At 42.3% G+C, this 117285-nt stretch overlaps 2 protein-coding genes across 3 annotated transcripts; both read right to left on the minus strand.

The window, feature by feature from the left end:
- Nucleotides 1-7110: 7110 nt before the first annotated feature.
- KLHL40 (kelch like family member 40) lies at nucleotides 7111-28255 on the minus strand. Its single transcript, XM_066584783.1, has 6 exons — nucleotides 26982-28255; nucleotides 15978-16138; nucleotides 14441-14548; nucleotides 10970-11155; nucleotides 8889-9035; nucleotides 7111-7685 (listed from the first exon to the last, which is right to left on the minus strand). Exons 1-6 carry the CDS (start codon nucleotides 28128-28130, stop codon nucleotides 7574-7576), a joined length of 1863 nt encoding a protein of 620 aa, XP_066440880.1. The 5' UTR covers nucleotides 28131-28255; the 3' UTR covers nucleotides 7111-7573.
- A 22643-nt stretch (nucleotides 28256-50898) lies between these two features.
- HHATL (hedgehog acyltransferase like) lies at nucleotides 50899-101188 on the minus strand. Of its 2 annotated transcripts, none has more exons than XM_066585271.1 (12): nucleotides 101169-101188; nucleotides 73814-73956; nucleotides 73648-73715; nucleotides 72951-73064; nucleotides 71110-71304; nucleotides 69748-69957; nucleotides 69034-69205; nucleotides 65013-65157; nucleotides 63021-63056; nucleotides 57171-57372; nucleotides 55154-55295; nucleotides 50899-51140 (listed from the first exon to the last, which is right to left on the minus strand). In XM_066585271.1, the coding sequence occupies exons 2-12, from the start codon at nucleotides 73917-73919 to the stop codon at nucleotides 51019-51021; spliced, it is 1512 nt and encodes a 503-aa protein (XP_066441368.1). In that variant the 5' UTR covers nucleotides 73920-73956; nucleotides 101169-101188; the 3' UTR covers nucleotides 50899-51018. The 2 variants fall into 2 exon arrangements, with proteins under 2 accessions (XP_066441368.1, XP_066441367.1); XM_066585270.1 differs by lacking the exon at nucleotides 101169-101188 and adding an exon at nucleotides 88463-88814.
- Between the last annotated feature and the right edge of the window lie 16097 nt (nucleotides 101189-117285).

Raw genomic sequence — 117285 nt, forward strand, 5'->3', positions numbered from 1 at the left:
GCTCTATCAGAGCAGAGGAGATGTGATGAACCTTGTTCCTTTTTTGTTGTACATAGTGTTAAATTTATTGTGCCTATTGTTTAAAAGAATTGCAGCTGCGGAGGCGCCTGATCACCTTAATTGTTGAAGTGTAGGTTCAACTTTGAACTTAATATGTAACTCTACATACGCTATTGAGTTCCCCAGCCCACTAAAAACTTGGCAGATATCCTGTATATACTCGACTGCATTAATTTTTTAGTCTAACTTTATAGTGGTCAGAGCTATTTTTGTGATGCAAGAGCTCCATGTCTTAAGTAGAGCTCAGGAGCTTACTGTGTCCCTCTGTTGAGTTCAGTGTATATACAGTAAGCTCCTCAGGGGTGTGGCCTACTACAAACTGGGTACCGTGCAGTGTTTGGCCTTTGTCTTCTAGAATGGAAGTTAGAAGGATGTCTATATGACACTGAATTAGCAGGAGGAACTTGGAGGTGTGAGATCAGATATCAGATGTAACTTGTTTAAAGGGGAATCCACACTTTAACGTTGTCATTGGCAATAATTAGACCCTGTTTGTTGATAAAGAATGCAGTGCTGTTGTCGAGACCCTCACATGCTCTATCCTGTGGTTAGTACTTTGTAGTAGGAGTTGGTAACATCTATCCATCCTGGAACCTTCAAAGCCGTGAACACTGTTTTTATTCTTTGTAGCCCAGTTTAGAGGATCCCCAAAGCGGTGTACAACCAGTTTAAATACTCTCCAAACACGTTCATTTGGTTGTCGAGGATTAGAAGAACATGATTACTGTATTCCAAATCAGCACCACATCTGTCATTGGGTTGAGCGTGGTATTGCTGCTCAACCCCAGTTTAATAGAGCCAAGCTGCAATATCAGACAGACGGATAAGAGTGGCGCTGTTTGTGAAATGCAGCCTTGTTCTTTTCATAATGTACATCCAATTAATAGGGGGATTCTGATGCCCCCTGGTGGTGGGGTAATTTAGGGTAAAGTTCTAAAATTTCACTTTTTTTTTATTAAACAACTATTTAGGTGATGTGTGGCAACTTTTTTTTTTTGCTTTACAAGATTGGCTCATGTTCTTACCACCCAATTTATACTTAACTCCATGTTATATCTTCCAATTTGTTTATCATGGCCCTCAAACTCAGGTTAAGATGGTGATGGGGTGCATTCAATTTTGCATCATGGTATGGCTGTTAGTATTTTTGTATGTGTGTCTAGTTTGTATCTTTTACAGTGTGGCTGGGTCAAGTAGGAGGGACAAGGAGTAGGTTTTTCAGTAGTGTTTTCGAAGAGACCCTTTCTATTGGATTCACCACAGTGCATTTGTCACGTGTCACTTTAAAAGGCTGGGTTTGTGCGTCTGTAATACACTCCCGTATTGTCCTTCATATTATGGCCATAGAACCTTATCAGTGTTGAACCCTGTAGTGAGCTGCATAGAACCACAACTGGGAGGAAGTCAACATATTGTGGCTGTAATATGGATGTGCGAGGGGCCAGCCAAGAGCAGAGTTCCCAACTTGCTCTTTCATGTCGGCTTCTTAATACATTTGCTACGCTGTGCTGGACATCTATATCATTCATTCATATCATAAATGTTTTCTTTCTATTCATTCATTGTGTTGTGTTCACTTTAAATGCAGTTTTGTCACATCTATAATGAAAGTTTGGTAAAAGAAAAAAAATGCTGCCCATAAATTAAGCACACTACACCACCTACTGGAATTTAGAGGTACTGCAAGTATTTATTTTTTTTAAGTTGTGCATGGTCTAATGAAACTATAAATGGCTGATATTTCATTATATAGCCCTTCTGGATAAACTTGTAAGAAATTGACTGCTTCACTGTACAATGCAAGTTCTTCCTCTCACTCTACTCTCCTCTTTCTATTCAGGTAATTCCCTTGTTATCATGATATGGCACTTCTCAAGTAAATGCCATAATATGATCAATGGGAGTTGGACCTCTGGGATCCACAGTAATCCTGTGTCCTTGTAGCATCTGAACCTTGGTCAATCATGTGTCTTCCGACCACCAGAAATTAGTTTCCTAAGCACCGGTGGCCAAGAGCATCGCTGTGATGGGAAAAATGTGAAGGAGCTATAGCGTTAACTAGGCTGCGACTCCTTCATTCTCAGGATTGATGTGAGTCTGAGTGCCATATGCCGTCACTTTCTATGGTGGAAAACCCCTTTCCGTCAACATGAATGGATGCTGAATGGGCAGTTGAGAGCAGAGTGCTATTAAAAGGCCTTGCATTGTTACAAATATATATTTTACCTCTTTTAGAACCAAAACTGACCCTTTTAAATGAATGAAAACTGGAAACGAATCGTACAAAATTTTGGTTGGCACCCTATGAAATCAGGTGGGGGTTGGTAAGTCTGTTGGAGAGCACTAATCTCTATTGCACTATTGTATTTCGGGGACCTCTTTGGGGTACGGGTAAAGCATTGCAACTTTTTTTCATACTTTGACTATGGATGTCGTGGCAGGATTCCAATATTAACACCATGTATCTTGCAAGCAAGGTCCTCCCTCCTTTTGTGTCCTGTCAAACAATGTGTTTCTGGCTTCTACAATATGGATAATGATCATTTTTGATATATTTTTATTTTTTTTTGCTTTTCGCTTCTTTGTTCTCTCCCGATCATTGAAAATTGTAAGGTCAGACCTTGGAGAATACGAAATTGGAACAACTGCTACCGTTTTCTTCTGTTTGGGAAGGACATTAATGAGACTGCATGCCGCAGGTCCGTCCCATATTCCGTAGGACTAAAGGACAGTTGTGATAGTGTACGCGCCCGAGGTGGTTCTACCCTATCCAGCTTTAACGTGCCTTGCCCAATGCAGGCCAATCTGGGTGGGTGAAATGTTTTCAGGGCATCGTTTCTTACTGACATGAAAACGTCAAGGAAAGTTCTGAGCATCAACACTCCGCACCTTCAGAGCTTTAGAAGCTGGTCCTAGGACACTTGGCATAAACGAATGCAAAGCATTCTGGGAGCAAGTTTGGAAGGAACACGCTACGGCGTTACGTTTTACCTTTTGACTTCCTCTACTGTAGATATAAACTTTCAGCAACACTAGATATGGTTGAAAAGAGACATTTTGTCAATATTTCCCTACTGTACGGAACTTTTTTTTTTTTTCCACTATATCGTATGCTTATATTTACAGCTTTTTGCTGTGTCACCGTATTATTGGACATTACGGTTTTCATGTCTTCTAGTGCTATCAAGTGGAAAGCCATTTAGAAGAGGTAGGAGATCCGCAACGTAGTTGTAGAAAGTGTTAGTGATATCAACTCTATGTCCAGAGCACAAATTTCGCCAGATGTATGTGGGGATTTTGGAATCTAAACCACTTACGTATTGCCAATCTGAAAAGAGAAAATGAAAAACAAAATGTTCTCTCCTTTTTAAGTAGCTATAAAAGTTCTTTGACAAAATAAAAACTACATTTCAAAATTTTGTCGGTGATTTTTGTTTTTTCCTTCATCTCTTCTTATTTGCTCACTTACGGTACCTTTTACATGGGATGACTGGTTGAGTGCCTGATGGTTGTCCCAGCAGCTATCGAAGGGATACACAGGAGCAATCGTCCTCCAGCCAATGGAATGGAGCGCGCTGGAGATCTCTTCATAGATGAACAATTGCCTATTTACATGGGCCGATTAGTTGCTGAGTAGTAGGTGAACTAAAACTCAAGCGACTCCGACAATTGAGTGATTTCTTGCTCAGTGCCCTGTGGATGACTCGGGCGCACAGGCCGAATATCGCCCAAGATCGTGGTGACTATTCGGGCAGCAATCCATTGACGTAGTAGTAGTAGTGGTGCCCAGGTGAACACCGTATGCCGCTTCAGTCGAGGATTGCGAGAGATCTTACTCTTTAAGTGCCGCTAGTCTAAACATTTATAGTATCCTAATCGCATGAATGGACAGAACAAACTCTTAAAGAAGATCAACACATCTGTCTGTATACTCTATGGGGCTAGGATCTCTCTTTCCCCTGTGGTGTGACTCTCTTCTCTCCTCATCAGGTCACCAGTGTCCAGGTTATAGGCAGTGGAGAAGTAAATAATGACAACTCTTAATATGGACGATTACATAAATGTGATAATTGGGCTTTATCTAAGGGTTATGTGGCCTCTTGCCATAGTGAAGGACATCACCCATTGTGTCACCTGTCTTGCACTTATAAAAAGGTCAATTACTGTAATAGACATCATGTCATTGTACACAAGCCTACTGAAAGTATTTGGACACCTAAGCAAGAATCAAAAGTAGTATTTATTTCTATATACCTAGTGGGGCTTCTTTGGCCCTGATGACATTGAATATTCTCCATGGTATACTGTCTACTAATATCTGATCTATTTCAGCTGGTATTTCCCTCTGTCCTGCAAGCATCTACTGCATTCTCTCAAAGTAGATGGTTGCTGCTCAGATTTCCTGCTCCTACATTTTAGCTCATCCAAAAGATGTTCATTAGTGTTCGAGTCAGGACTGTGCCGCCCCTCCAGTCGGGGAACGTTCATCTCCCCAAACCAAAGTAAAGCAGCATTGGATTTGTGACTAGGCACGTTTTTGTTGGAAAGCCTCATTGGCCGTTCCCAGAGTGTTGCCATATTGTTGGCAACACAGAATTGTCTAGAATGGGTGTCCAACCTTTTGACGTCTTTGGGCCACATCGGAAGAAGAGAAATTGTGTTGGGCCACACATTAAATACATAAACACTAATGAAACACATCGAAATTCTGCATGTGGATTCTGCCCATTGACAGGGTTACGTTAGTGTCCGAATCCACAGCAAAGACATTGGCAGGAAGAAAAAAATAATTATTATAGGCAGAATTTACACATGTAAAAATTCTGCTATGTGAACGTACCCCTTAAGTTTCAAATCAATACCCAGCCTGAGAGAATTTGTTCTGGTTCTTCCTGCCTCTTCTGTAACAATGGCAGCAGGCGGCTCACCTCTGTTCTGTTGACTATGTCCCAACGCCTGCAGCATGTCATGTGATCAGCATAGCCTGGGGGCAGGACTACTAAGTGCTGGACCAATCGGGGGGGCTGGCTGTCTGGCTTGGACTTAGCCAGTATGACTCTACACAGTGACTCCGCTCTTACAACTAGGAACTGCAATAGCAGTGGCTGTACTGTGAGTGCTCTCTCTGGGTTCCTCCCCCCAGCGTGCCAATGTCATTTATTTATATATACACACACACAGACGCCGGTTTCACATGAGCGAGAGTGAGTGGAAACGCAGACTTATGAAGCCAATGATTTTCAATGGTTTTGTTTACATGCGATGTTGCGAGAAAAATCATGGCATGCTCTTTCTATCTTTTGCGATATCATCCATTGTAATTCAAAAAGCAATGGGAGGACTCCGCCGTCTTCTGCCATGGCTGTGACAGCCGCATTGGGGAAGTCCCTTCATCCCTGCGGGATGCGAGGCTGTTTTCACATGAAAATACCTTGCATCCACAGAGCTTTCACATAGCTGAATCACGGCCCGCTATCGCCCTCGCCTGTGTGAAACATGCCTTAGGCTTCCTACACATGGCCAAGCGCATGGCTCATGCTAGCGAGTGTGGAGTCGCAGGTGGATTTGTAACCAGCTTTCACGGGGTCCTGCCACATGCAGGCTGAAAGCACAAATCACCCCCTGGTCTGGTCTGACGCAGTCCAGCACTCTACAATGCCACTTGCGCACACGCTGCCACCAACCTTTAAAGGTAAGCTGGAACCGAGACTACGAATTATAAACACAATCTTTTCAGAGTTATGGTTTGTTTTAAAACGGACAAGGTTTGACTAATAAATTGCACAAAAAAAAAACTGCAGTATTTGTGTGTGTGTGTGTGTGTGTGTGTGTGTATATATAATATACACGCACAAAAGGGTTACATGGGAGTACAACGGTATACAGTGGACAGTGTTTTAAAATCAAGGAGAAAACAAAGATACCAGATTTGGGATATCCAGCCCAAGGCTCTGATTCTTGCAGAGTCCCTGAAGCAAAAGGAAAGCCTTATACAGTAGCGTATCTTCGAAGTATGACACAATGGAGAGGGAACCCCTCTGCTTTAAGGTCTCCTCGGACCACACCACCGCTGGCTTCACATTGCAAGTTTTGCAATGTGTTTTCCTGTCCCACTGAGAAAAATGAGCAATGCATTCAGAGGGGACCCCCAAAGATAGGACATGCCATGATTTTTTTTCCCACACTGTGATGCATGAAAAAAATTGCTCCAGTTTATGACCCATTCAAAAGAATGGGGTTCTTATTCGTATTATGTAGTGTAACTTGGACTTATTTAGGGTATGGCATAGATTTTAACCCTCCCTGAAAATTAGGCTAGGGCTTATTTTCGAGAAAATAGGGTATTAACATAAGTAAATAAATGCTACTTTTTATTCTTGCTCAGGTGTCCAGTTACTTTTTGTAGGGTAGTGTATATCCCTAGACCAATGTTTGCCTGACTTTTTATGACTTTCAAGCAATAGTAATAGTTCTATGCCATATTCCAAGCCTTTCTCTATGTAGTAATGAGGCTGATCTGGCAGGTTACATTGTACCTGAACTTTCTAAATATGCTTGGTTATAAAGCACATCCAAAGCGATTGTTATCAGATCGTCTATATATCTGATTGGTCAATATGATTAGCTTTCCTTTGATGCCTCAAAATGGAACACAGATTTCATATTCTCTTTGCCAGAGCTAAGTGCAGACCTCTAGTGCACAAGGCATTGCGCATTTGTTGCTACACGGATTGGCAAGTGACAACTTCTCTGAGCTCACTTCAGCATTAGGAAAGTGGGTGTCAAGACCATGGGTGAATATCTACTGCCTGTCCTGACCATTATACTGTCTGCTCTGGTCAAAATTATGAACTGAGTACAAAAAAAAAATTATAATACTGCCTCCGCAGGTGGAGGATGGAAATGGCAGAAGGAAAACATTTAGATATTAGGTTTTTTTCTTAACACAATTTTATTGAGTTTTTTTTCTACAAAAATCCTACACCCCTACCCCCCCCCCCCCCCCCCCCCGCCCTGACTCGCCCCCCAATCCACATGAAATAACTGGTATTAGAAAACTGCACAATTTTTTTTATTAGAAATGTTATTCATGTTAAACACAAAAAATGAAGATCCTGTGCCATCCTGGGGTTCCAACTGGATCATCTAGAACATTCCGGACACAATATCACGGTATTGTCAGTAAATGACTGCATAGAGCTGGATGGAAAAGTCTTCAATAAAATGTGGCTTTTTCTTCAGGTCTGATGCCAACAGTCAATGCTGATACATACGAGTAACACATTCATATAAAGTCATTCGGTAGATTATATATCACATGCTGGAATATAGCAAACTGTATAAGAAGTATGGGAAAATGATACACTCCTGTCCCGTAAAATGTCCCCGTTTTCACTTTCATTGCTCCGTTGATAAAACTTTGGTTCATTGAATAACTTTTTTCTGTCATTTCTTCTATTTGTGCCACTTGTCATATAAGACATTGCATCCCAGCTGCTGGTCTCTCATGGATTCACATCTTTGTTAGTCGGAGAATATTAAGTCGAGCAGACAGGAATGTCGCTCCAGAGGCATAACGAATCTCCCTAAGAATTCCGTCCCATTTCTTCTCATCCTCATTGTATCTAAAAATCAGAAGGTGCCCAGGTTATACCAAGGTCTGACAATATACAATGTAACTTATACCAGCTGCATACATATTATACACAGAAGATACCCAAGTTATACCAGCATGCTCCATATCACTGTATGCAAGGAGATATATAAGTTATACCAGCTGTATGTATGTATGTACCATATATACCCAAGTATAAGCCTCATTTTTCAGCACATTTTTTTATGCTGAAAAAGCCCCCCTCGGCTTATACTTGAGTGCGGTAAAAAAAAAACAAAAAAAACCACCAACAAAAAACCCACAATACTCACCTCCTAGCCATCGTTTGTGTCCCAGCGCGATGGTCTCCCTGGCGGTGCAGCAAGCTGCTTGAGGAATCTCCCCGCTGTCATCTCCCTGCTCAGCTTTGAATTCCCCCGCCATCAGCACTGTGTAGGTAAGCGCTGTGATTGGATTGAGCGCCAGCCAATCACAGCCGGCGCTCAATAAACCAATCACAGCTATTCAGTGGATAACATCACTGAACAGCTGTGATTGGTTTATCGACCGCCGGCTGTGATTGGCTGGCGCTCGATCATCCAATAATAGCGCTTACTTACACAGCGCTGACAGCAGGGGAATTCAAAACCGAGCAGAGAGATGACAGTGGGGAGAATGGTCAAGCAGCTTGCCGCACCGCCAGGGACACAGACGCCAGCTGGGAGGTGAGTATTGCATTTTTTTCTTTACCTAGTATAGCTCGGCTTATACTCTAGTCAATAAGCTTTACCATTTTTTTGTGGTAAAACTTATTGACTCAGCTTATACTCAAGTATATACGGTCTATATATATATATATATATATATATATATATAATATACACACACACACACACACACATATATAATTATATACAGGAGATACCCAGGTTATACCAGCATGCTTCATATCACTTTATACTGGATGTATACCCTATACCAGCTGTACATACATAATTATATACAGGAGATACCCAGGTTATACCATCATGGTCTATATCACTATATACAAGAGATGTATAACTTATACCAGCTGTACATATATAATTATATACAGGAAATACCCAGGTTATACCAGTATGGTGTATATCACTATATACTGGATGTATAACTTATACCAGCTGTACATATATAATTATTTACAGGAGATACCCAGGTTATACCAGCTGTAAATTATATATTTTATTGTTCTCACCTCCAAATGTCATTCAGTTCTGTTGGTACTAGCTCTTCATTTTCATTCTCCACTGTTGCAAATCCACCTATGGCATACAGTGTTCCATCCATGCTGACAAGACTGAGGGAGCTGCGTTCTTGGGGAAACTCTGTAAAATCTTCCCATCTGTGAAATAAGAAATTACTTTAGAGTCACATATCAAAGGCTAATAATGAGCCTGGTAGTTGCAGTTGTAATATGTCACATTGCAGCCAGCTTAATATGGCCTAATCTTTATTAAATGACATTTATAGGCTTAATGAGGCTGCAGTACTGAGACATTCAATTGGCATGGGGACCTAGTGTGGATCCAGAACGCCACATCAATATCTTCCACAATGGAAGGCACATGCTGGTGACCAGTCTGGCCAGTAAGGCCCCAGTTAGACCTCATTATTGGATCCCTCTAGGGCAGGGGTCCCCAACTCCAGTCCTCAGGGACCACCAACAGGTCATGTTTTCAGGATATCCTATGGTAAGAACACCCGTGACCATGTCTGAGGCACTGACAATAATTAGATCACCTGTGTAACACTGAGGAAATCCTGAAAACACGACCTGTTGGTGGTCCCTGAGGACTGGAGTTGGGGAAACACTGCTCTAGGGAACCCAGGAGAGCTTTTGTTTAAAATTCCCCAAAACGGAATCCCTGGTTGGAGCCATTATTGAAACTGCTGAAACAGAGACTAATAGGTCTCCTGTTCAAAAGGCTTCCATTAATTTCTAGCATTTTGTGCCAGAATGAATAGCGTGGCTGGTCTGTACTATCTTTTCCAGCACAAAATGCCGGAAATTAACAAAAAACTGCCAAAACAGAGACCTATTGGTCTCCGTTTCAGCGGTTTTCAATAAAAGGCAGGTTCCGTCCAAGCTCGGATCAGCAGGGCCATTTTCAGAATTTTAAACTTACACCGTAACGGGACCCCTAGATGGAGGATAACGAAGTCTGAACAGAGCCTAACTGATGCTGACATTGACTTCTTACTTCTCTACAGCACCAGGAATGCTGACGTTAACACCTTACTTGCCTAGACCAGAAGGAATGCTGACAAGTATACCTTACTGCCCTAGACCTCCAGAGATGCTTACACTGACTTCTTACCAATTGAGACCACCAGGAATTCTGATATTAATACCTTACTTTCCTAGACCACCAATAATGCTGTTGTCCCCTCACTGCACTAGACCACCAAGGATACTTATATTGGCCCCTTACTGAGTTAGACCACAAGGAATTATCATATTAAGGCCCATTTAGACACAACAATTATCGATCAAAATTCGCTCAAAAGCCATCTTTAGAACAATAATTATAATCATTGCGTGTAAATGTGCCCATTTTTTCAGTTTTCTGCAGAAGGATGGATTTCTGCCCGCTGTGTTCTGCCCGAGGACTAGTGATAATCGCAGATTACATTGTCACAGCTGTACTTAGAGCGGCAGAACAAAGAGAATTTATTTAGAGAACAGCGGGTGGTCCTCTGACTAATTTCAGCTCCCAGCAACTCACGCACTACTAATTGGTACTAATAGGCAGTAGTACTAATTAGTAGATTATGCAAAATGATCGCTGAAAAGCCATCTTTTGAGTGATCATCTTTGTGTCTAAATGCACCTTTAGTGTCCTAGACATTGACCCCTCACTGCCCTAGACAACCAGGGATGCTAACATTACCATGTTACTTTCCTAGACCACAAAGGATGCTGACAACACAAAAACTGCCCTAGGCCACGAGAGATGGTGACATTGACCCTTTACTTCCTCATGACCACCATGGATTCTTAAATTGACCACTTTACTGCTCTATACCACCAGAGATGTCGGTATTAACACCTTCCCTAACCTATGTCACCAGGAATCCTTACATTAACTAATTTGCTGCCCTTAAAAACCGGGTATGAAGGTATGAATCTGTTTATTACCATAGATCCCAACTATATTAGACAATAAAAAGTTTTTGCATAAATCCACACTCTCAATAGCAAAACCCTTTAATGTGACTGACATTTTTTTATGGACAAGGTGGCAATGTTGAATGTCAGGGCCGTATGTTACTCACTTATTAGCTTTGATATCATAGACTTCTATGGTATTTGTCAAGCCAGTGTCTGTTACACCTGCTGCAATGTAGATTTTCCCGTTGTGAAGAGTAGCCCCAAACAGTGACCGGGCTGTCTTCATAGGGGCTAGATCCTTCCATTCAAACTTCTTGGGGTTGTAAACACACACACGGTTCAGGCATTTTCTGTAGGGAGACAGTTACAGATCAAATTGTCAAAAAAAACGTTAAAATCAGTGGGGAAAAAGCCATCACAAAAACCTTTTCCCCAGTATGACAACACTTCCTGTTCCTGTGCTCTGTCAGCTCAGTTTTATCATAAGGGCACTGGGACTCATAACTATCATATCATATCAGTATGCCACTTTATTACAGCTGTAGAATACAACATAAATAGAGCTGATTGGTTCATTTGAGGCTATTGTCCTTATAATAGCACTTGCCTAAACACAGACAGGAAGTGTTGTCATGAGGTCACGCTCTTTTATGGATGGTTTGTATATATATGTAAATTGCCAAAATGTGTGTAACCTGCAGATTCTGGCTTTCTTCCCTCTGTTGTTGTTTTTTTAATAAGTGCACATGCCTCATCATGCCTTGCAAGTGCTGTGTCTTTTGAGCCAATCAAATCTCTCCACACCCTGCTCCCTCTCCCCTCTCACAGCACACAGTCTCAGCAAATACTGAGGGAGAGAAAATACAACTGCCTCCCCCTCTACTGTTTATTGTATTACTCTAGATTGTAGTTGCAAACATTTGCTGCAATTAACCTAGAGGGGTAATCCCATCTGATACCTTTTGACACAGTGACAGTAGGGTAGGTGGGGTTTCTCGCCCATCAGGAGAATGGTAGTCTCTTGCTGCCCTGATCAGCACTGAAGATCAGAGGGGACGAGGTGGTCGCACATGCATGCTGGTGCTATCTTCTTCGGACTTTGAGTTACCTATGTATTTCTTAACTATGATGGACTATAGTGGAGATAAGCATGCACACAGAGTGCCAGACCAGTGAATATGCCATAAATGTCGCAGATGAGATTAAGGGAGAACTCAGGGATTCAGAGAGTAGCAGTCTTAGGGCCCATTTACATGGGTGTATTTTCTATCCCTATTCAGTCTGTATTTTTTACTGACTGAATACGGACAACACACAAACCCATTGAATTATATTGGCGTATGCAGACAGGCGTTTATTATGCGGAACGCAAGGAAAAGAAAGAAATCAAGGCATGCCCTATTTTGCTTGGTATTCATAAACTAAAGTGGCCCATTAAAGCTCGTGGGTGCATTAAAAAAAGGTCCCTAACTGTGCCAGCCTCACGATGCGCTTAGTACTCAACTGTCCTTTCTCCAGCATGGTGGGCCACAACTTTGTGCTCTACATGCAAGTAGCCACTAGAGGGCGCTCACCTTACAAACTACTGCACCTATATCTATGATCCTGGCAGGGAGGAAGAAAGTATCTGCAGTGTAATGACCACACTGCCTTCTCCACATTAGAAGAATGTCACTTTCTATTGATATTCTTGTCTTTATGAACCATCAGGACAAAAGCAAGTATTTTTATGCCCTGATGGTGGGGTACTACGAAGAATTGCATTTCGGGCTACATAATGTCTCCGGACAGAATTCTGTACATTCCTATTCTATACGGATTTTTATGTAACTGAGGAGGTTTGTGAAGATTTGCACAGGCCCTCAGGCAGACATGTGGGAGTGCAGCTGCTGGAACCGGGGAGAGATGTCACCTTCCCCCAAAGAGAGAAATTAGCAAATTTTTCACAACTCAGTAGTAGATGTGAATGTAGCAAATTATAAAACATCTGAGAACGGGCACACATTACAGCTTAGGGTATGCCCACACGAGGTGGAACGTCTGCAGCGACATCCCATAGCAGAACTGCAGCGCGTCAAAATCCACTCAATTGGTGCAAAATTTGGTGCGGAAATAACCCGTCATTTGAAGAGATGGAATTTGCACTGAAAATCCGTTGCTGCAATTGATTAGCTGAGGATCTAAAATTCTCAGTGAATTTTTTTTCCTAAACCTCATCCACTTTGCTGCGGCTGTAAAATACCACGGATTTTCCACGGTCCACATGAAAAATACGCAGCAAATCTGCCCCATGTGAACATACTCTAAAGAACCTTCCATACAGAACTTGCAGTACATCAAATTACTAATGACCACTTGTCCGTGAGTATGTGTGTGGGTGCTTCTCATGCTCCGCTCCTGATCACATAACGATGACATAATCACATGTCCTACACCAGCACAGACCGACAAAGAATGTATGCAGTTCAGATGTGTGTGTGTCTGTGACGCGAATGTCAGGTAACAGAGCTGTGTCTGTGCCGTGCATGTCATGTAGCAGAGCTGGGTCTGTGCCGCACACGTCATGAAGCAGAACTGTGTCTGTGCTGGGCATGTCATGTTGTAGAGCTGTGTCTGTGACGTGCATGTCATGTAGCAGAGCTGTGTCAGTGACATGCACATGTAATGTAGCAGAGTTGTGTCTGTGTCGCACACGTAATGTAGCAGAGCTGTGCCTGTGACATGCACATGTAATGTGGCAGAGCTGTGTCTGTGCCGCACATGTAATGTGGCAGAGCTGTGTCTGTGATGTGCATGTACTGTAGTAGAGCTGTGTCTGTGATGTGCATGTACTGTAGTAGAGCTGTGTCTGTGACGTGCATGTAATATACCAGAGCTGGGTCTGAGACGCGCATGTAATGTAGTGAAACTATGTCTGTGACCTGCATGTAATGTAGCAGAGCTGTGTGTGTGACCCGCTTGTAATGTAGTAGAGCTGTGTCTGTAATGCACATGTTATGTAGCAGAGCTGTGTTTGTTATGCGCAAGTTATGTAGCAGAGGTGTGTCTGTGCCGCACATGTAATGTGGCAAAGCTATGTCTATGGCGCGCATGTAATGTAGTACAGCTGTGTCTGATACGCTCATGTAATGTAGCAGAGCTGTGTAGTGCATGTAATGTAGCAGAGTTGTGTCTGTGATGTGCATGCAATGTAGCAGAGCTGTGTTTGTCTGTCACAAGCCCATGTACCAGATCTGTGTGTGTGAGGGCTCTAACCCACTTGCGTTTTTTTAACGCTGCGATATCGCTGCGTTTTTTTAACGCGATTGTCAATGGGACTTTCTAATGTTAAAAACGCACCGCAAGTTTGTGCTTTGCGGTTTTTGTGCGATGCGTTTTTAACATTAGAAAGTCCCATTGACAATCTTGTTAAAAAAATGCTGCGATATCGCAGCGTTAAAAAGAACACATGTGTCTGGGAGCCCTGACATGCATGTAGCAGAGCTATGTGTGTCTGTCACACGCCCATGTACCAGAGCTGTGTGTGTGACGTGCATGTAGCAGAGCTGTGTGGCACACTGCACCACCAGAAACACTGGTGCTATAATTTCCTAATAATTACTAGTATATGTATACAGACAAAATGATATACTCACTTGTCAGCGCCTTTCCCTCCAATTACATAAACCAGGTTTTCCTGTGAAACCACAGCATGGCCATACACTTGGTAAGGTAAGGGGTCAGACTCCCCCCATTTAAATGACCTGCAAATGATGAAAGCAAAATGATCATGTCCGGACAGGAGAGATTACTACCAATGTGTTGTATCAATTTTAATTAGATTCTGAGATTTATTTAATTATAAGATACGCTTTTTTGTGGCATGCAGTGCCTCATTTTGACCAGCAGATGTCCCTTTGTTAAGTGTTACTCCAAATACTGTATTTGCCCAGTGAGCAGCCATAGCCATGGGCGGGATACACCTTTTGTCTCAGGGCGTATTTTCTGTCTATTACATCCAGATTTTTATGACCGTAATACAGACAGCATACAACATTGATTTGCATTACTGCGTTCAGAGGAGCTTTTTGGGAGACCAATCGTTCAGGAAAAAAAACGTAGCATGTCCATATTTACGGACCAAAATTATAAAGTCTATTGGATCGCATAAAAGCACAGTAACTATGCCGTTGTCAAGAGACAGCGGGGAAAAAATGACATCCATTGGGCCTTCTTGCGGGTTTTTTTGGCCATGTGAAAAATGCTGCGAAATTGTAATGTGCATGACAGCATATCTCACAAACACTGCCGTGCGCAGTCCACCTGTTTTTTTATATTTTTTCTTATATTTGCTTTTTTTTTTTTGCTTGGTTTTCCGTGCTGTGTTTTTTTTCTACGCTCGCGTATTACGCAATTCTGAGACACTAATGTGAGTGGAACTGCGTAAGGGAAAGTAATTGATTGCCTGCGAATTACCGCGTATCACACGGGCGTACAGCGCACGCGTAATACGTGGTAATCATACACTCATGTGAGCCGGCCTTAGTGGGAGTCATTGGGTCACATTGCATCACTTTACTCGGCTGGTGTCTGATATTGCCATGTACTCCCCTATGCCCTACATACATATACATTATGTTATTTATATATATATATATATATATATATATATATATACATACAGTATATGCTCAGAAGAATTAAAGTAACACTTAAATCACACATCTGATCTCCTTCATACTTATCCCACGTGCTCAGTGTGAACCTGCTCTCATCTGTGAAGAGAACGGGGTGCCAATGGGAAGTCTGTCAATTTTGGTGGTTTTTATTTGGCGAATGCCAATCAAGCCGCAGACTGCAGAGCATTGAGCATGGGTCCTACTACAAGCCATTAAAACCTTGTGCCATCCAGTTTGGCCAGGAAGATGCTCCCAGTCATCCAGCGCTCCTGTTCCTCCTCACACAAAGGAGCAGATATCAGTCCTGACGCTCTTCTACAGCTATATCCAGCTCTCCTCATGTAACGGCTCATGCCCTGCTCTCTGCTCCTGAGACACAACAAACCTTCATATGACAGGATGTACCGATGTGCCACCCTGGAGCAGCAGGACTGCCTGTACAACCTGATTGGGGAGCAGATAGCGCCTCATGTACCAGTATACATATATTTCATATGTTAGTATCAGAACTCACGGGCGATCGTAACACAAAACGGAATCCAGTGTCTGTTCTCCTTCTTTCAGCTCTTTTCCACCAATCAGATAAATAGTATTTTCAGACTCTCCAAGGCCAAAGAGGCACCTTGCAGATGGGACAGGTGGCATTCCTAGCCAATCAGAGTCAAGGTGATCAAACTGCAAAAACAGGAGCAGATTGCATATATTTTATCACGTGCAGCAATATTCTAGTTATCATACATACAAAATTATAACTACCATAATACTGCCCCCTATGCACAAGAATATAACTACTATAATACTGCCCCTATGTACAAGAATATAACTACTATAATACTACCTCCTATATACAAGAATATAACTAAAATAATACTGCTCCTATGTAGAAGAATATAACTACTATAATACTGCCCCCTATGTAGAAGAATATAACTACTATAATACCGCCCCCTATGTACAAGAACATAACTACTATAATACTGCCCCCTATGTACAAGAATATAACTACTATAATACTGCCCCCTATGTACAAGAATATAACTACTATAATACTGCCTCCTATGTTCAAGAATATAACTACTATAATACTGCCTCTATGTACAAGAATATAACTACTATAATACTGCCCCTATGTACAAGAATATAACTACTATAATATTGCCCCCATGTACAAGAATATAACTACTATAATACTACCTCCTATATACAAGAATATAACTACTATAATACTGCTCCTATGTAGAAGAATATAATTACTATAATACTGCCCCCTATGTACAAGAATATAACTACTATAATACTGTCCCCTATGTATAAGAATATAACTACTATAATACTGCTCCCTATGTACAAGAATATAACTACTATAATACTGCCCCCTATGTATAAGAATATAACTACTATAATACTCCCCCCTATGTACAAGAATATAACTACTATAATACTGCCCCCTATGTACAAGAATATAACTACTATAATACTGCTCCCTGTGTACAAGAATATAACTACTATAATAATGCCCCCTATATACAAGAATATAACTACTATAATACTGCCCCCTATGTACAAGAATATAACTACTATAATACTGCCCCCTATGTACAAGAATATAACTACTATAATACTGCCCCTATGTACAAGAATATAACTACTATAATACTGCCCCCTATGTACAAGAATATAACTACTATAATACTGCCCCTATGTACAAGAATATAACTACTATAATACTGCCCCTATCTACAAGAATATAACTACTATAATCCTGCCCCCCTGTGTACAAGAATATAACTACTATAATACTGCCTCCTATGTACAAGATTCTAACTACTATAATATTGCCCCTATGTACAAGAATATAACTACTATAATACTGCTCCCTATGTACAAGAATATAACTACTATAATACTGCCTCCTGTGTACAAGAATATAACTACTATAATACTGCTCCCTATGTACAAGAATATAACTACTATAATACTGCTCCCTATGTACAAGAATATAACTACTATAATACTGCCCCCTATGTACAAGAATATAACTACTATAATACTGCTCCTATGTACAAGAATATAACTACTATAATACTGCCCCCTATGTACAAGATTATAACTACTATAATACTGCCTCCTATGTACAAGAATATAACTACTATAATACTGCCCCCTATGTACAAGATTATAACTACTATAATACTGCCCCTATGTACAAGAATATAACTACTATAATACTGCTCCCTATGTACAAAAATATAACTACTATAATACTGCCCCTATGTACAAGAATATAACTACTATAATACTGCCCCTATGTACAAGAATATAACTACTATAATACTGCCCCCTATCTACAAGAATATAACTACTATAATCCTGCCCCCCTGTGTACAAGAATATAACTACTATAATACTGCCTCCTATGTACAAGATTCTAACTACTATAATATTGCCCCTATGTACAAGAATATAACTACTATAATACTGCTCCCTATGTACAAGAATATAACTACTATAATACTGCCTCCTGTGTACAAGAATATAACTACTATAATACTGCCCCCCTATGTCCAAGAATATAACTACTATAATACTGCTCTCTATGTACAAGAATATAACTACTATAATACTGCCCCCTATCTACAAGAATATAACTACTATAATACTGCCCCTCTGTGTACAAGAATATAACTACTATAATACTGCCCTCTATGTACAAGAATATAACTACTATAATACTGCCTCCTATGTACAAGAATATAACTACTATAATACTGCCCCCTATGTACAGGAATATAACTACTATAATACTGCTCCCTAAGTACAAGAATATAACTACTATAATACTGCCCTCTATGTACAAGAATATAACTACTATAATACTGCCTCCTATGTACAAGAATATAACTACTATAATACTGCCCCCTATGTACAAGAATATAGCTACTATAATACTGCTCCCTATGTACAAGAATATAACTACTATAATACTGCCCCCTATGTACAAGAATATAACTACTATAATACTGCTCCTATGTACAAGAATATAACTACTATAATACTGCCCCCTATGTACAAGATTATAACTACTATAATACTGCCTCCTATGTACAAGAATATAACTACTATAATACTGCCCCCTATGTACAAGATTATAACTACTATAATACTGCCCCCTATGTACAAGAATATAACTACTATAATACTGCCTCCTATGTTCAAGAATATAACTACTATAATACTGCCTCTATGTACAAGAATATAACTACTATAATACTGCCCCTATGTACAAGAATATAACTACTATAATATTGCCCCCATGTACAAGAATATAACTACTATAATACTACCTCCTATATACAAGAATATAACTACTATAATACTGCTCCTATGTAGAAGAATATAATTACTATAATACTGCCCCCTATGTACAAGAATATAACTACTATAATACTGTCCCCTATGTATAAGAATATAACTACTATAATACTGCTCCCTATGTACAAGAATATAACTACTATAATACTGCCCCCTATGTATAAGAATATAACTACTATAATACTCCCCCCTATGTACAAGAATATAACTACTATAATACTGCCCCCTATGTACAAGAATGTAACTACTATAATACTGCTCCCTGTGTACAAGAATATAACTACTATAATAATGCCCCCTGTATACAAGAATATAACTACTATAATACTGCCCCCTATGTACAAGAATATAACTACTATAATACTGCCCCCTATGTACAAGAATATAACTACTATAATACTGCCCCTATGTACAAGAATATAACTACTATAATACTGCCCCCTATGTACAAGAATATAACTACTATAATACTGCCCCTATGTACAAGAATATAACTACTATAATACTGCCCCTATCTACAAGAATATAACTACTATAATCCTGCCCCCCTGTGTACAAGAATATAACTACTATAATACTGCCTCCTATGTACAAGATTCTAACTACTATAATATTGCCCCTATGTACAAGAATATAACTACTATAATACTGCTCCCTATGTACAAGAATATAACTACTATAATACTGCCTCCTGTGTACAAGAATATAACTACTATAATACTGCTCCCTATGTACAAGAATATAACTACTATAATACTGCTCCCTATGTACAAGAATATAACTACTATAATACTGCCCCCTATGTACAAGAATATAACTACTATAATACTGCTCCTATGTACAAGAATATAACTACTATAATACTGCCCCCTATGTACAAGATTATAACTACTATAATACTGCCTCCTATGTACAAGAATATAACTACTATAATACTGCCCCCTATGTACAAGATTATAACTACTATAATACTGCCCCTATGTACAAGAATATAACTACTATAATACTGCTCCCTATGTACAAAAATATAACTACTATAATACTGCCCCTATGTACAAGAATATAACTACTATAATACTGCCCCTATGTACAAGAATATAACTACTATAATACTGCCCCCTATCTACAAGAATATAACTACTATAATCCTGCCCCCCTGTGTACAAGAATATAACTACTATAATACTGCCTCCTATGTACAAGATTCTAACTACTATAATATTGCCCCTATGTACAAGAATATAACTACTATAATACTGCTCCCTATGTACAAGAATATAACTACTATAATACTGCCTCCTGTGTACAAGAATATAACTACTATAATACTGCCCCCCTATGTCCAAGAATATAACTACTATAATACTGCTCTCTATGTACAAGAATATAACTACTATAATACTGCCCCCTATCTACAAGAATATAACTACTATAATACTGCCCCTCTGTGTACAAGAATATAACTACTATAATACTGCCCTCTATGTACAAGAATATAACTACTATAATACTGCCTCCTATGTACAAGAATATAACTACTATAATACTGCCCCCTATGTACAGGAATATAACTACTATAATACTGCTCCCTAAGTACAAGAATATAACTACTATAATACTGCCCTCTATGTACAAGAATATAACTACTATAATACTGCCTCCTATGTACAAGAATATAACTACTATAATACTGCCCCCTATGTACAAGAATATAGCTACTATAATACTGCTCCGTATGTACAAGAATATAACTACTATAATACTGCCCCCTATGTACAAGAATATAACTACTATAATACTGCTCCTATGTACAAGAATATAACTACTATAATACTGCCCCCTATGTACAAGATTATAACTACTATAATACTGCCTCCTATGTACAAGAATATAACTACTATAATACTGCCCCCTATGTACAAGATTATAACTACTATAATACTGCCCCCTATGTACAAGAATATAACTACTATAATACTGCCTCCTATGTTCAAGAATATAACTACTATAATACTGCCTCTATGTACAAGAATATAACTACTATAATACTGCCCCTATGTACAAGAATATAACTACTATAATATTGCCCCCATGTACAAGAATATAACTACTATAATACTACCTCCTATATACAAGAATATAACTACTATAATACTGCTCCTATGTAGAAGAATATAATTACTATAATACTGCCCCCTATGTACAAGAATATAACTACTATAATACTGTCCCCTATGTATAAGAATATAACTACTATAATACTGCTCCCTATGTACAAGAATATAACTACTATAATACTGCCCCCTATGTATAAGAATATAACTACTATAATACTCCCCCCTATGTACAAGAATATAACTACTATAATACTGCCCCCTATGTACAAGAATGTAACTACTATAATACTGCTCCCTGTGTACAAGAATATAACTACTATAATAATGCCCCCTGTATACAAGAATATAACTACTATAATACTGCCCCCTATGTACAAGAATATAACTACTATAATACTGCCCCCTATGTACAAGAATATAACTACTATAATACTGCCCCTATGTACAAGAATATAACTACTATAATACTGCCCCCTATGTACAAGAATATAACTACTATAATACTGCCCCTATGTACAAGAATATAACTACTATAATACTGCCCCTATCTACAAGAATATAACTACTATAATCCTGCCCCCCTGTGTACAAGAATATAACTACTATAATACTGCCTCCTATGTACAAGATTCTAACTACTATAATATTGCCCCTATGTACAAGAATATAACTACTATAATACTGCTCCCTATGTACAAGAATATAACTACTATAATACTGCCTCCTGTGTACAAGAATATAACTACTATAATACTGCTCCCTATGTACAAGAATATAACTACTATAATACTGCTCCCTATGTACAAGAATATAACTACTATAATACTGCCCCCTATGTACAAGAATATAACTACTATAATACTGCTCCTATGTACAAGAATATAACTACTATAATACTGCCCCCTATGTACAAGATTATAACTACTATAATACTGCCTCCTATGTACAAGAATATAACTACTATAATACTGCTCCCTATGTACAAGAATATAACTACTATAATACTGCCCCCTATGTACAAGAATATAACTACTATAATACTGCCCCCTATGTACAAGAATATAACTACTATAATACTGCCCCCTATGTACAAGAATATAACTACTATAATACTGCCCCCTATGTACAAGATTATAACTACTATAATACTGCCCCTATGTACAAGAATATAACTACTATAATACTGCTCCCTATGTACAAAAATATAACTACTATAATACTGCCCCTATGTACAAGAATATAACTACTATAATACTGCCCCTATGTACAAGAATATAACTACTATAATACTGCCCCCTATCTACAAGAATATAACTACTATAATCCTGCCCCCCTGTGTACAAGAATATAACTACTATAATACTGCCTCCTATGTACAAGATTCTAACTACTATAATATTGCCCCTATGTACAAGAATATAACTACTATAATACTGCTCCCTATGTACAAGAATATAACTACTATAATACTGCCTCCTGTGTACAAGAATATAACTACTATAATACTGCCCCCCTATGTCCAAGAATATAACTACTATAATACTGCTCTCTATGTACAAGAATATAACTACTATAATACTGCCTCCTATGTACAAGAATATAACTACTATAATACTGCCCCCTATGTACAGGAATATAACTACTATAATACTGCTCCCTAAGTACAAGAATATAACTACTATAATACTGCCCTCTATGTACAAGAATATAACTACTATAATACTGCCTCCTATGTACAAGAATATAACTACTATAATACTGCCCCCTATGTACAAGAATATAGCTACTATAATACTGCTCCCTATGTACAAGAATATAACTACTATAATACTGCCCCCTATGTACAAGGATATAACTACTATAATACTGCCCCCTATGTACAAGAATATAACTACTATAATACTGCTCCTATGTACAAGAATATAACTACTATAATACTACCTCCTATGTACAAGATTATAACTACTATAATACTGTCCCCTATGTACAAGATTATAACTACTATAATACTGCCTCCTATGTACAAGAATATAACTACTATAATACTGCCCCCTATGTACAAGATTATAACTACTATAATACTGCCCTTCTCTTAATGATTTTTCAAAAAGCTAACTGGGAGAAGTTGTTTCAATTATGGCGATGAGATTGGAAATGCAGGTTTTGCAGGTGCTTTGTCCATTAAAGGAGTTCTCCAGTGAAATACTTCTGATGACCTATCATTAGGATAGGTCACCAATATGGTAGTTGATCAGCCGGGGTCCGTCGCTCAGGATCACGACCGATCAGCTGAGCGGGCGCAAGCTGTCAGTGCTGCAATAACACAGAGGTTCGAGCAGCAGCTTCCGCGCCAACCTCTGTGTAGTGGGCGGCGCTTGTAACTACAGGCACGGCTTTCATTGAAATCAATGGGAGCTGTGCCTGTAGTTATAAGCGCAGGCCACTACATGGGACCGTAGTACATAGTGGTCAGAGTGGAAGCCTCCGTGCCGACCTCCTTGTAGTGGGTGGCACTTGTAACTGCAGGCATGCCTCCCATTGATTTCAATGACAGCCGTGTCTGCAGTTACAAGCGCCAGCCACTACAAGGAGGTCAGCACGGAGGCTTCCGCTCTGACCTTTGTGTTATTGTGGCGATGACAGCATGCAACCGCTCAGCTTATCAGTCGGGGTCAATAGTATTTCACTGGAAACCCCCTTTAAATAGAGACTCCCAAAGCCTGATTACTAACAAATCTGTTCTTCTCATGAAAGATTGGTTGGTGTGAACCTTGCCTTGATGTGAACAACTTTCATAAGGGCTTATTCACACGGGCATTGTGAATTACAGCTGCCCACATCGCAGCCAAAAATCACATGGACGAGAGAAAGCTGCGACCAAGTTGCAGCAAAATCTCGCGTTTTGTTGCCCATTTACACGGTGCCGGGTGCGCCGATGCATAGGCATGTTAATATCACTCCAAGAGCACAACAGCCAGCCCTGAAAGAGATGCAAGAAACCAAGGGTAACAGCAAAAGACCCACAGAAGACTCTACCACATGCAAAAACCTCTGATAATGTGGTTACCATGAAGGAAGCCGCCGCTGTCCAAAAAAAGAAAAAAATATATTACATCTCAAGTTTGCCCAAGACCACCTGGATGTTCCACAATGCTTCTGGAAAAATAGTTCTATGGACGGGTGAGGCAAAAGTGGTACTCATTAGCACAAATGCACAACACTATGTTTGGAGGTAAAATAACACTGCACATTAATACAAAAACCTCATCCAACTAAGAATCATGATGGAGTTAGCATCACTTTTTGCTGCTGCCTCAAGGCCTGGACAAATTGTGATCATTAAGGAAACAATGAATAAAAACATGTTTCTAGAGAATGTAAGGGCAGCTGTCCATGACCTCAAGCTAAAGAGACATTGGAGGATACAACAACACAATGACCCAAAGTACACAAGTAAATCAACTAAAGAATAGTTAAAAGAAGAAGATTTGTGGTTTGGAATTGCCAAGTGTGTGTACTGACCTCAACCCTATCAAGAAACTATGGCATAACTAGAGGAAGGCTGTACAAGTGTACATGCAATCTTTCTTGAGAAAAACAGACATTTTTTTCCAGTAACCAGGCTTTGTGTGCTTTTATTGAATGAGCAAAGCACCTATGAAATCCACACTTCCAAGCTCATGTCATGTCCTTAATTGAAACACTTTTTGCCAATTAGCTCTTCGAGAAGTCATTAACACAGAGATTCAATTATTTGTAAATTCCTTGCAACCTTAACTAAAGACAAGACAGGTCTAATCTTTGCGCACATCACAGAGCTAAAGGCGGGCATAGCACTCGCATGTCCTGTCTTTGAGATATGCCAGTGCTTTGCGCAGCGACAATTCCTGCATATCAATGCTTGTTTCCTATAGAAGCGCTTTCTGTGTGCTGCTAACCAGCATGCCCACTGCGCCCGTGGAAAAAGAGCCCTAAGTGTGACTTGGATAACAATCAAACTACATTTTTAAGTAATCAGAATTGCTCTGGCACAGATCCGCCCGGTAGTTAACCCCTTCATATCTCTCTGAGCAGCAGTACATATCTGCCATCTAGCATTGATAGGTCTACACCACTGGCCCACATTCCAGCTTTTGCAGGAGGTCACACTATGTCTTGGTATACAACCCGCCCCCACCCACCCTCCCTGCAAAAAAAGCTGAATGGGTTCTTTAAACACGATGACAGTAGGCATCCCGTGTCAGGGCACAGAGCCAGGTAGTTGCTGTGTGACTCCCGACTCCCACTGGCTCAATATGCTGAGTAATCATTTGCTAATAGCTACCTATCACAGAAGAGCTGTAAAATTAGCACCCCACCCCATAATCCTGAGCACAACCATCTAGTCTTATCTATAGTTTTACTGTAATATCCAATATAGATTTCACTGTATAGAAGATGTATAACTGAAACCAGCTGTACATATATAATTAAAAACAGGAGTTACCCAGGTTATACCAGCATGCTCCATATTACTATATAAAGGAGATGTATAACTGATACCAGCTGCACATATATAATTATATACAGGAGATACCCAGGTTATACCAGCAGGCTCCATATTACTATATACAGGAGATGTATAACTGATACCACCTGCACATATATAATTATATACAGGAGATACCCAGGTTATACCAGCATGCTCCATATAATTATATACAAGATATATAACTTATGCCCACTGTACTTATATAATTATACACAGGAAATACCTAGGTTATACCAGCATGGTCCATATCACGATATACAAGAAGATATATAACTGACATCAACTGTACATATATCATTATATACAGGAGATACCCAGGTTATACCATCATGCTCTATATCACTGTATACAAGATGCATAACTTATACGGGCTATATATATATATTCACCGAATATACCCAGGTTATACCAGCATGGTCCATATCACGATATACAAGAAGATATATAACTGACATCAATTGTACATATATCATTATATACAGGAGATACCTAGGTTATACCATCATGCTATATATCACTGTATACAAGATGCATAACTTATACGGGATATATATATATATATATATATATATATATATTCACCGAATATACCCAGGTTAAACCATCATGCTCCATATCTCTCTATACAAGATGTATAACTTACATCAGCTATACATATATCATTATATCCAGAAAATGCCCAGGTTATAGCTACATGGTCCATATCACTATATACAAGGAGATGTACAGTATATTATAAATGTCGTAGACTGTTTTCTAGAGATACTTGTTCAATTTGGCTGTGCGTCCGTAAGCAGCACTAGTGAAGAACTCTTTGGAATATCAAGTTTTACAGGCAGTTCTTATTACTTGGGCCTTCGTTAGTGGAACATGTCTCACTTACTAAAGTCGGTCTGCTTGACAATTTTAGGTCATCAATGCTGAATTTTCTTCTCATCAGAGAGAAGAATAATATTGGTCAATTTTGTTAGAGGCTATGACAGGAGCAATAACTAATCCTAGAAAACCTTTTTCACTACATTCAATACAGTCCTAGTTGGTTCATCACCCCTGAGGGAGGGAGGATTATCTTCACAATCTTGGTTGAATTGGTGGAATGGTCTATATTAGAGATGAGCGAGCGTACCTGGAAAAGCACTACTCGCTCGAGTAATTTGCTTTATCCGAGTATCGCTGTGCTCGTCCCTGAAGATTCGGGTGCCGCTGCGGCTGACAGGTGAGTCGCAGCGGGGAGCAGGGGAGAGTGGGCGGGAGAGAGGGAGAGAAAGATCTTACCTCCGTTCCTCCCCGCTCTCCCCTGCAGCTCCCCGCTCCGTGCCGGCACCCGAATCTTCAGGGACGAGCACAGCGATACTCGGATAAAGCAAATTACTCGAGCGAGTAGTGCTTTTCCGAGTACGCTCGCTCATCTTTAGTCTATATCTGTCTATGATCACCTAGTTTCAGCTTAATAGTATTTTTTTCTATATAACATAGAAAAATGCATTTCTGGAGTTACCTGTAAGAAGTATGAACTCAGTGGATCATCTTTGTTTTCCTCATTGTAGTAAAGTCCACCAGCCACAAAGACTTGATTCTCCTTTGTCGATAAGCTCACGTGATTTTTGGGGATCTGAGCTGAGAGAGAAGCAAAGAAGCACTCATTTGCGCTTGGATCATAAGCGACTGCCCCGGTGTCACTAATCATGAAGATCAGGTTTTTTAGGAACATTCCGAATCGCAATGTATCATTCAGAATTCCAGGAAGTACTTCTTCATCTTCTTCATCCTCAACCTTTCCATTGACTACCTTCTCCCCCTCTTTGTCCTGTCCTGATTTTTCTGATGTTTTCTTCTTGATCACCGGCAATTTGCCTCCTTGAGCCTCCTTGACCATTTGAAGCTTTTTTAAGGCTTCAGAGCTAGACTTAACCAACTCATGCTTCTCTACCTTGTCCTTGATGTAGTCTTGGGGCATGAGACGGAAGCGAATACTTTCAAAGATGACTGGCAGAGCCTTGACACGGTTTTCTTTATCCTTGGCAGTCCATTTCATGACAACCTCAAAGACTTCCTCTTCCTTCTCAATGTTCAGAGAGTCACTAGATATAATGGCAATGAGTTCATCTGGAGATAGTTGGTAGAACTCATCATCTCTGGTGATTAGGTTGAAGCGATCACATAAGAAGTCCCTAGCGGAGACAGCCAGGCGAGGACAATCCAACATGAGACCCAACCGAAAGATTGCCAGGCAGTTACTGAGGCACAACTTCTTCTGAAGGAAGGAAACACACACTGTGAATATGGAAGGGATCTGGAACATATTAGCCACGGAGAAGATATCCTGAACATTTTGTTCTGTAATGTCGATCTCAGAAGTGTAGATATAATTAAGAATCTTCCCCATCACATCGGGATCGACATCTTCGAGGTCAATTTCCTTTTTTTTGCTCTCCTCTAAGTCTGAGAGGAATATGGCTCGAAAGTAAGGGCTGCAAGCTGCCAGGACCAACCGGTGGCATGGAAATTCCTTTCCCTTTATCTTCAAGACACAATCTATGAACTTGCTATGGTCTAACATATCCTTGAGACCATCTTGTAGCAATGTTTGCTGGTAGAGTCTCTGCTCTTCATTCTGATGTACAGGAAGCGTCATGTTGGAACACATATCTTTTGCTTTGACCACTCAACCTGGCTGTCTGGGGCTTTCTTCTATTGTGAATAACTTTCAGAAAAGACGTCCTCCCTCACAACCTGACACACCACCACCCAGAATTTGAAAGCCTTGCTTTTACAGCTGACTTAGCTCATCAGCTGCTCCCTATATATAGTAGCAACATTACAAAGCAGTAGGATCCTGACTGTAACGTGATCACCACCTTGACGTGGACGAGTAGAGAGACAGCTGTCTGTGGGGGCACCAGGCTTGGACCGTCCAAGCGTGACTCAACACTCAAGAGCTACAACCACTCCTGGTTCCTTCTTACCGAGAAAAACTGTGACAACTTTTCAGGGTAAAGTGAATCACAGAATTCCATTTATATTTATAAACAGAAATATAAAGAGTTTTGACACTCAGCCTTGTGACATCCAAACTTATAGGGTCAAGGAGGACAATAAAAAATGTATTTGATGAACCTGTGCAATTCCTTAAAGGAGTTGTCCAAAGTTAGAAACAGAGTCAACATCTGTCAATGGGCTGGGCCTGGTATTGCAGCTCATCCCCAATCAAATGATTACCATTTCACAGGATACATGGAAATACCATATAATATTTAAGGGAGAGCATTGTCCAATTTTTCCCAAGTCTCTGTTTCTGTAGTGACGATTACACGCCTGCTGATCATGAGATTTCAAGTAGTGAAAATGTTTGTTTCGCCATTCATATATTAGTAGCAGAAGAGCTGTTTCTCTCATAAATTAGTGACTCAGACTTACTCCACTGCAGGGCCACAAGATATTCTTTAAGCATTTTTTCAAATCTTTAATAGAGTCATGTCATGACAACAGAGAGGAGTGAACAAAGTTTACAGAGAATGCTATGTGATCCTCTGACAAAGAAGTCTTCAAAGCATCAAATATGTCTGACCCAAACATTAATTTCCCAGACTAAGTATATAAGAACTATAATACTTCTCCTACTGCATGTACAAGAATATAACTACTATAATACTGCCCCCTATGTACAAGAATATAACTACTATAATACTGCCCCCCTATGTACAAGAATATAACTACTATAATACTGACCCCTATGTACAAGAATATAACTACGATAATACTGCTCCCTACGTACAAGAATATAACTACTATAATACTGCTCCCTATGTACAAGAATATAACTACGATAATACTCCTCCAATGTACAAGAATATAACTACTATAATACTGCCCCTCTATGTACAAGAATATAACTACTATAATACTGCCCCTCTATGTACAAAAATATAACTACTATAATACTCCTCCAATGTACAAGAATATAACTACTATAATACTGCCCCCTATGTACAAGACTATAACTACTATAATACTGCTCATATGTACAAGAATATAACTACTATAATACTGCCCCTATGTACAAGAATATGACTACTATAATACTGCCTCCTATGTACAAGAATATAACTACTATAATACTGCCCCTCTATGTACAAGAATATAACTCCTATAATACTGCCCCCTATGTACAAGAATATAACTACTATAATACTGCCCTCTATGTACAAGAATATAACTACTATAATACTGTCCCCTATGTACAAGAATATAACTACTATAATACTGCCCCCTATGTACAAGAATATAACTACTATAATACTGCCCCCTATGTACAAGAATATAACTACTATAATATTGCCCCCTATGTACAAGAATATAACTACTATAATATTGCCCTCTATGTACAAAAATATAACCACTATAATACTACTCCTATGTACAAGAATATAACTACTATAATACTGCTTCCTATGTACAGGAATATAACTACTATAATACTGCCCCTTTATGTACAAGAATATAACTTCTATAATACTGTCCTCCTATGTACAAGAATATAACTACTATAATACTGCCCCCTATGTACAAGAATATAACTACTATAATACTGCCTCCTATGTACAAGAATATAACTACTATAATACCGCCCCCTATGTACAAGAATATAACTACTATAATACTGCCCCCTATGTACAAGAATATAACTACTATAATACTGCCCCCTATGTACAAGAATATAACTACTATAATACTGCCTCCTATGTACAAGAATATAACTACTATAATACTGCCCCCTATGTACAAGAATATAACTACTATAATACTGCCTCCTATGTACAAGAATATAACCACTATAATATTGCCCCCTATGTACAAGAATATAACTACTATAATACTGCCCCCTATGTACAAGAATATACCTAACTATAATACTGACCACTATGTACAAGAATATAACTACTATAATACTGCCTCCTATATACAAGAATATACCTATTATAATACTGCCACCTAAGGACAACTATGAGAGGAGTTTGCATGTATGCAATGTAATGTAGAGCTTTGCTTCCCTTAAGTATAAGTTTAGAGGGTTACATTGTGTTCTTGTCTATTCTTTGGGTTGGGGTCTCTGCTCGTATTAATCTGCATTGACTGTCCTGTCCTGGGATCTTCTATCCTTACTTCTCTCGCTCAGGCTTTTGCTATGTCCAGCTGCTGTCTATTCTTAGATCGTAGGTCATCTTTGGGGAATGGTTTGCAGTACAGAAGGCACTCGAGTTACTGGTGCCAGGCCTAGATGTAGCTTTGCTATCCTGCAGTGTAATACATAGTGCACTATTCCTCCACATAGTGAGCAGCTACAACTGACTCATCATATAGTGTCTATATGGATGCCTCGCAGACTGAAGTCACTTTTTTAGTATAGGAGATACACCGCACTCTATGTGCATGTGCTACTCATTGATGAAGTCCTCATTTGGGCAGTAGAGATACTGGATACCCACGGGGAAAAGGGTGAATGTGAGTTGTGTACACTGCTAATAGATAATTCGCTGTTATATACAGTTCGGTAGTACTGCAGGGTCTGCCAGTAGAGATAAGTGAACTTTTCAAGATTTAGGTACGCCAGTTCACGGAATTTTGTCAAAAACTTTGGTACGGTCTGAATTAGTTCAAACCAAACCCTGAAAGAGTGGTGGTCCTTCAGTGGATGTAGTTCAGTGGTTAGCATTGTTGCCTTACAGATCAAACTGGTTCAGAGAAGAAAGAAACAAGGTGGTTCAGTGGTTAGCTCTGCTCCTGTGGTCCTAGGTTCAAATGTGACCATGGACAACATCTGTATGGGACTGGAAAACTCCTCGAAGATGTTGTCTTTAGTCAAATTTGAATCTAGGACTCAAGCACTAGCAAGGCAATAGTACTAACCACTGAGCCACCGTGCTTCTTTCATCTTTAGAGGGGGAGAACAAGAAGAAGAAACACAAAGAGAACTTTATGCTCAAGTTGTCTTTGGTCAAAGGTGAACCTAGATCTCCAGCACTGCAAGGCAACAACACTAACCACTGACCTACATCCACAGGTCCAGTTCTAGTTCATAATTCCATCTTCTTTTGTGGTCTCTTCATATTGTTCCCCCTTTCTTCCACTGGACCATCTCTCATAGCAATGCTGGTCCACAGATTTGTATGCATCACATATCTACATAAGAACTGTATCAGACCGTTTGGGGGTCTGTTTTAGTATTGGAGGGCTTCCCTGACAGTTATGCCAATGGCTTTAAAGATAGTAGTTTTATAGATGAATAACGACTATTTAATAATAAGTTTATCTCCACTGAAACGTTCCAATAGCAACATTGTTATTACTGCAGCGCCATCTATAGAACAAGATACAAACTGCAACTACTGAAAAACAAAAAAAAATTCTTGTACTTTTTTCGTTTTCCCAATTGTAGTGGAGGGTAATGGCTGCCATAGATACTAGGATTTATACACCGACACTGAGGATTTGTACCAGCAATCTGCTTCTCTGTAGTAGCAATCATTTTTGGAGCTGAAGCTTGTACCAATGTGGTCTGTCGCCTGATACAGTTACAGCTGTTGTCTTTTGATACATGTCTGTGATATTTCGAAACATATTAAATGCGCTTATAGGTGAACCTACCACTTAACCGCTTCAAGAACAAGCCTTTTTGTGCCTTACTGACCAAGCCAAAATCTGGTATGTGTCGCTTTAATGGAGAATAAGGCCGCCTGCAGACGGGGGGGATTTACATTGCAGAATGCAGAGCGGGCGTCTGCTTCCGGATTGCGCAGCAAATACTACCCATTGCATGCTATGGCAAAATGCATGTTCCGCTCCACAAGCGGAAATCAATTGCGATGTTGCACTTGTGGAGGAGAAATCACAGCATGCTCCATTTCTGTGCTGATTCTGCACGGACGGCTTCCATTGAAGTCAATGGAAGCCATCCGATCCGCGGCCCTTCCACAATGACATTGCGGAAACATCGCGGATTCCACGTCATCTCCTAGCGACGATGCAGGAAAAGCGAGGTTTAAAGAAAAACTGAACTGTGCATGTCCAACAGCGAGCCGTGAAGACCATCTGCAGTACAGCTGGCAAAAGAAGAAAACAATCATTTGCTATGGCAATCCGAGGCTTGAAGATGGCCTCTGGGTTTGCCTGCTATGGTGGCCTATGAGGCATAGCCTTTGGCTGAGCTTCATAGGCTTTATAATATGAAGTATATAATATTTTTAACTGGGGCATATACCACCTCTCTGTACTGCCCCCTGTGTGTGATGCCAGGCAGATGGGGTACATATACTGCCATCACAATAATCGCAATACATAGTTGCTATACTGACATGTGTCTCTTTATGGTTGCAAACCACAAACTGTTACTAAACTCCAACCCCCTCCATAACCCCGCCCCATATTACCAAAGCCCTGCCCCTGCCCAATACGCACTCCACCCTGCCAGGCCATAGAAAAATGGTCTTGCTTGAAGCCGGTCCCTGGTGCGAAAAAGGTTGGGGACCACTGCCCTAGTGGGACAAAAATAATGTTAAAAATATATTTAAAAAATAGTAAAAAATTAAAAAGCATAAAAACTCCAACTTTCCCTTTTATTATGTAATAAAAACTTTAATAAAAAAATCATACCATACATGTGGTATCACTGACTTCGTAATGACCCAGAGAAAAAAGTTATTTCCGTATTTTCTGGCATATAAGACTACGGGCTTATAAGACAACCCTCGACTTTTCGTCTTATATGCCGGGAATACAGTGTGAAAGAAAAAATCAATACTCCCATCCGGCGGCGCTGCTGCAGGCTGTCGCTCCCTCGTGCATGTCAGCAAAGCATTGCTTTCTGCAAGTGGGGCCAGAATGCCCTGCCTCCAGAAAGCTAATGCTCTGATTGGCCAACTTAGTCTGGCGTTAGCCAATTACAGCCATTCAATGATGTCATGAAAGACAGTGATTGGCTAACGCAGAAGCCAATAACAGCCATTCAATGATGTCATGAATGACTGTGATTGGCTAACACCATTCTAAGTTAGCCAATCAGAGCATTAGCTTTCTGGAGGCGGGGCATTCAAGCCCCGCTTGCCGAAAGCAATGCTTTGCCGGCGCGCACGAGTGAGCGACAGCCTGCAGCAGCACCGCGGGAGGTGAGTATTGATTTTTTTGGGGGGACAGCGCCTCATTATCTGTATAGCCGGCGTATAAGACGACCCCCGTCTGCAGAGCTGATTTTTCGGAGTTAAAAGGTCGTCTTATACGCTGGAAAATACGGTACATTTTTTAATCTGCACAGTGTGCACCATGAAAAAAAAATACAAAAAACATGGCAAAGATAGCTAATTTTGCCTATCTCACCTTACTGAATAGAAAGTGATCAAAATATTGCTTGGATCAACAAATAGTACAATTAAAAAGTACAGCTCATCCTGAAAAAAAACCCGTCACACAGCAGCACTGTTGACAAGAAAAATGTTAGAGGTCTGTGAAGGCAGAGATACATTAAAAAAAATAATAATTTAAAGTGCAAAAAGTTGTAAAAGAAAAACTCTATCAATTTTGTATTGGTGGAATCGGACTGGCCTGCAGAATTAATTTAACATATTATTTAGACTGCGCAGTAAAAAAAAAAACATACCAGAATTGCAGTTTTGTTAATCTTGCCTCTAGAAAAAAATGAAATAAAAAATAAAAAGCAATCAAAATGATATATATGTTCCCAAAAACTGGATAAATGAAGACTAGAGATCATCCTAAATGTATACAAAAATAGCAAAACATAAAAAAACTGTATAAACTTGGTATCGCTGGAATCATGCTGACCCGGAGAATAATGTTATCACATCATTTATTTTGTACACTGAACGCCATAAAGATGAAATTCAAATCATTGCAGGAGCTCTAATCCTCTGCCGTATTTTACTATTCACTGAGATTAAAGCCCAGGACTAAGCTCCATAAATTTACAGTGCTTGGTCCTTATTGGCCATCCCCTAAATGTTGGAGAAACTGCAGACAAATAGGGTTCCTGCTCCATATTTTCTGGAGTTGCCCCCTAATCTCCACCCTATGGAAAAAGGTGTTTAAAATAGTAAAAACACGCCACCCCTACACAACTAAAAACAAACCTGGTTTGGCGCTTCTACTGTTGGGGCTCCTGCACATTTGTGTTTTTCTTGCGCGTTTTTTTCACGCGATATCACTGCGTTTTTTTCTCACAAATTTCAATGGGACTTTCTAATGTTAAAAACGCATCGCACAAAAATTGCAAAGCACCAACTTGTGATGCGTTTTGAGAAAGTCCCATTGAAATTTGTGAGAAAAAAACACAGCGATATCATGTGAAAAATATGCGCAAGAAAAACCCAAGTGTGCAGGAGCCCTTAGGGATATATAATTTCCCATTGGAATGCAGAACAGTTATCTGCCCTATGCTACATGCAACCCGTCTTACAATAGCACGCAACTAGAAAAGCTCTGAAGTTTCTTCCATAAAAGAAGTAGTCTCTATAGTCTCGTCCAACTGCACCTATGAAAAAATGCTGGCAGTCCAAAATGGAACATTTGATACCTTTATATCCAAATGGAAGATTTGGCTGACAGACCATCCCTCAATTAATTAGCATACAAATCCCTTCACATACCACCCTTCCAAATATCTCCATGCCTTAACCCCCCCTCCCCGTCCTTTCCCTAACAGATCCTTTTGGCATAAGATAAAAGCCTTCAAGTGGTACAAATATGTTTCTAGTTTCTGGTGCATAGTTGATAAATAGTACTCAAGTGACGAACTACATTAACCCCTTGGTGACCACCCATAGGTCTTTTTACATCCTGGCTTTCTGGGCTTTAATCCCTAGAGCCATAAAAACACGCTTGCCCTGGGGATTAAAGACGCAGGGGCTGTGAAAGTGACAGCTCCCTGCTATCGGCTGCTGGAGGTAGCCGACAGCCTGGAGCTGTCATGAGGGGCCGCAATATGCAACCCCTGGTCATGTGATTGCTGTTATACAATGGATAATGGCAATCGCATAAAAATAAACAAAAAGTGAAATACAGTTAAAATTTCACCTCCCCTCACGGATCGAATCCATAATGGTAGCTGAAAGTACTCACCTTCATCCTCTGCAATGTCCCGCAGTGTTCCGGTCCTCCTGCACACCAGACATAAAATGTTGGGCACATACGCAGAAGATCGGGGAGCTCAGGAGATTTAAAATTTCCCTGCTCCCGGCTAGCATACGTAGACTCATGAGGTGCATCAAAAGAGGTCTAGGGGCACATGAGGAGAGCATTGTTCTTCCTCTTTACAAGTTACTGGTCAGACCACACATGGAATATTGTGTACAGTTTTAGGCAGCGGTACTTAAGAAGGACATACCAGAGCTTGAGCGGGTACAAAGATGAGCAACTAAAGTAACAAATGGAATGCACGGACTACAATACCCAGAGAGGTTATCAGAATTGGGGTTATTTAGTTTAGAGAAAAGACAGCTGAAGAGCGACCTGATAACTATGTATTAATATATCAGGGGACAATACAGAGATCTCTCCCATCATCTATACACAGGACTGTGATTATAACAAGGGGGTATCGTCTATGTCTAGAGCAGTGGTTTCCCAAACTGTGCTCACACAGTCCATAGGACTCTGCGAGTGACAGTCAGGGGATCCATGGTGAGCAGCTGACGGCTGCTCACCACTGTAGTGATTACCAGTTGGGTTGCCGCAGCTCCCCACCGGTAATCACGCTGCGACACTGATCCCGGTGCACACTATGACGTCAGTGTGCACCTGGGATCCTTCCGCCCCTGAGTCCGTTCCTCCTCAGTTCTGTGGGGGAGGACAAGGGAGAAAACATTTAGGCTCACACACTGACCTCAGTGTGCACCCAGGATCAGCGCTGAGCAGAGGAAGAGCGGCGTTAATTACAAGGAGAGGGTAAGTATATGGGTTGGGGGACTATTATTCCTGTGGTTACTGCGGGGTTAATATTACTAAAGGGGTTATTATTACTGAGGGGGTTAATATTACTGAGGCTACTATGGGGTTAATATTACTGAGGTTACTGTAGGGTTAATATTACAAGGGAGGTTAATATTATTACTGTGGGGTTAATATTACTGAGGGGTTAATATTATTACTGGGCTCACTGTGGGGCACTATTACTACTGGGGCCACTGTGGGGTCACTATTACTACTGAGGTCACTGTGGGGGTCACTATTACTACTGGGGGCCACTGTGGGGGTTCAGTATTACTACTGATGCCACTGTAAAGGGTCACTATTACTACTGGGGCCACTGTGGGGGTAACTATTACTACTGAGGCCCCTGTGGGGGTCACTATTACTACTTGGGCCAATATGGAGGGATGTGTTACTATGTGGCGGCTGCGGCTCCTCCCAAGGTGGAGGTGTTTTGGGTCCCGCGGTCAGGGTGCGTCCCCCCGACTTGTGGTCCGGCTGACGGGGGCATGGGTGACGGGGTCGGCGTGGTGCTGGTGGCTCGCGGTGCGTGTGCTCGGTAGTCCTGGGAGTGCAGCTGCCATGTACGAGCTCCTTTTTGATGTGCTATGGGGAGTTGGCCGTCTTCCTCTCTCCGCCTCTGGGCGGAGGCTTCTGTTTAAAAGTCTGGCAGTGACTGCAATCACTGCCAGTTATTGGTTTCCCTCAGGTGGCTGGCTAATCTGCATCTGTAGGTTTCCTGCCTCTGTTAGCTTGTCTGCTATTTTGTTACCATCTGCCAGGTTGTTCCATCTGCCTCGGTACTATCAGTATTGTTTTGTGTTGGTTTTTTTCACCTGCCTGTCCTGTCGGTAGTCTACCCATTTCATCTAGGTATGCCAGCGCTCCTTCTTGGTCCCTAGATAGCGTAGGGACTGCCGCCCAGTTGCACGCCTGGGGTTAGCCAGGAGTGGAGGCAAGTAGGCAGGGACAGGGGTTGCAGGTAAGATCCAGGGCAACCCAGGCTAGCGTATCCAGGGTAGATTACTATAACATAATAACTGACCCTTAAAATTGCCCAGTGGGTTTTGTTTTTAGGACATGGAGGACATGAGTACCCTCGCAAGTCAGTTGCAGGCGTTAGTGGTCGTGATTAGGGATGAGCGAACGTGTCCGTTACGGACACATCCGCACCCGGACACCGGCTTTGCCGAACACTGCAGTGTTCGCGCGTAAGTGTCCGGGTGCCGCCGGGGGGCGGGGAGATGCGCGGCGGCGCGGGCGGCAGTAGCGGGGAACAGGGGGGAGCCCTCTCTCTCTCCCTCTCCCCCCCACTCCCCGCCGCACCCCCCCGCGCTGCCACGGCGGCCCCCGAACTTTTTCGCCCGAACACTGAAGTGTTCGCAAAGTTCGGTGTTCGGGCGAAAAAGGGGCGGAGCCGAACGTGTTCGCTCATCTCTAGTCGTGATCCAAGATCTGTCTGGTCGTATGGTGGCCCAGGAGCAGCAGGAGTCAATGCATGTTTCTGCTGCCCCTTCCATTCCTGAGCCCAAGTGTCCTCTTCCGGAGGAGTTTTCAGGGGAGAGGAGCAAGTTTTTGTTTTTCAGCAGGCATGTAGATTGTACTTCCGGATGCGGCCCCGCTCCTCCGGCTCAGAGTTCCAGAAAGTGGAACTGATTATGTCCTTACTTCGGGGTTCCACCCAGACATGGGCCTACTCCTTACCCGAGAGTTCGGCTTGCCTGCAGTCAGTTGATTTGTTTTTTCGGGAACTTGGAGGTATTTTTGATTAGCCAGACTGTGCGGTATCTCATGTCATGTCCCTTCGTCAGGGGCAGCAGTGGGTAGAGGACTATTGATCTAAATTTAGACAGTATGCTGGTGAAACCTCTTGGAACGATAGTGCACTTAGGGATGTGTTTTTGTTGGGTCTTTCTGACGCTGTCAAGGATCTACTCATTTCCCATCCTGCTCCCGTGACACTCAATGAGACGATGGAAATGGCAGTCAAGGCTAACAGAAGGCTGAGATCTAGAAAATAGGAACGTCAGGCCCGCAAAGCTAGGGAACCCAGCAGACCTGCTCCCTCTTCTCCCAGGCAAACTTCTGGTGCCGAGCCTATGGAAGTGGATCACCTAAGTCCCAAGGAACGGCGATAGTTCCGGATGACGCAGCATCTCTGTCTCTATTGTGGGAAAGCCGGATATCGTGTAGCAACCTGTCTTCAGAAGCTGATGCAGCATCAGCCTGAACCAGCAGAAAACTTCAGATCCTAGGCAACTGTTGGGAGGGTCGCCTAGGATCACAGGTACTCCCTAAGTTGTTGGTGCCCTGTCATATTGGCTTCTGGAATTTCACTCGGTCCGGTCAGGCTTTTATTGATTCTGGTGCTGCCACTAATTTGGTTAGTCTAAGTTTTGTCAGACCCCTGATGGCTGAGTTCTCGGCATTGGAGACGCCCATACTCTTCACTAGCATCGATTCCACCCCTCTGTCTGCGGGTGTTGTCCAGTGGGGGACTCCCATGGTACAGTTCACTGTGGGTGTTCTCCATTCTGAGAATCTGTCGTTCTTAGTAATGGAGAGGATGGCTGTTGATGTACTGCTGGGTATGCCCTGGTTGGCACTGCATAATCCCCGATTTGATTGGTCCACTCGGGAACTGACACATTGGGGGTTGTCCTGTCATAATCACTTAGCTACTATATCCATGTGTTCAGCAGATACCATATTTATTCCCGAGTATTTGTCTGATTTCCATGACGTATTTTCCAAGAAACGGTCTGAGATTTTGCCTTCTCATAGGGAGTGGGACTGTGGTATTGATTTGATCCCCGACAGTCCAATCCCAAGGGGAGCCATTTTCAATTTGTCGGGGCGTGAGCACAAAGCCCTTAAGTCCTACATCTCAGAGTCTCTGGCCAAATGACACATCAGGCCGTCCAGGTCTCTCCTTTGTAGAGAAGAAGGATGGCACATTGAGGCCTTGTGTGGATTATCGGGCTTTGAATAAAATTACTGTGAAGAACCAGTGCTCCTTGCCCTTGATTCCTGACTTATTGAATCAGGTGGTAGGGGCCCACTGGTTTTCCAAATTGGACTTAAGGGGGGCGTACAATTTAATTCGCATCCAAGAGGGAGATGAGTGGAAGACTGCATTCAACACCCCGTTAGGACATTTCAAATGTCTGGTCATGCCCTTCGGACTTTGTAATGCCCCTGCTGTGTTTCAGGGATTTATGAATGCAGTCTTCCACGACTTCCTGGGGGTATTCTTGGTCATATATCTCGATGACATTCTGGTGTATTCCCCAGGCTGCGATTCTCATGTGCGGCACCTGAGGCTGGTTCTAAACCCGTTTGCGCGAGTACCAACTTTTTGTCAAGTTGGGGAAATTAAATTTTGGTACTAAACAAGTGTCCTTGCTTGTTTATGTGATTTCACCCATGGAGATTCAAATGGAGTCTGATAAAGTGGCAGCAATCTCCCAATGGGTCAGACCGGATAACCTGAAAGCTCTACAGCGGTTCCAAGGGTTCGCAAATTTTTACCGTAAATTTATTAAGAATTATTCGGTTATTGCGCAACCCCTGACCGATCTTACCAAAAAGGGGGCCGACTAAGTAAGATGGTCGCCAGAAGCCCTAGAGGCGTTCAGTCGTCTCAAAATGGCACTTACTGCCGCCCCGGTGCTAGTACAGCCTGGCGCACAGCGACCGTTCTTCATTGAGGTTGATGCGTCTGAGGTGGGGGCGGGGGCTGTATTGTCTCAGGAAATCAGTGGAAGAGCTGGGAAGTTCAGTTTGGCGGATCGGAAATATGACGTGGGTAATCGTGAGTTATTGGTGATTAAGTGGGCTCTAGAAGAGTGGCGTCACCATCTTGAGGGGGCAAGGCATCCCATTACCGTATATACTGATCATAAAAACTTAGTATATCTCGCCAATGCTAAGAGACTCACAGCTCGCCAAGCCAGGTGAGCGTTGTTTTTCGCCAGGTTTACCTTCATCGTTACTTATATTCTAGGGGAGAAGAACGTGAAGGCAAACGCCCTCTCACTGAGTTTCGGTTCGCCGGAAAGTGAGACAGTGGCTCCCGAGAATATCTTGTCACCTGGGGGGGGGGGGGGGGGGGGGCAGCTGTAGAATCTGATTTCGTCCCTCGTCTACAAAATTATCAGCAGGACGCTCCCTCGGGGGTGCCGAAGGGCAGATTGTTTGTGCCAGAGACCTTGCGTCTCAGGGTCATTGAAGGGTGTCACTCATCTGTGCTCGCAGGTCATTTGGGAATTCAAGGGACTCTGGATCTTTGTACTAGACACTACTGGTGGCCAGCCATGTCTCGGGAGATCCACGACTTTGTTAAAGTATGCTTTGTCTGTGCACGCAGTAAAAGTCGGTGGCGTCGTCCGGAGGGGCCTCTGAGACCGTTACCCATGCCTTCTCGTCCGTGGACACATTTATCGGTAGATTTTATTACCAATCTACCTGAGTCTCAGAAGTTCACCGCGATCCTGGTTGTTGTGGACCGCTTCTCAAAAATAGCTCATTTTGTGGCGTTAAAGAAGCTACCCTCCGCAATAGAATTTTCCAAGATTTTTGTAAAAGAAATCATTTGTCTACATAGGGTTCCCGAGAACATCGTATCTGAACGCAGGGTTCAGTTTGTTGCGCAATTTTGGCATGCCTTCTGTAGAAATCTAGGAACGTTGCTTTCCTTCTCGTCAGCATTCCACCCGCAAACTAATGGACAGACTGAGTGGAAGAACCAGGATTTAGTGCAAAATTTACGGTTGTTTGCTAGCGAAAAGGCTCATCAGTGGGCAGAGTTCCTGCCGCTGGCAGAGTTTGCGCTAAACAACCGTACTTGTTCTTCCACTGGGGTGTCTCCATTCCATTGCGTATATGGTCAGCATCTTCGCTTCCTTACAGCTATCTCTGCTCCGGCTGCCTGTCCTGCAGCTGATGTCGCCACAGATGCGCTGCAGGGAGTGTGGAGATAGGTACATAAGAATCTGGAAGCAACGGGGGCTCGTATGCAGTTGCGTAGTGGTAAGAGTCTGTCGGTGTCTGAGCCTTACTGGGTGGGACAGAAAGTGTATTTGTCGTCTAGAAATCTCAACTTGAAGGTTCCGTCCTTGAAACTGGCGCTGCGTTACGTGGGTCTCTTTGTCATCACACGTGTAGTAAATCCGCTGGCTTATGAACTTGAATTGCCAGCTACTTGGAGGGTACACAGGGTGTTTCACAAGTCGTTATTGAAACCTTTTGTCCCTTTGGTGACTTTCTTGAGTGTTACAACATTACATGTTATAGGGTGCTTTTACATAGGACGATCTATCAGGCAAGAGATGCCCAACAGATAGTCCCAGCATTAATCGTTCCTGAGCTTTTATACAGAAACGAGTATCATTGACTGAATGGAGGTGGAGCAGGCGGAATCGTTCCAGGCGCCCGTCTCCCTTTCACAGTAAGCAGGCAGCTGTTCATAAGTGAACGATACGTTGTTTAGTTTTCTGCATGCAGAAACTGAACGACGAATGGGAAGCGAACAAGTTCTCGGTTGTCGTTCAGTCGCTGCCTGCATTTACACTGAATCCTAATTGTTCAGATACTCCCTGGATCATGGGAATCCGAATGATAACGTTCCATGTAAAAGAACCTGTAGTCACTGATTCCTTCAGAAGGGTCGGTGATCTCGGGATTAATCTGGTTGCCAGATTGGAGTTGGGAAGGATTTTTTTTCCCTAAAATGAGGAAAATTGGCGCTTTTTTTGCCTTCCTCTGGATCAACATTGGGGGGTAATAGGTTTAAATGGGTGGACAAAAGTCTTCTTTCAACCTAAAATACTATGTTACTAGATCCTCAAAAGGGATTATGCTGCTTTCACATCTGCTTCAGGGGCTCAGTTTTTTTTGTTCCGCTATGGGAGCAGGAAAGGGGAATCCCCCGGCAGAATGGATCCGTCGTGATGGGATCAAACAGTGCCGAATGGACCCCATTGGCTGTAATGGGGTCTGTTTGGTTCTCGCTCAGCTGTCCAGCATATTACTGAACAAAAAAGCGAGGATGCAGTACTTTTTCGTTTGTGCCGGATCTACAACGGACCCTCCGAACAAAAAGTCCACACAGGTGTGATAGCAGCCTCACTACAGAATTTGGGTTAAGAACAAAATGTGAATCAAAGTTAGACATTCACTGGGAAAATAGTAATATCAGATGCCATGTTGACCCTTTGTGTGTACTGGGACCAGGTATACGGACAGGTAACATCTGATAGCACTTTTCACCCCATCATCAATAGGTTGATTTGTTTCCCTGTTCATTGGTAAGGACCATGAATGGACAACTCTAGACTGATATGACCGTAGCCTGAAAGCATGGAGGGAATAGCTGAGCTGCAGCCGCTGACGCCGGGGTCCTTGTCTGGTCTGAGGGCTCCTAGCAGCTGTGCCTTGTGACCTTTTATTCATAGATCCCCCTGTATCTCTGTGTCCCCCTCCCCCGCTCTGCACTATATATATACTATTCTGTCAGACTCTCCCTGATACATTGTGTTTCCTACTTAGCAATCATCTTCTACAGACACTGATGACTCCACCACCTCATGTACCCAGGACCCCACTGAGTACACGTGGCATACCATAATACAAAATTCTGTCTAAAGAGTAAATTTAGGCCATCAGCGCCGGAACCTCCCGCCGGTCCGTGGATCCGGCACAAAATACCAGAAGCAAAAGCGATGCATGCAGGGGGAAAAAAAGAAATTCTGCCATTTGTTTTTTGGACTTCTATGGCGTTCAGCGTGCAGAATAAATAATGTGGTAACATTATTCTCTGAGTCACACGATTCCCGCAATACCAAGTTTATATAGTTTTGTTTTTTTTTTGCTATTTTTGTACATTTAAGGGCACATTCAGACGACTGTATATCGGCCGGGTATTCACACCGGCTGATATACGGCATCTCTCTCTGCAGGGGGAGGAGGCTGGAAGAGCCAGGAGCAGTGCTCTGAGCTCCCGCCCCCTCTTTGCCTCCTCTCCATCCCTCTGCACTATTTGCAATGAGATGAGGCGGGTCGGGGCTGAGTTCCGGGAAATAGCCCCGCCCCCGTCCCACCTCTCCTCATTGAAAATAGTGCAGGGGGGTGGAGAGGAGGCAGAGAGGGGATAGGAGCTCAGAACACTGCTCCTGGCTCTTCCAGCCTCCTCCCCCTGCAGAGAGGAACACCGTATATCGGCTGGGCGTGAAAACCCAGCCGATATACGGTCATCTGAATGCCTCCTTAAACATTTTCTTAAAGGTATGCTTTTTGTCACCACATTCCAAGAGCCGTGTTAATTTTTTTTCCATTGCCAGAGCTCTAGAAGTCCTTGTTTTTTGCAGGATGAACTCTAGTCTTCATTTATCTAATTTTTTGGAACATGTAAAATTTTGATCATTTTTTATTCCATTTTTTCTAGTGGCAAGATTAACAAAAATCTGTAATTCTGGCATGTTTTTTATTTTTATTTTTCACTGCATTCTCTGAGCAGTATAAATAATGTACTAAAGTAATTCTACAGGCCAGTACGATTATGCCAATATAAAATTGTTATAGTTTTTTTTTTCTTTTTCACGACTTTTTCACACTTAAAAAAAAAAGTAATAAAAGTTTAAATCACCCTCCTTTTGCCATATCTATAATAAACAAATCTAAATAATAAAAGAAAAATACATATTTGGTATCACCGCGTCCGTAAAAGTCCGATCTATCAAAGTAATGCATTATTTACCCCGCACGGTGAACGTAGTCCAAAAAAAAAATAAAGAACGCCACAAATGCACTCTTTCAGTCACCCTGTTTCCCAGTAAAAATGCAATAAAAAGTGATCAAAAAGTCATATGTATTCCGGATTGGTACTAACGTAAACTACAGGACATCTCGCAAAAAATGAGCCCTTGCTCAAGTACATCGACCGAAAAATAAAAAGTTATTGCCCACAGAAGATGCAGCAGAAAATAATTTAAAAAAATTAAATATCTTTGAAAAAAATACAAGTACTACAGCAAAAAAAACCTTTACAAGTTTGGTATCGTAGTAATCGTGCTGATCCATAGAATAAAGTTATCATGTCATTTTTGTTGCAGTCTGTGTGCCGTAGAAACAAAACTGAAAGATGGCGGAACGCATATAGATGCATCCTCTCACCATGCAGGTAGCTGACTACCAAATGGAGGAGCGAATTACACCTGTGAGGACACCAATGAGACAACCACTCACACTGCCTCCTGATAATGAGGGGGGTGGATGCTTGGTGTAAACTCACACACATATTGGATACAGGGTGCCAGACCATTCTGATATATGTAGTTCACCATGCAGACCAGCAACCTATTAACGACGCCATGATAATTCGGCGGATTGCCCTGCATATCCATCAGTGAACCACATTTTCTGTGATTGTTTTTAATTCTTGATTTCCCCTTCTGTGATGCATTTATATTAGTGTAGGGACCCACTACAACGCAAGGAACCGTGAAGTGGTTAGTGGGCTCATGTATCTTGGCCAACATCCACTCAGGTTTAACTCGCAGCACACCTCAGGGTTCTTCAAACCAAACAGAAAAGGGGACTGATAAGTCCAACGGGTGCACGCCAACAGTGTGGGGGTCAGAGCCTCAAAAGACCCCCCAAGGTATATCATGATATCTCACAAAAGGTTCGTGGCAGCATCCAGGGCGTAGTGTAAAAACATATACTTTATTCCTCCAAAAACATGCATGTTTTTGGAGGAATAAAGTATATGTTTTTACACTACGCCCTGGATGCTGCCACGAACCTTTTGTGAGATATCTTGGCCAACATCCAACCAATGCCTTGCATTTATTATCTATCATTCACATGCAGTGCGGCTTTAAGACTCTAGGGGGAGCCCAGGGTGGCAGTACCAATGTGTGACAGCTGCGGTAGAGAATTAAAGAATTCCTCTGCTGCATCTGCCACAGATGTGGCAGATGTAGCAGTAGGGAATTCTTTTAACTAGTGGGGATGAAGGAAACATCTGCTGCATGCAGATGTATTCTTCATCCCCGCGGGGGACACAGCAGCGGCCGACAGGTAAGTAATTTTTTTTTTTAAACTACTTTTAATTGGCTTTTCTACAGGGTGGCCACGGAAAAGCAGTCTGCACCACACTCTTATGTAAGCTGTCTAAAAGAAAAATCTGTCTGTGTTGCCAATAGCAGCCAATCATAGCACAGCTTTCATTTTACCTCAGCGGTATAAGAAATAAAAGCTGCACTTTGATTGGTTGCTATGGGCAACACAGACAGATTTTTCTTTTAGACAGCTTGCATAACAGTGCAGTGTCGGGCTACTTTTCCATGGCCCACCCTGTATCAAACATTTATGGAATACATTGTGGGTATGCCATAAAAGTCTGAGATTGGCATACTCGTTTAGTAGTGTGTTTTGATGGTTATGAATGTTACGCTGTATTGGTAGTTTGCATTGTGATTAATGGATCACTGCAGATCACATGTATGAGGGACCTTTCACACATGCAGAATATTTCTGTAAGACGCACCTAAAAACGCAGAGAATTTTGCACCAAAATCTGTATGTAAACATGTGCTCCATGTGATTATCAGCAAGAGAAACCAAGTAATCTTGTAGATATGATACCTTTAAATACAAAAATCCATGATGTTATAGCAAGATTTCCAACCCAACACAGGGTTCTTCCTCGGGCTTCATGAAATAGATCCAAAGAGGCACATATATATATATATATATACACATATGAAAAGGCACAGACATGGTGTGATTAATTTGCACTTACCACAATACCAGAACAGGATGAGTAGAGGAGTAAATACTTAATTAGTCCACTGATAAGGGGTGGGAAAGTTTTATAGTCTCTAAATTCGAGTTAGGGGGTCACTCTCTGCTTCAGATTTCTCATATTCTCCACTGATGCAAAAAGCCCCCTCCAAGGTTCATTCCGTTTTTGAAATTATCAAGAAAGGTTATAAACTTGTACTCCCACACTTGATGCCAATGGAGTTGCCTCTAAATCCGTGTTACAACTCACGAGATCCATCCTCACACACAATTATTTCTCCTTTGGCAAAGAGATATTCCTGCAACTCCCCGGAACCGCCATGGGCTGTAAAATGGCACTGCAATATGCCAACCCTTTTATGGCAAAAGTGGAAAATGACTTTCTGCCCCCATGCTCCAGCAAACCATTAGCCTACTTCCACCACATTGATGACATCATAATCATCTGGACCAACACCGAACAAGAACTAATAAAATTCCATCAGAGATTCAATGCATTTCACCCCACCATAAACCAGACACTAAGCTACTCATAAACAGAAATCAACTTTTTGGACACCACCATAAAAATGTCAAACAACTCAATACAGACACCCCTATACTGAAAACCGATTGATCATCCCACATACCTCAGATGGGACAGCTTCCACCATCAAAAAGTCCATCATCTACAGACAGGCCATCAAATAAAACCGTATCTGCTCCAACCCAACGGAGGAGACATAGAAAGTGCCTTACGTCGGAGAAACCTTGTTTCCCCCTTCTTCCTAAGTGAAAAACTTGGCAACAGCTGTCTGCTTATTGGCTATATGTCATGCCCTCACTGATTGGTCAAGAGGTGTGGTGAGAGCTCAGAGAGGGAAACTTTATAGTGAGCCATTATGCTGAGTGGGAGGAGAGGAGAGAAAGTGCAGGAACAAGGCAGGAAGTGAAGGAAGAGCAGGAACAAGAGGGGTCTGCTTGGAGAGGAGGACATGTAGAAGGAGGTCAGTGTGGTGATCAGCTACAACACAAGATTTTCTAGCAGGGAAACTAGGATTCATCAGCTCCCTAGTCTGTCAGCAGTGAGGAGGAGAGAAGCTGGGACCTGTTCCACTAAACAGTAAGTTACACAAAAACACGGGGAAGTCAAAAACAGGGATAGTCAAAAGGTCCACTAAAATCTTCATTCCTATAACTGCATCAACCACTTTGCAGTAAGCCCAACAGATAACTAGGCCAGTGGGAATTTCTACTGTGTCAGACCCAGATGTGTAAAGAGAGCGTTGAAGAGCAAACTGTATTTGTTTAGGTTTCAACTGTATTGCACCATGTTGTCCACTGCAAAATTCACTGCCCTGCTCAAGACTGTCATTGTTATACTTCGTTGTTGACTTAAAAGCTTCAGTAAACCGTGCACTTTCAGTTTACTACACAAAAGCTACCAGGACTCGTGTCAAGTTATTTTCCTGCCAATGACCCTTATAGTCCTGGATGAAGTGCTGGCGTCACGTGACAAACCACCGTTCATTATAAGTAAAATATCTACTATTTGTGCCACTGTGTGCAGGACACCTTTGCTGGGAGAGATTGCAGAGCCACACGTTACATCCATCTTGCAATCCCCGTGATCTCTCCCACTTTGGTGCGTCTCGCTCGGGTGCTGCAAATGTCCTGTTGGGGGGTCTTTATGTTGGAGAAGCAGGACAAAAACTAAAAGCAAGGATGCGGCCTCACCACGACACAATTAAAGAAATAAAAACAGAAAGAGTCACCAAGATGGTGAGCGGTCTGCAAATCATGTCCTATGAAGAACAGATAAAGGATCTGGGAATGTTTATCTTGCAAGAAAGAAGGCTGAGAGGAGACTTAATAGCTGTCTACAAGTATCTGAAGGGCTGTCACAGTGCAGAGGGATCAGCCTTATTATCATTTGTACAAGGAAAGACTAGAAGCAATGGGATGAAACTGAAAGGGAGGAGACACAAATTAGATATTAGACATTAAGGGTGATCAATGAGTGGAACAGGTTACCATGGGAGGTGGGGAGTTCCCCTTCAATGGAAGTCTTCAAACAAAGGCTGGACAAATATCTGTCTGGGATGATTTAGTAAATCCTGCACTGAGCAGGGGGTTGAACCCGATGACCCTGGAGGTCCTTCCAACTCTACCAGTCTATGATTCTACCTGTGGCCGAGTATTTCTCTAGTGACGGACATAACATAGAAAATATAAAAGTGATTATACTTAAAGGAGATGTCCCGCGCCGAAACGGGTTTTTTTTTTTTTCAACCCCCCCCCCCGTTCGGCGCGAGACAACCCCGATGCAGGGAAGTAAAGGAAGCTTACCGGAGCGCTTACCTTAATCCCCGCGCTCCGGTGACTTCAATACTTACCGCTGAAGATGGCCGCCGGGATCCTCTGTCTTCATGGACCGCAGCTCTTCTGTGCGGTCCACTGCCGATTCCAGCCTCCTGATTGGCTGGAATCGGCACGTGACGGGGCGGAGCTACACGGAGCCGCTCTCTGGCACGAGCGGCTCCATAGAAGACTACAGAAGACCCGGACTGCGCAAGCGCGGCTAATTTGGCCATCGGAGGCCGAAAATTAGTCGGCACCATGGAGACGAGGACGCTAGCAACGGAGCAGGTAAGTATAAAACTTTTTATAACTTCTGTATGGCTCATAATTAATGCACAATGTATATTACAAAGTGCATTATTATGGCCATACAGAAGTGTATAGACCCACTTGCTGCCTCGGGACAACCCCTTTAAAGGCAATTTCAAATCCCAACGTCACAGAAGTATTTGGGAGTACAAGTTTATAACTATCCTTTATACTCTCAAGACCGGAATGAACCTCAGAGGGGGCTTTTTGCATCAGTGGAGAATATGAGAAATCTGGAGCAGACAAAACCCACTGGCCTGGTGACCCCCTAACACCAATTTAGAGGCCATACAACTTTCACATCCCTTATCAGTGGTCGAATTAAGTATTTACTCCTCTACTCATCCTGTCCTGGTATTTTTTTAAGTGCAAATTAATCACACCATGTCTGTGTCTTTATTATATAGAATATATATATATATCCTTGGATCTATTTCATTATGCCTGAGGAAGATCCCTACGTTGGGTTTGAAAGCTCACTATAACATCATGTATTTTTGTTAGCCATTAAAAGGTATCCCATCTACAAGATTACTTGGTTTCTCTTGCTGGAAACAATCACATTTTGCCCTACTGGCTAACACGGTACTAAACGTTTTTTGTTTTACTTGTGCTCCATTAATTTCAATGAGGACAGATATACGAGCACAGCGCTCAGCTTTCTGCCTGCGCCATTGAGAGGAATGGAACCGCTGCTGCACATGTGCGACTAGCAGCTCCATTCCCCAGTACACTATTCAGAAATCAGACAATGTATGTTGTACTGTGAAATAGGGGGGAAACGGAAGGTGAGGAGGAAGCACTGTGAAAGTTTGGAAGGGTATGGGGAGTGTGGCATCTTCTGAAATCAGCTGCTAATGCGCAGCAGATTTCAGGTTAAACTGCGGGTTTTGCCTTCATTTTGGATACGATAATGCTGCAGGGTTTTTTTGCTGCAGCTTTTCCGCTACGTGTGAACATACTCTTAGGCCAGATTCACATGGACGTATTTGCATGCACATTTGCACATTAATATTTTTGCATGCGCGATTCCCAGTGAATAGAGCCCATTAAGGTCAATGAGTTCGCTTACAATCAGGTATTTTGCGTGCGCATTTTATTCGTGAAAAAAATATGCCGCATTCTCTATCTTGCTGCGCATTTGCGCAGGGAAAGAGCACACATTGAACTCATTAAACTAACTGGCTATTTCAGCGACTGAGAGCATCGCTGCGTGCTTTTTTGTGCACGCAGAAAGTACAGTTAAAAAAACGTAGTTGCGCACGCAAATATGCAACACACGTTTCGCAAAAATGCAGCGCAAATTACTCGGGTAAATACGCATTCGCGCCTGTGAATCCGGCCATAAACTGCATCTTCAGATTTGTCATGCGGAAGAATTTCACACATGTGAAAGGTCCTACATAGAGGATTGTCTAGACTGGATACAACTGTAGCAAACCCTCAGCTCTGAGAACTACTAGGTCAGGATGGGTATTTAGTAGGGATGAGCGAGCGTACTCGGAAAAGCACTACTCGCTCGAGTAATTTGCTTTATCCGAGTATCGCTGTGCTCGTCCCTGAAGATTCGGGTGCCGGCACGGAGCAGAAAGCTGCAGGGGAGAGCGGGGAGGAACGGAGGGGAGATCTTTCTCTCCCTCTCTCCCGCCCGCTCTCCCCTGCTCCCCGCTGCGACTCACCTGTCAGCCGCAGCAGCACCCGAATCTTCAGACCCAAGCACAGCGATACTCGGATAAAGCAAATTACTCGAGCGAGTAGTGCTTTTCCGAGTACGCTCGCTCATCCCTACTATTTAGCCTTCCATGCAAAGAAGAATGTTCTCATTCACTGATAGCAAGCAGAGAACTTGAAAACGATGGAGAACTGAAACAAAGCATATTAGAAAGTTAATGAATTCATCATTATATGAAGCACAGTGGAGCTTAGACTGAACGCCGGCCCTTTAAGTGAATCCGTCTGCTGAAACCAAATAATGAAATCCATCCTTATATAAAATATTTATTGGCTCTAGGCTGTGGTTTGCAGTGGCAGCTCCTGCGCAGGAGGCCACCTGTAGCGCTGATCTATGGCGGTCGGGAACTGGGGGGTCTTTGGTTCTAGGGTCAGGCAGCTTTGAGCTTCTCGTTCCTCTCCTCCTCTATGGCCAGGACCCGCTCCCTCTCCTTGATGAGCTGAACTCCGCAGTACGTCACAAACCAGATGGACAGGGTGCTGACCGGGAAGCCTGAAATCACAGAAGATGACAGAGTCAGGGGTCATATCTACTACAGCCCCCCAACCAATGCTGCCTATTATAGGTCTTGGGACCCCTCAGGCTGGCCTTGTATTCCAACGTTAGGCAACATGACCATCATAAAAACCACAACAGATCACTAGACTGCAACTTGTTAATATACTTTATTATTCAGTCTCTGACTTTCCAAGACCTCTGCTTGCAGTTAGTGTATGGAAACATTTTAGCTGAAAACCGGTATTGTTCCATTGTGGGCTGCTTGTTACAAGGACAGGATTTCAGCCTCGGCATGTAAACAAGTATATTCCCATTCACTGACAGTGAGCAGAGGTCTTGAAAATGGTGAAGAAGTGAAATACATAGTATATTAGTTGCAGGTAATACTGGCCTGCTCTTTAGATCTGACTTCAGCTTAGCAAGATTACCTATTGGCGCTGGAGGTAGTCGGAAATCCTTCTCCTGTCACATCACAGCTGATGAGCTGTGCATCCCCCATACTTTATACTGCAGGTGTGCTACTTAGGGCACAGCTGTGATCATTTATTCCAACTTGGCTTTTTAGACTATTGGAGTATGAAGTATTCCAAATGCACCTCATCTCTCAACAGATACACCGCTGCTCTGGCCCCCTATGCTTTACACTGCAGCTCTGCTTTTTTATATTGGCTGACTTGGATGAGCAAAAGCTCAGCATATTTTTCTATTTGTTGCATATTCATGAAAATCTGATAATGAATTATATTAACCGAATATAACTTAATATGTCTTTATAGGGGGGGTCCGAGCTCCTTTATAAAATCCTCTACATAGCCATAGGAGCACATTTATCAAAAAATACCGGTATTTTATATGTTTTTGAAAAGTGCAGCTGGTGTAAGATGCGCCAAACGTATTAACAGATGCAAGCTTCTGAATACCTCTATCACATTTGCTTCTACCCCCACCTGAAATCCTGATAAGATCTGGCATAGATTATTGCTATAATTTAAGTTACTTTCTTGCATAAATGATAGTGAATTCAATGGACCATAGGTGGCCACGCCCCCTTCCTGCAGAGCCCTGCTCATTTCTTTCTTTTTTTTTTTTTGGAAAATAGCAAGGACAGTGGAAAATGCTAAAAAGTTGCAAAATTTTGCAGGAGTTGGACTTGCACTAAAATTTATGACTGCTTTTATGAATTACTCCCAGAGCTACATGAGAAAATTTTCTCTCCACTAGGGGGAGCTCACTCTTGAGCAGTAAACTCCGGAGCTTCTTCTAGTGGTCGCTGCTGGCAGACAGAATTTTATCATTTAAAGGGGTTAGATCTGGGGCGTAACTATAGGGGGTGCAGAGGATGCAGTCGCACATGGGCCCAGGAGCCCTAGGGGGCCCATAAAGTTTCTTTTTCCCATATTGCAAATCAATACTATCAATGAAGCTTCATAATTGGGGGCCCAGTTCCAGATTTTGCACTGGGGCCCAGCAGTTTCAAGTTACGCCTCTGGGTTAGATAGTCCCTGTTCCAGTGCAGCCATTACCGTCCCCTCTGCTCTGATCCTGCAGCGTTCACGTTCATTGTTCACATGACTGCTGCAGCCAATCACTGGCTTCAGTGGTCGAGTGCCGTTCAAGCAGTGTCACCACTGGCGTAACTATAGAGGATGCAGGGGATGCGGTTGCACCCGGGCCCAGGAGCCTTAGGGGGCCCATAAGGCCTCTCTTCTCCATATAGGGAGTCCAGTACTAGGAGTAAAGCATTATAGTTGGTGATCCCCGTTACAGGTTTTGCATTGGGGCCCAGGAACTTCAAGTTACAGCTCTGCGTTAAGCGGTTAAGCGAAGTTGGGGGGCCCCAAGATAAAAATTTTGCACCCAGACCCATGAGCCTTTAGCTACGCCCCTGAGTGTCACCACCAAATTAAATCAACGGGCTCTATTCACTGCGTATTACGTGCATAGCACGCTGCGTAAATACCTTTGTGTGAATGAGCCCTAATAATTTATTTTTGATGATATAGCATGCTCTAGAATTGAGTTTATCAGTGAATGAGGAAGAGCCTGATAGAAATTGTCCTGAACCTTGTTGCCATCTAGTGTACAAATAGTGAAATGACCAAACTGATTTCCCACAGAATTTCCGCCCCTGGACGTCTGCATAGGATTGCACTGCAGAAAGCAACCCTATGCAGACGGCTGCGATTTGTCCGCAATGAAAACACACGCGGAAAACAAATCGCAGCATGCTCTATTTCTGTGCTGGTCTCACAGAGGCATGCCGGCACATCACAGAGCTGGAGCCGCGGGAGAGGTGAGCTGGTCCCTGCAGGGGCTCGGGTTGGGTCCCACTGCGAGAATTTTCGCAGCAGGATCTGACCCAGCCATCTGCAGGTGGCCTATGTCCCACTCTGAACACCACCTTGCAGTATACAACAATATAGAATTATTCTACATAAACAGCATAGTCCCTGTGTGCATACATTGCATTACTTATCCTGTACTGATCCTGAGTTACATCCTGTATTATACTCCAGAGCTGCACTCACTATTCTGCTGGTGGAGTCACTGTGTACATACATTACATTACTTATCCTGTACTGATCCTGAGTTACATCCAGAATTATACTCCAGAGCTGCACTCACTATTCTGCTGGTGGTCACTATGTACATACATTACATTACTTATCCTGTACTGATCCTGAGTTACATCCTGTATTATACTCCAGAGCTGCACTCACTATTTTGCTGGTGGTCACTATGTACATACATTGCATTACTTATCCTGTACTGATCCTGAGTTACATCCTGCATTATACTCCAGAGCTACACTCACTATTCTGCTGGTGGAGTCACTGTGTACATACATTACATTACTTATCCTGTACTGATCCTGAGTTACATCCTGTATTATATTCTAGAGCTGCACTCAGTATTCTGCTGCTGGAGTCACTGTGTACATACATTACTTATCCTGTACTGATCCTGAGTTACATCCTGTATTATACTCCAGAGCTGCACTCCCTATTCTGCTGCTGGAGTCACTGTGTACATACATTACTTATCCTGTACTGATCCTGAGTTACATCCTGTATTATACTCTAGAGCTGCACTCACTATTCTGCTGCTGGAGTCACTGTGTACATACATTACTTATCCTGTACTGTTCCTGAGTTACATCCTGTATTATACTCCAGAGCTGCACTCACTATTCTGCTGACGGAGTCACTGTCTACATACATTACTTATCCTGTACTTATCCCGAGTTACATCCTGTATTATACTCCAGAGCTGCACTCACTATTCTGCTGGTGGGGTCACTGTGTACATACATTACTTATCCTGTACTGATTTGGAGTTACATCCTGCATTATACTCCAGAGCTGCACTCACTATTCTGCTGGTGGAGTCACTGTGGACATACATTACTTATCATCCACTGATCCTGAGTTACATCCTGCATCATACTCTAGAACTACACTTTCTATTCTGCTTGTGGGGTCACTGTGTACATACATTACATTACTTATCCTCTACTGATCCTGAGTTACATCCTGTATTATACTCCAGAGCTGCACTCACTATTCTGCTGGTGGGGTCACTGTGTACATACATTACTTATCATCCACTGATCCTGAATTACATCCTGTATTATACTCCAGAGCTGCAGTCATATGATGCAGAAAGAAATATTCCCTGCATCGTAGGATCTTATCTAAGTTTTAAAGTAGTTATCCAGGCTTTTAGAATTGATGGCATATCCTCAGGAGAGGCCATCAGTATCTGTTTGCTGGCCGCTGCCGCTTGGGATCACAGCTAATGAGCTGATTGAAAGTGCCACAGTGGACCTGTGATCGTTGTCAATGTTTATATCTGAGCACAAACGTGTTCGTACTCCGAATCATATCTATATCAGCCGTTCTGAATACTACAGACTTGTCCCATTGACAATAGTAATGCTTTGGCTGTGCATTTGGCCCCCATTTCTGCTGGATGGTATACTGCACCACATCACAACATTCACTTACCTGTGATGAGAATCCTTTTAGCCACCAGAAGTGCAAAGTCCAGACTATTGAGGGCTAATATATTATATAAAATAATAGCCCAGAAGTTAGCGGCACCAAAAATGCCTCTTATCCTTCTAGACATGGACTCAGGCAGCTTGGCCTTAAAGGAACACAAAGAGAACATGAAATGTGGTTAATGCAGTAAAGCTCCAGCGAGAACTACCATTACCACTAGAGGGCTTTATTACAGTAGTTGCATTCTTGCAGATAGTGGGCAGTATTGTAGTGGTTATATTCTTGTACATAGGAGGTAGCATTATAGTAGTTACATTCTTGTACATAGGGGGCAGTATTATAGTAGTTATATTCTTGTACATAGGAGGTAGTATTATAGTAGTTACATTCTTGTACATAGGGGGCAGTATTATAGTAGTTATATTCTTGTACATAGGGGGCAGTATTATAGTAGTTATATTATTGTACATAGGGGGCAGTATTGTAGTGGTTATATTCTTGTACATAGGAGGCAGTATTATAGTAGTTATATTCTTGTACATAGGAGGCAGTATTATAGTAGTTATATTCTTGTACATAGGAGCAGTATTATAGTATTTATATTCTTGTACATAGGAGGCAGTATTATAGTAGTTATATTCTTGTACAAAGGAGGCAGTATTATAGTAGTTATATTCTTGTACATAGGGAGCAGTATTATAGTAGTTATATTCTTGGACATAGGGGCAGTATTATAGCAGTTCTATTCTTGTACATAGGAGCAGTATTATATTAGTTATATTCTTGTACATAGGAGGCAGTATTATAGTAGTTATATTCTTGTACATGGGGGTAGTATTATAGTAGTTTTATTCTTGTACATAGGGGGCTGTATTATAGTAGTTATATTCTTGTACATAGGGGGGCAGTATTATAGTAATTATTTTCTTGTACATTGGGAGCAGTATTATAGTAGTTATATTCTTGTACATAGAGGGCAGTATTATAGTAGTTATATTCTTGTACATAGGGGGCAGTATTATAGTAGTTATATTCTTGTACATAGGAGGCAGTATTATAGTAGTTCTATTCTTGTACATAGGGGACAGTATTATAGTTGTTCTATTCTTGTACATAGGGGGCAGTATTATAGTAGTTATATTCTTGTACATAGGAGCAGTATTATAGTAGTTATATTCTTGTACATAGAGGTGCAGTATTATAGTAGTTCATCTTGTACATAGGGGGCAGTATTATAATAGTTATATTCTAGTACATAGGGGGCAGTATTATAGTAGTTATATTCTTGTACATAGGGGACAGTATTATAGTAGTTCTATTCTTGTACATAGGGGACAGTATTATAGTAGTTCTATTCTTGTACATAGGGAGCAGTATTATAGTATTTATATTCTTGTACATAGGAGGCAGTATTATAGTAGTTATATTCTTGTACATAGGAGGCAGTATTATAGTAGTTGTATATATATAGGGGTCAGTATTATAGTAGTTATATATATATAGGGGTCAGTATTATAGTAGTTATATTCTTGTACATAGGGGGCAGTATTATAGTAGTTATATATATAGGGATCAGTATTATAGTAGTTATATATATATAGGGGCAGTATTATAATAGTCATATTCTTGTACATAGAGAGCAGTATTATAGTAGTTATATTCTTGTACATAGAAGGCAGTATTATAGTAGTCATATTCTTGTACATAGGGGGCAGTATTATAGTAGTTATATGCTTGTACATAGGAGCAGTATTATAGTAGTTATATTCCTGTACATAGGGGGCAGTATTATAGTAGTTATATTCTTGTACATAGGGGGCAGTATTATAGTAGTTATATTCTTGTACATAGGGAGCAGTATTATAGTAGTTATATTCTTGTACATAGGAGCAGTATTATAGAAGGTATTCTATGAAGGTATATTTTTGCAGAAAGGGAGCATTTGTTCATACCTCATAGGGGGGTAGTATTGTTTAATTGTAACAATTTGACAGTTGCTGCACAAACCACTATGACTTACCTCCAAGGTGGCAAACGGTTGTAGCTCAAAAAACTTCTGTACCCATAACTCAAAATTCAAACCAAAGCAGTTGGTGATAGACCAGATGTAGACAATTTCACATGGACCGAGCCACAGCGTCGTGACCAAGAATGTGGAAATAGTGGCTAATAGCTCCTTCTTTATGTTGTCATGACCTTCCCCAAGGAAGTCATACACGTATCTGTGTGGCAGAAGATGGTTTATATAATATAACTTACTATCTACAACTTTAGCTACTTATAACCATTTAGTTTTATTGATTAAAGGAGATAAGAAAAAGGTGGGAAAACAGCTGGAAAGAATTTTTTAAAAAGCTGACAAAAAAGACAGTCAAATCTGGCAATCAAATCAGTGTTTAACTTGTGATTACATATTTATAGGGGATCTGTCAGTTCTCTCTCTGAGGGTAGCACTAACTGGGGAAGGGGCTGAGCTTGGGAATATATAGATTACTATTATTTTGTTTAGTATTTTCATGTAAAAAGCTGTTTATCAGGTGCCAGAACTTGTATAGAAAGCCTGTGAGTCCTGCTTCCACCACTGCAGATAGGGATTTGTATGCAAAGAAAACCATAGACGGTTAATTATCTATGTGGGTGGGGGAGCAGGACTCATACTCCACTGCTAGTGGGCAGAGGCCGGGGTGCCCTTACCATGAGGCAACCTGAGTCTGCTGCCTCAAGCGGGAGAGTGCAGGACCTCATAGGGGCAGCACTGCTGTACGGCTGCCATCCAGAAGGTTTTTTTTCCAACCATGTTAATGGCCTATAAAAAATAATTGTCAGCTGCAAGCCGGCCAAGCCGACAAGCAATTCACTCCCTCAGTCCTTAGCTCTGTGACCCCTGACCTCTACACCCTGCTTCTGCGTTCTTGCACGCAGACACTGTCCTGTACACAGCACAGATGCCGGGGGGAGAGGTCAGGGTCACAGACTGAGTACAGCAGTGGCCGCTGCTTGACTGGTGCAATGGACTGAGTTAGTGAAATGCTTATAAGTTTGCTGCCCATAGCTGGAAGTCCACTACGGGGATCACTATGGAGGGCACTATTACTACTAAAGGTAGATATAGGAGAAAAAATATTCACTTATGCGCTCATGCGGTAATGCGACATGGGTAAAAACGATAAGTTTTACACAATTGCTATGACAGGGACTTCTTCCCTAACTCCAAAAAATCCGCTAGTGGTCAAAGGTGGTATGCCACCTTTGTTCTTTGTTGTACCTATTTTTATGCAAGATTAAAAGTGCTGGAAAGTGACTTTTCTTGACCACTAGCGGATTTTTTTGGACTTAGGGAAGGGGTCCCTGTCATAGCAATTGTGTGAAAAGCCCCCTCACCCCCCCTGTCTCTGAGTCAGTGAATAAACTTTATTTATTGTTTCTACCCATGTCACATAATAATAATAATAATAATCTTTATTTGTATAGCGCCAACATATTCCGCAGCGCTTACATAGACGGGAATACAGAAAGACAAAAGTACATAAATTACAGAACCCCGGTTACATAGTAATCAGTTGATGGAAGCAATAGGGGTGAGGGTCCTGCTCCAACAAGCTTACATACTGCGAATAGTGGGGTGATACAGAAGGTAAAGGGGCTGGAGATGTGCGCGGTATGGCGAGGTGGAGAGTGAGGGATGCTATACACATAGACAATGGTCAGACATCTAGCTGCGTGACGGCAGAATCGGTATGACTGCAGGGGGCAGTTGATGGTGGCTGGCAAGGATTGCAGTCAGTAGGTCAGGGAGCATGTTATCAGGCGGAGTACAGAGGGGTTTGTTTAGGAAATACGGTATGCCTTCCGGAAGAGGTACGTTTTTAGAGCATGCCTAAAGTTTTGTGAGTCCTGGATTGCTCGGGTAGCCTTTGGTAGTGCGTTCCAGAGGACTGGTGCTGCTCTGGAGAAGTGTTGGAGGCGGGGATGAGAAGTTCGAATAAGAGGGGCGCGCAGTCTAGTTTTGTTAGCAGAGCAGAGAGCCCGGGCTGGGTGATGGATTGAGGTGAGGGAGGCAATGTAGGGGGGCGCTGCACTGTGGAGGGGTTTGTGGATGAAGGTAGCGAGTTTAAATTGAATTCTGTATTTACGGTCAGCCAGTGCAGTGACTGGCACAGGGCAGAGGCGTCCGAGTAGCGGCTGGACAGGAAGGTGAGCCTGGCTGCCGCATTTAGGATGTATTGGAGGGGGTAGTGTCTGGTCCAGGGGAGGCCGATCAGCAATGAGTTGCAATAATCGAGCCGTGAATGGATGAGGGCAACAATAAGCGTTTTTAGCGTATCTACAGTGAGAAAAGAGTGGATTCTTGAAATGTTCTTGAGGTGCAGCTGACATGTTCAGGCGAGAGATTGGATGTAGGGGGTAAAGGAGAGATCGGAGTCGAATATGACCCCAAGGCAGCGGGCATGTTGTCTAGGAGTTATGATGGCGCCACACACTGAGATGTAGAAGTCTGGAGGAGGTCGGTTAGTGGAGGGTGGAAATACCAGTAGGTCAGTTTTAGAGAGGTTTAGTTTTAGGTAGAGAGAGGACATAGTGTTAGAGACAGCGGACAGACAGTCGGTGATGTTTTGGAGGAAAGGTGCAAAGATGTCACGGGAAGAGGTGTATAACTGGGGGGCATCAGCGTACAGGTGGTATTGGATGCCAAAACTCCTGAGGGTTTGTCCAATAGGGGCTGTGTAGATGGAGAAAAGGAGGGTGCCAAGGACCAAGCCCTGGTAAACCCCAACAGCAAGGGGAAGAGGAGGGGGGTAGAGCCAGCAAAGGAGATGCTGAATGAGTGGTCAGATAGGTAGGAGGAGAACCAGGAGAGAGCAGTGTCCTTTAGGCCGATGGAGCGAAGCATACTGAGGAGGAGTCACTGGTCAACAGTGTTGAATGTTGCAGAGAGGTCGAGGAGGATCAGTAGGGAGTAATCACGCCTTGATTTGGCTGTCAGGAGATCGTTTGACACCCTTGTAAGGGCAGTTTCTGTCAAGTGTTGGGGTCAAAAGCCAGACTGTAGGGGGTCGAGGAGAGAGTTCTCTGATAGGTAGCTTACAAGGTGGGAGTAAACTAGGCGTTCTAGTAGTTTGGAGATGAAGGGGAGATTAGAGATGGGTCGGTAGTTGGCAGTGTCAGTCGCGTCAAGAGTCTGCTTCTTTAGCAGTGAGGATATGATGGCGTGTTTGAAAGAAGAGGGAAAGATGCCAGAAGTCAGAGAGAGGTTGAATATAGTGGTGAGATGGGAGATGACCACTGGGGATCGGAGGAGGTGTGAGGGGAAAGGGTTGATAGCGCAGGTGGTAGGGCAAGCAGAGGAAAGCAGTTTGGAGACTTCTTCCTCTGTCATTGGTCTGAGTACAGACAGTGAGCAGGAGCTAGATGCAGTGCTGACAAGACTAGGGTCAGGGCTAGTCTGGGATTGGGAAGTTATTTCCTGAGGGATGTCATCAATTTTCTTTTTGATGTAGGCAGCCAACTCCACAGCACTGAGATCCGTCACAGGGGGCTGCGGTTTAGGGCTGAGAAGAGAGTGAAAAGTATCAAACCTTCGTTTAGGGTTGTGCGATAGTGAGGAGACTAGAGAGGTGAAGTAGACTTGTTTGGTGTGGTGGAGGGCGAGGTTGTAGGTTCTGAGCATTAATATGTAGTGGAAAAAGTCTGTAGTTGTTTGCAACTTCCTCCACAGCTGTTCGGAACTTCTAGAGCACCACTGGATGACACATGTTTGAGGCGTAAGCCAGGGTTGCCGCGCTCTACATTGGATGGCTTGGGTCATGGGGGGCGCCGCTTCATCCAGGGCATGTTTGAAAGTGGTGTTGTAGTGAGCGGCAGCCAGGTTGGGGAAGGAGAGGAGAGAGATAGGGGACAGCGGGGACTGTAGGGACTCAGCAAAGTCCTGGTTGTGAATGGCCTTAATGTTCCTGTAGGGTAGCTTGACAGAGAACGAGAGAAGGTTATGATCCGAGAGCGGGAGAGGGGAGTTAGTGAAGTTGGAAGCAGAGCAGAGACGGAGGAAGACCAGATAAAGAGTGTTGCCATCCCTATGAGTGGGAAAGGCTGTGAGTTGAGAGAGACCAACGGAGGAGGTGAGCGAAAGAAGCTGAGAGGCAGATGGGGTCATTAGTGGGGATGTTAAAATCACCTAAGATGAGGGTTGGAATTTCGCAGGATAGAAAGTGGGGGAGCCAGGCAGTAGAGTGGTCCAAAAACAGGCGATGAGCACCGCATGAGGGAATTTTTTTCTCCTATATCTACCTCCATGTTCTATCCCCATCTTTTTTATAGTTTGTGGTACTCCTGTTTGCTGCTCTCTATACCTATAGATCATCAGCGGGATTGAAAGACTGCACTAATAGGCTGGTCGTAACTTGAGGTGTTAGTGGGAGGTTTCCAATGTAGAACCTTGCACAGCACCAGGTAAGTCTATATGTTCTCTCTACATTTGGAGTACCATTTATATTACATTACATCAAGTTGCCGTCCTCCTTACACTGTGAATTTTCTGTACTATTACTAGTGGGGTCCCTATGGGGGTCAATATTACTACTGGTTGCATCTCTACTTCCATGCAATCCACATCACCATCAACTAAGCATGGCAAAACCCCTGCAGTACGCAACTGTCTAGTGCCAGCGCACCCCCCTCCCCACCCGTTAACTTAAGTATCCAATTAGAAACCCCTTCAAGAAGAAGAGAACTACCAGCAGGTTTTTATATCCATTATTTTCAGACTGATGTCTCCCAGAGGCTGATCATCCCATTCTTCTTCATCTGCCAGCTTCACTGCTGTCTGAGGGGTCAAACTGAAGTGTGTATAAGAGGAACCCTGCTATAGATATTCTTAATAGTGGTCTGCGCTCTGTTCATCTTCATCTGAGCTTGATCTAACCCCTCCTATCCGGCCAACTGAACTATTACTACTATGGGGATCACTATTACTAGTGCTGCTAGTATCAGGGTCACTATTACAACTGGGGCCGCTAACAGTGTCCCTATTACTATTATAGGGATGTAAAGAGGGACACCTACTATTGGGGCCACTATTGGGGTACTATTACTCTGTTACTTCAGACAAGTTTCAACATCTCAAATATGTATTGAGTTTCTTGTGTATTGTCGCATTCAGTTATGTTAGTTCAGTTTCTTTCAGTCTGTTTTTTTTATGAATGAGGTCTACTTTATCGAACATGGAGCGGCTTCGCTTCACACGTTCATACAGTTACATGTTAAGGGGTCTTTATGCGGCTAAAGTTTTAAAGAGTGCTGACTACATATGTAATTATACAGTAGATATGGAATTATACAGCTGATCAGGGGCGTAGCTAAAGGCTCATAGGTCCGAGTGCCAAAGTTTATCTTGGGACCCCCCAGCGTCTCTTAACCCCTTAACGCAGAGGCATAACGTGAAGCTCCTGGGCTCCAATGCAAAACCTGTAACAGGGCCCCCAACTATAATGCTATATTGATAATACTGGACTCCCTATATGGAGAAGAGAGGCCTTACGGGGCCCCTAAGGCTCCTGGGCCCGGGGGCAACCGCTTCCCCTGTATCCCCTATAGTTACGCCGGTGCAGCTGATATTGAGCGCCATGCGAGCAGTAAAAATCTCTATATGCAGCGTGCGCCCCCTAGTGGCAGCTCCAAGCAAACCCTGCAACATGTAGTGGACGCAGCAGTGCAATGCTGACCCCCCTCTCAGGGAAGCTGATGGTAACATAACTAATACTACACCTACCATTACCATAGTAATATAAAGCAAAAAATAAGGTTAAATCCACATCAATTATAGTAATAATAACAGAACTGATCCTGTTACGGCTGGAACCTCACTGATACTCACTTGCAGAGCCAGTCGTTAATTCCTCTGTCAAAGTGTCTGAAACCACAAATGAAATAATCAGTGAACCCGGGAAATACATCCACATTGTTATAATAAGGTTATAATATACAGGCACCTTCGAATATCATAAAACAATACATAATGTAAATTTATGTCATGTCGTTGTGAAGAGTGCATGGAATGTGCTCGAAAGGCGAGAACGCTCCATACCCAACGACTATCAGAGTCTGAAAGCCACTGGTAACTGCTGTGATCAGAGTTAGCAAGGATCACAGCAGTTAACTGTTTAGATGCCGTGGTCAGAGTTGACCGTGCATCTAAACACTCAGCAGGAGGGGTCCCCTCTCATGCCTCATCTGCACCCCCCACAAAGCGATCACGGAGTACCAAAGGGTCCACATGGCAGCCCAGAACCTACTGAAGGCTCCCAGGGCTGCCATGAATAGATTCCTAGCAAACTCTGCCCGTTGCCAGGCAACATTTTTAAAATGCTATATACTGAAGTATTATATTATATACCCCGTTTCCCTGAAAATAAGACCTACCCCAAAAATAAGCCCTAGCATGCTTTTTCTGTATTTTGAGGATGCAGAATAATTTTTCTGCGTTTTTGAAATATGCCTGAAGTATAAGCCCTACTCCAAAATTGAGTCCTAGTTACAATTAATAAAAAAAAGACAATATAAATAGTGTCCAGGCAGCTATTCATGTAAAAAAGTAACATCTATTGAAGCAAAAATTAATATAAGACACTGTCTTATTTTTGAGGAATCAGGGGTAGTAGAAGCGATCAAATGATCACAAGTTCAAGTTCCCTGTGGGGACTAAATAAAAGTGCAAATAAAAGATTTAATAAAGTATTTTCAACAGGAAAAAATAAAATAAAAACAATGTTAAAAAGGTAAAAAAAAACCTTTTCCATAAAAAAATAAAAATTCCACATACTTGGCATCGCTGTGCGGATAAAGTCTGATCTATTAAAATATCACAATGTTTATGCCGCACGGTGAAGGTCAGGGTAAAAAGAATGGAATGTCAGAATTTCTATTTTCTTTGGTGTCCCGACTCACAAAAAAATGTGAATAAAAAGTGATACAAAAAAGACACATGTACACCAAAGTGGTAATAAAAGCTACATCTTACCCCCCGAAAAGCATACCCCCATGCAGCCCAATTGATGAAAATATAAAGCCGTTATAGGTCTTAGAATATGGCAGCGGAGAGCAATTTTGGTTTAAGAAAAAAATGGCCTTTCCTTTTTAAAAATTGAAAAGTATTTAAAAACTTTATAGATTTGTTAGGATGGTAATCATACCGACTCATAGAACAAAAGATCATGTGCCGTCTTTACTGCAGTGTTAATGCTATAAAAACTAAATCCCCCCCAAAATGGCGCAATTGCATTTTTCTTTTTACTTTCTCCCTACCCAAAAATATTCTTTACAGTTTTTATCATAGATTAAATTGTACAATTAAAAAACACAACTTGTTCCACAAAAAAACAAGCCCTCATGCGGATATGTCAATAGAAAAAAACTAAAATGTTGTGGCTCTTGGAAGGCAGGGGCGAAAATAGAAAGCAAAACAAACAAACAAAAAAAAAAGAAATATGTCTGGTCCTGAAGGGGTTAAATATCTCCAACCATCAGAACAGACCTATGTGTCTCTATGGTTGAGGACTAAAAACAAGCCCTTGTCATGAGTCACCTTATTTACATCTGATACTGTCTGTTATCAAGAGGAGAAGGAGGAGGAGTTACACATCATTTTTGGATCGGACAACAGAGTTTGTTTGTGGTTTGTTACCATGGTGACATATAAATCTGCCTAAAACAGTACAAATTTGTTTTTTTAATCTGAACTACTTGCTGAGGTCCTTTATGCTTTGCTATAAAAGACAGTAAGCTGTTTGTAAAAGTATACACACCCTTTAAAATTTTTTTTTTTTTCAATGAGGATTAAATATGCAGCCGTGACTTGATGGTGACTTACGTTTCAGCGAAGACGTAGAGCATGGTGATACACTTGGGCGGTTGTGGTGGGTCCAGATGGTCCAGTCTTGAGACGGTGTTTATTACCCCAAACATTACGGCTGCTTTCACCCAATCGTAAACTAAGTTCGAGTACGCCAATCCGGCTGTAGGGAAAGTCATAGCGCGGTGTTATGTAATATACTGTTCGAAGACGATAGATGTCACTGTACAGGGCAGAAATGGGGACACAGTACTAAAATAGTGCCGAGGTCCATTAATTCTCCTGATCGATGGGGGTCCTAGTAGTCAGACCCACACAAGTCAGAAAGTGATGACATACCCTAGAGATATCACTTTATATAAACTCTGGCTGCCCACAGACAGCACAAGGGTTGCTCATTGCGTGCAGAATTACGAATGTTATCAGCTCCCTCTAGTGGTAGCCGCGGACTGACATGCTGAGTTCTATGAGGAGTGCTGGGGTTTTTTGACCTACCGCTTATGTGTAGCTCATCCCCAGAGGACATGTACATTATTCTGGGAACTCTAGGTTGTCAGATCCCTGAATGAATGGGTTGGGCAGGCGCGCTGCACTCCATTAATTTCTACAAGAGAGTCGGAGATTGCTAAGTGAAGCACAGTGGGGGTCCCAGCGGTTGGGCCCCCACTGATCAGCTACTTATTCCCTAACCTATTACTGTAATTTAATATATGGTGGAGTGATCCGCAATACTGATTTATTTATTAAGAATAACACAGGGTATCCATATAACAGTATTCCCTTTTAGGGCTTAGTCAGACGGGCGTTTTTTGCCGCGATTTGCGCATGCGCATGCGTCCGGCGATTTTTTAAAACCATTGCTTCGCAATGGTATCGTACACATGAGCACTTTTTATGCGCTCGTCCGAAAAATTATAGAACAAAAAATCGCAGATCGCACCTATCTGCGATCTGCGATTCCTGTTCGCTTCTGTATATGCGCTCAATGGGGCCGGCGGCAGCAGCGCCGACCCCATTGAGAACATATAGAAGACAAATCATTCTTCTCTGCCACAGCTGTAACAGCTGTGGCAGAGAAGAACGATGTTTGCCCATTGAATTCAATGGAGCGGCAATACAGCCGCTCCATTGAAAGCAATGGGCTGCCGGCGTGCGCGGGGTTAATTGTCGGGAAGGGGTTAAATATATAAACCCTTCCCTGCAATTCATGCTAAAATGTGTTAAAATAAAAAAAAATTGTATACTCACCTTTCCGCTGCAGCCGGAGTCCAGCCGCGGCCGCTGTCAGTTCTCCTGAACTGCTTCTCGGCACTATTCAGCCGGTGGGGCTTTAAAATCCCCGCCTGCTGAATGATCTGCTCTGATTGGTCACAGCCTGACCAATCAGAGGCCGGTTTCACTCACACACCCATTCATGAATTCATGAATGGGTGAGTGACTGCTGCCTCTCAGCGCTGAGCCAATCAGGGGCAGGTCTGACTCACATCCATTCATGAATTCATGAATGGGTGTGAGTGAGGCATGCCTCTGATTGGCTCAGCGCTGAGCCAATCAGGGGGCAGGTCTGACTCACACCCCCTTCACACCCACTGCAGGACAGCTGCTCGGAGCTGCCGGCAGAAGGTAAGAATGCACTTTTTTTAAATTTTAACACATTTTAGGATGAATTGCAGGGAAGGGCTTATATATTTAACCCCTTCCCGACAATTCATCCCGGGCTCGCCCGCAGCGCATTGCTTTCAATGGAGACGGCTGTATTGCCGTCTCCATTGAATGCAATGCGCTGGACAGCTCCGGCCCGTTTCTAATGAAACGCGGCTAGGAGCAGATTTTCGGGCGATTTGCGGGCGACTTGCGCGCACCGGTCACGCGATTTGCGGATGCGCATCCGTCATGCGATCCGCAAATCGCGGCAAAAAATGCCCGTCTGACTGAGGGCTTAGTCACACGGGCGTTTATTGCCGCGATTTGCGCATGCGCATGCGTCCGGCGACTTTTTAAAACCATTGCTTTGCAATGGTATCGGACACATGAGCGCTTTTTATGCGCTCGTCCGATAAATTAGAGAACAGAAATCGCAGATCGCACCTATCTGCGATCTGCGATTCCTGTTCTCTTCTCTATATGCGCTCAACGGGGCCGGCGGCAGCAGCGCCGACCCCATTGAGAACATATAGAAGACAAATCATTCTTCTCTGCCACAGCTGGAACAGCTGTGGCAGAGAAGAACGATGTTTGCCCATTGAATTCAATGGAGCGGCAATACAGCCGCTCCATTGAAAGCAATGGGCTGCCGGCGTGCGCGGGGTTAATTGTCGGGAAGGGGTTAAATATATAACCCCTTACCTGCAATGCATCCTTAAATGTGAAAAAATAAAAAAAAAGGATGTTCTCACCTGCTCCCGGCAGCTGGAGATCCCGGCGGTCGGACTGCAGTGGGTGTGAAGGAGGTGTGACTCAGGCTTGCCCCTGATTGGCTCAGCCTGAGCCAATCAGAGGCTGAGCTCAGTCACACCCATTCATGAATTCATGAATGGGTGTGACTGAGACTTGCTTCTGATTGGCTCAGCGCTGAGCCAATCAGGGGCAAGCCTGAGTCACACCTCCTTCACACCCACTGCAGGCCGACCGCCGGGATCTCCAGCTGCCGGGAGCAGGTGAGAACATCCTTTTTTTTTATTTTTTCACATTTAAGGATGCATTGCAGGTAAGGGGTTATATATTTAACCCCTTCCCGACAATTAACCCCGCGCACGCCCGCAGCGCTTGCATTCAATGGAGCCGCTGTATTGCCGGCTCCATTGAATGCAATGCGCTGGACAGCTCCGGCCCGTTTCTAATGAAACGCGGCTAGGAGCAGATTTTCGGGCGATTTTTGGGCCGATTTTTCGGCGCCGGTCACGCGATTTGCGCATGCGCATCCGTCATGCGATGCGCAAATCGCGTGAAAAAACGCCCGTGTGACTAAGGCCTAAGGCCTAAGTATGTAACTATTTTTGGGGATTTGCATCTCTATTTTTTATAAGCCCTAACTTTTTAAGTTTTCTGTCACTGCATCCAAAGACATATTACATTTTTATTGTTCCATGATCAAAGCTCTGAGGGCTAGTTTTTTTGTGCCACAAGCTATAGTTTTTATTGGTACCCTTTTGAGGTACATATGACTTTTTTTTACCACTGTTATTGCATTTTCGGGAGTTTTTTTCTTAATGTTTTGAGGCAATTTTTTTTTGCACTATTTCATTTTTTTAACCTATTTTATGTCCCTGCAGGGGATTTGAAGCTGCAATACTATGATTGCTTAGATAATTCTCTGCAGTACTTCTGTACTGCAGTGTATTATCTGGTTAGCTTGCCAGTATTTGCTATGGCAGACCTGGAGGCCACTGTTAGGCTTCTGATTTTCATGGCATATCATTGGCCCTCCATGATTGGATGGCGGAGGGCTGATGACATCAGAGAGGGAGCTCCCTCCCTCTGTTATCTCCATACATACCACGATCAACATGGATTGCGGCATGTAAGAGGTTAACAGCATGTTCTCTCCAATGCCCACCCTTGCAGCAGGACTCCAGCTGCCAGTCACAGCCGCTCCTGCTACAGATGGCGTGGGCTCAGCTATTGCCGTAAATGTATGGCATTTGGCAGACACCCCTTCTCACCTATGACATGCATGTACGCCATAGGGCAGAAAGGGGTTAAAGTTTTGTATCGCGCTCCACATTCCTTATGCAAATACCACTGGGTTAGCATGTATCAGACTCATCTGGCCCAGAATTTAATGGGTAGGGTTTCCTATGTCAAAAAATTCACAGTAATTTTTTTTTTTTTTTGCACAACGCCAAGGGGATTTTTATGAATCCTAAACCATTTTTTTGAAAATGTTTAAAAATGTTTCCAAAAAAGATTTATGACGGATGGAAGGTCTTGTGTGGGGTGGGTGGGTGGCTGATGACATTTTTGCTCTGAAACTACTAACTGTTGTATCCACCAAAAGTCTGGATTTACTGTGGGTCCAAAGAAAATGTACAGTACACACCCAGGGACCAGTCCGGAAGTTTCTTCATCAACTTCAAGTCTGACGGTATAGAGAGAATGTAGAGGAAGTGGAAAAAGATGTCCACAAGGACTATGACCAGCATGTTGACTACGGCCTGGGCTCGGATGTTCCACATCTCGTTGTCTTTACGGGTCACGCTCTTGTTGTTTACCTAGGATGAAACTTTGATTACATAAAAGGAAAGACTTTCCAAAAGTTTTTGAAACATTTATTAAAAGTTGTCATGCAAATGAATAATGGAATAATCCTCCACAGCACCCCCTACTGGAACGGTATCTACTCTACAAGTCAATATCCAACCTTTGAATTGGCCTTGCAATACGACAGGAGATACAAGCCAAACCAGAAAACCCATATACAGACAGCTGTTTCAGGGTTTTTGCCGCTCATCAGTGTACAGTAGGATTCTGGTTGGCAAGTTGGTGAAAGGCCATCATATACTGTATGAGCCAGGCAATGTTCCCTTGGGGGAAAAAAAGTCATGGAAATAAGAAATAAGGAGTATTGCATGACCTATTTAAGACTCCCTGCACCCTTGTGGAGCGCTCTACAAGGAAAAACATTACCATCTTGGAGAATTTTCAAAAATGTATCTTCACTTTCCATTCAGATGTAGATGGAATCAGGAAGGGGGCCAATACTCTTTCACTGCATCTAATATCTACATATACTGTACGTACTGGAGAGTCTCACCTGCTCATGAAACTGGTCAAAGGTCATAATGGGCCCAAAAAAGAAGAATGGGAGGTAGAAGTTGTACTTGAGGAGTTGGATGGGAGAGTAAAATCCCTCTTTCTTGTCGCAGGTCTCCAGGGCGAAGCTCATGCAGCGCATGATGGTGAATCCGCTGCCCCCATAGAAGAGGATTTCTTGTAGACTGAAGGCTCCTGAGACAAAACCGTTCTGTAGAAAACACAAAACTACAATCGGTCACCAACTGGAGACGTCATCTCTTATAACGACTTCTATGACATTTAGAGGGTATTTGCCATTTACCTGTTACCACCATTAGGGGGCAAGCTGTACACAGTTCCTATGCAGGTCAATATGTCCCATACATAGCAGCATACAGGTTGCCCCTAGTGGTAGGAACAGGCAGCAGGTCCAAGTGTGGAGTAATGAAAACATTTAACTGAAGTGCTTTGACTATCTGAAAAATTTTCTTTGTATGTTTTTACTGTCCACCGACGGACACCATTTTTTAATATCTAAATTTATGTAAATTTCTGTGCCAGTTAGATTTTTTAATGAGTTTATAGCACGGAGCTCCATTTTTCTGTTATTCAGTTGCAACTTCTCTGCATAGTCTTGTTACATGATAAAATTCAATGTCTCTAAAGCCACCACTAGAGGGAGCTCACTGCATACAACTTAGACATTGAACTAATAACACAGCATAGAGTTAGCTCCCTCTAGTGGTGGTTTCTGGTAGCTAGGATTTTAGTATGTAACTTTATATCTATGCAGGGGATTTTGGAGCTCTGTATCAGTAACTTCCTTAAAAGCCTTTTCTCAGTATTCTCATAAGTCTTTCTTTAGCTTAACTAACTGGTCCACGACTACTCTATACTATATCCCACAATAGGTGGTGCAATATATGCAACTATAGACTCCAAGTCAGGAGGAGTCATATGCAAAGGCTACTTAGTGCCAGAAGGAGCTGCACATATCTTGCTAAGGATGGGTGTCGGGTGGTACACCAAAGTCTTATGGGTATACCGAGTAGTGGAAGTGCCCAGCTGTACTACAATTCCCAGCATGCCCTAGTCCTTTACAATAGCTGAATATTGCTATATTGCAGGGCAAACGTATTACTAATGCCACTGCAGTAACCACACACCCAGAGCTCCCCCTACTGGTGGTTGCAGGCAGCCAGAATATTTGCATTTAACCATATGTGTTGTATACTAAGAAGAAGGTAATTCTTCACCCTCTGAGTGGAGCAGCAGAACCTCAGACCCAGGCATGCTGGGATTTATAGTTCTAAAGCCCCAATTTGTTAATTATAAACCCTGTGATTCAGTCATCGCTGCTCCTGTAGCTCAGAAAACATACTTGCCAAGAGCTGAAAGGTTCCACTTTGAAGGTTGCAAGACTGCACAGACCGGCGGCGAAGCAGAGCCACTTCTGTTTTACCAGCGACACAGTGTAGAGGAGTATGCAGTGTGACAGGATCAGCATCAGGTAGTTACTACCCATGATTGTCAGGACAGTCAGCATCCCGTACAGCATGTAGACCCAGGACCTGTGCTGTGAAGAGACAGGAGGGGAGAAGACAAGCGCAACAAACTAGTTCAAAGCCCTTTAACAGCAGCACAGAGCAGTTCAAAAGAGAAGTGCAGTGGTAGGACAGGAGCAGTGTGGGGGTGTGCGGAGGGGAGATAAGTGGCAGGTCACAGGCTTAGGGCTCCTTCACGTGAGCGGATGCATTTTTGCGCAACGTAATTACGCGTGTTTTGGCGTATTTTACTGTACTTTTTGCACACGTAGGACATGTTCATTTGAACGCGGCAGATGATCACGGCCCGATTTAAATAGTTATTTAGCTAATAGGACTTCCTACTGTAAAAGTTGCATGGCACTGCACGACAACCGTGATTTCCTGCGATGCGATGCAACAGAAAGGAAGATTGATGGCGAAGAAAAGGCTAATCTGAAACCAACATAGCAAATCAATGGTATTGTATGAGGACTATTTTACATCCATAAGTGAGAGGTGCAGCACCTGTGGGTGACGTGCAGAAAGTCTGCAGAGAGCACAGAGCTGCGGCCTGAGAAGGGACTAGAGACTAAAAAGAGGAGCTAGAGATTGCTTTCTGACAAAGAGAGAGAGACCACGCCACTACCCCATTCCGGAGGGTCATCTGGACTGCAATCAGCTACAAGGGAAATGATGTGGTGAAGTTGTACTCCCGACCTGATGCAGCCTGGGTCAGTGGATGCAGAAACTTCTGCGCAACACTACTGTAAGTGGGGCCGGCCTCCAACAGATAGGTGTGCTCTGGGCTAGGGACAAATTACCGTAGTTAAACAGCAGGCCTGCTATAAACAGGGGCAGAGGCATTAGTGAGTGTTTGGATGACTGTGACAAATTCTGCACTTAAGCGCCCAGGAGTGGTCTTATATTAAAAAACACAAGCCTTAAAGGGGTTTCCCAGCACTATACTATTGATCCTCAGAATGGGTCATCAATAGTTAATTGGTGGGGGTCAGTCGCTCCTGATCCCAACCGATCAGCTGATTGAAGAGGCCGCAGGGCTCCAGTGAGCACTGTAGACTCTTCCCAGGCCACTGATGTCATGTTTATTCGGCACGTGGCCTAAGAGCATCTCTGTTCAATTCAAATAAATGGGATGAAGCGCTATATAATGAACGGTGATATGCCTGAATGAGGTGACAACAGCACTCATCTAAGCGCCGCTGTCATTTCAATTAACTGATCAGTGGGGATCAGGAAACGGACCCCACCGATCAACTATGAAGATGGTTCATCAGTAGTTTAGTGCTGGAAAACCCCTTTAAACCTCATACATTGTTATTGGAGCTCATCTAAATTGCAACCCTGGTTTATTGTATGGAGAGAAGTGAAGTGTTAATCCTATAAAGATGAACTGATGTGACGTAACATGATTTGTCTTTCTTGTGCATAAAGTATTAATCCCAGGATTGAGTTAGCCGTAGTTCACGGTAGGTAAATCCAAGGTAGGCGTTAAATTGCTTACTTATTATACCATTATTCACTTTTATTCCTTGGTTCATAAATAAATATTGTATAGTTTTGTAACTCCTTCTGCTGCATCGTAACCTTAATCTGCATCCCGATAACACTATTATAGGAGGACCCCATTGTTCAGGGACAGCATACTGATAATGGAGGATCATATGAAGAAACCCACCTGAGGGACAAGGAGGGAGAAGATCTTGGCAAAGATGACATGTCCGGTAAGAGCAAAAATGATGTAATTCCTGAAGGTCGTGAACCACATGACCCACTCGAAGTCTGCGACGTCCTGCAACAATCACATGATCTCACTTTGGATGCTCATAAACACATGAAGATGACACACTCTGCAATAATATATGGCGCAGGAGGAGTTGTCACACAGCTTTTCCGGACTCTTGAATTGAAAATCTTTCTAGAAAAGCAATCCGGGTATCACTCCATAACCCTGCAGATTTAATATTCAGGAGCATGGGAAAGCTGAGTGACTCCAGCAATGGCACTTTGGTTAATTTGTAAAATAGGACTCTGTTCTGTTCTAATAAATCCTTGATACCCAGCTTTCCCAGGTTCCAGAATGGCATATCTGTCTTATGCCGCATCCTGGGGTGATAGATTCTCTGCTTCCATGATGGGCTGTCATAGCACACATATTGGTTGTCACTCAGCTTTCCAGGAAGCAGATATAATAAAACAAAGAACTTTATTTTAGCTGGAATCGCTCCAGAATGTCTGCTTAAGGAAACTTAGAAAGACAATCAGCAACAGGGAACAGGACACCATTACTTGTGTACAGGTCTTGTTATAGCTTTATCAGCCACAAGGTGGCGATGTTACAATTGCTGCCTGCTTCATTCATTAAATTCGCTCACCATTTTCCTGCCAAAGTAATACCATCCAGATTTTACATTTTCTCTGAAGGCTTTCCGATTCATATTATCTGCAGGACAAGAAGACATCATGAATAGCACACAGGCTCATATACAGCTGGATGGTCCAGACTGCAGTCGTGGTGGATTCATAAAACGGATGCAATACCTCGAGATACTTCAAATATCCCATTCACAGAATAGGCCAGAGCGCAGGTCAGGACCAGAGCATAAAAGCCGAGCTCATAGTGCGGTAATGCCGTCTTAATCCCCATAGTGACAGAAAATCAACTCAGCGGTGTGGAAAGAAATCTACAAAAGAACATTGTCACACACAGAAAGATAATATTATAGTACTTGTATTGCTGTACATAGGAGGCAGTATTATAGTAGTTATATTCTTGTACATAGGGGGCAGTATTATAGCAGTTATATTCTTGTACATAGGAGGCAGTATTATAGTAGTTATATTCTTGTACATAGGGGCAGTATTATAGTAGTTATATTCTTGTACATAGGGGCAGTATTATAGTAGTTATATTCTTGTACATAAGGGCAGTATTATAGTAGTTATATTCTTGTACATAGTGGGCAGTATTATAGTAGTTATATTCTTGTACATAGGGGGCAGTATTATAGTAGTTATATTCTTGTACATAGGAGGGCAGTATTATAGTAGTTATATTCTTGTACATAGCAGCAGTATTATAGTAGTTATATTCTTGTACATAAGGGCAGTATTATAGTAGTTATATTCTTGTACATAGGGGCAGTATTATAGTAGTTATATTCTTGTACATAGGGGCAGTATTATAGTAGTTATATTCTTGTACATAGGGGCAGTATTATAGTAGTTACATTCTTGTACATAGGAGGCAGTATTATAGTAGTTATATTCTTGTACATAGGAGGCAGTATTATAGTAGCTATATTCTTGTACTTAGGAGGCAGTATTATAGTAGTTATATTCTTGTACATAAGGGCAGTATTATAGTAGTTATATTCTTGTACATAGCAGCAGTATTATAGTAGTTATATTCTTGTACATAAGGGCAGTATTATAGTAGTTATATTCTTGTACATAGGGGCAGTATTATAGTAGTTATATTCTTGTACATAGGGGCAGTATTATAGTAGTTATATTCTTGTACATAGGGGCAGTATTATAGTAGTTACATTCTTGTACATAGGAGGCAGTATTATAGTAGTTATATTCTTGTACATAGGGGGCCGTATTATAGTAATTATATTCTTGTACATAGGGGGCAGTATTATAGTAGTTATATTCTTGTACATAGGAGGCAGTATTATAGTAGTTATATTCTTGTACATGGAGAGCAGTATTATAGTAGTTATATTCTTGTACATAGGGGGCAGTATTATAGTAGTTATATTCTTGTACATAGGAGGGCAGTATTATAGTAGTTACATTCTTGTACATAGGAGGCAGTATTATAGTAGTTATATTCTTGTACATAGGAGGGCAGTATTATAGTAGTTATATTCTTGTACATAGGAGGGCAGTATTATAGTAGTTACATTCTTGTACATAGAAGGCAGTATTATAGTAGTTATATTCTTGTACATAGGAGGGCAGTATTATAGTAGTTATATTCTTGTACATAGGAGGGCAGTATTATTATAGTTATATTCTTGTACATAGGAGCAGTATTATAGTAATTATATTCTTGTACATAGGGAGCAGTATTATAGTAGTTATATTCTTGTACATAGGAGCAGTATTATAGTAGTTATATTCTTGTACATAGGAGGCAGTATTATAGTAGTTATATTCTTGTACATAGGGGGCAGTATTATAGTAGTTATATTCTTGTACATAGGGGGCAGTATTATAGCAGTTATATTCTTGTACATAGGAGGCAGTATTATAGTAGTTATATTCTTGTACATAAGGGGTAGTATTATAGTAGTTATATTCTTGTACATAGGGGGCAGTATTATAGTAGTTATATTCTTGTACATAGGAGGGCAGTATTATAGTAGTTATATTCTTGTACATAGCAGCAGTATTATAGTAGTTATATTCTTGTACATAAGGGCAGTATTATAGTAGTTATATTCTTGTACATAGGGGCAGTATTATAGTAGTTATATTCTTGTACATAGGGGCAGTATTATAGTAGTTATATTCCTGTACATAGGGGCAGTATTATAGTAGTTACATTCTTGTACATAGGAGGCAGTATTATAGTAGTTATATTCTTGTACATAGGAGGCAGTATTATAGTAGCTATATTCTTGTACTTAGGAGGCAGTATTATAGTAGTTATATTCTTGTACATAAGGGCAGTATTATAGTAGTTATATTCTTGTACATAGCAGCAGTATTATAGTAGTTATATTCTTGTACATAAGGGCAGTATTATAGTAGTTATATTCTTGTACATAGGGGCAGTATTATAGTAGTTATATTCTTGTACATAGGGGCAGTATTATAGTAGTTATATTCTTGTACATAGGGGCAGTATTATAGTAGTTACATTCTTGTACATAGGAGGCAGTATTATAGTAGTTATATTCTTGTACATAGGGGGCCGTATTATAGTAGTTATATTCTTGTACATAGGGGGCAGTATTATAGTAGTTATATTCTTGTACATAGGAGGCAGTATTATAGTAGTTATATTCTTGTACATGGAGAGCAGTATTATAGTAGTTATATTCTTGTACATAGGGGGCAGTATTATAGTAGTTATATTCTTGTACATAGGAGGGCAGTATTATAGTAGTTACATTCTTGTACATAGGAGGCAGTATTATAGTAGTTATATTCTTGTACATAGGAGGGCAGTATTATAGTAGTTATATTCTTGTACATAGGGGGCCGTATTATAGTAGTTACATTCTTGTACATAGGAGGCAGTATTATAGTAGTTATATTCTTGTACATAGGAGGGCAGTATTATAGTAGTTATATTCTTGTACATAGGAGGGCAGTATTATAGTAGTTATATTCTTGTACACAGGGGGCCGTATTATAGTAGTTATATGCTTGTACATAGGGGGCAGTATTATAGTAGTTATATTCTTGTACATAGGAGGGCAGTATTATAGTAGTTACATTCTTGTACATAGGAGACAGTATTATAGTAGTTATATTCTTGTACATAGGAGGGCAGTATTATAGTAGTTATATTCTTGTACATAGGAGGGCAGTATTATAGTAGTTATATTCTTGTACATAGGGGGCCGTATTATAGTAGTTATATTCTTGTACATAGGGGGCAGTATTATATTCGTTATATTCTTGTACATAGGGGCAGTATTATAGTAGTTATATTCTTGTACATAGGAGGGTAGCATTAGAGTAGGTATATTCTTGTACATAGGGGGCAGTATTATAGTAGTTATATTCTTGTACATAGTGGGCAGTATTATAGTAGTTATATTCTTGTACATAGGAGACAGTATTATAGTAGCTATATTCTTGTACATAGGGAATAGTATTATAGTAGTTATATTCTTGTACATAGGAGGCAGTATTATAGTAGTTATATTCTTGTGCATAGAGGGCAGTATTATAGTAGTTATATTCTTGTACATAGTAGCGGTATTATAATAGTTCTATTCTTGTACATAGGGAGCAGTATTATAGTAGTTATATTCTTGTACATAGGGGACAGTATTATAGTAGCTATATTCTTGTACATTGGGGGCAGTATTATAGTAGTTATATTTGTTACGTGTGCTGCTGGGATCTGTAGTTCTAAGCTTCCTAGCAGCACAGACCTCACAGGGTTAATTGATTGAGCTGGCTGGGTGTGGTACTTCCTGCTAGCCAATCTCCTGAGTTTGTGCTCACATATAAACCCAGTTCCAGGTCAGTCTCTCTCTGGTGTTCAGCGTGAGCAGTCATGAATCCTTGTCTGTTGCAGCTTGCTCTGTGATCTGTGTCTTGCTGGTTCATGTCCCTTTGTTCATTTATACTCTGTCAGTTTTGTGGTAGCTTGCTGTGTGACCTGCCTTCTGTGTCCTGTCCTGCTGCAGCGTTCTGTGTGAACTGTGTCCCGTTCTGCTGGACTCCTGGTTAGTGTAGGGACTAGCAGTATAACCAGGAGCTGTGAAGTGGCCTGCTAGCTTTCATGTTTTGAACAAAATGTCAACTAATACCTGGTATTTATATTCAGCTTATCATGTGTTACTAGTGGCTGCATTTTGGCTGCTGTATGCTGTGTATTCTGGCTCTGTGTGTCCTGTTGTTCAGTCCCTGTCATGTGGCATCTAAATGCGTCCTGTTCTGGTGCGTGGCTCCTAGGATCAGCTAGGGCCCAGATCCAAAAACCGCTGGGCTGCCCTAATTGGGGCAATGTCCCTGCTTAGATAGGGCCAGGTCAACCTCCTGTGTAGCACAGAGTCAGTTTGCTTGAAACCTGTGTGCATACCTAGTCCTCTCTTTGGTCACGATCGTGTGGGCCCTGTGCTTGGTTTGCCCAGTCGATCGTAACAATATTGTTGTACATAGGAACAGTATTATAGAAGTTATATTCTTGTACATAGAAACAGTATTATAGTAGTTATATTCTTGTACATAGGGGACAGTATTATAGTAGTTATATTTTTGCACATATGGGGCAGTATTATAGTAGTTATATTCTTGTACATAGGGGGCAGTATTATATTAGTTATATTCTTACACATAGGGGGCAGTATTATATTAGTTATATTCTTGCACATAGGAGGCAGTATTATACTAGTTTTATTCTTGTACTGAGGAGGCAGTATTATACTAGTTATATTCTTGTACTGAGGAGGCAGTATTATACTAGTTATATTCTTGCACTGAGGAGGCAGTATTATAGTAGTTATATTCTTGTACTGAGGAGGCAGTATTATACTAGTTATATTCTTGTACTGAGGAGGCAGTATTATAATAGTTATATTCTTGTACATAGGGGGCAGTATTACAGTAGTTATATTCTTGTACATAGGGGGCAGTATTATAGTAGTTATATTCTTGTACATAGGAGGCAGTATTACAGTAGTTATATTCTTGTATATAGGAGGCAGTATTATAGTAGTTATATTCTTGTACATAGGAGGCAGTATTATAGTAGTTATATTCTTGTACATAGGGGGCAGTATTATAGTAGTTATATTCTTATACATAGGGGGCAGTATTATAGTAGTTATATTCTTGTACTAAGTAGGCAATATTATACTAGTTATATTGTTGTACTGAGGAGGCAGTATTATACTAGTTATATTCTTGTACATAGGAGCAGTATTATAGTAGTTATATTCTTGTACATAGGGGGCAGTATTATAGCAGTTATATTCTTGTACATAGGGGGCAGTATTATAGTAGTTATATTCTTGTACATAGGGGACAGTATTATAGTAGTTATATTCTTGTACTGAGGAAGTAGTATTATACTCGTTATATTCTTGTACTGAGGAGGCAATATTATACTAGTTATATTCTTGCACACAGGGGGCAGTATGATACTAGTTATATTCTTGTACGTAGAGGGCAATTTTTTTTTGTTGCACATGGTTAGTAACAAATGTGAATTTTTCTCCCTAATGGGCTATTTACACGAGACGATTATTGCTCAAAATTCGATCAAACTAAGAACTAGAGATAATCGTTCCGTGTAAATACAGAAAAGCAATTTACTGTTCATTCACTCTTCAGTATCCCTGACTTTTAGACAGCATAAAATCCATCGCTCAGTGTAAATGCTCCCTGCTCAGCAATTCACATAGTAGGTGAGAAGCTTACGATTCAATGGTGAAGTCTGTCAGTCTAAATGCTCTGCACGAGCGCTATCGGTGACGTCAGTGTTTGTGCAGCGTTTGCCACTGCCTTCCCCAGTCATCTTTTACCCCTGCAGCAAGCTGGGTACTCATTTTACCGACATCGGAAGGATGGAAACCTTGAGCCGGCTTCTTGACCACAACCTTCAGGTCATGAGTGGGAGCTTAGGACTGAATTTCTGCTGCCTTAACACTCTGTGCCACACAGGGCTCTATACCTCTTCATGTACTTCTGGCTAAAAAAACTTTTTATCATGCAGTCTTGTGTTTTCTCATAAGCCAGATGTCCTCCTAGCACAGACATCATCTGGCCCGACAGCCATGCAACAACCTAACAGGCATTCAACTCACCCAGCCTGCAGCGTTTGTCTGCTGGTGGCAGTGTGGTGGGTCGCTATTACTATTGGGAGTACTATGGGGGTTCACTTATTACTACTGGCGATACTATAACGAACACACACTATTACTGCTAGAGCCACTACAAGGGGCACTATCATTGAATGGTTGTGATTGGCTGAGCTGTGATGCTCGAGAACCAATCAGAGTCAGCGCTCGATGAAACCATCAGAGGCAGCGCTTCTTGGAGGCAGGATTTTTCAAGCCTCGCAGCGGGAAGAATAGCCTGAAGACAAGTGCCGGGGAGCTGCGGCGAAGTGCAGCAACGGCTGTTAAGTGATGTATCTGGGGGCTTTTTTTGTTTTTTTATTGCAGTTAGGGCTTATTTTAGGGCTTTTCAGTAGAATTTTAACTAGGGTCAACAGCGGATGCATTTACAGTGGCTTGACATTGCTGAGGCATTTCCCACAGTTGCCAATATAAAGAAACTACCAAGAATCACAATATGCAATAAAGTCTTTATAACCCTGACTTACATTTAATTTTTCTACTTCGGGTTTCAAAAGACACCCTAGCAATGGGGTAATCTTTTGTACCTCCATGTATGCAGATGACTTCCATCAGTTTACTGAGTGTCCTTGAAACTGGCATGTATCGGAGTCACCAGACTACCGGCGTCCAACAGAGCATCAACAGTGTGTTCTTGACAACGCCAACAATATTCTTGGCACTGACAAGCTGTCTAAGGCTATCTGGCCTTAATGGCTTGACTGACAGGTCTGTCCTAATTCCTACTTTATGGGGCTCTTTCTTTCAACCTCCATAATTTAGGAATGCTCTTACCCAATTTAGAGGTTGGTAGATGGGCCAATATGGTGTGATCAAATTATATACCAAGAGCCTTGCATTATTTCATGTGGTTAGAGTATTTAGTATAGGTATGTATACTTCTGATAGTAAATGTATTTTGAGTGCTTTTGCCACTTTTTGGTTTCTGCTTCTCTTGTATGTTGCAGCCATAATTTAATGTGCACCTATGGATTCCTATAGGGAAGTGCTGACCTATTTTTATCTTTTTTTAAACAGCATTGTATCAGCACTGGTAAGGCTCAAATACATCGGTCCAGAACCACCCTTTCAACTTCAGTTGCTGTAGACACCTTAGGCTGCTGCCATTTTTTTAAGCCCCAGGTGAAATCGATCATACATTTGGACTGTACTGGTTTATCAAGTAGAAGTGTCCAGGTGTGTGCCCGCTGGGCTCTGACAGCAGGTGGAATACCCAAGCGAGCAAGTATCTCTGCTTTTAGTTTTGGGTATTGTTTGTCATTAAAGATGAGCATGCACGCTCGGATAAGTCAGTTACTCGAGCGAGCCTCCCCATTCTCGAGTAACTGCATTCTTGTCCGAGCGTGCTCGGGTGGGGGTGGTGAGCGTTGGGCGGCAGGGGGTAGCAGGGGGCGGGAGAGAGATCTCTCTTACCCTCTCCGCCACTACCCCCGCTATCCCCTGCGGCCCCCCAGAGCACACTCGGACAAGAATGCAGTTACTCGAGAAGAGCGAGGATCGCTCGAGCAATTGACTTATCCGAGCGTGCTCGCTCATCTCTATTTGTCTTCTTGCTCACTTAAAGGGAACCTGTCAAGTCCCCACAGCACCGTAAACTAAGTTAAAGTGCTGCTGGAGGACATGACAGCGAGCTGGATGATGTATTTTTTATACTCGCCCGCTCCCTGGATGCAACCCTGCCACCCACTGAAGATCGCGTGGCACACAAAAATCTGGCTCATTTCAGAGTCCTGTGTGCACACTCTTCCATAGACTTGTACAGGAGAGCATGCACATGGGACTCTGAAAAGTGTCAGATTTTCGAGTGCCCCTGGGATTCCAGAGGGTGACAGCACTGCATCGTGTAAGTGGGTAAACATAAAAAATACCTCACTGGGCTCCCTGTCACATTCTTTAACAGCAACATTAACTTAGTGTGGGGCATGACAGATTCCCTTTAAGGCCTCCTTTACACGCGCAATTTTGCGGACAGCGCTTCTATGTGAAGTACAGTGATCCCTCGCTATATTGCGGTTCAATGATTGCAGCTTCAGCGCTTCGCGGATTTTAGATAGACCATATATAATTCTGTTTTCGCTGAGTTTTTCGCTATATCGTGGAATTTTGCTGTACATACAGGAAATACAGTACGCCACTAGCGATCGCCAACGCGAGATTGTACATGGCACACTATTGGCTGATGGAATGTGTTCTGTATCAGGTGCTGAATGGCTTAAATAAAGCTGAATGTTTCAATGCGTCTCGCAGAATAATTCTGCTAATCTGAAAGCACCCTAAGAGCTCTTTCACAGAAGCGTAGACGTTTTTACATTTTCACGTCCTCGTCGTTTATTGGCATGAATGGACATTTCTCCGCAAACACAGCCAGTATTTTCTCGCCCATTGCCATGACTGTGAGTGTCGTTTTTAGCGAAAAAATACGGTGAACCCCGGAAAACCCTCGCTCTGCAAAAAACCTCTGGATGCCTTCCAATGCCTATATAGAGGCAACTGTAAGCTTTTCACAGTGTTGGACGCTGCTAAAATGCCTCCCCCTCCCTTTCTTTGTCCAGCTCCTATAGGAGTCTATGGGAGCCGCCAACGTATATTGGGCAAAAGATAGTTTCAGAACTATCTTTTTGCCCAGCGTATATGCATCAGCGTGTATTTCGGTCGCGTATGTTCCATTTTTGATGGTTCAATTTTTTTATGCGTCGTATATTCGCCCGTGTGAACGAATGCATTAGAAACAAGTAGCTCAGATGGTCGCGTATATCGCTCGGGCATAAAAACAACGATGTTTTTGCGCTCGTGGAAAAGATCCCTAAGGCCGGCTTCACACGGCAAGGCAATCGAGCGAGATTTGTGTGTTGCAAGATGCACAAATATGAACTGCATTCTTCTGAATAGGGTCATACACATGGATGCTGGTTTCCCGCATTGCACTGCTATAGGATGCTTTGCGGAAATCAAATCGCAGCATGTTCCATCTTGCTGCTTGCTCTCGCATTGCCGGCCCCATTGAAAGCAATGGCAGAAACTCTGCAGGCCTCTGCCGTGGCTGACCGCCGCGCTGGTGGATCGCTGCATCCTCAAAGTGATGAGAGGTTGTTCTAACATGAAAACACCTCGCATGCACAGGGAATTCACATGGTGGGGAGCGCGATATAGGGGCGGGATTCATGGCCCCATATAGCGCTCACCCATGTGAAGTTAGCCGTAGAGCAGATTCACACGTGCATGTGTGTATTTATGCATGCATTTGCGCTGAACGGGCATTGCTGAACGTTGTTTTGTTTGTTTTTACAGGCTTTTTTGCAATGATATTCTAGTTAGTTTAATGAGTTCAATATGCGTTCTTTCTCTGCGGAAATGCGCAGAAAAATAGAGCATGCTGCATATTTTTTTTTAGCAAAATCAAAACACACGCAAAAAATGCGCTTGGGAACAAACCCATTGAAATCAATACTGTAAATGCGCCCGTGTGAAACTAGCCTTCGGCCTCCGAGCGTATGTGCGCGCTGAATGATGCTTTTTTGTGCGTGATTGGCTGTACATTCTGCGCCTGCGTCAAGCAAAGATACACTGATTTAAATGGCTCAATAAGTCTAAGTTTCATTTGTGTTTTTTCCCAGTGAAATAATGCAGCATATCACACATTTCCTTGCATATTGCACGCACATTTGCGCACACCCCGCTGACTTCTATAAGGACGTTTGATGCACAAATGCACAGGAAAATAGAACATGCTGCAACCGAAATACGCAGGAACAATATTCACATGTGAAGCATTGAAATCGATGGGTTCTCCTCTTTGTTTATTGCACGCAAATTTAGCAAATATTTTGAGCAAATACTCCTGTTTAAAAGGAGCCTCAGTCTCGTGCTGGATAGCATTAGCCTGTATCAGCTGTTTAATAACTTCTTCCAGTTCTGCTGTGTTTGATTTTGGCTGAGCAATACACTTAACCCATAGATTATACTGTCAGCACATCCTTCACTACATGTAATGAGATTAGATTACAGGATCGCTGTCTCCTGGGTTAGACTGCACTTTTGGCACATCCAGAATAAAGATGCACAAATGAGTAAGGGACAGTATTATAGTAGTTATATTCTTGTACATAGGGGCAGTATTATAGTAGTTATATTCTTGTACATAGAAGCAGTATTATAGTAGTTATATTCTTGTACACAGGGGCAGTATTATAGTAGTTATATTCTTGTACATAGCAGGCAGTATTATAGTAGTTATAGTCTTGTACATAGGGGACAGTAATATAGTAGTTATATTCTTGTACATAGGAGGCAGTATTATAGTAGTTATATTCTTGTACATAGGGGGCAGTATTATAGTAGTTATATTCTTGTACATGGAGAGCAGTGTTATAGTAGTTATATTCCTGTACATAGGAGCAGTATTATAGTAGTTATATTCTTGTACATAGGGGGCAGTATTATAGTAGTTATATTCTTGTACATAGGGGACAGTAATATAGTAGTTATATTCTTGTACATAGGAGCAGTATTATAGTAGTTATATTCTTGTACATAGGGGCAGTATTATAGTATTTATATTCTTGTACATAGGAGGCAGTATTATAGTAGTTATATTCTTGTACATAGGGGCAGTATTATAGTAGTTATATTCTTGTACATAGGGGCAGTATTATAGTAGTTATATTCTTGTACATAGGGGCAGTATTATAGTAGTTATATTCTTGTACATAGGGGCAGTATTATAGTAGTTATATTCTTGTACATAGGGGCAGTATTATAGTAGTTATATTCTTGTACATAGGGACAGTATTATAGTAGTTATATTCTTGTACATAGGAGGCAGTATTATAGTAGTTATATTCTTGTACATAGGGGGCAGTATTATAGTAGTTATATTCTTGTACATAGGAGGCAGTATTATAGTAGTTATATTCTTGTACATAGAAGGCAGTATTATAGTAGTTATATTCTTGTACATAGGGGACAGTATTATAGTAGATATATTCTTGTACATAGGGGCAGTATTACAGTAGTTATATTCTTGTACATAGGGTGCAGTATTATAGTAGTTATATTCTTGTACATAGGGAGCAGTATTATAGTAGTTATATTCTTGTACATAGGGGGCAGTATTATAGTAGTTATATTCTTGTACATAGAGACAGTATTATAGTAGTTATATTCTTGTACATAGGAGAGCAGTATTATAGTAGTTATATTCTTGTACATAGGAGAGCAGTATTATAGTAGTTATATTCTTGTACATAGGGGGCAGTATTATAGTAGTTATATTCTTGTACATAGGGGGCAGTATTATAGTAGTTATATTCTTGTACATAGGAGGTAGTATTATAGTAGTTATATTCTTGTACATAGGGGGCAGTATTATAGTAGTTATGTTCTTGTACATAGGAGCAGTATTATAGTAGTTATATTCTTGTACATAGGGGCAGTATTATAGTAGTTATATTCTTGTACATAGGGGGCAGTATTATAGCAGTTATATTCTTGTACATATCAGGCAGTATTATAGCAGTTATATTCTTGTACATAGGAGGCAGTATTATAGTAGTTATATTCTTGTACATAGGGGGCAGTATTATAGTAGTTATATTCTTGTACATAGGGGGCAGTATTATAGTAGTTCTATTCTTGTACATAGGAGGCAATATTATAGTAGTTATATTCTTGTACATAGGGGACAGTATTATAGTAGTTATATTCTTGTACATAGGGAGCAGTATTATAGTAGTTATATTCTTGTACATAGGGAGCAGTATTATAGTAGTTATATTCTTGTTCATAGGGAGCAGTATTATAGTAGTTATATTCTTGTACATAGGAGGCAGTATTACAGTAGTTATATTCTTGTACATATGGGGCAGTATTATAGTAGTTATATTCTTGTACATAGGGGGCAGTATTATAGTGGTTATAATCTTGCATATAGAAGGCGTTATAGTATATATATTTTTTTGTTCACTATGAGACACATAAAACTGTATATATTGTTACCTGTGGTCTCGGCAGTGTTGTGTCACATTTGGTCGGTTAGAAGGGGTTATGTTTCTTTTCATGACTAGTTTAGTTAATTGGTGATCACTTTCATTCAGTCTCTGCCCATCAGCTGTTTTAGCTCCTGTTTTTTGTAGATAATGTTGAGCTTCTCAGGCTGAGCTAACACTAATATTGGCTGAGGGCATTAGGTGACATACAGTGAAGTTATTATACATATTAAACTATATTCTTCTCATTTCTCATCATTTCATTGCGTTTTGAGCATTTGTACCTGACAGATATTTGGAAAAAATATATAATGGCTAGGTTGAAACTTTTAATTGCTGGCTGCTCTCTGGCTGATGTTAAAAAAATTTCCATTTTGACTGGAGTCCACTTTTTAAAGGTGGTTGTATAGGGCACTTTGCAGTGAATCTGATTGTGGTTTATAGCTAGGATTATTCTTGAAATGAATTTATTCATGCATGCAAATTCATTAAAGGGGTTGTACCAATATTATAAATGATCTCCTAAGCTGTGGATAGGGAATAACTTGCTGATCACTGGGGATCTCACCACTAAGACCGCTGCCGATCTCGATATCAGGGATCCCATGTTCCCCGTCCTTTCACTATGGAGTAACTGCACCTCCCGCAGTGAGAAGCAAACAAAATGTAGCACTGGTCGTGCAAGTGCGCTAACACTCCATTCCCTTTCAATAGGACTGTGAAGATAAAGAGCAGCAAGTGCTGGGATATTTCTGACAGCCCCAATGAAATGAAAGGAGCATTGACCGTGCATGCTCGGCCAGCACTCCATTAATTTTGAAATCAGTGCAGGGAGAGAAGTGATGCCTGCAGTTACTGTTGGTGTTGGGGATTTACTTAATTGCCTGAGGTAATGGATTCCAGAGAACTGGTGCATCTCTCAAAAAGTCTTGGAGGCGGGAGTGGGAGGTTTGGGTTAAGGAGGAACTTAGTGTAAGGTCATTAGCAGACTGGAGGGCACGGGTAGAGTAGTAGACAGAGATAAGGGAGGAGATATAGGGCAGTGCTGCACTGTGGAGAGAATTATGGATGAGAGAGATGAGTTTATATTGCATTTTAAAGTGCATGAGCAACCTGTGCAGTGTCTGCCATTGGATAGAGGCATTGGTGTAGTCAAAAAAGAATGATCATGGCTGCTACATTGAGAATAAGGGCAGGAGCACACTAGCGTATTTTTGGCCTTTGTTTTTCGTGCTTAGTATGAAAGTGCATCGTGGTCTAACCATGGGTCTCCTGAACCAAACTCTGTGCATCATAGGAATGAATGATGTTTGAAGTTAGGGTCTGGAGAGACATAGTCAGGCTGGGATGCCCTTCCGTATTATGGACACAAAACAGCGAGGAGAGGAGAGTTTAATGATGGAGAGACCGATTACTAGTGAGCTGCAGTAATGAAGACGACAATGGATCAGGGCAACATTGATGATCTATCCCAACATAGCAAAGGGCCGTGACACTTGTTGCAGGATGTTTTTCTATACACATTGGTACATCAACCTACAGCACTGCTCCGCGTTAAGGGGGTTGTCCCTCTTCTAGCTGTTTTGCTGCAGAAATCAGACAGCTCTGTACATCACACAGTGGCCCAGGCTGGTAATGCAGGCCATTCATTTCAATAGGACTCAACCTGCAGTACCAACCCAGTCCACTACGCCATATATGGAGCTGTTGCTTCCTACAGCAAAACAGCTAGAAGTGGGACAATCCATTTAAATATCAATCAGATTTGAATTGAAATCCATGAAGATCCATTTATTTCAGATCACACATCCCATTATAATAGACAATATTGAAGAAGGATTTTAAAGCACTCAACTTTCTCCAAACTATGCAAAGACATTAAAAAGTAGACTTTCCCTTTAAGCATCACAGTAAAGAATACAGCTCCCTCTGGTGGTTGGTATCACCCTACTGCCTGCAATACAGTATACACTATCCTGTACAGATACAGAGCAATGTCCCAGACTGCAGAGTAATGAAGTGCAGAGGAGTGAAGAGAATCTGCTATAAGAAGGATATGTGCAGTTGGTGACTCAGGTTACTTATAGCAGTTGGTAATGTCAGCAATGCGGGTGGGCAGCTAATTCAGCTGTATTCTGCATCTCTTTCCATTAATAGCGCAGCTGCTGAGCCTGTCACTGCAGTGCTGGGTGCATAGAGTATGCAGCAAAATCCACAAACCCCATACAGATACAATGTACCACCAGCTGATTACTCTGATACAATGTAACCATAATACATGTACACTGACTCTAAGCAGAAAACCTCTTTGGGGAGGAGGTGTGTGTTTGTGTGTTTATTGATTTTTACTTATGAAATGTTACAATTACCTATCAGTCTCAGTGTTTATATTATGTTTGGATACATTTCCTCACATGCAATGATGTATCTAGTGCTATAAAGCAAGGTGATGTAATATCCCACATAGCAATGGCTCATGTAATATCCCAGCTATAGAGAAATATCTGCAGTGCACACATCAGTATTCTGTTCCAATGTACTGGACACTGTGTAATATAAGGAACCACAGTCTTCATGTGACAAGCTCTGCAATGCAAATTAAGGCACAACACAATACTTCATTCTTGAGGGTCCCCCCATTTATCACTGACCTTGAGGTGCAGAATGTGGGAGCCCAGGATTGATGTAGGCAGGAGCTCAGTATCCAGCAGGGAGAGAGCAGAGCAGAGTCAGGAGTGAGGGACCCATCTACCCAGGGTGTGAACTGTCTCAGGGTCTCACAAGTAAGTTTAGATGGATCTTCTGGCTGTCTAGGAGGTTGGAATGAGCTGTGCAGGCTGTGCCGCCTGTCAGTGCACTGATACACAATGACTGAAGATAGGAGAGCTGGAGCAATAGAAGGTGCACAGGTAGACAAAGGAGCCTTGTACCAGAGCTGCACAGATATATTGGGGTGTCAAACCACTGCACCCTCCTCTCTGCTAGAAAACTGGTAACTTAATATACCCAATGTCTGATTTGCAGTGAAGTCCATGTCTCCAATTGGTCCCTAGCAGTGAATATGAGGGATATGGATTCAGGAGGCAACTATCTTTATTCACCGTGGTGGGGGGGGGGGAGTCTCAAACAACATCGTCAACTACGGACTCTACAGGTCATCGTGAGAACAGTGGCATCATAAGTTTTAAGAATGTACTTACCATAGTGGCTGTAAATGTTATGGGGGTATCAGAAGTAGGGGAGCAGCGCAGGGTGTCTCTATGCACCCTTTATGGTCCCTTTACATGGGGCGAAATCACTATGAGCATTGCAATGTGGACAGAACTTGCATGGGAAAAGAAACCAATAATTTTAATGGGTTAATACATATGAGCAACTTTTCTCCTGGACCTAAAAATTGCATTATCGTGAATTTAGCGTGATTCTTGTTCAAGATCAGCTCTTTATTTCCTGTGGGAGCATGAAAATTATTGGCATGCCATGTCATTTGTATGCTATTGCAATGAGTTTTTTTTTACCATTGATGCACATGCGTGAAAAATGCATGTGCATCAATGCAAATCACATGTCTTTAATGCTGAAACGCATCACAATTGCAAAAAAATCTCCAGAATCAAAGCTAAGAAGTGAGGAGACACAAAGGCCATAGTTATGCAACTTTTTAATATACTTTGTTTTAACCCTTTGCAATCCAATTTTGGATTCAAGGTTTCCTAGGGGGCTTCCTTCTTCTGCCATTATACAATGGCACCATCTGCTGGCTAGAGCCAGTACTGCAGTATGTGACATGCTGGAGAGGCCCTTAACAACAGAGTGGACAGTAATCTGCAGTAAGAATACCCTGCCAGACGTATTCTGACATCAAAGCTGTACAGCCTTCAATCAGAATGTCTTTAGACGTCAGACAGTGGATAGGAAAGGGTTAAAGGGGTTATCGAGGAAGAGGCTGCTAGGATACACAGGGTTGGAGTGGAAGCACTGCTCTAACCCCTGTGTAGTGGCTGGAGCTCGTAGTTACAAGCACGGATCTCATAGGAATCAATGGGAACTGCACATGCAATTGCAGGCTGGGGTCCCATTAATTTTAATGAGAGCTGCACTTGCAATTACAAGTGTCGGCCACTACACAGGGGTTAGAGCAGTGCTTACACTCTGACCCCGGTGCAGCTCAGCGGATGCTCATGGATAACCCCTGTAATGCCTTTTTTTTTTTTTTCAACATTTCAGCTTGTTGACAGGTATGAGTGGCCCAATAGAAATCAACAGACTTTCAGCACTGCGTAATATGTGGGCAACATACACTCATGTGAGTAAGCCGTCACAGAGGATTGTTTCCACTGGATACAACTGTAACAAACCTACAGCTGTGGGACTGCAAATGCATTAGGTTTCAATATGTTAGATGTAAACAGGATGTTGTCATTCACTGTCAACAAGCAGAGAAGTAAGGATCTTGGAAATGGTGAGAAACTAAAACACTATTTTAGAAAGTTGTAGAACCTTTCATTGTATAATGATTAAGTCCAGCACACTTCCCTTCTGAAATAGTCTGTGCTGCCCCATAGATCTAAATGGCCATATGGCCTTTATTTTCCCCATTTATTAATATTTGACTAGTGAACATTTAAAGGCGATGTCAACTTTTGTAGCCATTTTTTCTTACAGAGGATTACCTAGACTGGATGCAATTGTTACAAATCCTCAGCTATAAAATGTTTTGTCTGTTTTCAGTCTCTGGATGTAAAACAGATTGTTCCATTCACTGACATCAAGCAGAGAACGTAAAGGGAACCTGTCACCAACTATAAGCACCATGAATTAAGTTCTGGTGCTTATAGTTTAGGTGACGTGGGATCCGGGGAGGCTTTTTTAATATTAACCTTGTTTCCCGTTTTTGCAGTGTCCTCCGACGAAGTCTGCGTGTGCTCTCCCATTCTTCTCTATGGCATTCTTCTCTATGTTGTGCCCACACTGACGTCGCCAAGGGACAGCAGAATGATGGGGAACCGGGTTCAGATGTCCAGTCCTAACTGCAATGGGGAGCCAGAAGTGTAATAAGAGGCAGCTCTCTCATTGATTTCAATGAGAGTAAAGCCGGCTATTACACTTTTTTGGCTGACCACCTATGACAACGTCCAGTCTGCTGCACTGACCGAATGATCAGCTGATCCCAAGTGGCGGACCCTATCAATCAACTACTAATGAACTATCCTGGGGATGGGTGATCAGAAGTTAAGTTACTTTAATATTTTTCATGACAACTACACCACTAGGTGGCAATAGTGTTGCAGTATTTCATCTCCTGTATAAAAATACTTTTGTTTGCATATGCGCAAATCCTGTACATCTGAAGAATCAAGACGCAGCAGTATCTGTAGTTTCTGACATGGGGAAGGAAGACAGGAGGGCGGTGGGCGGCTTGTTCTGCTCCTGGCAGTAAATTACTGGTTTGGCATTGAAAATTCACTTCACTGATGCAGAAGCATAAACCAAATGTGAGCAGCGATGGTCCTGTCCCAGAGGTAGCAGCGCTGAGTTTGTCATTTGGCACATGTTGACATGATATTGCATTTTTTAGGATGTTACACGGGACTGCAGTTGAACATACTGCATTAACGTATCTCAGTGCACAGAATTAGCTCTGCTACATCTCTTAGAAAGGGGGAACGGCAAAGAAACTGAAGTGAAGGTGACTGCTATTACAGCCTGTTATAGTGAACTCTGTATTTTATTTTCTTACCATTTTCAAGATCTTTGCTTGCTGTCAGTGAATGGGAACATTATGGAACTGCAAAGCTACTGAGTAAAGGTAGTCACTATTAAAGGCTTTTCTAATATAATTTGTATTTTATTTCCTCAATCTTCAAGATTTCTACCTGTTGTAAATGAAAAGCAACAAACTGGTTTAGGCCGGCTGCACACGGGGGATTTGCATTGCGGAATCCGGAGCGGGCGCCTGCCTCTGGATTCCGCAGCAAAAACTGCCTATAACATGCTATTGAAAATCACTTTTTCCTCTACACGAGCGGAAATCAATCGTGATTTTGTGCTCACAGGGGGGAAAAAATCACAGCATGTTCTATTTTCGCGTGAATTCCGCGTGGACGGCTTCCATTGAAGTCAATGGAAGCCGTCCGATCAAGCTACCCTTCTGCAATGACATTTTTTTAAATCTCTGCTTTTGTGGGACACGGGGAAAGCAGAGGTTAAAAAAAAAATTTGGCTCCCCATGCGGACCATCCGCAGTACAGAGAAGATTTCAGAATGACAGGTACGTGCGGCTGCCGGCTGGGCACAGGGTCAGATTCCACTGCAGGATCCCGCATGCAGAATCTGACCCGCCTGTATGCAGTCGGCCTTACATTCAGAAATTGAAAACCTGTCCTAATATTTCTCACAACTGAGGGTTTGTTACAGCTGTCTCCAGCCTAACCTGCCCCATGTCAGGTCTTCCTGCTCCAGCTTGTTGGCCCCATGGTCTCCAGGGGTCACAGCAGCCAGTTAGAATCCAATGTTTATTTCTTAGCTCCAGTAAGAAGATGAAAGAAGAGAACTGATTGGGTGCGCATGCCCTGCAGATCTGCGCATGCAAAAAAATGCAAGCATATCCCTTTGATTGCAATGGCCTTTTAAAGGGGTTGTCCCGCGAAACAAAGTGGGGTTATACACTTCTGTATGGCCATATTAATGCACTTTGTAATATACATTGTGCATTAATTATGAGCCATACAGAAGTTATTCACTTACCTGTTCCGTTGCTAGCGTCCTCGTCTCCATGGTGCCGTCTAATTTTCAGCGTCTAATCGCCCAATTAGACGCGCTTGCGCAGTCCGGTCTTCTCCCTTCTGAATGGGGCCGCTCGTGCCAGAGAGCTGCTCCTCGTAGCTCCGCCCCGTCACGTGCCGATTCCAGCCAATCAGGAGGCTGGAATCGGCAATGGACCGCACAGAAGACCTGCGGTCCACCGAGGGTGAAGATCCCGGCGGCCATCTTCGCAAGGTAAGTAAGAAGTCACCGGAGCGCGGGGATTCGGGTAAGTACTATCCGTTTTTTTCTTTAAACCCCTGCCCTGGGTTTGTCTCGCGCCGAACGGGGGGGGCTATTGAAAAAAAAAAAAAACCGTTTCGGCGCGGGACAACCCCTTTAAGTTTAATATGGGCTAATTGTTGCATAATACGCACCAAAAAAGGATATGCTTTGGCTTTTTTAATGTAATCAAAATGTATGTGACAAAAATTTGCATGTGACACATTGAAATCACAAATTGTGCACGCATAATACAGCGCAAATGCCTTTGTGTAAATTACTGAGGAGGAGCTTATCATTGGACCCCCCCCCCCTCCTTGCCCCTATTCAGAGGCTTAACTTGAAGCTCCTGGGCCCCAATGCAAAACCTGTAACAGGGCCTCCAATTATAATGCTTTATTCATAGTACTGGGTTCCCTATATGGATAAAAGAGGCCTTATGGGCCCCCTAAGGCTCCTGGGCCCGGGTGCACCGCATCCCCTGCATCCCCAATAGTTACCCCAGTGCCCCTATTACACAACTTTGGACGCTGCACACTAAGGCTAACTTCACACTGGCTAACGTGGTATTGGGCCATGAATAACGGCCCCATTTCACACTCGCCAACATGCATTTTCTCTGCGGATGCCAGGCGGGTTTTTTTCAAAACCACCATGCAGTCGCGCAACTTTGTAGCACTACAAAATCGCGGTATTGCCGCAAGAAGACACCGCGATATTACACGGACCAGCGATGCGATATCGCTGCAATTTCCCGTGGCGATGCCTTGCCGCCTGTGTGAAGGAGGCCTTAGGGCCATTTTATACCGAATGATTAGCATTGAAAAAAATTGTTGGATTGTGGGAATCTGAACGATGACACGGTGTGACGGGTGTATTTTCCAGTGTTCTTACCTGTATTCAGGGTGTTAAATTCAAATACAGCAGCCAAAATTGCCTGTCGGGCAAGATAATGAAGTTATAGACATCCTAAGAACATAAACTATTCAATATTGTACCATTTTGTTACAGTATATGGACCATTAAAACCATAGGCCTCAGTTATCACAACTGTCTGTGTTGCCCATAGCAACCAATCACAGCACAGCTTTCATTTCCTATACTGCTGAGGTAAAATGAAAGCTGCGCTGTGATTGGTTCTTTGGGCAACACAGACAGATTTACTGTTAGACAGTTGTGATAACAGAGGCCCCATATTTTCCTAGTGAAACAATATGGCACCTTGAACATCCGGAAAAACCAGACCGCTTTTGTTACATATGAGGTGAGTTAACATTTGAGAGACCCAAAAAGAAGATGTCTGTAATACGGAAGGTTTACAAGCATTACTCTGGATGTGAAAATGGAGATCAGGACAAGACTTGGTTCCGTCATTTCTGTTGTGCCACTTGATAAGTGAAATTAACCTGTAAATTTACAGTGCTGGGTCCAGGGCTTTAATCCTAGCCAATATGCACAGGATTAAAGCTCCTACTCTTGTAATCTAGCAGGAGCAAGTCGAGTCTTTGACTCTTAGTCGCAGCCAAGCACCCTGAGGAGAAGGCAGAATTGTTTTTTTAACCGCTTCTGCCTTCTCTTTTGCAGGCTACCTAGCACTAAATGAGTGCTATGTAGTGAAGAGAGAAAGCGGAAGAGTTACTTTCGCTATTCAACCCAGCGATCACATGACCTTGTTGGGTCCCCACTGCCACAGCAGAGCTGCAGGGTCCTAGCAACCCCAGATCAGCACTGTTAGTAACTACTGCTACTACAGGGGGATGTTTTCCCATGTAACTGGGGCTCCTATGGATGCTGCTACTATAGATGCCTCATGTCCACGTCTCCCTACATTATGATTGAAGCTTGTACAGCTCCAATGTCAGAAGACGTCCAACAGGGTATCCTTACCGTCTATTGCCAGCCACTCCGCTGCCTGAACCTCTCTGGTGCACACACACTGCCTTTAGCCAGCAGATGGCACCGTTGTATAACAGCAAAAAGAGAAAGCCTTTTAGGAAACCCTGAATCCAAAATTGGATTGGAAAGGGTTAATCCATTTGCGGACACCCATGCATCTCCATGGGCAGCTTCATTCGCGGGTCTCCCACAGGAGTGCCTGTGCGGATTCCGCAAGTCAAATTTCCCTGTACACATTTGGCCTTACTGTAGAAAGTGTGAAATTAAAACCAAGAAAGACAAGCAAAGAAAATGGCCCAATGCAAAAGCCAACCAAACCTGTCGCCATGTGTGCCCTGTGATCTGAGACTATACAAATTACATATCAAACAGTCCAAAACAAAATGAGGAGTCCCCTACTGTATATTATTTTAGCACAAATATACTAATTTTAAAAATAAGTAAATAAAAATCGAATTTGTAGCATTTTACCCCCCAAAAAACAAAAAAGGCAGTGAAAAAAAACCTATAAAAATAGTCTTATATGTCATGGGAAAAAAACAGCAAAATAATTTTGGTAGCTGCAGAGAAAAAAATAGGGCAGTGAAACCACCACATGGGTAAAATCCATAAAAAGGGTCTAGCGCTTTAGGACCAAAGCAGCCTGGTCCTTGGGACTTATTTACACGGGCATATATCGCACGGTGTTTTCACAGCCGGCCGATATAGGAAGAGAGCCGGTGAGGGGGAGGGAAAGGGGGGACTGCTTAGATGGAAGCGTTTCCAGAGGCGGTCGATATACGCTCATGTAAATAAGCCCTTAGGGTGGGTTCACACGAGCGTGTTTTTGTGCGTATTTAGGTGCGTACATACGTGCGCACCTAGGTACAAGCTAAAACAAGCGTGAACACAGCTGCGTGCTTGTTGTCAATGGAGCTGCGGCTGCTGCCGGCGGCTCCATTAAAAGCAGTGCTCTGCCGGCACCCCTGCATTCTTTATCTGGGAAGGGCTTTACATATAAAAAAAATACTTACCTCTCCGCTGCTGCCGTGACCCCCGCAGGCATGAAGAACACATCTGCCGCATGCGGCAGATGTTTCCTTCACCCCTGCTAGTTAAAAGAATTCCCTGCTGCTACATCTGCCACATCTGTGGCAGATGCAGCAGAGGAATTCTTCAATTCTCAACCGCAGCTGTCACACATGACAGCTGCGGTAGAGAATCCTGCTGCCGGCATCCCTGTCATTGGATTTCAGAGAAGGGCTTTAAACATAAGCCCTTCCCTGAAAATCCAAGAAAAGTAGTGTTTTAAAAAAAACCACTCTTCTCCCTTCAGCGCCGGGGCTCAGCCGCGACTTCTGGCACTGTCCCCGCCTCTGTAGTTCTGAGCTATCAGCAGCTGGGGATTTAAAATTCCTGCCTGCTGGTAGCTCTGATTGTGATTGGCTGAGTGCTTCAGCCAATTACAATCAGAGCTACCAGCAGGCGGGGATTTTAAATCCCCGGCTGCTGATAGCTCAGCAGCGCTACAGAGCCGGGGACAGCGGCAGAAGTCGCCGCTGAGCCCCGGCAGCCATCAATGGCTTTTCAGGGAAGGGCTTTATAAGCCATAATTCCCAATGCGGAAATCCGCCCATGGGAATTAGGGCTAAATGATTTAGTCCATGATTTGGGGCTTAAGTAAGAGGGAGACAGAACTTCTGGGCTCCAGTTTGCAAGAATGGAATCTTCTCCAACCAGAAACAAGTGTAAAAATGTATAGATACAGAGAACAAAATCTTGTGCATATCTTCACTTGTGATGGGACCCTAACTTTTTGTTATATCGTAAGTGTTTTGATGTCAGCTCTGGTCGCTCTTATGATGTCAGAGACTGGAGGTTTTTCATAGGCGCCTCCAAAGCCAGTTTAAAAATAGTTTTGCTTCTCGACGGCAATATGCTGCATTCTGTTCCAGTCGGTTATGCCAGCCTTGTAAAGGAGTCCTATGAAATGCTGAAGCATATGCTTCACTCAAACACTCTGAACTTAAGTGGGAGATCTGGGGAGACTTGAAGATTATTGCTGTCATATTGAGAATGCAAACTGGGTTCATGAAGTATTCTTGTTTTCTGTCTTAGTGTGATAGCAGTGACAGGCGATCTCACTACATAAGGAAGGACTAACCAGACAGAATTTGGAGAGTTGGGAACCAAAATGTTCAAGAGGAACGTCTTAAGTACTTTGAAGACATCCTGCTACCACCGTTACATACTAAATTAGTCCTTATGAAATAGTTTGTCAAGGCGATGGATAACAATGGCCGAGGATTTACCTATCTCAAGACCAAATATAACTGTTTTTCAGAAGCAAAGATAAAAGAGGGTGTATTGGGGTGGGTGGGTGTGGGGCAGAGCTCAGAGTATTGAAATTAGATTCAACAAAAGATGCACAAGCAAAGAAAAATCTGCTTGGATAGCATTCAAGGACGTGACAGACAAATTTCTGGGGAAAACGACATCAAACGACTTTGAACAGATTGTCAAGGACATGTTGAAATCATGCAAGTGTAGTGGCCCGGATGGTCCTTCAGGGTAATCACCCAATCATCAGTCCCGTAACAGCCACCCTGTTTCCCAGAAAATAAGACACTGTCTTATATTAATTATTGCCCCAAAAGAGGCACAGTGTCTTATTTTCAGGGGGTGTCTTAATACTCACCTAGTAAGCACTGTTCGTGTCCCTCTCGCTGGACTGCAGTGCTACGGCAGTCTTCCATGTAGTCTTCAATGCTGAGAGAGCATTCTCCTGGTAACTGGCTTGAATATCCTGCCTCCAGCAAGAGATTGCTGTGATTGGTTCATCATGCGCTGGCTCTGATTGGCTAAGGCGGCGTTCCTGAACCAATCACAGCCATTCAATGATGTCATTCAACAAATGGCTGTGATTGCTTTATTGAGTGCTGGCCCTGATTGGCTGAAGCGGCGTTTCTGAACCAATCACAGCAATCTCTTGCTGGAGGCGGGGTATTAAAGCCCCATTGCTAGGAAGAGAATGCTCTCTCAGCGCTGAGGACTGCATGGAAGACTGCTGGAGCATCGCAGACCAGCAAGAGGGACCCGAATGGCACCTGCTAGGTGTGTATTGTTTTTGTTTTTTTTTATGTAGAATATCAGGGTAGGGCTTATTATCAGGATACGTCTTATTTTTGGGGAAACGTGGTAGCTATGTGCTCCTAAGAGACTTAGAAGGTGCCCTACGTCTGAAACATCCTATCTTTCCTTTTTCTTTACAAGCTTAAGCTAACTGCTTGGCAACAGCTGACTGCTGATTGCCTGCTTGTCATTCTATCACTGATTGGTAGAGGGGGAAGGGTGAGAACCAAGAGCGGAAAATAGAAGGGTGAGGCAGGATGTTGAGAGGAGTTTGAATAGAGAGTGCGGGAGAGAAGATAAGAAGTGTAGGAGGGGTTAGGGGGTGTAGTGAGGAGGCAGTAGTCGAAGGAAGACGGGGAGGAGGGGGACAGCACTGTGTGCAGAGGAAAAGGATTGTCTGGAGTGGGGAGCCAAGATTTACAAGCAAAAGCAGTGTGGAGAAAGTTTGGGACTCCTCTACACAACAGTGAGTTACACGAGCCCCCTGTTAACAAAAGACCAGGGAAAGTAAAAGTGGCCTATCTTAGATCAACTTATACTTATTACTGCAAGACTGTAATTGTTGTGTTGAATATTTCTAAAGCTGAAAGAAGCGGTGAAAGACAGGAATGCATGGAGAACTTTGATCCATAGAGTGACCGAGGGTCGGATGCGACTGAACGGATAATCATCAAAGCTGAAGTAAACTGCGTACCTCCAGTTTGCAAATCAAAGCTATCGGGACTCGTGTCAGCTATTTTGTCATTAACCCTTGGAGTCCTTGAAGAGGTCCTGGCGTCACGTGAGAAACCACCGTTGATAATTGTAAACCGCAGTAACCCTTTGCCACTGTGCACGATCGGGCCAGGCTTTTTTCCACCATCACTGGGAGAGATCGCAGAGCCACCCGTGGTCACCCCCACTTTGGTGTGCCTTTGATCCCTCAAAGTACATGTCATGCACCTTGACCACTTTCTGAAGAGATGCAGTGACTTATCAGATGAGCATGGTGAAAGATTTCACCAGGACATGTGTGCAATTGAAAAATGGTATGAAGGAAAGTGGATGCCTGCCATGCCAGCCGATTACTGCTGGAATATTCGAAGGGAGAACATTGTGGACATAAAAGAAATAAGTGACTTATGCAAACATTCCATCTAACATCCTATATGTCATGCCAGTTATGGAGGTTCATTGTTATTATTCATTTGCCACTTGTGTTCTTATGTCCTGCTTATAACTGTCTGATATCCTATTTAGTATTTACTGCTTGTAAGTACATTTATAAAGCATATTTAATTGCAATTATATTTACACGTCTTTATTCTACTATTTAGGTTATTATAAATCTGTTCCTGACAGTCAAAATCTGAGCATACGTTTGGAATTGGCACCCAAAACTCTGTTAAGAAACAAAAAGTTTGTCCAGAAAAAAATGAAAAAAAAAAATTTTTTGTAACACAGTATAATCCTTCAATGTAAACATAGGAAACAATGGAATGGCAAATCATAATACAATCACTTATTGTTTATTGTATGCAGATATAAAAATCATCATTTAGTTGTTTGCAATTTGTTACCAATAATGCATTATAATAGGGGCGACCGCCTCGGGCCCAAGGCTCCAAGGAGGCCCACTGCCACCCAAAACTACCCCTAATATAATCCTCTATTGGCCTCCATCCTAACATCCTACAAAGTGGCGATATTTCCATGGGAGACAAGGGACCAAGCAACAACCCCCCGCAATCCCACTGCGCCAATGACCAGTAGGCAACAATGGAGAACTTGAATAACTTCACTCCTCTGAATATAGGGTATTGCTCCACAGTATGCACTGTGTGTGAAAGTATGCCTGTGTATCTACCGTATGTGGTGTGATTGAGTGATTCTGTGTATGTAAGTATATGGGAAAGTGTGCATGTGTGTTTATAAGGGCTCATATTGTATTTCAGTATGTCCAACTTTTTCGTCCAGGGTTCTGTCTTACGGCTCATATAGACAGACGTATTTGTGTGTGCAATATGCAGAGAATAGAACGCATTTCAATGGGTTCATTCTCGCCTTCCTTTTTTTTGCACAGCATTTCACACTCATGGGAAAAAAATAGGACATGCACTATTTTTGTGCGCATAGAGGTCTATGGGAGGTATGAGTGTATGTGCAATTATGTGTGCCTTAGCGCAACGTTTATGTACTATGAATGAGGCTTTTTTGCACACGTGTTGCTGTTTTTTACTGTCCGCAGAGCATGTTTTGTTGCGTGCTGGACACACACACACACACACCGATTGAAATGGATAATTCATCTAATGAGTTCCAGATGTGTTCTTTTTCCAGTGGAATTACGCAGTATTTCACACATCTCTTCACATATTGCGTGCACATTCGCGGCCTCCCCATTGACTTCTATGGGGACCTTTGGTGCACGAATTTGCAGAAAGATAGACCATGTTTTATCATCAATTTATGACCAAAATACAGAAATGTGAACCCATTGACAGTAAAGGCTTCTATTCTCTGCATACAGCTTCACACGGATGTATTTGCAAGCATAATATACAGAGAATAGAACCTATTGATGTCAATGGCTTCGCTCATATTTCCACATATTGGCGTATGCATTTTGGTTGTGCAAAAAAAGATAGAACATATGCATAGGAGATAACTTATGATGCTGATACTACCCCCTTTTAAATAATATGGCAGTTGAGGCCAGGGAGTAAGCTTGCCATGAGCCTTCAGATAGGCTTACAGGGGTCCCACAATGGTGGAGGTCCTAGCGTACTTGCTGCTTTGATGTAATCCACTATTATTCTGCAGCATGAGATATAATTTATTACTCTCTGCACATGGCACAGAGGTTCTATAGATCTTTTCACAGGATATTCGATGCCAGATCTCCTCTCCTGTCCATATTTCTCAGTTGCTTTCTGCATATTAAAGGATGGGAAATGCAATGTGACACCAACTCACTAGATGAATCATGTCTTATGTTCCTTGTTCTGTGCCCTCCTGGCTCCACACCTATGGGCACCTTGGCAGTAATGAAGGGTGGGTAAACAATGATGGGATTGTATTCTTTGTGTAACAGGGTCAGCTAGTATTTCCTACAACACAATTATGGTAATGTGGGCCCATTTATGTGACAATAATGAAATACCTAGTAACAAGTTCAGCATTGTACCCACAAAAATGCCCCTTCTCACTAGACCCAGCATCTTGTATTACCAGGGTAGAGGTAACTACCAGAGCATCACTCTTCATATTCTTATCACAGTCCTATAGCATCTTCTCCAAAAAAAGGTTTATTCAGAGACCTTGTAAATGCTTAGCTTGTCTTACCTACAGCTAGGTCCTGTCTTCTTCTCCATTCAGATCCAAAGCTGTATTCACAGTTCTGCTGCCTTCCTCTTAACGTTGATGCTACAGAATCTCTAGATGTGATTTCAATATATTTCGTTGTATGAAGATTTTTTGCACTGTATCTTCCATAAGTTCTTTGGTTCCTCCTAAGAATTTCATCAGTTCAGGTGATTTCCTTAAAAGTGCAACAAACACAAAGCTCGGGGCCATCACTGATTCTTTACATATTTCTGCACCATACTGGCAATTAGCCCTAAAAGGTAGGCATTGTACTCTGAAATATTACTGTATTGGGTTCCTGGAATTTGATGTTATTCTAGGCTTCACTAAATAACATTTCTTTTTACTGTAAATGCAATTTCTGAAAAGATTTTATCTACTTTGTGTAGAAAATGTGTGCACATTAGCCATCTCCTATGTACAAGAATATAACTGTTATTTAATGTGCCCTATGTACAAGAACACATTACTATAATATTGCCCCTACGTAGAAGAATATAAGTATTATAATACTACACCTGTGAAAAAAATATACCTACTTTAATACTGCCTCCTATGTACAAGAATAAAACTACTATAATACTGCCCCCTATGTACAAGAATGTAACTACTATAATACTGACCCCTATGTACAAAAAAAGAACTGCTATAATACTGCCTCCTATGTACAAGAATATAACTACTATAATACTGCCCCCTATGTACAAGAATATAACTACTATAATACTGCCTCCTATGTACAAGAATATAACTACTATAATACTGCTCCCTATGTACAAGAATATAACTACTACAATACTGGCCCCTATGTACAAGAATATAACTACTATAATACTGCCGTCTATGTACAAGAATATAACTACTATAATACTGCCTCCTATGTACAAGAATATAACTACTATAATACTGCCCCCTATGTACAAGAATATAACTACTATAATACTGCCTCCTATGTACAAGAATATAACTACTATAATACTGCCCCCTATGTACAAGAATATAACTACTATAATACTGCCGTCTATGTACAAGAATATAACTACTATAATACTGCCTCCTATGTACAAGAATATAACTACTATAATACTGCCCCCTATGTACAAGAATATAACTACTATAATACTGCCTCCTATGTACAAGAATATAACTACTATAATACTGCTCCCTATGTACAAGAATATAACTACTATAATACTGCCCCTATGTACAAGAATATAACTACTATAATACTGCCTCCTATGTACAAGAATATAACTACTATAATACTGCCCCCTATGTACAAGAATATAACTACTATAATACTGCCTCCTATGTACAAGAATATAACTACTATAATACTGCCCCCTATGTACAAGAATATAACTACTATATTACAGCCTCCTATGTACAAGAATATAACTACTATAATACTGCCTCCTATGTACAAGGTTACTTGTACTTAATTTCAGCTTTGTACATTTGTACAAAGGATTCTCATCATGTGTTTTTTGGTCTGTGTAGTAGTTCTGTATAGTAGCTATCTGTATATATAGTATAAGTCTGTCCTGTGAATATGTTGGCCACCTTCAGTGAGAAAGGTGACTTTCCCCCTTTAATTCTCTAGACAGCAGGTGTCGGTACGGAGGATTCTGCGCTCAGTAATCATACACCTCTCCTGGCTCACAGCGGCCTTAATATAGAGCACAGATCGCTTTCCAGTCTATATTTGTAGTGGAGAACAGCCCCTTCTCTCCTTGAGGCAATGTTCTCAGCCGTGAGATTAGCTCCAGACTCAGGGTTTCCACATTCAGCATTGAATCTACAGTGTGAAAATAGTAGGGAATCACCCAAGTAGCCATCCCGTGACACAGTGTTATTCTGTGACCCGATGATGACATTCATACTGTCGGGAAGGTCTTCCTCCGGACCCTTTCTAGAAGCAATCTGTGTTGAACAACTTTCAGTATATCCCAACATCCACAGAGTGCATGCTGGGAGTTGTAGTCTCGCCATAGCTTGGATTCTTCAGGTTGCAGACTGCTACTCTATTGCTCCTCCACTGACTCACATGTTATTATGGGAAATTGAGGAGCTGCTATTTCAAGTGAATGTCTGGCCTAAACTGGGACTTCAATTTTTTACCAGATATGGCAATTTCTTTATTGGGGTGATAAGTGGAGTAAAATGGAAAAAAATAAAATTCTGCCATCTTTCGGTGCGATTTGTTTCTACGGAGCACAAACTGCAACAAAAATGACCTGAAAACTTTATTCTATGGGTCAGTATGATTACTACGATACCAAACTTGTATAGTTTTCTTTCTTTTGCTGGTCATTTTAATTTTTTTTTCCAAAGACATTTAATTTTTTAAACTTAGTTTTTGCCACCATTTTCTGTGCGCAATAAATTTTTTACGTTTTTCGTGTGCCATGGCTCATTTTTTGCGGAACATCCTGTAGTTTACGTTGCTACCATTTTTGAATACATATGACTTTTTGATTGCTTTTTATTGCATTTTTTTCTTGGAGACAGCGCATTTCTGGTGTTTTTTTTCTCGTGACGTCATTCGCCGTTCAGGATAAAAAATGCATTCCTTTGATAGATCGGCCTTTTACAGATGCAGCGATACCAAATATGTATTTTTATTTTAATATTTGGATTTTTTTATTAGAAATATAGCAAAAGGCTTTATAGGCATTCTGCCAAGACAGCCCTGGGGCCTTCCAGAAGGCCCCCAGCTACCATGACACCCGGCTCCCTGCGATCTCATTGTTCAGTGCATTTAAAGGGTTAACAGCTCCGAACAGCAGCGCGCTTATCGGAGCTGTTGCCACTGGGTGTCAGCTGTATGAAACAGCCGGCGGCCGCGATGTGTGAAAAGAGATCACCCCGCAATCTCACTTCATACATACCCTGATGCTGCAGGACGTAAATGTGTAGCGAGAAGGGGTACCCATATCCACCTCAGTGCCGTCACTGCTTGCTCTACATCCTCAAAGTTTTGGTAAGCTTAAAAAAATAATAAACATATATACTCACCTCTCTGTGCCCAATTCCGGATCCAACGGTCATGTATCCATCTAAGTACATGACCCCTGCAGCCAATCACTGGTTTCAATGTTACAAAGAACAGTGATTGACCGTAGTGGACATGTGACTACTAGACCCGGAAGTGGGCGAAGACCATGGGAATTGAGTGGGAGAGCACTTTACAAGTGAGTAGAGAGGAGCGAGCATACTCGCTAAGGGCAATTGCTCGAGCGAGCATTGCCCTTAGCGAGTACCTGCCCGCTCGAGACAAAAGGTTCGGGTGCCGGCGCGGGTGAGCGGTGAGTAGCGGCAGTCAGCAGGGGGGAGCGGGGGGGAGAGAGGGAGAGAGAGATCTCCCCTCTGTTCCTCCCTGCTCTCCCCCGCAGCTCCCTGCCCACTGCCGGCACCCGAACCTTTTGTCTCGAGCGGGCAGGTACTCGCTAAGGGCAATGCTCGCTCGAGCAATTGCCCTTAGTGAGTATACTCGCTCATCACTGCAGGTGAGTTTTTGTTTTATAATTTTTGGAGCTTAAATAATATTCAACTGTTTCTGTATCCAACACCACTGCCAAGGGGCCTGGTGCTACTGAGGACTGCTTTTTTAGGACTTTCAATCTTTCAGTCGTCTGAAAAATTATTTTGCGAGTAAAAGGGCATAAAAGGGATCTCCAGTTGTTTGCAGAGCCCAGTGTGTGTTTAAATACACACCCAGCTGTGTAAACAGCTGCCAGTACATTACTTTGTTCTCCTCATGGCTGCAGGCAGATTGTATTGTTCTCCTTTGGCTAGTGTTAACATGCCGCGGGGAGAACATCTTTTGAAAGATAAGCGAAATACATTCAGCAGCTGAACAAAGGATTTTAAGTTTAACTAAAATCCATCCTTTAAACGAAATGAATTTTGAGCAATATTCATTGCGTGTAAAAGGGCCTTAAGGAACTTGACTATGTGAACCTTACCATTCGTTCATGCCGATATTTCTGTATTGACCATGTATTATGCCTGTCAGTAGTAAACTGACAGGTATCCTATAAGGCTTTTAAGGGGGTTGTCCATGATTAGAAAAACATGTCTTTTTTTTTGTAACCACAGTGCCATCCTTTTCTGTGGGGGTTGTGTCTGGTATTGCAGCTTCAATGAGCTTCAATGAAGGTGAGCTGCAATACCATACATGACAAGAGTGGCACTGTGTTTGGAAGAAAGCAGCCATGTTTTTCTAGTCGTGGACAACCCCTTTAAGTAAAGTTTAATGCATTAAAGCAGCAGGGGGCGTTAGAAAGACATGAGCATTCTATCCGATCCTGAGCATTGCATTAGAGTGCCAGCTGTAATATACACTGAGAAAAAATGGATAAAAAACTAACTTTATTAGTAATGATTAAAAGATAATAGTAGATAAACTCAGTATTGAATACTTCTATCATATTATATTAGACATATTCAAAAGTAAAAAAAACAAATGGCCAGATGTTTTTCCACTCCCTTCATGCCAGTCGTGATTTTCAAAGACCGGAAAAAGAGAAGGTACTAGACAAATAGCTGAAAAAAACCTCTTGAGTAGGGATGAATTAGCATAGGGTTGACCCTAAGGTGGGCACATGGCCCATATACATTTAGGACTAAGGGGACGTTTACGGAAAGAGAGAAAGGCCCTTCGTAGTTGCTCACTGCTCTGGCTAATAGAGGAGGCCTGAAGAGGTTGTCCTATTAGGACATATGGCATCATGGAGGGACTGCTCTCTCATGGGATGTTACACACACTGACTGCCTTACTTTGTACTGAGTCTCCAGTGGGTCGTTAGATGAGATTTCTCTCATTTCATTGACATTCAAGAAGTGTCTTGAGTTGCTGAGAGACTGAGGTGTGAAGAGAAAAAATGACATTAGGAGGGGCGACACACTCCATCCACTACATGCGGTCTTAACAGTAATGTTTTATAATGATCTTCTTGAGAGAGTAAAGGCAAGGCATGAAATATAAAGACACTGAGCCAGCAGGGGATGTCATGAAGACACGAGAGCAGCTGTGATGGGAGTATAAAATATACTGTGAATTACGGCTTCCTCAGATGGGCATATTGCACCTATATTAAGCCCAGTTGTCTACGTTCAGGGTCTTCCTCCAAGGTCACTTGTACTTAATATAGCCGGCTGCACAGGTGACCTCTGAAGTCTCCATCAAGTGTTGATGTTTCCGCATAGATGTAATGAAGGTACCGCTCTTGCCGTGACATTCAGCTTTTGAGCAGGTCCATTATTGCCTGCCTCCATTTTTAGCTTCTCCAGCTGCTGTTCCAGGAGGACAGAGCGTTTCCTCTCATCCTGAAGCTTCTTCTCTGCCTCCAGCACCTTTGTGTTGCTTTCCTCCACCCTCTTCTGCAGGAAGGACACAAACTCCACCAGGTGGTCTCTCTCTACCTCTGCGTCCTGGCACAGCACTCTGAACTCTGCAGCCTGTGTCTGCCAAACCTGCTGCTCTGAGCTGTCACACCAGAGAACAATAATATAGTTACAGCCTAGCATGTCATCATGTGTTCTAGTAATGCCTGCAATGTCATCATGTGTTCTAGTAATGCCTGCAATGTCATTGTGTGTACTAGTAATGCCTGCAATGTCATTGTGTGTTCTAGTAATGCCTGCAATGCCATCATGTGTTCTAGTAATGCATGCAATGTCATTGTGTGTTCTAGTAATGCCTGCAATGTCATTGTGTGTTCTAGTAATGCCTGCAATGTCATCATGTGTTCTAGTAATGCCTGCAATGTCATTGTGTGTTCTAGTAATGCCTGCAATGTCATTGTGTGTTCTAGTAATGCCTACAATGTCATTGTGTGCACTAGTAATGCCTGCAATGTCATCATGTGTTCTAGTAATGCCTACAATGTCATTGTGTTTTCTAGTAATGCCTGCAATGTCATTGTGTGCACTAGTGATGCCTACAATGTCATTGTGTGTTCTGGTAATGCCTGCAATGTCATCATGTGTTCTAGTAATGCCTACAATGTCATTGTGTGTTCTAGTAATGCCTGCAATGTCATTGTGTGCACTAGTAATGCCTGCAATGTCATTGTATGTACTAGTAATGCCTGCAATGTCATTGTGTGCACTAGTAATGTCTGCAATTCATCCTCTGTACTAGTAATGTCTGGCATGTCATAAGGGGTGGACTAGTAATGCCTTTCATTTCATGAGTGGAATAGTAATGCCTTACATGTCATCAAGAGTTTCCTAATAATGCCATTATTTTTTTTTTTTCACCGCCTTACATGTTAACGTAATTTCACCTGCAAATGTCAATATTGGTTGCGTTAGTAATGTCTGGCATATCAACATGATTGTATAAGCAATGCCTTATACTGTATACCATGACATGTGAACTAGTAACAGCACTCAAATACATTTTTTTCAGAAAAATACACAACTCTAATGCATATACTAGCCATATTAGAAAATGCATCATGGTTGAATTATTAGGCCTCATGTCCACGGTAAAAAGATGATTTAAAATCCGCAGCGTTTTTCCCGCACGCGGATCCGCGCCCCATAGGGATGCATTGGACACCCGCAGGTAGTTAAATACCTGCGGATGTCATTTTCCCCTTGAGGCGCGGATTGCGTGTGCGGGAAAAAAACTGCTGCTGGCGTGCCGAGCACATCCGCCGGGCCGAAGAAAGTAGATCCGGCCACGGCGGAGGGCAGGTCCGCAGCGTCCGGACAGGTGAGTAAATTCTTCTTTTTAGCCTCATGTCTGCGAGAAAGGAGGGACCCGCTGTGGGATTCTGCATGGAGAATCCGCGGCGGGCCTGATTTTCCCCGTGGACATGAGGCCTTAATGTCTGGTGTGCCGTCAGAGGTGTCATGGCATGTCATTTGGGTGTACTACGGAACTAATGCTATCATCATAGTTGGAATAGTAATACCTTACATGTCAACATGAGTGTCCTAATAACGCCACTATTAATTTCATTCCAGGCTTCGTTAGTGATATGAGTGAAGTACATGACCTCGTCGGTACTCTACCTTTGCTGATAACCGCGGAGGAGGCTGCTGATGTCACTACTAGTTTCAATGTCGTCCTGGTTTGGAAGATAAAATAGAAGAGATATAAATATTAGACTATCTCATACCTGCAGAGCGCACGGCTATGTATCGCATATAGTAACAGCAAAGTATTTCATCAATCAGAACCAGCCATTCTTATTTATTGTTTATACTGCTTTTTAATGAGTGAAGAATGATGTATTTTAGGCCTCTTTCACACGACGCTCTTTTGGTCAGTATGTTGCATCAGTATTTGTAAGTCAAAACCAGAAATGGGACCAAAAAGCAGAAGAGATGCAAATCTTCCCATGATGGCTTTTCTCTCTGTAGGTTGTATTCCTGCTCTTGGTTTCCAAATACTGGATGCAAAATAATGACCAAAAGCCTGCCCTGTAAAGGTGGCCTTATCCTCTCACTGAACCAAGCAACAGCAGCGACATCTGCAGGGTTTTCAGAAGAACTACATGAGTGCTTATTACTGGTGTAAAATGAAAAAAGTTTGGTTCGGTGTTAGCCAGTAGAGCAAAATGTGATTGTTCCCAGCAAGAGAAACCAAGTAATCTTGTAGATATGATACCTTTTAATGGCTAACAAAAATACATGATGTTATAGCAAGCTTTCCAACCTACTCAGGTTTCTTCCTCATGCTAAATGACACGTGTTCGTGTTTGGAGATTTTGGAGAAAGCACCTCAATCCGGCCTTTGCTGTGGAGCTGCACACTGCTCCTGCTGGTATGATGGTTTGGGGGTCATCACATACAACAGTTGGTCACTTCTAGTAGTGGTTATAGAATCCTAGAATGGTAGAGTTGGAAGGGACCTCCAGGGTCATCGGGTCCAACCCCCTGCTCAGTGCAAGATCACTAAATCATCCCAGACAGATATTTGTCCAGGCTTTGTTTGAACACTTCCGTTGAAGGGGAACTCACCACCTCCCGTGGTAACCTGTTCCACTCATTGATCACCCTCACTGTCAGAAAGTTTTATTTAATATCTAATCTGTGTCTCCTCCCTTTCAGTTTCATCCTATTGCTTCTAGTCTTTCCTTGTGCAAATGAGAATAAGGCTGATCCCTCTGCACTGTGACAGCCCTTCAGATATTTGTAGACAGCTATTAAGTCTCCTCTTAACCTTCTTTTTTGCAAGCTAAGGCCGGCTATCCATGGGCGTTGCGAAGTCCCACAGCAGATCTCCGCCGCAGGAGCCGCCGACGAATCTCCACCGGTCAGCCCTGTCTAATAGATAGGCTGACTGCGGAGAATTGCAATGATTCTCCACTTGTGGACATGAGGGGCTGGCACTTTCCATAGCAACGCTATGGAAAGCTTTAGCCCGCTCCAGCCTGCATGATTCGCCGGCGATTTACCACCGGCGAATTCACGGTCTTGAACAGGGGGTCTAAACATTTACAGATCCTTTAACCGTTCCTCATAGGACATGATTTGCAGACCGCTCACCATCTTGGTAACTCTTCTCTGAAGTTGCTCCAGTTTGTCTATGTCTTTTAGAAAGTGGGGTGCCAAGAACTGGACACAGTATTCCAGATGAGGTCTGACTAAGGAAGAGTAGAGGGGGATAATGACCTCACGTGATCTAGACTCTATGCTTCTCTTAATGCATCCCAGAATTGTGTTTGCCTTTTTGGCTGCTGCATCACATTGTTGACTCATGTTCAGTCTATGATCTATTAGTATACCCAAGTCTTTTTAACATGTGCTGCTGCTTAGCCCAATTCCTCCCATTCTGTATGTGCTGTTTTCATTTTTCTTGCCCAGATGTAGGATTTTACGTTCCTCCTTGTTAAATACCATTCTGTTAGTCGCCGCCCACTGTACAAGCTTTTCTAGATCTTTTTGAATAGTCTCTCTCTCTTCCCTAGTGTTAGCTATCCCTCCTAGCTTTGTGTCATCAGCAAATTTGATCAGTTTCCCATCCATTCCCTCCTCCAGATCATTTATAAAAATGTTGAAAAACAGTGGGCCTAGGACAGAGCCTTGTGGTACCCCACTTGATACATTCTTCCACTTGGATGTGCAGCCATTTATGACCACTCTTTGAGTTTTATTACTCAGCCAGTTGTGAATACAAGGGACAATGACAGCTCAGCAATATGTTCAGGACGTCCTGCAGCCACATGTGTTCCTCTCATGGCGGCTTCCAGTAGAATAATGTTCGGCCGCACACACAAGGGGGTCATAGGAATGTCCCCACAACATTGTCACACTTCTGTGGCTGACCGGTCGTCAGATTTATCACCAATAGAACATGTATGGGACCATCTGGGACACCAACTTCAATAGCCTATGAGTTTGCACGATCTAGAGGCTCAGTTACAGCCAATGTGGAGTGATATGCTGCAGGATACAATACGGTACCTGTATGCCTTCATGCCAGCCCGTATCACATCTTGTATCCAAGCTAGAGGCGGTACAACAGGATACTAGAGCCTCTATGTCTCCCGTATCACATCTTGTGTCCAAGCTAAAATACATATTGATATATAGGTACTTTTCCAATGTGTCCTTCCCCCTCCATTATAGACTGTAAGCCCTTGCACCAGGGTCCTCTCTCCCTTTGTATTAGTTTAATAGATGCTTATTGTTCCTTTCGTTTTATATACTCATTGTTAAAAAATTCGCCACCTAGAAGAAGTTGATGGAATCTGATGAAACTTTCTGTGTATGATTGTAATGCTGATATAAGTGATTACAATATCAGAGCAAAAGGAGAATTTATTGTGGAGAACTCAATACTTGAAGAGAGGCTCTAGTACCCTTTTGTACCAACTCTAGCTTGGATACAAGATGTGATACGGACAGACATGGAGGCTCTAGTACCCTATTGTACCGCCTCTAGCCTGGATACAAGATGTGATATAGGTGGGCATGGAGGCTCTAGTAACCTGTTGCTTTTCCTGTGCAGCCGTCCATAGTTAGGATCACTGCACAGAGGTACTTTACTGTGACACCCACGCGTCTGCTGTGCGGGGTGTTTATTGGCTAAGCCTTCTGTCAATAATTGTCTGCCAGAGAGTCTGCGGAGTGACCCCTATCCCCCTTCCTCCTCTGGAGTGATCCTAATTCAAGACCGGTGACATACAGATAACGTGGGCTGTAGGACCGTATTTATCCTGTGTATCCTCCCTACCTCTGAGCTATAGCCTGTTACCGTTTAAAGTAAACTGTACCTGCATTACCTGTGTGGGGGGTCTTTAAGCAGACTGTTCAGCTGATGCTGTCTGCCTCCCAATTATTTTCAGGTTTGAGTACTCAAAGACAACTTAGATGGATGACCACACGGGTATGTGGTTAGCCAAAGAAGAAGTGAAGTTTATTCAAAGAATTACAGATGATATAGAAAAGGTTTGCTGACGTATTGATTTGATTACTGCGCATGCCCCAGGCATGCCCAAGGCTACATAACATCTGCAGATTTTAATTAGCAATACACATCTTTCAAAGAAGTCTCCTACATGAGCAATACATCAATGTCCGGTGACAACTGTATCAAAACAAAATATTCCTGGACGCTTCTTACTAGAAGGGAGTGAGCTTTCTCAAGGGAAAGAAGGCATGAGAGAAAGGAAGCTGATAAGACATATGTGAACATATTCAAGGTCATTAATTGGGATCTAACATCTTTCTAGGTAAAAGTTGAAATTAATACAGATACATGTATTAAAGCAAAACAAGCAAAGAGATACAAAATGGAGTCTCTGTAGTCTATTGTTAAAGCGTCGGCCCTTACACGTATAAGCTTAAACCTTTAGCAGAAGAAGACGCAAATTATAAACACATAAGTATTCTGTGAAATACACTTATCAATTTAAAGGCATAAACGTGAATTAACCCCTCACATTCCCCCGTTTTGGACATGGAGTCAAGACAAGTATGACTCCTAGTCCATAAACACGTGATTCATATCGGCGAAGAGAAAGCTTTTTTTTCAGTACATTTAGAAATACATGAAATTATAACCTTAATTGCTCTATAAATGCATAATAAAATCATCACAACTTGTAATATACTTCGTAGAATCCCCATAAACCAAGCTCCTAAACCAGAAAACCAATTGGCAGGGTTCAAAGAACTAAATGTGTTACCCCACCAGCTATCTCTGGTTTCTGAGTTTTCATTTGTCCATGCAAACAGTTCTTTTGACGGAACAGGAACAGCCAAGAAAGGAAAACCAGTGGCACCAGGTGTGTGTACAAGTCCAGCAGTACTTGGTGGTGTCTAACAAGGTGGTTCTGGGCATTGTCCCTTTGCACCCTCTCATAAGGGCGAAGCATGGAGTGAGGAGTCCAAGAGTCCATCAATAAACAAAATGTCCTTCATTTTTCCTTCTCATGGGGGGGCAAAGGTAAGGCATGAAAAGTCCATTAGTCCCAAAACAAACAACAATTCCTTCAACCTTTACCAAAGTAGGTGCGATCAGCAGGACTCTCGAGTCCGGGCTCTAGGGTTTCCGGACACGCCTCTTTACGACCACCCAATTTCCAGGTAGTAGGGAATGAGATCCCTCTAGGTTGTCTGGGCCTGGAATGGGAGAAAAAGACTAGATTCTGGGTTACCATTAGTTGGTCACACAGGTGCTTTACACATCCGGCTACTATGTCATAGCCCTGCTGTAGGACCTGTGGATGATACAGCCCTAATCTTGGCATAAAGCCAAACAACACTTCTTTTAACTTAAGCGTACCATTTAGTCTTTTAACTTTGTCTAAACTCTGCAGGTGTGAAGTGTGTACCTTTGTTTGAGTCAATCACTTCCGGTGCCCCATCTCTGCAGGTTACCTCATTCATCAGCTCCTGTGCGATTACCTGCTTATTTACTTTGGTAACAGGGTAGGTCTCCGACCTGAAAAGACATCAACAACAACAAGCACATATTCATACTTCCCAACAAGTGGGAGCTGAGTGTAGCCAATTTGCAATCCCTGAAATGGGTAGAGTGGTCTAGGCAAGTGTTATGTGGCAAATTTACTTCTGCCCTGTTGCTTACGGCAAAGATCATGCAAAATTGGACAAGTGATGATGCAGCAACTACAGAAAACCCAGGAGCCACCCGTCCTTGTTCAAGCGTCGACATCATTGCTGCTTTGATCGGGGTGCTGGATGAGGCAAGCATCGCCACCATGGTGAAGGAGGTGCTAGAAGGCCTGGAGTACCTGCATAAGAACGGCCAGATCCTCAGGGATGTTAAGGCTGGAAACATCCTCCTGGGTGAAGACGGCTCCGTGCAGATTGCAGATTTCGGCGTCAGTGCGTTTCTAGCCACAGGAGGCAACATCATCAGGAATAAAGTCAGAAAGACCCTCGTGGGCACGCCATGCCGGATGGCACCGGAGGCGACGGAGCAGGCCAGAGGACACGACCTCAAGGCGGACTTCTGGACCCCCGGTAGGTGTGTCTTTCCGTGCATTCGCTGGGCCATCATGGGGCACAGGGACCGTGTTGGGCAAGTTCTGTTGACTGTTCGCCATTCACCGTCCCATTTCTGCTGCTCCCATATTTAGTCCATTTGTCTTTTTCTTCCTTGCTGGCTTGTAACTGTAAAGTCTTTAGCATATCAAAGTCCAAAGTTTGTATCAAAGTCCAAAGTTTATATCAAAGTCCAAAGTTTATATCAAAGTCCAAAGTTTAGTCAAAGTCCAAAGTTATTGTTAAATTCTTCTTTTCTTCCACGGCTTAAGGGCCGCTGCCTTTGCTGTGTGGTCTGTGATGGCGTTGCCTCTTGTTTCTCTGCTGTAGGAATTGGTGTGAGCTTTCCACTTTGTCACCGCTGCACCATTCTTAATTGGCTGTCCTGCTGAGGTAACAAGCTGTCTGGCCTTCCATGTTAGGCCGTAGTCATGAGCTATGCCAAATGCATACCGGGAGTCAGTGTAAATGTTTGCCGTCTTACCTTCTACCACTCCACATGCCTCAGTGAGGGCCTTTAGCTCCGCTTCCTGTCCTGGGACATGCGGAGGCATTCTGCTTTTAGGACATCTTGTTGCGTGACCACTGCATATCCAGCCTGGAGTCGTCAATTACCCTGGTACCATCTACAAAAACAACTCAGAATATGCATTATTAACAAGGGCTTTCAATTACCATAAAGAAGAGACAGTGTCTGCAATTGCATCTTCCTGGACATGTGCCAGGGGGTACTGACGGACCAAGGGGGCTAAGAGCTTGTTCCTCTGCGTACGTAAGAGTGAGGATGGGTAGAGGTGTCGCTTGGTCTGCTGCCATCCGACATAAGGTCGGGTGACTTTCAGACCCGGGGTGTATACGAGCCTCACCGGACAGGTGAAGTTTGATACAACATCCCAAGGGTCCTATCACGCAATTCTCAATATGCTTTCAGGACCTTCCAGCATAAGGAAGCGCGTGAGGTATCGTGACCCTTTAAACATTACCTCAAGCGGTTCAGTTTCTGCCAGCACTTCTGAAACCCCTTGCACCGATTACCGCTAGACAATCAGGCTGGTATTCTATTTCAAATAGATCATAACCTTGTTGTAAGAAGGAAAAGAAAAAAAAATAAAATTTAAAAATAGCTGACCTGCAGTACCTAGATCACCTATATCTTCTCTCCCCCCCTTTTGAACTAGGGTACTTAATTGGAAGGGTAACCGAGTTCAAGGTAGTAGCAACAGTGAGAAGAATGACAAGAGCACATTGTAGCTGGATTTGACGGGCCAGAAATAAGTGCTTGGGTTGCACTTGCGTGTATATGCTCCGGGTGTCATGGGGGGGTGAGGACCACTAGGGGGAGTTGGTTCAATACCAACTCCGAAGATTTGTTAACCATTGCCTGTACTGCTGCCACCGCACAAACACATGAGGGAGCTCCTCGAGCCACTGGATACAGCTTCATGGAGTAGCATCCAGGTGGCCGTGGTTGTCCCCTGTGCTTTTGTGTCAATACTGTCACCTGGCCAGAAAATTCAGTACAGAAAAGAATAAATGATCAGTGGTGAGAGAGGAAAGAATGATTAAAAGGCAATTATAGAGTAGTTGTATAAGAGCGAAAACAAAGTGGACCCATGGGCGGCAGTATGAAAACAAGGCCCAGAAAGGTGCGGAGTTTGGCAGCAGGTGTAAGTACAGGTATGGCCGTCCGTACGTTTCTTCTATAGAGCATTCTCAGAAACGGTATAATTGTGACTTGTTGGCAGGCTTCCAAATTATCAGCACACAGCGCCTACATCATACATTAACTCTCATCCGTTCATGCAGTCAAGTCTCATTCAAATATTAGTAAGAGTTCACACAGGACGTAACGCGTATGATGCAACTGTCCTCATCTTGCAAACAAATACATTCAATCACTCCCACCCCTCCCTGGAATCAGTCAAACTTTAACTGTCTGTAATACTAGAGAAGTATACCAGATTCCACAACAACCACTTTGTAAAACTAATGAAAGGAACACACATTTAGCAATTATGCACACGTCCGACCAGTTACAGAACTGACATTTACACAACGAACAGCAAAAACAGTAAGATTCACTGGATTCATTACGGGTTTTATTCTATTCAAGCAAGCAGCGTTACTCGTCCAGTGTTCTCCGCTCTAATCTTTGGCCTTGAGAGGCACGCATTCCTTCTCTGTAAATCTCACTATACCCCCCTTTCGGAGACAAGGGGGGGCGACTTGCAGCTGCGGCTTTTCACAAGAAGTACACATTAACCCTCTATCTCTCTTATATTCTTCCATTTTCAAAACCATACAATTCACACAATACATTCAACGTCTGTCTTCCTTCTCTGACTTTGAATTTTCATCTCTCTCTGGAATAGAACAATAACTAAGATTTTGGAAAACAGCCAGAATATCCAGGCTCCAAACCACAGCAATCATTAGCAGCAACAAGAGAAAACTAAGGTTTCAGACTATCAAACCCAGACGGCAGAGGAATAGTTAAACACATAAAAGAAAGGACAAAGAAGAACGTATAGATTACATAACATGAAGACATACAGACAATATTGGTTATTTGACACATAATTATCCACAGATTCTGCATGAACTTGCTTTATGTCCCAAAGGAACACAAACTATAAAAGAATTCCCTTTTTCTGATAATTACCGTATCTACACGTGCCTTACTCCATCTATCTAACATACGTTACCCAACTTTGGCTTATCTCTGAATCTTTTTGAGACTTGTGGGTCTCAGATTCCCAAAATTCTAACTTGCTTTTCTCAAAAACTTGCTAGATCCTCTCCTCACGGCTAACTTGCTTTGTCTGACCTTTGTTATTTCTCTAGCTGTTTCCATATAGGCATACTCCTTGATTTGTAGCTCCAGTGTCTATAAGGAAGGGTACTTCCTCACCTCATATGGAAGCAGGCTCAAAAGTCTGTGTGCCTCTATCCTCTGTTTCCACGGTAGGGATACTGGGGCTGGATCGCCGGGGCTTATGAAAGCAATCCCTGGCCAGGTGGCCTATCTTGCCGTAATTATAACACTTGCGTTTTCCTCTATGGGGTCTGTCCCGGAGCTGAACCTTCCCCTCCTGGTTGCTATAGTATTTAACCGCCACTGCGGGGCGCTTCTCATCCATAGCAAACCCTACTGCCTTTTTATACAAGTCTCTGGGCTTTGCTTGTCGCCAGTCAGGGGTGCATGCTTTTATTTTATCTGCCAATGATGGGCCAATGCCTTGCATGAACGCTTCACACATCATTGGGTAGTACACTTCATCTGCACAGAGGGTGAGACCCATGTCTCTAGCCTTCGTTTCTAGTCTGCCAAAATAGCATTCAACGGTTTCATTCTTTTCCCGTCTACACATAGTTAAAGCTGTTTGTTTTTGTAAAGGGTTTTGTTGTCCGCACCTGGGACAATGCCAATAAAGTTTTTCTCTTTGGGGCTCTTGTAGCGGAGTTGCAGTGATACAACTCTGATAGTCAGGAAGAATTTCAGAGCTGTTTGCGGTTGGTAAAATCAGGTGCATTCTGGCTGGATCAGGCACCGGGGGTGCATACACAAGTATGCCCTCATTCCTCGGTTCACAATCCCACCGTTCTACGTTTACCTTTCTAC

Source organism: Eleutherodactylus coqui, chromosome 12 (assembly GCF_035609145.1).
Source record: "Eleutherodactylus coqui strain aEleCoq1 chromosome 12, aEleCoq1.hap1, whole genome shotgun sequence".
NCBI lineage: Eukaryota > Metazoa > Chordata > Amphibia > Anura > Eleutherodactylidae > Eleutherodactylus > Eleutherodactylus coqui.

Bases quoted from the DNA above. Each gene is read 5' to 3' on its own strand.
- KLHL40 (XM_066584783.1), bottom strand. From the start codon at position 28,130: ATGTGTTCCAACATGACGCTTCCTGTACATCAGAATGAAGAGCAGAGA. The intron at 14,549-15,977 runs GTGAGTTCTGAT...CATCATTTGCAG, and splicing joins GTTTTGTGTTACGATCGCCC to GTCATTTAAATGGGGGGAGT. The intron at 9,036-10,969 runs GTGAGTAACATA...CTTATTTCACAG, and splicing joins TATGATATCAAAGCTAATAA to ATGGGAAGATTTTACAGAGT.
- HHATL (XM_066585271.1), bottom strand. From the start codon at position 73,919: ATGGGGATTAAGACGGCATTACCGCACTATGAGCTCGGCTTTTATGCT. The intron at 71,305-72,950 runs GTGGGTTTCTTC...GTCTCTTCACAG, and splicing joins TCTCCCTCCTTGTCCCTCAG to CACAGGTCCTGGGTCTACAT. The intron at 51,141-55,153 runs GTAAGTGAATGT...CTGTGATTTCAG, and splicing joins TAAAAGGATTCTCATCACAG to GCTTCCCGGTCAGCACCCTG.